The sequence below is a fragment of the Cervus elaphus genome, chromosome 9 (assembly GCF_910594005.1).
Source record: "Cervus elaphus chromosome 9, mCerEla1.1, whole genome shotgun sequence".
Taxonomy (NCBI): Eukaryota; Metazoa; Chordata; class Mammalia; order Artiodactyla; family Cervidae; genus Cervus; species Cervus elaphus.
This window is the reverse complement of record NC_057823.1, coordinates 97,133,048-97,277,226: the sequence shown is the minus strand read 5'-3', so window position 1 is coordinate 97,277,226 and position 144,179 is coordinate 97,133,048. Positions and strand designations below refer to the sequence as shown.

General features: G+C 39.4%; 1 long non-coding RNA gene across 1 annotated transcript; it reads left to right on the top strand.

Annotated features, from left to right (window-relative positions):
- The first annotated feature begins 29,278 nt into the window (after window positions 1-29,278).
- LOC122701029 lies at window positions 29,279-109,850 on the top strand. Its single transcript, XR_006342900.1, has 4 exons — window positions 29,279-29,449; window positions 34,182-34,242; window positions 35,423-35,534; window positions 109,203-109,850. It is a non-coding gene; the product is annotated as an uncharacterized LOC122701029 (long non-coding RNA).
- The last annotated feature ends 34,329 nt before the right edge of the window (window positions 109,851-144,179 follow it).

The window sequence follows — 144,179 nt, the reverse complement described above, 5'->3', positions numbered from 1 at the left end:
ACCAACTCTTGGAATTTACTCAAACTCATGTCCATCCAGTCGGTGATGCCATCCAATCATTTCATCCTCTGTCATCCCCTTCTCCTCCTGCCTTCTATCTTTCCCAGCATCAGGGTCTTTTCCAAGGAGTCAGTTCTTTGCATCAGGTGGCCAAAGTATTAGAGTTTCAGCCTCAACATCAGTCCTTCCAATGAATGCTCAGGACGGATCTTCTTTAGAATGGACTGGTTGGATCTCCTTGCAGTCCAAGGGACTCTCAAGAGTCTTCTCCGATACCACAGTTCAAAAGCATCAATTCTTCAGTGCTCAGCTTCCTTCACAGTCCAACTCTCACATCCATACTTGACTCCTGGAAAAACTATAACCTTGACTAGACGGACCTGTGTTGGCAAAGTACTGTCTCTGCTTTTTAATATGCTGTCTAGGTTGGTAATAACTTTTCTTCCAAGGAGCAAGGGTTTTTTAATTTCATGGCTGCAGTCACCATTTGCAGTGATTTTGGAGCCCCAAAAGATAAAATCTTTCACTGTTTCCATTGTTTCCCCATCTATTTGCCATGAAGTGATGGGACCAGATGCCATGATTTAGTTTTCTGAATGTTGAGCTTTAAGCCATTTTTTTTCACTCTCCTCTTTCACTTTCATCAAAAGGCCCTTTAGTTCTTTTCACTTTCTGCCATAAGGGTGGTGTAATCTGCATATCTGAGGTTATTGATAAAAGTTCAGTAGGCAAGTTGCGATTTAAAATCCAGAGGTCAGGAAAGCCTTGCTGAGATGGTGACTTTGAGTAATGACCTGAAGGAGGTAGAAGTGAGCTGAGCTGAGCAGACATTTCAGGAAAGAGAATGCCAAGTAGACGGTGCAGCGGGTGCAAAAGCCATGGATTTGAAGAATGGCAAGGAGGTGGGAAACAGCAACCAGACTGGTGTGGTCTTGTACAGGCAACTATAATGATAACTCTGGCTTTCATCCGTATTGAGCTTGGATACTTAGGAACTGAGAAGTGATACCCTCGAACTTAGCATGTCAAGGAGAACTCTGGCCGCAGAGTCACACGGAGGCCAGCAGGGCCATGGGCAGAGACTGGGAGAGCAGTTTGGAGGAAGCTACCAGTAATAATTCAGGTGGGAGGTGTGTGTGCTGAAGATTAGAGCAAGTCGGAAACACCAGAGGTGGTGAGAACTATTTCAGTTCTTAATACATTTTAAAAATAGAACAGATATGTCTGCTAAAGGATTAGATATAGGGTGTGAGAGAAAAAGAGGACTCAAAGGTGACTTCAAGGGTTTTGTCCCGAGAAGTTGGAAGGACGGAACTATGGCTTACTGAGGTAAGAAAGACCTGGATCAAAATCCCTGTCAGTTACTCAAAGTGTGACTTTGGATATGCAACTTAAAAACTCTGCGCCCCCAGCCCCCACCCCAGCCTTGGTTCCACTTATAAAATGGAAAAATCTTATCTACTTAGAGGTTGATGTAAGAGTTAGAGATAATGTATTAAAGCTTTTGCCTGGTGCCTGATACTGGTGGGTACTCCATAATAACTGGAACACTTATTTATCATTGTTGTTCCTTGGGAACAAAAGTACAAGTCTAGGTTTCCCCCCATGATAGGCCTTCAGATATTTGCAAATTACTCACATGTTTCTCCAGTCTTCTCAGAATGAATTCCATTGTTTCTTCCAGTGGGAGCTGGCTGGATTCTTTGACTTACCTCAGCACACACAGGTTTGAACCATTCTCCTAGTTTATAAGAGGAATGAGAAAGGTTTAGAAAAGGACTTTATACATCTTTCAATAATGAGCTAAATGATCAGAAATCCACTTGTGAGAAATCTGTATTCCCCCTTCCCTCTCCCGTATAACAACTGTGAATGGAAAAGCTTTCCATTGTAGGCAGTTTATACAAACATCAGTCAGAATAATGGGAGTCGTTATTTACAAGACTTTTCTTTTTGTCAGTAAACCTTCATTTTATCCCAGGGCTGTAATGCAATTTTAGTGCAACCAAACATAACACCTCCAAGTTATAAAATCCATTCCATCCAGCCACAGTTACAATTACTCCCAGTTCTGAGCCTGTCCAGCCAGCTGGTCACATCGGCAAAAGGTTCTAGAAAGGATGAAAACCTCAGATGAACACTATTTGACTAGACACCATGCATCAAAATCATATGCCTTGGGACTTCTCTGGCAGTCCAGTGATTAAGACTCCAAGCTTCCATCTAGAGGGGGCACAGTTTTGAAATCTGGTCAATGAACTAAGATTCCAAATACCATGAGGAGTGGCTAAAAAAAAAAAAAAAAAAAAAAATTATGTGGTTGGAGCAATAGCCTGAATACAAAAGGAGATATGGGAGAACGTATAAAATCGGATTATGTCCTTGGTCCTCATAGTTTGTATTTTTTTTTTTTTTAAGTAAAATTTACAGGCCTGGATTAGTTTCTTTAATTCTGTCTCACATTAACACTTTGTGTTCTATTTCTTTCCTTCTGGTGCCATCTCAAAACACAGTAAAAATAAATATTAACATTCCACCTGCTGTGGTGGAGTTGGTAGCCTTCTGAAACTTTTCATGGACAGTCAAGCCTCCTGGGTTATATTGTAGTCAGCGTACAGGCATGGCCCAGATCTTAACCTCTGTTGGCAAGGCAAAGCAAGGAATTGAAACCAACATATGAAGAAGACAACTAGAGACTCTTTGACACAAATTGGATTCTCATAGTCAGCTATAATTTCAATGTTCCTTATCTAGAAAAAATGACTTTTACTAATTTATCTAAAGAAATAAACTGGATGATGCTTCTAAATTACTTAGCACAATGCCTGGAATATAGTACACATCCAACAGGTGCTGTTTCTAATGGTAATAATGGTAGTATTTCAGTTTTGTATGCGTCTTTCTGGTGCAGTGCTGTCCTGTATTCATTGAGACTGGTCAGTCTATTAGGCCCCTCAAAATGCACTGCAACGCTGACTTAACTTGTTAATAAACTGGAGCTTCACACCTGCTCCCAGCAGTCCCTCAGAGGCCCTGTGAAGTAGAAACACAGCTGAAATGCTCCAGGGATCGCTGTTACTGATTTTAAAGTCCTCAGGGTTCACGTTGGTCACACATATATCCACCCTCCCAAATGAAACATGTCTTTGTGCAAAAGCAAAGAAGGTGAGTGAGGCTGGCAGCTTGGCTCACAGATACTTTCACGCTTTTCACCTCCTCCCCACGCTAATTTTTATTTAAATCCAGAGAAGCATACATTCGTGACTCTCCTATACATTAGTAGTGAAATCGTGGAGTGTGGAACCAGCAATCTCAAGTGAGTCTAGGGGTGGCTGGGTGGTAAGGGTTTAGTCTGAAGCCTGGGAGCACCCATGGGCGTACATCAAGCCTGTGCCTACTCTGGGCACGCGCCCTGGTGACTGCAGGCTCACAGGCTTTCTCTTGGTGCTGCTGTGTGATGGGGTGAATTAAGATTTATGTTTGTCACCATGAATTTTTCTCTCAGTAAAAACAGATATATATTTTATAGCCTAGACACAAGCCCTTAAAGTTATGTTCTAAAAGACTATAGAAGAATCTGCAATAATATTCTAGAAGTTGAAAATTGAAAGAACATTAATCATTCTGTTGTTAACTTTTTCTTGTATGTTTTATTATTGTATGTGAATATAGAAATACATATAAATATATATGTATTAATTATATTTATGTGTAACCTTTGTTCCCCAGGAAGTGGCTAAAACTCTTCTTTGATTTTCATTTTATTTTCTTGTTGTGATGACTACAGGTCTCTGTTTTCCCTTTAGAATGTAAGATTTACAAAGAAGGAATTTTTCCATTCATTTTCTGCTATGTCTCCCAGTGCCTATAAGAAAAGAAAGAAAAAGATAGTGCTAAGTTGTGTTCAACTCTTGTGATCCCATGAACTGTAGCCTGCCAGGCTCCTCTGACCATGGGTTTCTGCAGGCAAGAATACTGGAGTGGATTGTCATTTCCTTTTCTGGGGGATCTTCCTGACCCAGAAGTTGAACCCAGGTCTCTCTCATTGCAGGCCTATGCTTTACTGACTGAGCATAAGAGCATCTATTAAATACTATACTGAGTATAGAAAAAAACTTAAATATTAAACACTCTTCCAGCAGAAAATAAAGAAGAACTAATTTCAAAGGACAGTATAGACAAGTGTACAGTGTTCTTAAATTTGAAAGTGCATTACAAAAAGAACTGGGAATTTGTCAAAAACTCATATTCTTAGTAGATGCTCAGAGGTTTCAGTTCAATCTGGGGTAGAGTCTAGGACTCGATCGAGCAGTCTTCCCCCCACCCCACACCACCTTCCTACAAATGATTCTAAGATAGGTGGTCCCTTGAACCACATTTTGAGAAATACTGCCTTAGAGTCTGCTTTTTATTTACACAGACTGAATAACTAATACTCTAAACTTAGTGGCTTATTTCTCTCCCCAGTCCACATTGCGTTAACTTTCCTTACCCAAAGTACATTAATGCTTCCCCAATTCCTTTTAGCCTTTGCTCAGCTCTTTATCCCTTAGATTAGAACCACAAAGATTTGGCCACCAATCAGAAAGAGTCTTCCCATCTATTGACAGAAGATTAAGGGGCATTGAAGCTGATTGACATCAGGAAATGAGACCAAGACACAGTGTGGTTGCCTAGGTTTGCGAGAGAAAGAGAACAAGTGAATCTGCCTGGAAACAGCAAAGACAGAGGAAATGAGATTTGAATTAAGAACAGAAGGGGACAGGAGTTGGTGGAAACAGACCTGGACTGGGTGCTTAAGACAGGCACTCAAGAGTGTCTAGTGACAGAAACAACCAAAGGGGAAGCTACCAGCATAGGTGTTTCTAGTCAATGCCAAAACCAAAGCTGTGCCTTGAGTATAGGGCATTGTGTCTGGGATTCAGCCAGAAAGGTTTCCCCATGGAATTGGGAATAAGGCAAATCGCTGGGTTAGCTTGAGTATGAAGCAGGTTGGAGCTAAAAAAAACAGGCTTGCACATTGCAATTTGCCAAGTTGGACCCTATGACTAAGTTTGGTAGTTGTAAGTGATCTGCCTGTGGGCTCTTTAGGCTCTGAAATCTTCTCTCTAGAAGAAAACTGTCTTTATTTTATTTTTATTTATATACTTTTATTTTAAAATAAAATAAAAATGTGTTGGGCTGACACAGAAGGTAAGGACCAGGAGCATGGAGGCAGCCCTGCTGGAGGCAAGCTCATGGTCGAAAGGTTGCCTTATAAAAAGAAAAAGTTAATCTTGTTTGACCTTGGGAGTGAAACTGGTAAGTGGCAAATGGAAATTTTGTATGTGTACCTTTGATGCTTTAGCATATAGCTCTCAAGCAGGGTCAATTGAGAAGCTTAATGGATGACTGGAGACTTCAGGACTCCCTTGCCTAGAGCAGCAGGTGGTTATACAAGATCATTTTTTGAAATGCACTTCTATTTTCTGCTCATGCTGTTCACAATTTAAATAGTACAGATGATTACACTAACTAGTTGTGTGAAAATTTGCTTAAGAAATTTAATGTCTCTGCATAAACTTTTGCCTTTCTTTTTTTCCTTTTAGAGAAAAGCACATTGCCTTTACAATGGGCAGAAAGTAATACCTATTCCAAAATTACAAGGATATATTCTGGCTCTAGAATTCAATGTCCAGATTCTAAAAATGAGTAAAGACACTTATTACAAAAATATTTATTGCATAGTATATAAGACATGGTAAGACATGGTGGCTAAGTGTTCTTACCCTATTGGGCTTATAGTCAAGTAAAAATAAGAAAAATCCCAAATTTTATTATGGCACTAATCTAGAACCAATAATTAAATTTGTTTTGTGTAACATTTTAATGAAAAAAAAAAAAGAGGAAATCTACTGGACTAGATTACTAAATAAGGAACTGGCAAAACACATGGAATGAATGAGCATATTTCCACTGGACAGATGTATCGGAAAGCAAGTTGGGAGTAAGAGGTCAAACAAATACAAAACAAGGCCCCAAGGAAGCGCACATCTGTGCAGCTTGAGCGTTGAGAACAACCATCCGTATCCCAGAGGGAGTTACATACTTACAGCTCCTTGCTTTACAGTTAATTTCAAGTAGAATCTCTCTTCATTTATTGTACAAATCATTAGTGCTTTCTGCTTGGCACTCTGCTAATGGGAAAAGGAAGATAAATGAGACAGGATTCCGCTTTCAAGGAGCTCAAAGATAGAAAGCAGTGTGTGTGTGTGCTGAGTCTCTTCAGTCCGGTCTGATTCTTTGCGACCCTCTGGACTGCAACCTGCCAGGCTCCTCTGTCGATGGGATTCTCTAGGCAAGAACACTGGAGTGGGGTTGTCATGCCCTCCTCCAAGGGATCTTCCCAATCCAGGGATGGAACCAGCATCTCCTGCGTCTCCTGCATTGCAGGCAGATTCTTTATCCTCTGAGCCACCTAGAAAGCAGTATTGTAAGGTACAGTAAAAGCTTGAGGGGCTTTACAGGGCTTCAGGTGAGTATGACAGCTCACAGGGGGAGGCTAGGAAAGTCTGGATGGCTCCAGGGGAAAAGGCAGTGGGGTTGAACTGGACCTGACGGCAGATGCAAGTGGATAGTCAGAGTTTGGAGAGCGGGCATGTGTTCTAGATGGAGAGCTTCTAGTAGGATGTAAGACAATGTAACAGAAAATAGGTCATCTTTGGGGCTAACCAATGAGCAATCTGGGTTGTGTGGACTAAACAGATTTAAGAAAAAGGCACACTTGCAAAGTTGGAGAAATAGTTAAAGAAATAAAATGGGTGTTGAACAACATTTGATTATGTACTTAGTCTAGAGACTTGATGAGCAGGAGAACCAGGGTAAGGGACACTCTGAAGAGGATTTTGTAAAATGATTGCCAAGTTTTTCTCTGTAGAGTGGCAGTTGCAAACTCGACTGTCTAGGAGAGTCTGGTAAGGAATGCTGATGAGGGAACTGAGCCGCGAGTAAGAAAAATAGCAACTCAAGGGAGATGATCAATGCCAGCAGGAGGTAATAGGGACTGGGCTTAAAATTGGCCAAGTGGACAGAACATATTACTTTCGAAAAGGGCAGCTGCTACTCAGCTCCAGACACTTGCTGCCTTGTGGAAACTGAGGCCCAGTAGGGCCAAATATTCAAGAGAAATTGGAAGTGCATACTTTATGTTGGAAATGAATTCAAATTAAAAAAAAAAAAGAACAAACAGTGGACCTCGGCATTGTATGGGCCAAAAAAAATAGGTCTGCAGGCAGTTTGAGACCTCTGATGATTTCTTAGGAGTTCTTAAAATAGGAGGAATAGAGAAAAGCCTTCCATTTGAAGAGAAATCAAAGCATCATACTGCTAGGAATAGCAGGAATAGTAAAGAGACATGTGGAAAACCCACAGCTTGTTTGACTATTTGTTCAATGTCTGTCTTAGTAGACTGTAAACACTATGACAGTGGACAGCCTCCTTGCTTTTCTTCTCAACACCCAGCACAGTGCCTAACATAATATGGGCATGAAATAAGTATTTATTGGATGGACATTACTCTTAGAAATCTATCCTTAAGGCTAATGAGAAGTGCTAGATTCTATTTTTTTTTCCCCTTACTTTAGAAGAGGGAGGAGTATATTGATGTCTGAATAATTAATGACATAATTTTACCATATCAATATGCTATTTAATACACAACCTTTTTATTTTCGGCAGAATCTGTTCATATACTTTATCACAAAACCCTTAAAATTTATAGTCTATGTGAAATCCATGAAATAACTGTGATCATGGTATTCCTCTAAGCTTCAGTGATTTCCGATCACCTACTGAAGAAAGTCTCAAGTCAACATGATGCAGACTTACTTATATGATCTGGCTTTTGAATGTTTCTTAGGTTCATCTTTTTTATTTCCCAATCTTGGGATAAGTGAGTAGGTGAATGGTTCTTGGTTGTTGAGAGCTGTTTCAGAGAAGAATTTTTAGGGGACATCCATTCATATTTGATAGTGATAAAAAAAAAAGACAATAAACACCAATACATAGGATATATTACCAGTTGCCAAAAGAATCAAGTGAAATTGGGCAAAGATTTATGATAGGCTTAAGGAATCACTAGAATTTTAAACTTTAATTGTGCTTAGTTTCCCTTTATAGGTGTTAGACCTAGTAAATAAGGACACACATTATTTTTAAAAGGTTTTATAATATTCAGAGTTTGTGTGGACACTTTTTAAATCTAGTTTTATGGTTAAATATTCTAATATGTTTGTGAATGCTACAGGCATTCTGTAGGCAATATTCACGTAATGAGGAGAATGGCTGTAAACTGTAAAAGTATCATTTATTTTCTAGATGTTCTTTACCCATTGTATTCTATGTCTTAAAGCAGTACTTCTGAAAAGACAGACTAAGGAACAGTTATATTAGAATAGCCTAGAATGTTTGTTGAAAGCAGATTTCCAGAACATGCCATAGGTATATAATGAAAGTAAATCTCTTGGGAAGGGCTCAGGCCTCTGAATTTTTACAGTTTCTTAAGAGATCTTGATGCAGATGAAGTTTCAGCACGACTCTTTGAGGGTAGGTGGTAAACTGAGAGTGGCATCGCTTATTATAATGTGTGGTCCCCGTCTCTTTCTTTCTCTGTCCTAGCGTGGAGTCGGGTCCACAAAAATGCCGCCCCCTGTAAGTCTGGCTGGGGAGATTCTGTGCAAATGTTAGGAGAAGCACACTGATTGAAACCGCCCACCCTGGCCAGGTACCATAGTAACCATTTGCATGAGTTGTTTTATGGCAGGAGATCCTGATAAGGAATACGGAGCTAATAGGCCACCACCAGCCGGAAGAGTTCGGGAAAGATCGAGAGGAGACACTACCTGTCCGTCCACCTCCCAGAATCCCTCTCCGAGCATCCATCTTGGCTGAGCGATGCGTGCGCCACCAGGAAAGACTGAATTAGAATGATTGGCCAAAGACCACCCGGAAACTAATCCCATCACCATAAAACCCAAGACTGCGAGCCACGCGGCAGAGCAGTTCTCCTGGGTTCCCTTACCTACTGCTCTCCACCCGGGTGCCCTTTCCCAATAAAATCTCTTGCTTTGTCAGCATGTGTCTCCTCGGACAATTCATTTCCGAGTGTTAGACAAGAGCCCAGTTTCGGGCCCTGGAAGGGGTCCCCCTTCCCGCAACACAAACACCTGCATACCAGATGGGCACGATTGTAGACCTCCTTCTGCTGATCCAGCTTCCCCTCATGTCATGCACCACTTGCTTAATTCAGAGTGAATGGAAAGGATGATGGGCATTTCACACAGAAGTCTTCAGCACATCAGAGTCATTTTTCTTTTTTTGGTTCTTTTCTTTTTTTTTCTTCTTCTCTATTTACCATGATTTATAGTCTTTTTCTTTTTCCTGATCAAGAATTGCAGGGATTGAATATCCCAAAGTAAACAACTGAAGGTTAAAGGCATTGCTTTGTGAAAACAAGTGACTTAATTCAGAAAGCCTCAAGAAGCTGGTGTTGCTATTTTTAGGGATAGATTTGTTTTTTATTTTATTTTTTTAAATAAATTTATTTATTTTAATTGGAGGCTAATTACTTTACAATAATGTAGTGGTTTTTGCCATACATTGACATGAATCCGCCACGGGTGTACATGTGTTCCCCATCCTGATCCCCCCTCCCACCTCCCTCCCCATCCCATCCCTCTGGGTCATCCCAGTGCACCAGCCCCGAGCGCCCTGTCTCATGCATCGAACCTGGACTGGAGATTCATTTCACATATGATAATATACATGTTTCAATGTCATTCTCCCAAATCATCCCACCCTCGCCCTCTTTCACAGAGTCCAAAAGACTGTTCTATACATCTGTGTCTCTTTTGCTGTCTCGTATATAGGGTTATTGTTACCATCTTTCTAGATTCCACATATATGCGTTAGTATACTGTGACTTGTTTTTTAAAAACAGATCCAGTTTTCTATTAAAGCCATCTAACAGCTTAAAGCTTATCAAGTACTAAGTGTAAAAGTATGTATAGATGTATTAAAATAGGGTCTGAAGGTAAAAGAATTATAATTTCTTTCTTTTTCTAATGCCAGTGACCTAAGTATCAAATAGATGGTTAATCTCAATCACCACAATGAGATACTAGGATAAGATTGTATACTAATCTTTTAATGAGGCAAGTATAGCATATATCTAGTTTACTTTCTCTCTCTCTTTTTTTTTCACCTGTACTTTTTCTTCTTACACTGTTTTTCCTACTGCTACTGCATTGCAGGATGGAAGGAAATAGTCTGCTGTTGGACTCCTGGGGAACTAGGAAACACTATTAGAAATGGTTTAGGTAGGAGTTATAGATCATGGGAAGGGGAATTGGGTTATGATCTTTAGCTCTAAAGAAAACCCTGCCTATGAATTTAAAGGGAAAATAAGTATCCATAAGACTTTTTAAAAAGGTCACCATAAAACACTGACAGTTAGAATAAATGATTATAGTAGCACCTACACACACACACACACACACACACACACACACACACACACACACACACACACACACACGGCGGGGGTGGGGGGGCAGAGGGTGGCGGGGGGAGGGAGCTTTTCTGTTACCATTCAAGGCTCTCAGCTAAATGTTTTGATTGCATTAGCTCACTGAACTTCATAAAAGCCCTACAAGGCAGAAATCCGCCCCCCCCCCATTTCATAGATGAGTAAAGTGGGGTTTATAGAGGCTAATTAATTACCCAAGGTTACACAGTGGCAGAGCCAGAATGTGAATTCAGGTGCTTTGTCTCTAGACCTCAGGCTCTTCACCACTCCTATAACTGCGGAAGGGAGGTGCCGAGAAACAACGGTTGTCAGGGATCAGTGAATTCTGGGAATGTCCTAAAAAGAAAGCAGTTAGCTGCTAATCTGGATTGGTCAAATCTGGACTGAAGAAAGAAAAGAAAAGTCTCCAGTATACCGTCATATCGTTGACGCTGCCCTTTTCTGCCAAGTGTGCAGCTGGGAAAAAGCAAAACCAGTCAAATTATTCGAATGATGTCTGTGCTGGTTCTGCTGAGGGCTGTTGCTTTCAAATTAAACTGGTCGAAGAATATGCAGAATAAAGCTGAGTAAATCTGAAAGATATCCACCTTGTCTGTCTATAGTTAAAACTCAGTGGAATACAGTTGCAGTTCATTTCCTTTCCTTACTAGTCAGGGATTGAAATGCTGAGTATTTGCCAGTCAGTTGGAAAATGCCTCTTAAAGAGGCAGAGGCTGCCCCTGACCTCTCGTTCCCCCCACCCCCACCCCCACCCCAGCGGACTGCTGTTAAGTCTTCATTGTTATGTGCAGAGTTCAGTCCCAGCAACATCACCCTCTGTGCTGAGTTCACATGGGTTTGCAAAGGAACAGATGTACTGTGAGCAGTTAGCCATTCCACAACGCTATGCTGCCTAAGCTGACTTTGCAGTATTCACAATAGACCCAGCTACAGAACACCAGCAGGAATTTCCTGTTTGGGATCCTTTTATTCTTGCCACAGCAAAACCTCTCAGAAATGTGTCCTATGCATGTCAGGTATGGTGGAATTAAGTAATATCAGGCTGCCACATTGTTGAAAGTTCCCATTAAAGGACTTTTATCCTCCCAACACATATTGTGGAATATACATCTGCTCATAGCTGACACATGTGATTTTGTCTGGTTCCTCAGCTAGAGATGGGATTATCTTTTGGGAATATGCTTTAACAATCAGCTTGAGCATGAAAAATATATATCTTTTAAAATTTTTCCCTAAGGCTTGTGTCCACTGCCTCCTCCCCCAACACTTTCTTTACTTTTCCCCCTTTCTTTTTCTATTCCCTGCATTTCCCTCTCCTCAGATATCAGAATTTTGGAACAACAACAACAAAATTATCTATGGCACTCCACAGCAACACAGGATTCAGACTCTGCAAAAACCGTTAAGTGAGGTTTCATTAGTTTAGTCAACAATGTTGTAACCAGTTGTCTGCTGGGTTCATCCATGTCAGGAAACTGTCAATAAAATAAACAGAATCATTTCTGTATCACAGGATGCCATGAGGAATAAATGAAGTTGTGCATGGGAAAGCATAAAGCTCAAGGCTTAGAGGGGTGTTCAAGAGACATTAATTCCCCACCTGACCCCAACCTTTTCTATTTTTTATGTCTTAAAACTCCTGAAGGAAATATTTTGATTTGGTACTTCATAAAGGTAACAAACAAGACATTTTATTGTTTGAATGGTGTTGAAAGAATTATTAGATTTATCAGAGTTGGCAAACATAAACGTATATAGCAGTTTGTGTTAGTTGGTCAGTCATGCCTGACTCTTTGCAACCCCATGGACTGTAGCCTCTGTCCATGGACTTCTCCAGGCAAGAAACCTGGAGTGGGTAGTCATTCCCTTCTGCAGGGGATCTTCCTGGCCCAAGAGTTGAAGCCAGGTCTTCCATGCTGCAGGCAGATTCTTTAGCATCTGAGCCACCATGGAAGCCCCATGTAGCAGCTTGTATATAAGCTGTGGTCCTCTCAGTCATGTCCGACTCTTTGTGACTCCATGGACTGTAGCTCACTAGGCTCCTCTGTCCATGGGATTTTCTAGGCAAGAATACTGGAGTGGGTTGCTGTTTCCTCCTCCAGGGAATCTGCCCCACCCAGGCCTCTTTTGTGTCTCCTGAACTGGCAAGCCAATTCTTTACCACTAGCATCACCTGGGAAGCCCTGTATAGCAGCTTACGTATATACATTTATTATTGCAGTGTAAAGCTGTGTTAATAGGCGTACCTCCTTATCAGAGCTTTAGTGACCCTCAGGGTCGGCTATAGCAGGAATGGCAGATAGGTTTTGCATGGTGTTTGACCAGAGAACTCACTGGGGAGTAATTTTCTCTGCTTAGAAAAAGCCTCTAGAACATGTACAAGCCAAGCCTGAATCTCTATGCTGGGGAAAGAGCTGATGGGAAGTGAAGGTGGGGGAAGGAACTAGAACCTTGGCTTTGCTATCACACCTCATGTCTGTTTTCAGTGCTAGGAGCATGCTTTCATGGCTCCTAACATACAAATGCCACTGGGATCTATAAGCCAATGATAGGCTCTTATTTTGTTCTTCCTGGTAACATAGAAACTTTTGACGTCCTTGGAGGAGATAATGACATCCAAGGTGGCAAATCAGAATGCCAAGTTCTGGAATACCTGCCATTGTTATATAAAAGTGAAAAGACCCAACTGGACCTAGCTTGTGGAATTTCTGGTTTATGTAATTCAAAGCAGGGAAAGCAGTCATGCATAACACGTGAACAAATAGGTGTGGTCATTTTTTCCAATAGACTTTCATACAAAAACAGTAGAGTCAGATTTGGCCCACAGGCTGGGGTATACCACCCCAGCCCCTGCCTTACAGAAGAGAGAAGCAGTTACATTGGACCCTTGTGCTCAATCCAGTGTCAAGCAGATAGTTCTACTGCATTTGCGATGGCCCAGTGATTCTATCAGTGATCTAGCACAGAGATAGAGAATGAGCTTTCTCTCATCTGTCACTTTCAAACAGTTGGTTTGAATGCACGTGTAACTATGTTCAGAAGCATTCTGACATTGTGTCTGGGCTAAGCAGAAAATATAAACAATTAGCAATGCTTGAAATAGGCATCAAGGGGGATACAAGTAGTGATACATCACATTTTTGCCATTTTTGCTTTAGTATATAGGGCCGACATGGCCTGATTTTGCTTCACACATTGAAAATTTTCCATTCAAGGGCCAAGAAAGATTTTTCTAGCTTTATGATCACATTTTTTTTTTTTTTAAATGATCCTAACAAAGATCCAAGGTCGGCTAAGATGTCACCCAATGCAATTGCTCAAAAAGAATGTTTTCAATTTTTTTAAAGGTTAGTACAGAAATGATAAGATCATTTAAAGTATTTTATCAAGAGGAATTAATCAGAATTTGGAGTTAATCCATCCTATTGAATTTTGGAGCTAATCCATCTCACTAAATATTCAAATGAGATGCCTAGGGTTGTTGTTGAGTCATTAAGTTGTGTCCAGCTGTTTTTCTAAGCTGGTTGCTAAGTCATGTCTGATTCTTTCGCTACCTCATAGACTGTAGCCCGCCAGGTTCCTCTGTCCATGGGATTTCCCGGCAAGAATACTGGAGTGGGTTGCCATTCTTTTCCTCAGGGGATCTTCCTGACCCAGGGATTGAACCTGTTGTCTCCTGCATTGGCAGGAGTTCTTGGAGCACAGGTGACCACTGTGTCACATGGGAAGCCTATGATAACTATCACTTTTTGGGATACTAGAATGGGATGGCAACATAGTAATGTATGTTTTTTTAAAGTTTTCCTTTAACTCTCAATCATTTTGTACATGTATTACCTATGGCGTGCTCTTACTAACCTTTCTTATTTTTATTTTCCAATCCTGGAGAAGGCCCCAGACATCTTGAAAGTCATAGGAGGAGAGGTGATTCCTAATCGGCTGTTGTAGAATCCTGCCTACAGACAAGCAAGTACCGCCTGCAGCTGTGGTATAAAGCAAATGCTGCTTCTTGAAAACATAATCATTGGGAGGCAGTTGGCAGCTGTTAAAATTGAATCACCGTTGCTCTGTCCAAAGGGAAGGGAATTTTAACCATTCGTCTCTCTAAATTGATATTTAATTACCCTCTAAAAAAGAAAAATGTGAAATTTCTCTTCAGAACTCCTTATGTGCCATACCCAGCGTTTCACAAGACCAGACAGCAGCTATGTGGGCAGAGCATACACAAGAAATAAATCCATGGTTCCTTTTAGTTGAAGTTTGGCTTTAACCAGCTCTATTTTCAGTTATTTTACTTACACTTTCCTAAAAGAGCAAATTAGGTTTCAAAAATATAGTGAAAATCTTTTTGAACACTTTCTTATGATCTTGATGGAATGTTTTTCTTATCAGAGAATGAGATGTGAGAAAATGGGAAAAGGGATCGAGAGAGGAAGAAAGAGAAAACAGAGGGAAGAGGGTTGAGGCAGCAGTTCTTTTCCTAGGCTGGCTTCAAGGATAGTTTTATAAATCATCTGAAATTGTATGTGAGACTTTACACCCACTCCACTCGTGTAAAGTACACTTCGGAGATAAGTATTAACCCTTCAGTTGAAAATCACTGTTCTAATAGACTGAATCTTTATCTAGGGATGGTAGCTGGAATAAGTTCTGGAATAGCCAAGTCCAGCCTGAGACGTGGTAGAAAGTAGGGCCAAAGAAAAAGAGATGTTAACTAAGGAAAATATCATGTACTTCACCAGCTTGCCCAGAGGCCGCCCTGATCCTGGATACGTGATTATCAGTCCCAGAACCAGCAGGAATCACGGTGGTCAAGGCAGGCTCTTTTTGGGAATCAGTGACATATGACTGCTTCCCTCCTTCTCCCTGCTAAGAGAACAGCTGGTGCACCCTGGAGCGTCCCTGACAGTGAATGATAGCCCAAGGAGGAGGCACCAGCTGAAAGCCAGCTTGGCTGCAAATTAGAGTATAATGGCAGAGTGGTTTCTGCTGCGAAGCGATTTGCATCACAGCCCACTGACAATACACGGTCTGTAGGGCGGGCATTTGAAAGAGAAGGAAGTAAAAAATGCTGCATTTCTAAATAATTTAGAAGATTCATCAAAGGAAGAGATGCAGAGGAGATAGGAATCTCTAGTATCTGTTTTTAGATTATGTTATATGAACACTTATTTTGCACCCAAAGAAAGTTATCTATATCAAATTTACCTCCACGTTTTTCATGCTAGTTGCCCCTTCGTTCCCTACTCTCACAGTACTGAAATCATAACTGTTATAGAACAATATAAGTGCAGTGCTTAGACATATATCTCATTAAATTGTGTATTTATAATGCTTAGGTGTGGTTCCCTAAAGATCAGATTACTGTGGTTGTCACATCAACGCTCCAGCATTCTAAGAATCTGGGGTATGTGTGTGTTTAATAAAATCTTTAGGAAATGTACAAAGGACTGAATCTTGTGGAAGAACTCTGATAATGTGAAACATCAGAGAAAGTAAGTGAAAGTGTTAGTGGCTCAGGTGTGTCTGACTCTTCGCGACCCCATGGACTGTAGCCCCCCAGGCTCCTCTGCCCATGGGGGTTCTCCAGGCAAGAATGCTGGATGGGTTGCCATGCCCTCTTCCAGAGAATCTTCCCAACCCAGGGGTCAAACCCAGGTCTTCTTCATTGTAGGTGGATTCTTTACTGTCTGAGCCACAAGGGAAGCCCCTAAACATCAGAGAAGAGCTCCAGTAAATGCTAAATGAAATTCTGTGATAATGGAGACAGAAAATGCTGACGAACACAAGCAGTTGGAAAGGGAAACCAAAGAGAAACATGATAAGACTCATAAAATAGAAATAATAACCAACATAGAGGAGCATAGCATATTTATGTGTTACAGCTATCAGAAAGATAATCCATTATACTGGGTATAAGAGAAACATATCAAATAAACAGTATTATTTCATTAATTTAGCTATGAAAATCTGCTGGAATGGCATATAAATACATGGTAATTTATGACGTTTGAAAGGCTGGGCTTGTATTTTCCATCTGATGGTGATTTTCATGGGGACAGAAACTATATCTTGCTCCTTTTATCATCTCCAGTACTTAGCTCAACACTTATCACACTGAAAGCACTGAATAAACATATGTTTTTAAAAAAAGAATGTCTGACATTTCAGAATCTTTGTAATTGGAGGCCTGATATTATCAGAGCTTCTTAATTTTCCACTTCTTCGCATTCATACCTCCTGCTCCACTCATCACTGCCTCGTGAAGCCTCATTTGAGAATGTTTTCTCTTCTTTTTGCCTTTCCCAATCTTCTCTATACCCATTTATGCTTCAGCACAGCTTACATCCCACTTAGTCTATGAGGTCTCATTTGTCTGCTTTTCATGTATCAGATTCCTTCTAAGTTAGAATTCATCATATTTGCTTTTTAAAATTTATTTTACTGAAGTATGATTGATTTGCAATGTTGTCTGAATTTCTACTGTACAGCAAAGTGCTTCCTATATATGTTCTTTTTCATATTCTTTTCCATTATGGCTTCCCCCAGGGTGCTGAATAGAGTTCCCTGTGCTATACAGTAGGTGAAAGGGAAAGTGTTCGTCACTCAGTTGTGTCTGACTCTTTGTGACCCCATGGAGTGAAGCCCACCAGGCTCTTCCGTCTATGGAATTCTCCCAGGCAAGAATACTGGAGTGGGTTGCCATGCCCTTCTCCAGTGGATCTTCCTGACCCAGGGATCGAACCCGGGTCTCCTGCATTGCAGGCAGATTCTCTACCATCCGAGCCACTGGGGAAGCATCCTGTTGTTGACCCATCCTATTTATAGTAGCTTGCACCTACTGATCCCAAACTCCCAATTCATCCCACCTCACCTCCAACACCTTGACAACCACAGATCTGTTCTCTATGTCTGTGAGTCTATTTTTGTTTTGCAGACCAGTCCATTTGTATCATATTTTATATTCCACATATAAGTGACTTAACAATTCAAAGATGGTATTCGTCTTTGTCTGACTTACTTCATTTAATATGATAATCTATGTCCATCCACATTGCTGCAAATGACATTATTTCATCCTTTTTATGACTGAGTAATATTCCATCATATGTATGTACTACATCTTCTTTACCCATTCATCTGTTGAGGGACATTTGGGTTATTTCTATGTGTTGGCTATGGTAAGCAGTGCTGCAATGAACAATGGGGTGCATGGGTCTTTTCAAATTGTAATTTCCCCTGGATATATGCTCAGGAGTCGGATCGCAGGATCATATGGCACATGTTCAGTTGTCATTGACTGTTTCACTTGTTTAAGACTTGTTTCCCTGCATAGACTACAAGCTGTTTCATCAGAAGGAACCATGTTTCAAAGAAGGTTGCTGGCTTAGACGCGGAGTCGTGTCTGACTCTTGCAGCCCCATGGACTGTAGCCCACCAGGCTCCTCTGTCCATGGAATTCTCCAGGTAAGAATAGTGGAGTGGGTTGCCCTTTCCTTCTTCAGGGGATCTTCCTGACCCAGGGATCAAACCTGGGTCTCCTGCATTGCTGGCAGATTCTTTAGCAACTTAGCTATGAGGGAAGGTAAGTTTCTATATTTCCCATGTTGCTGAGGACATTTCATAGACAGACAGGAGGAGTCTAATGCCAGGGAAGAAGTGATGCCTGAAGGACTTGAACACATGGTAGGTGGGTGGGGATCCAAGCTTATAGGTTTCCCACGGTGTGGGGTAGTTTCACCATTTGCAGGGAGCTCATATCTATGGATGTTTGATAAAATGGAGGCAAGGCCCCTGAATTTAGTGTCCTTTGTGGGGATCACACACTTTGCTAAGCTTTCCACTCATTTCCTATCTCAGCCGCTGTAGTCTCAGAAGCGACATATTGAAATTAAATGGGTTTCTTTTACATGGTTACAACTTTTAGCTTTTCTTCCTCCCTAGGGCATAAATTAGAAGTAGGTAAGTAAATAGTGGCATAGACATTTAATCAGTTTTCTATTATAGGAAAGCTCTCCCCACCTTTTTTTTTTTTTTTTTAATCTCTCTCTACTTCTAGGTGGAGAACATAAAATAGTAATAAAATTATTCCTATATTCTCGTCTGGCATTTACTGACTTGACAACATCTTCGGTACATGGAATACAAGCAATACAAAAATCTGATCTGTATATTGTGCTAACCTTAAAATTTTTTTTCCTGTGGTTTTTCAAGGGAATTTAGCTATATCAGTTGATAGATAGTATTCAGTAAAGAGAAAGAAAAAAAATGTAGTCTTTGTCAATTAAAAAGAACTGAAAACATGTTACATAAGCTCTAATCCTTCTGCCCTGTGAACTCTACTTTGGAAATAAGCCAGACTTTACCCTCCCGAAATTGTAGAATATTTTTGTATAGTTAAGCAATAATGTAGCATTCTTTAGCCATGTTTTCCATAAAAACATCTAATAGCCTATTAGAAGAATAAAGAAAGGCAAGAATCAAGATCTATCCCCAGTCTGATAGGATTGTTCTACGTGGTGGTGGCTTACTAATAGCTTTATTATTAAACCATGTAAGCAAAAGAAAGCACTACAGCTTAGAGAGAACTCGGATGGATCTGCTTTCAGCATGTAACTCAACCAGTGTGTAGAAACAAGTAATTAAAAGGACACAAAGCCCGTAATCAATTGCGCACCGGTTATCTTTGATTGCTCTTGCAAAGGACAAATTACACACAAGCCTCTTGAAAGCCTGCAGAGAAAGAGGTTCTATTATCTTCGTTTTGAAATCATCTCTCCACAAAGACAAGGGCTTCCCTATTCCCGATCTCTTGGTTTAATTAAAAAGACACAAACATCAGATGATGTTGCCGCATATCGAATGTTTCCCTGTCAGTGCAATGGCGTGAAAGAGGAGTAGGGTGAATGGGGAAATAGGGCCGGGGGGTGGGGTGGGGTGTGGGCTGGAAGAATTTCTTTGCCATAAAGACTGGCCTTTTTCACTCTGACCATCTGTTTTCTCATGGTGAAAAGCCCCATTGCTGTATCCTGGCATAGCTTTGCATGTCTTTGTGCTTGAGGGACATTCAATCTTGCATCTGATACACGCTGATCTGTGACACTTCCTAACAAATGAGGCTTTGTTCAAACAAAGAGGCTCCCTGATAGGAACTGTAAACTTGGAGCTTGATATCCTGCAGGAAAGGCAGGCTACGGCTGAACAGGCACAGGAAATTCTCCCCGCAATGCAACAGAGCCGAAGGAGGTCACACACCCATGCACACACACAATCTTTCAGATCCTCCCAGACCTCGCATCTCTGTCTTCCCTTCAGATCCAACAGCTCTAGACCACAGCTGTGTTCGGACCTGGCAAGAATGGGACCCATCTCCATTAGAGGCCGAAGCTCACTCTCCATAATAATGGCACATATTCGTGTAGCTTCTTAATTTTACAAAGCACTTCCACAACATTAATCCACTTGATACCATAAGCTCTCAAGGCCCAGTCCAAATGTGATCACATCCAAGAGCGCTCTTCTGTAAATAGCAGGGCCAGTCGCAGCTCCTCTCTCTTTCTTCTCCTTTTACGTCCTCTCTCTTCTTCTCTCTCTCCTTTTTCCTCCAGCTGGTGAGCTTGAATTCGAGGTTCCCAACTTCAGAACTGCCCACCTTTTAACCATACTATGTTTTCTGTGGTCCCTGACCACTTAGATTTAAGCTGCGGAAAATGGACAATGAGCTATGAATACGGATTGCAATTCGGGGAGAAAAAAAAAAAAAACAGCAGAGAAGACCCCAGATAAGGAAAATACTGCTTGCTCTTTTCTAGTTATGATTTGGTATCCTGTTAGAATGTAATCAAGCATCCCTAGGAAGAATGCTACTTTTTCTTTTCCTCCCTTAATGCGCTGTGTTCTCTCCCTGGAAACTCCTATGCGTTCACGGAAGACCTGGCTGTTGCAGCTTCTGTTGCGGGCATCTCCTCCTTCCTCTAGTTGGTTAATTTGGTACTTCCTTCATGTTCTCACCCCACCTTGCTTTCCACTCAGCATGAGTATGTAGCATATCATAGTCTGAACTGTTCATGTATCTATTTCCCCTACTAAACTGTGAACCACAGGGCTGGACCGTGTATTTATTAGATGTCCTTGTACATTTCCAGTATTTCATGGAGTGCCTGACCCACAGCAGGCTGCCAGTAAGTGTGTTAGATAAATAAATTTTGTTGGTTAAACACTGATACAATTGAGAGGGAAGAAACAGGAAAATACGGCAACACATAAAGCATTGACTTCCCTGCACACACCTATAAATTTTTTCTTGGCCTGGACCAGTCACTTGGCTTTCTGCTTCTTACCACTTCCACAATATGAAGCAGTGTGTGATTCAGGAATTATCTTAGACCCAATGTCTCAGTTTTCTGGATCAGTACTTTTTTTTTTTTTTTACAAAGATACTTGAATTACAGAGAATTTAAGTAAACTTTAAACATTCTGTCTTTGATTACTTAATGGATCTATTACCAAATGTAAAGATTTTTGGCCCAATAAGGCTCTGGAGTTACAGGAAAGAAAACTTGTCCAGTGGAGCACTTTAACATGAAAATTTCTTAGGGAGGTCAGTAAGCTGCAAAAAAAAAAAAAAAAAGTAGTCACATGTACTTAAAAATCTCACCTTTCAACTGGTTGTTCAATCATAAGTTTTTTTATTTAATGTTTCTGAACCTTGATTTCCCTAGCTATAAAATGAGAATATTAACACTAGCATGCCTCAATGGGATTTTATGAGGATTAACTAAATGTGATTGTAAAGCATGCTGGGAACATAAAGTACTGGATAAAATAATTAATATTCATAATTTTGAGACTGGATGTGATTTCAAAGGGTAATGGTGTGAGGCAAGTTGCAACGGCATTGCAGTTTTAAGGGGAGTGGTTCCAACCCATTTTGTCCCTTTTCTCATCTATTTCCCTCATGTGCTGGTAAAAATACAACAGAAAATGGATTAATTAAGGTGTGGTAGCATGGTCAAATTTATTTGAAAACTGTTTTTAAGAGTAATAGTGGTCAGCAGTCAGAGGGTAGAGTAACTGTAACTGCCCTGTTATTCCAGCCAGTCTGAACATTACCACGTAAAACATGGGAAATAGCCACAAAGATAGCAGAGCAAACCTCTTGGCTGTTAATGTCCAGTCACTTATTCAATTAAAAGTAACCAGTATGGACTCTCGAAGTGACTGTCAACCTACGTTTCTGTTGGTTCTGCGGTAGCAAAAGGGTCAACTCTTGGCCAAGCAGTGAGCACAACCTATGGATCTAAAATTTGACGTTCAATTAAGAAACACCTTCAAAAGGCGACTGACACCATGGACTCACGAGGTTAGTTTATCACCCCAGGGGAGTAGCTATGAGTTTAATGTGAACCTACTCAGAGAGATTCTATTTAAACTAATAGCTGACATGAATGTTGTGCTGCCTTTTCCTCTGAGTCTCTGTTCTGTATCATTGCATATGATGCTCCTAAAACCCCTTTAAGGAGACAGGAGAGACTGTAGTCACTCTAAAGTATAGACAGGAGAGTGAGGAGCTGTCACATGAGTCACCCACCCTGGGCAACCTTTCGCCTCATCGTCAATGAAGCTTCACATTCTGATTAAGCTTGTCAAATTTTCCAAACTTGTGTATCATGTGTGAAAAGGGACTTTTTTTTTTTTTTAAAGGAATGGAGCTCTGAGAACAATTTTCCCAGCATTTTCAAAAAGCAGTATTGATTTTTCTTTCAAACTATCTCTCAGATTCCTTCCCTCTTTTCCATTCTCACGTCAGCCCTGAAGGTCAAAGTCTCATTACTTAACTTACTGGAGCAGTAGTTTTCAACCCTGGCAGCACAGTAACATTTCTCTGGGAGTTTTAAAAGCACTGACATTTGGAGTGGAATCTCAGAGATTCTGATGTAACTGGTCTGGGATGTGTCCTGAGCACTGAGATATCGAAAGTGCCTCTGGTGATTCTCAAGGGTGGCCCAGGGAGAGGAACCAGCAGTCACTGACCATGAGCTCTTCTCTCTCCAGATCCGTCCTGCAAGTTCAGCTCAGCTGCTCAGTCGTGTCCGACTCTTTGCGACCCTGTGAACCGAAGCACACCAGGCCTCCCTGCCCATTGCCAACTCCCAGAGTTTACCCAAACTCATGTCCATTGAGTTGGTGATGCCATCCAGCCATCTCATCCTCTGTCGTCCCCTTCTCCTCCTGCCCCCAATCTTTCCCAGCATCAGGATCTTTTCAAACAAGTCAGCTCTTCACATGAGGTGACCAAAGTATTGGAGTTTCAGCTTCAATATCAGTCCTTCCAATGAACACCCAGGACTGAACTCCTCTAGGACGGACTGGTTGGATCTCCTTGCAGTCCAAGGAACTCTCAAGAGCCTTCTCCAACACCACAGTTCAAAAGCATCAATTCTTCTGCGCTCAGCTTTCTTTATAGTCCAACTCTCACATCCATACATGACTACTGGAAAAACCATAGCTTTGACTAGATGGACATTTGTTGACAAAGTAATGTCTCTGCTTTTTAATATGCTATCTAGGTTGGTCATAACTTTCCTTCTAAGGAGTAAGCATCTTTTAATTTCATGGCTGCAATCACCATCTGCAGTGATTTTGGAGTCCGGAAAAATAAAGTCAGTGATTGTTTCCACTGTTTCCCCATCTATTTGCCATGACGTGATGGGACCAGATGCCATGATCTTAGTTTTCTGAATGTTGAGCTTTAAGCCAACTTTTTCACTCTGCTCTTTCACTTTCAACAAGAGGCTCTTTAGTTCTTCATTTTCTGCCCTGCACTCACTTAAACTTCATAAGCATTACAGTAACTAGTTCCATCTTGGTTTTACTAAAAGTATCTCTCATCTCCATTTTTCCTCCTATTTTCTATTCCTAATATAGATATTTCATCTCATATGGTTTGAAACTAAAAGTGGAATAGATGATAAATACATTAAAATCCCAGTGCTAGATAAATATTTCCCGAGTAGTGCTTTAATCATTTTACTCATCCAGAAATTCTAAAACCTCAGCATTGCCAAGTTGCAAAGCTCTTTGAGCTAGCATTTAATATTCTTCAATTGCTTAAAATCTCATTTTACCTCTCCAGGTTGACTAATCACTACTGCCCTTTCTGTATTCCAAATGTACCACACTGAACCATTTGCTCTCCCACCATGCCTCCTACCACTTCATCTCTGGGTCTCAGTTCTGACCTTTCCCTCCACTGAGAAAGCCTTGAGCCAGCTCTAAATCTTTCAATATTAACCACCCCTAATGTGCATATCAATACACCACTGTCTTTAATAAGACGTTTCAGTTCTAATAAAAATGGGTGCAAATCCTCTTTCTACTCCATAACATTTTTACTCCTACATCTTACGGCTTGATCTATGATTATTTGTATATTTTATCCTACATCCTTTCTTCCTCCCATTTTACTTGTAAGTTCTCAATGGCCAAAATAAAATATGATTAGAGCTGCTATAGACTCAGGTAGCCTGGGTTCAAATCCTGGTTCTGCCTCCTACCAGACATGTGACTTCTAGCAAATTGCTTTCCTTTCTGGGCTTTGTATTCTTATTTTTCAAATGGGAGAAATAAATGCCACCTTCTTATAGGGCTGTGGGACAAATTAAATAATGACTTGTGTATACTTTGAACAGTGCCCTGCACAGAGTGAGTACCAGTAAATGCCAGCTCTTGTTGGTTGCTTGTTTTATCTTGACAGAGAGTAGGGCAGTATCTTGTACATTTTAGGCACCAAAAATATTTGTCAATTGTACTAAATTCTTTGCAGCTTGAAAAGATCCCAAATATCCATACTATAAATATTTGATAGCTGATGAGTTTTAGGTCATTTTTACAGCTACTTGACAGAGCATGTGGGCCAACGTGACCTGATATTTTGCTTCAAAAAATGGAAAACATAATGTCTGACAGGCTTGATATCCTGTGTTGAAATTCTTGAGTCCCACAGTTAGTGCTAGAGATTCACCTCTGTGGAATGCCAAAACTGTCAATCACAGTGATTTAGTGCATGCTCAGTTCCACAGACATTTTAAAAAAATAGTTGAAAATCCAGAAGCCATTGAAATTCTTTGGCTTAGAGCAAGTATGTGCAAAGAAACTAAATAGGAAAATTATGTATTCTGAGAACAAAACTTCCCAATACAGATTATTTCATTTATTAATATATGCTTCACAGGTCTTTGGAGATAAGACTATAAAGATGACTGTCAGATTTAACCAATAAATATTTTAACACCAGCACATCTTAAACTCATAGGCATTTGTGTATCAGATGTCATAAAGTTGAACTGCCATTTAGTTTTTCAAGACAGAAAAAAAGAATAAATAAAATGATTAAGTCAATGTCAAGTGCAACTATTCAGCCAGTTACGGGGGTTTTCCCCCTCCTACACTGACTTTTGAAGTGTTTGAAGTGGCTTTTTAAAAAATTAATAATTAATCTTTTTAAGGTGTTCTTTTTGCAGGTGGTGAGGGCAGTCAATGTTAAAGGGGAAAAGATAAGAATAGAGGACAAATTCTGCCTGTCGGAGGCAAGGTGTTTATGAGGCGATAAGACGCCACAGGGGTCACTTGTGTGTGCTTGTACTATAGAGGTTAATGTGATCTTTGTCTTCAGTGAATTCCCAGGAAACCTTGTCAGTGAATTAGCTCTGGAGGTGATGTTTGTGCATAGGAAGTAGAATAGTAAAAGTCTGAAGTAACAGTTTACAGCTGTAGAAGAGGGAGAAAGAGAAAGCAAGTAAAAGAGAGAGAGGGAGAAAGAGAAAACTTCAGAGGCAAATAGGGCTTTTTGAAGCGATGCTGAAGACAGTTTGTCTTCAAGGAGTCACATACTGATAATGGCACATGAGAATTTATGTTGTTTTGGGTGTTTTATGGCTAACAATTTTTTACCTTTGCTGACTGTCTTGAGTCCTCTTTGTTCAAAGAATTTATTCATGGGGTTACACTCAGATTAACAATGGAATATCCAGCATGTATACTTCTGGATGGGAGTATATTTCTTTATCTGATCCTTTTATAGGGGTCATTACATGCCAGGCACTATGCTCTAAGTTTTACTAAAATATAATTACTGATTTAATGGCCCGAATAGCCCTGTAAGATAGATACCCTTCTTATGCCCATTATACAGATGAGGTAATGGAGGCCCAGAAAGGTAAAATATATTGCCCAAGGTCACAGAACAGGGCTAGAAATAGGACCCAGGCTGTCTGATGAGCTATCTGGCTCATGCTTGTAAACACTGAGTTATGTTGTTTTAGAAGAAAAGACACAGTTAACACAATAGCAATCAGAGCAGGTTCCCCCCTTCAGTCTTAGTGTTTTGCTCTTATTATGAAACTGTAAGCAGTACTCCCTTTTAAGGATAATAGGAGATAACGGGGCTAATCTGATGAAAGAAAGGAATTTTTAAAAATGCAGCAAAGGAAGACCAGGAATTTAAGTTGACGTAAATCGAGTGTAAATGTCTTAAAGTGCTTTGGCCTATGGCCTACACTGATCTATGGGAGGAGCTGGTGTCTCAGGGAAAGGTGTGCAGTGAGTGTGGAGGGACAGTTTTATGAGAAAGTGACAAAGGTGCAACAAGTATGAGGGGGCACACTAAAGGCCAGAGGTGTATGAATTCAGCAAGGACATCATCTCACATCAGAGAATGGATTCACCTATCCTAGATACCCTCCCCTTCTTTCTAGCCTTCTCCATAGCAGGAAAACTATTACAAGGATATTCTGCAAAAGATCGCTGTCTGGATGCCTGAACTTAAATCCTCAGTCCACGACTAACTGGTCTTACGGCTTCGGTCCAGATATTATATTTCCCTTGATCACAGTTTTTCCATTGGTGAGACAGGATTAATAATAGTACCTACCTCAAGGTTATTGTGAGAATTACATGAGCTAATCTACATGAAACACTCCTAGCACAGTGATTACTCAACAGTACTTTTTGACTTTTTCTCTCCTTCATGACATTTGATGTCATGAACGTAATTTTCTATTTCACAAATATTTATCTTCTACAGGCTAGGTGCTGGGATATATAAAGATAAATGAAATAAAGTTTATTTCATTTAAACTCCCTTGCCTTGAATTTAAAAGATATTCATGATCTACACAACAAAGGCAAATATTTGTTACATGGTTGTACAAATAAGTGAACTATAAATACTGCAATAATTCCTAATCGATTTTCCAGAGCAAAAAAAAAAAAAAAAAAAGCTTTAAAGATACATAATAATTTGATAAAATGCACTAAGTGTTCTCTGCCACGTGTGTCTCTGTGACTTTTTTGGAAGCGTGATGGATGTTGCCAGGTGGAAGAAGGTTCTCCACTCACAGTCTATGTACTGGGTATCTCACAGGACAGGTAAAGGCGGAGATGTCCTTGAGACGGGCAAAGTCTTTCTCCTTAATTATGCTCAAAGAGTATCAAATACACATTGTAAAGGGGAGGCATGACAGGAAAAAAATGGATTTATACACAGTTTTCTAAACTATAGTAACAAGACGGTATCTAACTTTTCTAAGTCCTAAATCATAATTTCTGGGTAGCAGGTCACAAAAGTTCTTTGTGCAAAATGGTTTCAGATTGTGTATGCCAATATACTTCATCAGAAGATATGACAAGTCCATTTTAAATATTTAATATGAAAATCAAATTTATTCTGTTGCTTCACGTCCCACCCTGCAGCTTACTCTGATTTTCGCCACAGCTGCAGGGCACACTTTTATACAATCTCAGCTGCGGGCCGACAACATCCTGCGGCAAAGCCTCCTCGTGTAGATACACTTTCTACCCGAGACCCTCTCGAAACCACAGCTCCTGCTCAGTCTATGGACAAAACCAGTCTGGAAACATCTGGGTGTTAGTGTCCAAGTTGAGTTAGTGGATATGCTTGCTTTCCCCTTCTTCTACTGTAATAATTGTGAGACATGCTTTGCATGCTCTGCCTAAATTGTACCAAATACATTTATTTACACACACACACACACACACACACACACACACACATATATATATATATTTCTCCTGTCCTATTTTACTTCCCTTGCTCTTTCACTCCTGTTTTCAAGATTATCCCTCAGTAAACAATCTGCATACAATGCATTCAAATCTTTATCTTAAGCTCTGCATGGAAAAGGTCCATATTAAGACATAAAATCCCAACACGCAGGTGATTGATAGTCTTAAGCTAGTTAAAACTGAGTCAAGGAAAATGGGTAGATCAGGATACATGGGTGTTTCACTTGGAGAGATTGAGATAGAGATCATCAGTGGAATCTCCTTTCAGACCAATTAACATGATACAGGCAGGCAGGGTAGCACCCACTACAGTTCCTAGGAAAAAAATCTTTAAGTAAACTCATCCTTCTAAGAGATATTCAGTGGCTACATATTTCTATAATAGGAGCAGAAATATTATGTTTTAAACACATTAAAAGAAAAATTACAATGCATCTTTCTTCTCAATAAACAGTTTTAAGTCCTAACTGGAGTGCTGAAAAGACTTAGAGACATATGGGCCACTTTCACTGAGTCTGAATCAATGAGACTGACATAATGGCCTCATTCTTCTTTAGTTGGTTTATGACAGCTGCTTGTGTTAGAATGTCAATGAAAGCCTGCGACAGCAATATAAAAGCTATCATATTGATTGTGACATAAGCTTTGAGCTGATTAGAACAAAAGTACACAGTGCAAAGTATAATTTTTATCACTTTATAGTCATTATAAAAAGACCACAGTGATTATCACTAGCAAAGCTGTTTACATCATGGTGCGTGAAACTGACACGTATATAACCCAAAGCGAGGCAAACAATAGGAGTTAAGGATAGAGCAAATACACCTGCTCTGAATTAAGAGCATAATAAAATGATAGGGTCCTTTCTGAAAAGGGGTCTATACACTCTGTATCCCTATATTTGAAGTTCTTAACGAACATGATTATACTTGAGTTTTAAGTCACCAGTGGTGAGCTAAAGAATTTCATTTTAAATCCAGGTACTGGCTTCCCTCTTTTAGCTGTAGTAATGTCACTTTAGATACGCCTTGTGCATTTCAGATTACCTATGACTCTGAGTAAGCCCCATGCCAACTTTTACAAAAACAGTCACCCTAAAAATGATAAACAGTTCTTTTAATATTCCAGGTTTATGGGAACCTTATCAGAGCAAAATTAAGGAGAGCCTAAATAATTTGAGTCATGTAATCTCTCCTAGCATAAACCAGAAACTGAACTTGTCCAAAAGCTGTTGAAGCCTCTTGAAGTAAATTAGCAGAAGAGGAGATGCTCTCTGAATGTGATGGGGGAAATCTGGTCAGTGTCATGAGGTTGTCATTCCTCTTAAAAATTGCTGGGGAGCTATGTTCAACCTCTGTATTCGGGGGCTGTTTGAGAATTTATCGGAGTGTTTTTTAAGAAATGGGGATGTTTGAGGTAGTGAGGTAGACAGAAAATTGCTAGGTGACAAATGACCGGAGAATTGTTAAATGTTGTGGCTCAGTTCACTTTAGGTGTCTCCGCTATAAATAAATGGCATTTCTGTGGAGCATGTCTCTTAAATGCGCAGAACTATTTGTCTCACAGGATAGGATAGACATTCCTCACAAACACTGCTGGTATGTCAGTCCTTCTGGGAGCGTGGGAGGATTTTGCCCCATTAAAGTTAGACAAACATCTAACATCCTCTGACCAAGAAAATGAGAGAAAAGTAAGTGGTGTCACCTGTGACCTAAAGCATAGAAGAAAGGGCCTGAGCACCATTCTTTCTTCTCTTCTTTGCCCTGCTAAAGCTGGAAGGCTCTTTTGCAAGAGCAGCAGGTAGGAAGCTAGAGCCTTTATCTACCTTAGTCTCTGACTGACTGCCATAAACCAAGTTCTCCCCTTGACGCACGTGGGTCATGTGCTGTGTGTGGGAAACAGACCTTTGCTGTGTTGTCACAGAAAGGTTAGTGTTTTTTGTTAAACTAGCATATCCTGACTAATACATAGGATCTGTTTTAAAAGGCACTGTTTATGCGAACCAGCTGCCTGGGATTGAAATTAGCTTTGATATATAGAATATAAGAGTATGATATTTAATCAACTATAACTCTACCTTTATAATCTTGTGTTTAACCTCCAGGCTTATGGCAAGATAATACCCCAGGATAACAAAATCTAAGTTAGTGGATCTTCAGTGATAGGAATATAACTCGTGTTATTTGAATTGAGTTGTATTAGAAAACAAGAGTGCAAGGAAAAAGGATTTTGGCCAAACACCATCTTATACCACAGAGAAAAAAAAGTGAGGGAGAAAGACAAAATCATGATGAGATAAAAGAAAGGCATCATAAGCAGTAGGAGTGATACATCCATAGCCATAATGGAAGCAGGTTCAGACCAGAAACCTGGGCATATACTGATTGAGCCAGCCCAAAGTTTGAGGAAAGATAAAGCTGGTAGTACAGGTTTCAAAAAGTGGCTCAGTTGGTAAAGAATCCAGCTGCAATGCAGGAGACTTGGGTTCGATCCCTGGTTCCGGAAGATCCCCTGGAGAAGGAAATAGCTTCCCACTCCAGTATTCTTGCCTGGAGAATTCCATGGATATCTATTCCATGGATAGAAGAGTCTGGCAGTCTATAGTCCATGCGGTCACAAAGAGTTGGACATAACTGAGCGACTAACACACACGCATACACACACACCCACACCCAGGTTTCAAAAGGGTTTTAACTGAAGCTGTGTGTATGTGATGTCCAAAGTTTTATCAAGTCCCATATTGGTTTTACAGACCTGATCGATTTTTTTTCTATCCAATTGGTTGACTAATGCTATTTATACAGATTGATTTTTTTTTCTCTCAGAGAGTTATATGTCATGTCTAATCAAATGCCTTGTCTCTCACAAGTTGGTGGTAATTATTTTTATGGTCAAAAAAGATTTTTTTCCTAATATCAAGTTTTTAAGATCAAGAATAATATAAGGGTTCTCAAAACTTTTGTATTTCCCCTTTTTGATGTTTATATTCCCTAAAGGACTGACATTCCATGAGGGCAGAAATGATGTTAGTCTCTTCACTATAGAATCCCCAGGACTTAGCATAATGCCTTAGTCACAGTAAGTGCTTATTATCTTCTCAACAAATATATGAATATGTATATCAAGCTTCTAAGCTCTTTTGGTATGGTCCTACTTTAACTTAATCTTCCCTGGTGGCCCAGTCTGTAAAGTGTCCGCCTACAATGCTGGAGATCTGGGTTCGATCCCTGCATTGGGAAGATCCCCTGGAGAAGGAAATGGCAACCCACTCCAGGATTCTTGCCTGGAGAATCCCATGGACGGAGGAGTCTGGTGGGCTATATTAGTCCATGGGGTCACAAATTGTTGGACACTACTGAGCAACTTCACTTTCTTTCTTTCACTATCTTTACTTTATCTTTCTGGTTTTATTTCTGTTAGGCTCCCTCACACATACTGTGGCCAAACAGATCTGCGTATAAACTTCATCCCATCTTTGTTCTTTGATTTACTCTCTTTCCTCACAATGTCCCCACCTCTCTGTCTACTGCTAATAGATGCCTTTCACAGCTAAGAACTTTTCATATATGTTGCCATTCTCTAAAATAAAATAAACAAAACTATGAAGTAGGTTCTATTCCTAGTAATAACACCATCATACAGAAGAGGAAAATAAGGCTTAGGAAAGTAAGGTATCTCAGTTTTCTGAGCCCCATAGGCCCCCAAGTGCAGGGCGGCTAAGCTTTGTCTCCTCACAGAACCACTGCCTCTAACTGCCTTGCTTACTGCTAACTCCTGCTGTTCTTCCTTCAAGCCTCACTCAAACACCACTCCCTCCATAAATCTTTTTTATTATGTTGATCTTCACCGATATCAATCTCTCTTCTGTTCCAAACACCTGTTACCCTTAAACTCAGCACCAGGCTGTTCACCCTCACTGGTTCCATATATATTTCATGTGTACTAACTTAACGTTTCCAATGAGACTTTGAAGCCTCCAACTGGAATTGAGCACTATCGTATATTCCAGGATCTAGCACAGTAGAGATGATCAAAGAAAACTTTCCAGGAAGCAAGTTGAGAAAAAAAATAAAATAATGCTAGAGTTGCCCTAGTTAACTTGGAATTCTCATTTGTAACTTTTTCTCAAAGCTCACATCAAAGATCTAACCTTTTCTTTTGACATTCTTTATTAATTTATTTTTTAATTTCTGCCACTCTGAAACTTAAAACCATATCTTTAGCTTCGGAATTGTTAAAAGTAGTTTGGATAAAACAAGCTGCCTTTTCAAGATGAGGCAAAAACGGTTATTTCCAGTCATTAAAAATGTTTAGGAACAAAGGAATCAGCTGACAACTTGTGCCTGGTGCCATCAGAGAAGCCGGAGATTGGGATGTTTAGTTTTACACATTGGGAAGGAAGAAGCAAGGATTAGCCCCCGAGGTTGACACCTCGGATGAGCTCAGTGGTTTTGCATTATATCACATGAACATAATGTCTTTCTTCATGCCCCCTTAGAACTAGGCAGAGGCACAAAAGAAAGCCCCAAGCCAGAGCTCTGAACATAAACTGGATCTAAGCCTTAGTAACTGAATCTGATCATATAAACAACTCAGAACAAGTGAAGAAGTGCCAAACTGCCCTTGTGAGTTTCCTTATAAGTTAAAAATAAACTCAAACACTTATGTATTCAGATTATAGAAAGGTAATGAAATTGAAGATAATTTAAGTAAATGATTCATGATTCCAAAATACATAAAACTACTACAAAATTAAGTTTATTTTTGTGCAAAAGGAAAAACAAAATAAATGGAGCCCTTGGTTAGGTTTGATATTCTTTAAACAAATTGCAAAATATTTTCCCATGTCAGCTTAAATCATAGATTCAGATTTAGACCGAATTGGGGATAAGGGATAGTTATTATTGGATGGCTTTTCTGTGGACTATGTAAAACAAAGTCACAGTTTAAGTTAATTCTCAATGTAAAGGTGTCCACTATAACTACGGATACTAAGGCTGAGGCCTCAAGTAATTCACAAGTTAAGTCATAGTATCAGAGTGGTAAAGAATCCATCTGCCAATACAGGAGACAAAAGAGGCTAGGATTCGATCCCTGGGTCAGGAAGATCCCCTGGACGATAAAACGGCAACCCGCTCTAGTATTCTTGCCTGGAGAATTCCATGGACAGAGGAGCCTGGCGGGCTACAGTCCATGGATTCACAGAGTCGGATTGACTGAGCACACACATACAACACACACTTAATTCTCTTATATATATGCATGTTTTTAATGGGAAACTAATATTTTTTTATTATGAGTTGATTTCAAGATTGAAAGAAAGTGAAGTTGCTCAGTTGTGTCCAACTTTTCAAGACAGAGACTCGCTTAAAGATCACAGAGTTCGTATTGAGGACATAAATGGGAATTGTGAGACCAGGCCAGATGCCCATTTTGGAAAGTATCATCTTGCTAACAGCACTGCAAAGATCATGCCGTGGGAGAGTGGCAGAGGTTCTCATACTGTACCTTATGGTCACTTGCTAACTTCCCAGTGCTTTCTGGGGATCATTAGACTTTTGTCATTATTTCTGCAAAGTACAATACCTATTATTCCCGCCACTCTTTTGATTCACAAGCTATCAGGATGGGGATGGTTGCTTACCCTGAGGGACTTCTCTGTAAGATCTTTCCCAGTCTTACCTCCCCCACCACCCTTCTGCCCCTTTGCCCTTTCTCTGACCCATTGTTGAGATTCAGACAACCTTGCAGCTAGCTGCTTGTGTTGGGAGAATTTCCTCACATGTCCCCTGCATGTGCCGCTCTCAATCATTATGACTCTCAGGCTCTGTGGTCTTTACAGCTTTATGTTTTACTAATTTAGCAGTTTCATGACTCTTGCTCATTCTGTTTTCCCTTCTAAATCTAGACCTCCTCAAGCTTTCTTTGTGTAAAATTACTGAAATGGAAGGCTTATGGTGTAGTTCAGAATCCCTGGTAATAAGTCTAGGTGAAGTTACATGTGTAAGAGATTAATTGAAGGAAATGCCCGTGAAGGATAGAAGAGGAGATGGAGCAGAACTTCAGACCGGGATGCAGGTCTGAAACCAGACAGCAGAGAGGGGAGGAAGGAGGATTTGGAGCCTCACGTTGCAGTGCACGTGGAAAGAAGTCACACTCAGGTCGGATCAAAAGTGGCCCAAAGGAGTTTCCCATAGGTAGGAATGGTCCGAGTCCGTCATCCCTACTGTGCTCCACCACGGGCCAGCGGGTGTCCAAGAAGAGCACTGTCTCCGTGTGAGTGCTGTGACGGAGCCCACTGGGTCGCCGCTGGGGTTATCACTATCTACAATCAGAGCAGATTTTCTCTGGAAGGGAGGTCAGAGTAACTCACCTTCCATAATTCCCGCTTTGGGCTGCACAGACTCTTTTCTCCACCTGTGTTTGGGGCCCAGCCTCTCCCCAGTTCCTCCTCTTTCTGTAGGATAAATTAGAAGATGGTGGTTAGGGGGATGGAAAACAGTTGTATTATTTCATTTGTTCTCTGCAACAGGGGCTTGTGGTCTCCCTCCTCTACTGTTGGACTAAAACGCACCTCGTTCACCGTCTTCTCGGTAAGTCTTTGTCATTAACCTGAGGGGTCCGAGCCCTGCTAGTCATCCCTTTATCAGGTCAGGTCGGGGTTGCTGAAAGTGCGCACTCACAGCGGGGTGAGGGTGTATCCAGAGAGACCCAAATAGGTCACCTGGCTTCCCCATGTCCGCCCCCCCGCCCCCCGCTCCATCCCCATCAGCTCAGAATGGCACCACATCCTCCTGCTGACCAAGGTCAGACTTCTGCGTTGTCATGTGGGTTTCCACGTCTGTGGGTCATGTACTCCCTCCGAGACTAGACCAGTGGTCCTGATTGAGCATCCCTGGGTGGGTAAAGCAAACTCATACCTGAAATCAGTATTTTTCTCTGTAAGGACAAGCTGCCAGTCATTTCAAGATAAAAGAGACCCAAGGTAGTCAGACCACCTGAAGGAGTTGCTGGTCTCCTGGAGGAACAGAGCTACATTGGAGACTCAGTGCCGAGAGCAAGCTGGACATTCAGAGATGACAGTAGAAGTGTGGGCCCGGAGAGGTGTCAGTCCGTGTCAGGTCCTTATGTAGCTTCCGATGCTGACACCTTGGCGTCCCTGAATTTTTACAGAACTTGTCTCTCACCCTCTTGACTACAAGGCCTCCGAGGCTCTAGCCATCTCCTGCTCACCCTGCCTGAAGCCAATAGATCAATGTGATTTTCTGCGGAGTGTCTAGACAGCCCATATCTCCTTGAATAGTACTAGGACAGAAGGCAGGAGTGAAAGTGAAAGTCGCTCAGTCGTATCCAACTCTCTGCGACCCCATGGACTGTACAGTCCATGGAATTCTCCAGGCCACAATACTGGATTGGGTAGCCTTTCCCTTCTCCAGGGGATCTTCCCAACCCAGGGATTGAACCCAGGTCTCCCACATTGCAGGTGGATTATTTACCAGCTGAGCCACAAGGGATGCCCAAGAACACTGGAGTGAGTAGTTTATCCCTTCTCCAGGGGATCTTCCCTACCCAGGAATCAAACCGGGGTCTTCTGCATCTGCAGGTGAATTCTTTACCAACTGAGTTATGAGGAAGGCAGGAGAGCTATCACAATAGAGTTATCAGAGCCCAGGAATAAAACTGCATGGATATTTTTGTCTATTTCTTGTAAATGCAATTGTGTTTGAACTTTTCTCCTGAGGTAAAAAAAGAGGCCTTATTAATATCTTCTAGCAAAGAAACCGTGATTGGTCTTCTAGAGGTGATCATGGCTAACACTTGGTTGTGCTCTGGTAGAATACAACCATTCTCCCCGATCTGTCCAGTTTCTGCAGAGGCCAGACTGGTGAGTTACACAAAGGTATGACAGAAGCTGTAGTCTTAAAATATTTATCTCTTTAATGACAAGAATAATCTCCACCACCCTTCCATGAAGTGATATTGTTTAGATTTACTTTCTTTACTGAGAAATAATAGCAACTTTAAAGACTTTCACTCAATTTCATCCACTGTGATAGTGCTTATTCCACACTTCAAGGATCCAATGTGAGGGATAGTCTAACTTTGAATCCTAACTATACTCAATGCTAATGACTACTTAATGTGTCCATGGACTCAGTGGCTGGGACCACTATAGTAGATAAAATCCATTGTACTAAGTTGGATTTTATCAAAGATTCCATTTATTCCCTGGATCCCACGCTAAATCAGGTGTGATAATGATGGTTTGGGTTCCACCTATCAATGTCAATTCAGAATGTAGTATCAGTAGTCTTTACAATGTTGGATATTACTTTTTCCAGGAGTCAGTCATCTGACTAAAAGGCTACAGATCCCTCTATGAACACTAAGCATATTTTTACCGTATAGACTTGTGATAGAGTTGGGAGATCGGCAATGGATTCCGTTCCTGAAAATTGACCCAGAATTAGGAAATGAAAAAGGAACTATGACTTTTTACTGGCATGACTGCCCTCAGCTCCCTACTCTTTCACTGTTGTTAGAGATTAAGGAGCATTACTGCTGTCAGGCTATTTATCCCCTAGGGTGTGACAACCTATTAACCATTTTCACAAGTCTTTGTGGGTTAATTCTCCATGGCTGCTTGCCAGTTATCATGGTAACAGTGGCCCCATAGCTTCTGGCCATTAAGTGCCACCTCCTGGCCTCTACTGCCCACTTGGCTATTAATGAGCCAGGCTCAATGCCCACCTCCCCCAACGTCAGCCCTGGACAGCAGAGGTGGTCACTTCTGAGTTTTATGAGGCTGGTGTTCCCCTCCATAGTGCATTCCTGCTGGCCTTGGTGAACACTGGGTCTTGTGAGCCCTCTCCTGGAGCATAGTCCTGGGTTGGATGTTCATTCCCATATGCCTATTTCTTCAGTTCAGTTCAATCACTCAGTCATGTCCAACTCTTTGCGACCCCATGGACTGCAGCATGGCAGGCCTCCCTGGCCATCACCTACTCGGAGCTTGCTCAAACTCATGTCTATTGAGTCGGTGATGCCACCCAACCATCTCATCCTCTGTCGTTCCCTTCTCCTCCCGCCTTCAATCTTTCCCAGCATCAGGGTCTTTTCCAATGAGTCAGCTCTTCGCATCAGGTGGCCAAAGTATTGGAGTTTCAGCGTCAGTATCAGTCCTTCCAATGAATATTCAGGACTAATTTCCTTTAATTCCATCTTCTACTATCTGTCACGTCAACTCACACCTTCAAAACCCAGTTCCAGGAGACTCTTCTGGATCCTGCTGGCCCATGCCTGCTAATTTTTGCCATTTCTTTGGTGTGTGAGGTATTTCCTGCCTTATTGGACCTGCACATCACCAGTTGGATTATGCTGGGATTGAACTGTAGTGCTTGGGTTGGTGTCCAGGAAGGGGAGAAAGAACAGCTTCCCAGGGGCACTTGCCTCCCAGGGGCCTCTGTCACAACACATGCACAGGAAAAGTGCTGACTCTCAGGAGGTGGTGTCACTTCTGTAAGCTCCATAGACTCAGGAGAGTCTTCAGAGTCCCATTCCCTGCCCCTCCACCACCTTAAGGGCATCAACCCAGTTCATCCCATCCCTTAACTCCAGGCTCTAAATATTCTCAACTTAGCATAACATACCTTCCAGGGCTGGGCATTTAAATGATTCTGGAGCACCATGACCCTAACTCTTAGATTCTGTGCTTACTCCTCAACTGTGTCTGTCTTTGCACCACACCAGATAAAGGACTTCTTCAAAAGAGTAGTCCTGACACATATACACTACGATGTGTAAGACAGATAGCAAGTGGGAAGCTGCTATATATTAATAACATAGGAGCCCCAACTCGGCACTCTGTGGCAACCTAGAGGGGTAGGTGGGTGGGAGGGGATATTTATATATGGCTGATTTGTATTGTTGTACAGCAGAAACTCACGTGACATTGTAAAGCGATTATCCTCCAACTAAAAAAAAAAAAAAAAATCTACCAAAAATGCCCTCTGGTTCACACAGTTTGCAATTAACTCTTTTATTTTAAACTGATTTAAATTTCTCATTGTCCTTCAGAATGTCAGTGCAATTCAGAAGTGACTGGCCAATTCCACTGTCCTTAATTGGGTGTTTTTCCACCATACATTTCAAATATCTGAATCATTGCATCATCAAGAGTATCCCCTTCTCCTGGGTCATTTTCCCAGATCAGTTCAGTTCAGTTCAGTTCATTGGTTCAGTCCTGTCTGACCCTTTGTGACCCCATGGACTGCAGCACACCAGGCCTCCCTGTCCATCACCAACTCCCAGAGTTTACTCAAACTCATGTCCATTGAGTTGGTGATGCCACCCAAGCATCTCATCCTCTGTCACCCCCTTCTCCTCCCACCTTCAATCTTTCCCAGCTTCAGGGTCTTTTCCAGTGAGTCGGTTCTTTGCCATTGGTGAAATTTTTAGCAGTTGGGCTCCTTCCTTGCATCAGAGACTCTCTGTGCCTCCTTCTAGATGAATGTTAAGGGATCCACCAGCCCACAGACCTCATCTTAATATATTTCATTGGGATCATTTCTGGTGCCAACTGTGTCAGCTTGGGAAGCAGGTGCCAATGTGGAATTAGATGTATGAGAGCTTTATTTGGACAGTGGTTCACAGAAGATGAAGGGGAGAAGCATCAGGATTATGCAGGACTGTGACGCATGTCTGACCCCTGTAAATGGATTTTCAGAAGGAGGATGATGGGATAGAAAGAGCCTCACATCATGATTCAGCTAGGAGAAGGCCCTGGGCAGGCTGATAGATAGCCTTAAAGAGAAGACTGCCTATTAGAGAAGTCCCACTTTGCCCAGGAATGGAACAGCTCTAGAAAAACCTCCGTGCTCTGTGGCTGGTCATAGCATGGCCTTGGCATGCATGCTGCAGTGGATTCTATGATGCAGCCCCAGAGTACGCTCCTCATAGCAGGTTCTGTCTAGAAGGGAGATCTGGGTCACTCCAGTGGCTGCCACAGTTATATTTCAGGTGTGGACGCATCATATTTTTATTTGAGGGAAGTAATAATTTGTTGATTTTTCCCCTTACATACTAAAATTACCCAATGCCTAATATTTGGTTCACTCTCAAAACCCTAATAATCTAATGCAAACAATTTCCACTCATCCTACGTCTCTTTTCTAGATCATGACTGGTAGCTCAGAACTCTTTGTATTATTTATAGTTTGAATTATTTATTGCCAAATGCATTACCTTGAGTTTTCCCATATTAAAATTTATCTGATCACTTTCCTACTCACTGTTTGGACTTAAATCATCTTTTCACAGTGTGTCTACCACTCAAATATGTGTAACGGGGGTCATATCTATAACTTCCCCTTTATAATGAATATTTGCAAGTTTTGACAAGTATTCTTCCAATTTCATGGCTAAGTATCTCCTTGGATTTACCTAAAGTCTATTAGCTTTAGACTATGTTGAGATCTATGAGCAGAATCTTCTGAGAATTCTTCCTTTGTATACTAACAGGGGACTCATCCTTTGTGTCAGCCTTGTGTTCCTGTACTGGAGAGATTAACTAAGGACCCATTAGCCTGAAGAATCTGTGAAGTACATGCCACCTCTTAAGGGTGGAATTTCCTGTATAGAGGGTCATGGCTCAAGAAGCAAATTTTGCAGGTGAAAACTGTCTTGCTATCTGACCCACCTGACTGTACCAGGGATACATAAAAAGGCAACAAATGCAAGGTTACCCATGGGGTAGGCCAGTTGGCTTTGGTGAGGCTCTGCTGATATTCTAGATGAACATGGAGAAAGGTGGTCACGTAAGTACTGACCATTATACAAAGTTAAACAACTGCCCTCTATGTAATCTTTTATGTGTAACACGACTTCTTCTCTTGTGAGGCAACTCATTAATGTACCCCGGGTTGTGTGTGCTAGCAATACAGTTAATATCTGGAGGTAATCTGTTCTCTCTCTCTTTAATGCTAAGGCAGTTGATCAGCTTGATTAGCCTTACTTGGCTGTATAATTTCCATTTACGACTGCCCTGTTGTGTCTCCTGACTGCACTAATGTATTTTTGAGAAGTCTTCATTTCTAATCCTCCTCCTCTTACAGAGGAAACCTTTTCTGGTGCTTGCTTTTTAAAGTTTTAGATCACATTAGTTTCCGGTTTTCTAAGTCATTCAATGAGTTAGATGCCCACCAACCTTTGTGTCCCCTCCAGGGTAGAGTTATCACTGGAAGCAGACACTTAGTCAGAGACCTCGGTACCCCAGCATCTAGATAAGGCTGTGCGTCTGGTTCTTGCTACTGGAATGGAGTAGAAATGCTGTGTCACACTTTTTTCTGTGGGTTGGATACAAAGCATGATAAAGTCCTTGGAGGTGGCACATTCCCAACATGGAGGGAACAAAGGTCTCTGACTTAGACATAAAGAAACACTGTTTGCTCATTGGGAATAACTGGACTAGACTTAGGAAAACAAGGATAACATTTAACTTCTATTGCACTGAAATTTTAGGGTTTATTTACTGGCATTACCTTAATGAATATTAGACTTTCAATAAGGAAAGATCTTAAGCATGGTTTTAAGAAACATCATTACATTTACCTTACGAATATCTCTGAGTGTGAGGAGGCAGAATTCGTAATGTTCTGTGGCACAGGCAAAACAGAAGAAATTTTTTGTAAAAAATGAAATAGCATTGGTATATCTTTGGATAGAAGTATCACTTTTTTGATATATTCTGATAAAAATATATTATAGACACCAAAAGCAAAATAGTGTGACTGTGTTTCAAAAAATAGAAGGATTTGGGTAAGCTGCAAAATTAAATGAATGTGTAAATCCAGAAACTTCATTTAACAAGAGATAGACTGGTGGAATGTTACAAGAGCTGGAAGACAGGGAAGAATTTTGAATAAGATGGGAACTGTGTCAAGAAAGGATACTTAAGAGTTTATAATTTAGCAGAAACAAATCCCAAAGGGGGTAGTGAGTGAAACAGTAAAAACTGGCTCATAAATCAGCATTTTAAATGTAGAAAGTAAGTGCCACAGATATGTCCTTTTTTTTTTTTTATCTCCTGTACTTTAGTAGAATCTAGCTAGACGTAAAGATCCAAAAATGGAGAAGGCAATGGCACCCCACTCCAGTACTCTTGCCTGGAAAATTCCATGGACGGTGGAGCCTGGTGGGCTGCAGTCCATGGGATCACCAAGAGTCTGACACGACTGAGCAACTTCACTTTCACTTTTCACTTTCATGCATTGGAGAAGGAAATGGCAACCCACTCCTGTGTTCTTGCCTGGAGAATCCCAGGGACGGGGGAACCTGGTGGGCTGCCGTCTATGGGGTCGCACAGAGTCGGACACGACTGAAGCGACTTAGCAGCAGCAAAGATCAAAAAAAGCCCTGGATGAAGTAAATAATATTTTTCTCTTGGCACTTTAAATGTTGCAAAACATTTTACACACTTTACCTCACTTATTCTTTAACAATGTCCTTGACAATTAGAAATGTTGGATAGCATTATAAGAATGATGAGGATAAAGAACTGAGGCTCAGAAAGTACAAGCAATTGTTTACACCAAAGGGCTTCCTGCCAACACTGGCAATGAGGATAGTTGAACTTGCTGTTTGTGACTCTCAAATGAAACTTTGAAAAACGAAACAAAGCAAGCAAAAACTTTTGCAACTGCTTGTTGTAAGGAAAGGTGTGATGAACTTGAAGTTTTTATCCAAATGTGAAGAGCCAGCTGGGAAAATCCATGGAATGTTTTGGGGCAGTCCTATCCTTTCCCACGATGAGGCTGAGACGTTTATAAACTAAATTTTTATGTTTATGCAACTCAGGAGTAAAGTACTGAAGAGGCATCAAAGAGGAGTGTTTTGAGCTCTTCCTAATTGGATTGGCCACTTGAGTCAGCGGTCTTTGGAGGACATGTGTTCGGTAACTGGGTTCACCTCCTTAGAAGTTAATCTAGAATAATGTCATTTGGGGAACAGTATAATTGCTGTTGTTGTTTTGGCTGACTGTATAGAACTTCGCTATCTTCAGCTGCAAAGAATATAATCAACCTGATTTCAGTATTGACCATTTGGTGCTGACCATGTGCAGACATGTCTCTTGCGATGCTGGAAAAGGGTGTTTGCCATAACCAGTGTGTTCTCTTGACAAAACCCTGTTAGTATTTACCCTTACTTTAAAAATAATGCTTTACACTTTTAAAAACATCGATCTCATTTTTTCCACTTATTCTATAAACTCAGAATCTATTTTGAGGTATGAGATGGTATTAAGGATAAGAATGTGGAAGTCAGACTTGTTTCCTAAGGAACTTTGAATCCACTGGGTAAACCCGAGTAGTGAATAGATAACATTACAATGCAATCAAGCACTCTGATGTATTTATTGAGGGAAGTATATGTGTCAACTCAAAAACCATAGTAAATATAGTCAAAATTCACGGGACATCAACTATAATTTCAAAGTCATTATTAAAATATTTTGTTTTGATGAGTGAAAGTGAAAGTTGCTCAGTCGCGTCTGATTCTTTGCGACTGTATAGTCCATGGAATTCTCCAGGCCAGAATACTGGAGTGGGTAGCCTTTCCCTTCTCCAGGGGATCTTCCCAACCCACGGATCAAACCCAGGTCTCCTGTGTTGCAGGCAGATTCTCTACCAGCTGAGCCACACGGGAAGTCCAAGAATACTGGAGTGGGTAGCCTATCCCTTCTCCAGTGGATCTTCCCAACCCAGGGATCGAACAAGGGTCTCCTGCACTGCAGGCAGATTCTTTACCAACTGAGCTATCAGGGAAGCCCTTGTTTTCGTGAGAGGACACTGGAAAAAAGCAGTGGGAATTATTATTTTTTTCTCTAATTTTCTAACAACCTCCTGGTTTGCTTTTATTATCTTTCCCTCCTCTCTTCTCCATATGTAATCCACACTCTCTTATTTGCTCTCCTACTATTTTTAAGGTAGTCTCACAGATTTACTTAAGCTTAAACTTATTTCCACGCAGCACAACTGTGGTTTAAATATTGCAGTCTGTGGAGTCAGACTTTAGGTTCAAATCTGGCCCTGTCTCTTACTACTTGTGTCAATGTACTTACAACTTCTGTTTAATCTCCTTGTAGAAAACAGCATTCGCTTTATAAGTTTCTTATATTTTTGTGAAGACTTAATGGGTTTACATACATAAAGTGCTTAGTGTCTGGCATGTGGTAAGTGCTCTGTGGTTGAGTATTAGTTTCCTTGTGACTGTCACAAATTACCTTGTACCTTAGGAATATAAGTCAGCATCCATTCATCATCTCACAGTTCTGCAGATCAGAATCTGGGTAAGTTTTCCTGGGTACTCTGCTGAGGGTCTAACAAGGCTTAAATAAAGGTGTTGGCCAGCATAGGCTCTTATCTGAGGCTCTGAAGGAGAATCTGCTTTGAGGTTTAGTCAAGTGATTGGCAAAGTTCAGTTCCTTGTAGTTGCAGGATGGAGGTCCCTGTTTCCTTGACATGTGGGCCCCTCCATTTCAAAGTCAGCAATGGCATGCTGAATTTGTCTTGTACATTGATTCTCTCAGACATCTTCTGCCACGTATTTCTGCCTATTTTGCCCTCTTCTGCTTTCCAGGGCTCCTGTGATTGCATTACCTGCTCAGATAATTCAGGATAATCTCTCTATTTTAAATCAGATAATTAGCATTTTAGTTACCTCTTCAAAGCCTCTTTTGTCATGAAGTGTAACATATTCACAGACATGACGTGGGGTGGTGAATGTTATAGGAATCAAAATTCTGCCTACCACAGACCATTATCTATTATTACTGTTGTAATTTAAATGAGTGGAGGACTAACAGGTGTATGGAATAGAATGTTCAGGACAATAAACTTTTCTAGTGAATTGAATTGAAAATGATTTGAAAGTTATTTAGAGTTAAACTCTGGGGGTAAAGGAACTATTGCTCTGATGAACAAACTCAAACTTTGAACTCTTATCTTTTTGCATATATATATACTGATTTCTCCATTTTTAAGGGTAACATTCTGTTACTCTGAATCTTAACACAAATCTGTTGATACATTTCAAAACTGTTTATAAAATTACAATGCTAAAGTCACCTCTCATTTCAAAAATAGAATAAAATTATTAAGAGAAGTAAAGTAAGAAAGAGAAGTGTTTTCTTATAAAATATAGCTTGGAGAAAGGTTCAGATATCTCAGAAATTGTGCACCTTTCAAATATAGGTTTGTGAGGATGTGTAGAAAAAGGAACACTTGTACACTGTTGGTGGGAATGTAAATTGTGCAACCACTATAGAAAACAGTATGGAGTTTCCTCAAAAACCATGTGATTCAGCAATTCCACTCCTAAGTATATATCCAAAGAAAAAGAAAACATTAATTAGAAAAGATACATCACCCTAATGTTCAAAGCAGCATTATTTACAACTGCCAAAATATGGAAATAACCCATCCATCAATAGGAGAATGAATAAAGAAATGGTGTGTGTGTGTGTGTGTTCACACAATGGAAAACTATTCAGCCAAAAAAAAGAATGAAATGTCATTTGCAACAATGTGGATGGACTTGGAGAATATTATGGTCAATGAAATAAGACAGACAAAGACAAATACTGTATGTTATAACTTATATATATGTGAAATCTAAAAAGTGAAACAAACTAGTGAAAATAACAAAACAGAAAAAAAATGCTTTCTTCTGAAATATGATACAATTGACTCCTGCTAATATAATAAGGGGCTTCCCTATATGTTTAAGAAATTATTAAATTTATTAAATTATTTAATATAAAATGAAAGTATTTAAATTGTAATTACTTCTAGGTATTTCACAGTCAGAACCTAAACTAGGTTTTGTTAGAAGCTGAAAACAGAAAGCTTCAAAAGATCATGAGGAAGGAAAAATAAAAATAAAGTAAAATACAATGTTTAACTTATTTATGCGTGCAGTATGAAGCCAGATAACTATAATTAACATGGTTAAGCTATTTCTAAAGATATTTTTCTGTTGTTTTGCTTGTGAGTATAGTATTCAAAGTGATTTTCCACTCTACACACAGACATCACAAGATGGTCAGTATCAAAATCAGATTGATTACATTCTTTGTAGTCGAAGATGGAGAAGCTCTATACAGTCAGCAAAAACAAGACCTGGAGCTGACTGTGGATGATTATCAGCTCCTGATGGCAAAATTCAGGCTCAAATTCAAGAAAGTAGGGAAAGTCTCTAGGCATTCAGGTATGACCTAAATCAAATCCCTTATGAGTGGAGGTGATGAATAGATTCAAGGGACTAGATCTGGGAGACAGAGTGCCTAAAAAGCTATGGACAGAGGTTTGTAACATCGTACAGGAGATGGCGACCAAAACCATCCCTAAGAAAAAGAAATGTAAGAAAGCAAAGTGGTTGCCTAAGGAGGCCTTACAAATAATGAGAAAAGAAGCGGAAGCAAAGATATTCCCAACTGAATGCAGAGTTCCCGAGAATAGGCAAAGAGGTAAGAAAGCCTTCTTAAGTGAACAATGCAAAGAAGTAGAAGAATACAATAGAACGGAAAAGAGTAGAGACCTCTAAGAAAGTTAGAGAAACCAAGGGAAACTTCCATGCAAAATATGCATGATAAAGGACAAAAACAGCAAGGACCTGACAGAAGCAGAAAGGATGCTGGCAAGAATGCACAGAAGAACTGTACCAAAAAACTCTTAATGACCCAGATAAACACGATGGTGTGATCACTCACCTAGAGCCAGACGTCTTGGAGTGCGAGGTCAAGTGGACCTTAGGAAGCATCACTACAAACAAAGCTAGTGGAGGTGAGGAAATTCCAGCTGAGGTATTTCAAATCTTAAAAGATGATGCTGTTAAAGTGTTGCACTCAATATACCAGCAAATTTGGAAAACTCAGCAGTGGCCACAGGACTGGAAAATGTCAGTTTTCATTCCAATCCCAAAGAAAGGCAGTGACAAAGAATGTTCAAATTACCGTACAATTGCACTCATTTCACATGCCGGCAAGATTATTCTCAAAAATACTTCAAGCTAGGCTTCAGCAGTATGTGAATTAAGAAATTCCAGATGTACAAGCTGGATTTAGAAAATGCAGAGGAGTCAGAGATCAAATTGCCAACATGCTCTGGATCATAGAAAAAGCAAGTGAATTCCAAAAAAAAAAAAAAAAATCTACGTCTGCTTCACTGACTATGATAAAGTCTTTGACTATGTGGATCACAAAAAATTGCAGAATATTCTTAATGAGATGAGAATATCAGACCACTTTACCTGCTTCCTGAGAAACCTGTATGAAGGACAAGAAGCTACAGTTAGAAATGGACATGGAAAAATGGACTGGTTCCAAATCAGGAAAGGAGGCTATATATTGCCAAGGCTATATATTGTCACCCTGCTTATTTAATTAATATGCAGAGTCTAATATTCAGCGTACATTATGTGAAATCCTGGGCTGGATAAATCACAAGCTAGAATCAAGATTTTCTGGAGAAATATCAACAACCTCAGATATGAAGATAATACCACTTTAATGGCAGAAAGTGAAGAGGAACTAAAGAGCCTCTTGGTGAAGGTGAAAGAGGAGAGGGAAAACACTGGCTAAAGACTCAACATTCAGAACATGAGGATCATGACCTCCAGTCCTATCACTTCATGGCAAGTAGATAGAAAAAATGTGCAGACAGTGTCAGATTTCATTTTTTGGAGGGCTTGACTGAGCAACTGAACTGAAAATCAATGCAGATGGTGACTGCAGCCATGAAATTAAAAGATGCTTGCTCCTTGGAATAATAACTATGACGAATAAAACTAGACAGTGTATTAAAAAGCAGAGACATCATTTTGCTGACCTTTGCTGACAAAGGTCCATATAGTCAAAGCTATGGTTTTTCCAATAGTCATGTATGGATGTGACAGTTTGACTATAAAGAATGTTGAGTGCTAAAGAATTTATGCTTTCAAACTGTGGTGCTGGAGAAGACAGACTCTTGAGAGTCCCTTGGACAGCAAGGAGATCAAACCAGTCCATCCTAAAGGAAATCAGTCCTGAATATTCATTGGAAGGACTGATGCTGAAGCTGAAGCTCCAGTACATTGGCCACCTGATGTGAAGAGCTGACTCACTGGAAAAGACCCTGATGCTGGGAAAGATGGAGGGCAAGATGAGAAGGGGTTGGCAGAGGATGAGATGGTTGGATGGCATCACCGACTCAATGGACATGAGTTTGAGCAAACTCCAGGAGATGGTGAAGGACAGAGAAGCCTGGCTGGGCTGCAGTTCATGGAGTCGCAGAGTCAGACATGACTTTGCAACTGAACAACAACAGTGTTAGAATCTTCTGAGCATGGTTACTTCTCCCTAGCTTCTGCTCAGGGCTCAGAATCTCACAGTAGGGCTAGTTATTTGTATTAGGGTTTGTGTCTTAGTATAGGAGTCACTTGGTATTTTTTTTCATGGATGATGAATCTCTATATATGTTTACATGCATATATACATCTGCACATGTACTTACACATACCCACATTATTAATTTACCTGATCAGTTAGTAATAATTTAAAATTTGCTTTTCAAATGTACTTTTGTCTTTAAAGTTTAATGTGTACTCTGCATATTAAAGGCAGCATAATATCAGCTATCTCTAAACAGGGATGTTTCATTGGGAAAGAAATTGACAGAGATGGACAATGAGTACATCTAGACTTTCTAAGTTATACCGTAACTTGCAATGTTCTTTTTATTTTTCTCTCATTTCTTGTCCCTATTTTTTCCCCATCCATTTTAGAGCTAACTTGCCAAAGTTTTTTCTATGCATGTTTACTCATGCCTTAAGTGCTTTTCTCTCACTTCCCTCACATAAACCAGGTTTTGGCCTAGTACAGCTTTTACTATACATCTTGGAGTATGGTGATTTAGATAAAAATTCAATCTTCTTTTGCATAAGGACAAGAGATTTAAATCTCCAAGGTTTTATTTATGCAAATATCAAAAACCATGAGTGACTATGAGTCACTATGAAATTTCAAAATCTCCTTTTAGCTGTAGTTAATAATTTACAGATTGAAGAATACTTGCTGGATTATGATCAAACCTTCAGACAAGAGGATGCTAAGATGATAGCTTTTCACTACTTAGTATCCATTTATATGATATCACTGAGACTTTTGGCATAGAGTTCATGCTCAAAATGTTTTTAACATCTGTGTGACTATTTTTTTTATGACTGAAGATTCAATATTTATTAATCTCTCAAACCCCAGTTGGGTTTCTGAATACTTTCTTTGAGGAGTGCACAAAAATATAATCTCAAAACAAATCTCAAGAAGTATAAGGTAGAGGGTTTTAGTTCTAAGAAATGCAAGAGTTCTTGCTATGCTTAGGGAGTTAGGTTTAATGTAGTGAAATATTTTATATGTCTTTGCATTACCTTTCACTTAAATCTGTCATGCAGAATGCAAATAAAGTTGAAAATCTCAGCAACAATAGGCAGATTAGATTTAGAAAGGAATGAATTGGTGTCTGTTTTATGATATATATCACAGTAAAGCAGGTTTCCAGATTCTCTGCTTTCCAGAAATGCATAACCCATGATGATAAACATATTAAAATTGCTTTTGGGAAATGAGGATGATATTCATTTGACATAGAGGAGGATACTTAATCTCTGTATGGACATCAGATTGGGAAAAAGCAGTTTTTTCATTTGGGTTACATTTATTATCATTTCTGCACTTTTGATATGATGGTTAAAATGAATAGATCAACTGGGCTGCAAGTACACAGAAGGCTATGGTTATAGACATGAAATAAACAATAACTAACAGGGTTTTCAAGATAAATGTAATATACTGAGCTGACACCAACCAGAAGGCTAATTTGGAAACAGCACAGAGAAGGTTTAGTAAGAGGAATTTTATTTTGGATGAAACATTAATACAAAATGCATAATTTCACAAAAGGTTGTTTTGTTCCTGTTTTTTTTTTTTTTTTTTCCTGTTTGATTTTGTTTGAAGCTGTCATGAATGGCCCCCTCCATGGATCACAGCCTTGTGGTGAAAGGGCTTGTGTAACTCAATGAAGCTATGAGCCAAACCATGCAGGGCCACCCAAGATGGACGGGTCATAGTGAAGAGTACTCATAAAATGTGGTTCCCTGGAGGAGGAAATGCAACCTACTTCAATATTCTTGCCTAGAGAACCCCATGGACAGTATGAAAAGGAAAAAGATATGACACCAGTGAAGATGAGACCCCCAGGTTGGAAGGTATGCAATGTGCTACTGGGGAAGAGTGGAGGGCAATTACTATAATAGCTCTAGAAAGGGTGAAGTGGCTGGGCCAAAGTGGAGATGACAATCAGTTGTGAGTATGTCTGGTGGTGAAAATAAAGTCCTATGCTATAAAGAACAATGAATCTAGAATGTTAGGTCCATGAATCAAAGTAAATTGAATGTGGCAAAGCAGGAGATGACAGGAATGAACATGGACATCTTAGGGATCAATGCATTAAAATGGACAAGAAGGGGCAAATTAAATTCAGATGATCATTTTATCTATTACTGTGGGCAAGAATCCCTTAGAAGAAATGGAGTATCCCTCATAGTCAACGAAAGAGTCCGAAATGCAGTACTTGGGTGCAACCTCAAAAATGACAGAACTGTCTTGGTTTGTTGCCACGGCAAACAATTCAACATTACAGTAAATCTAGTCTATGCCCCAACCACTAATGCCAAAGAAGCTGAATTTGACCAGTTCTAGGAAGACCTTCAAGATCGTCTAGAACTAATACCAATGAAAGATGTCATTTTCATCATGTGTGAGTCACTAAGTCATGTCCAACTCTTTGCAACCCCATGGACTGTGGCCTGCCAGGCTCCTCTCTCCATAGGGATTCTCCAGGAAAGAATACTGGAGTGGGTAGCCATTCCCTTCTCCAGGGGATCTTCTTGAAGCAGGGATAGAACTTGGGGTCCTTTTCATCAGGGGATTGGGATGCAAAAATAGGAAGTCAAGAGATAAATGGGGTAACAGGCAAGTTTGACTTTGTAGTACAAAATGAAGCAGGGCAAAGGCTAACAGAGTCTCATAGAGAGAATGCATTGGTCACAGCAAACATTCTTTTCCAACAACCCAAGAGACCACTCTACATGTTTACATCACCAGATGGTCAAAACTGAAATGAGATTATGTTCTTTGTGGCCAATGATGAGAAGCTCTATACAGTCAGCAAAAACTAGACCTGGAGCTGACTGTGGCTCAGATCATGAGTTCCTTATTATAAAATTAAGACTTAAAATGAAGAAAGTAGAGAAAACTACCAGACCATTCAGGTATAACCTAAATTGAATCCCTTATGAATATACCATGGATGTCGCATGGGATTAAATCTGGTAGATAGAGAACATGAAGAACTATGGATGGAAGTTCGTTAACACTGTATAGGAGGCAATGAACAGGATCATCCCAAAGAAAAAGAAATACAAGAAGGAAAAGCAATTGTCTGAGGAGGCTTTACAAACAGCTGGGGAAAAAGAGAAGCAAGACAAGGGAGAAAGGGAAATATATACCCAACTGAATGCATAGTTCCAGAGAATAGCAAGGAGAGATAAGAAGATCTTCCTAAATGAACAATGCAAAGAAATGGAGGAAAACAATAGAATGGGAAAGACCAGAGATCTTTTCAAGAAAATTGGAGATATCAAGGGGACATTTCATGTAACAATAGGCACAATAAAGGAAAGAAATGGTAAGGAACTAACAGAAGCAGAAGGGGTGGTGAGAAAACACAGAACTATACAAAAAAGGTTTTAATGACCCAGAAAACCACGATGGTGTGGTCACTCACCTAGAGCCGGACATCCTGGAGTGTGAAGTCAAGTGGGCCTTGGGAAGCCTTACTACAAGGAAAGCTAGTGGAGGTGATAGAATTCCAGCTGAGCTACTTAAAATCCTAAAAGATGATGCTGTTAAAGTCCTGCACTCAATATGTCAGCAAATTAGGAAAGCTCAGCAGTGGCCACAGGACTGGAAAAGTTCAGTTTTCAATCCAATGTCAAAGAAGGGCAATGCCGAAGAAAGTTCAAACTACCATATAATTGGGCTCATTTAACATGTTAGCAAGATAATGCTTAAAATCCTTCAAGGTAGGCTTCAGCAGTGTGTGAACTGAGAATTTCCAGATGTACGCGCTGGGTCTCAGAGAGGCAGAAGAAACAGACATCAAATTGCTGACATTCACTGGATCATGGGGAAATCAAGGGAATACCAGAAAAACATATACCTCGGCTTCACTGACTACACTAAAGCCTTTGTGTGGAAACTGTGGAAAATTCTTAAAGAGATGGAGTACCAGACCACCTTACCTGCCTCCTGAGAAACCTGTTTGTGGGTCAAGAAGCAACAATTAGAACCAGACATGGAACAACTGACTGGTTCCTAATTTTGAAAGGTGTATGTCAAGGCTCTATATTGTCTCCCTGCTTATTTAACTTCTATGCAGAGTACATCATGTGAAATGCCAGGCTGGATGACTCAGAAGCTGGAATCAAGATTGCCAGGAGAAATATAAACAACCTCAGATATGCAGATGACACCACCCGTATGGCAGAAAGTGAAGAGGAAATAAAGAACCTCTTAACGAGGGTGAAAGAGGAGAGTGAAAAAATTGGCTTAAAACTCAACATTCAAAAAACCAAGCTCATGGCATCTGGTCCCATCACTTCATGGCAAATAGATGGGGAAAGAGTGGAAGCAATGAGATTTTATTTTCTTGGGTTTCAAAATCACTGTGGACAGTGACTGAAGCCATGAATTTAAAAGATGCTTACTTCTTGGAAGGAAAGTTATGACAAAAAGCTATGATAGTGTATTAAAAAGCAGAGATATTACTTTGCCTACAAAGGTCCATATAGCCAAAGCTATGGTTTTTCCAGGAGTCATGTATGGATGTGAGAGGTGGATATAAAGAAGGCTGATGGCCGAAAAATTGATGATTTCAAATTGTGGTGCTGGAGAAGTACTCCTGAGAGTCCCTTGGACCGCAAGGAGATCAAACTAGTCAATCCTAAAGGAAATCAACCCTGAATATCCGTTGGGAGGCTATTGCTGAAGCTCTAACATTTCTGCCACCTGATGAGAAAAGAGATGTCATTGGAAAAGACCTTGATTTAGGAAAGATTGAAGGTAAGAGGAGAAGAGGGAAGCAGGGGATGAGATGATTAGGTAGAATCACCAACCCAGTGGACATGAATTTGAGCACATTCCTGAAGACAGTGGAGGACAGAGGAGCCTGGCTTACTATAGTCCACAAGGTTGCAAAGAGTCAGACATGATTTAGTGACTGAACAACAGAAATAATACCATGAATGCCAAGTGATGTTACCATGGTTTTTTCTCTTATAGATACTTTTTACTCAGGGTATCTTTCATGCATGTATATTTGGGGTCCATTATTCAATTAAAGGGATATGCAAACAAATTCCCATGATCTGCTTTTACGGCCTAATCATCAGCTGTTACCTGTAGGAGTTTGAACCAAATCTTTCTTAAACTTTTTAATTAAAACTGTATAAAGTGTGCAACATGATGATTTGACATGCAGTAAGTCTCCTACATTTGAACTTTTAAGTTGTGAACTTTCAAACACACGTTCACGTGTCCAATCAGGTAAGTTAGTTCACATATCCAGTGTACACTGACATGTGTGTGCAGCCTCTCTCAGATGGTTGTGGCTTTGTGAACTTTACTGTACAGTACTTAGAGATTACAGTGGTATAGCATCTTTCTTTTAAGCCCAGGATGTCCTGAAGCGAGTGGAAAAGCAGTGGTGACACAGATGGTACCGATAAGATGCATCAAGAAATAACTATGGGAACAAAAATGAAAATAACTGAGTGTGAAGTCAGGAGAAAAGATGGTAGACATTGCCTATTCTTATAACATGAATCAGTCAACCATTGGAACAATTCTAAAGAACAAGGACAAGATCATGGGATGTGTGAAGTCTGCTGTGCTGATGACGTAGACAATAATATCAAATAAAGGTGGAAAAGTGATGGGCGAGATGGAGGAACTTCTCAGTGTGTGGATGCAGGATCAGCAACAGCTTCAAGACCTGCTCAACTCAACGCTGATTCGAGAGAAAGCTAACAGCCTTTATGAAGACTTGGAGAGGAAACACGGTGAAGAATAAGAGGGTATAGCTTTTAATGCAGGCCGTGGCTGGTTTTATCGATTCGAGGCTGGAGCCAACCTTCAAAACATAAAAGCAAATGGCGAGGCCGCGTGTGTGCACAATGGAGCTGCCCGGGAGTTTCCTGAAATGCTTTGAGATATTATTGATGAAGGCATGTACTGTCATCATGAAGACCTGATGGAATCGGGGGCCCAGAGAAAGGATGAAGAGTGGCAAGAGAAAGCAGAAGTAGCCGAAGAGATGAAGCGATTCATGATGCAGGGAATGACAAGGGGATTTTCAACATTTGAGAAGGTAGGTAGTTTTTTGAGACACAGAGCCTGAACACAGAACAGCACATGAAGGTTGCAGCAGCCATTCAGGATGCAATCCACTGCTACTGAGCTATTAATGACAAAAAAAAAAAAAAGAAATACCACCCAGAAGTCACTGGATTGCTTTTTTCAAGAGGGTAGATAGAATTGAATCCAGCAAGGAACCAGAACGTGTGCCATCAACGTCAGGCATGAGTGAACTGCAGCTTGCCCTTCGTCTGTTGTTGCTGACAATCCTTCAGCTCTACCAGCTCTCATTCCCCTCTGCCAGGCAGTAGCTCTTCTTGCCTGTTCACCCGATGCCAGCCTCTGTGTGCCAGCTATTGTACTGTACTACTGTACTTTTCAAGGTACTGGACTGTAAGAATAAAAATGGTTTATTTTTGCATCTGTTCATCTTTATGTATTATTTATGTGAAAAATATTACAAACCTATTACTGTACAGTATTGATTGTGTTAGTTGGGTACCTAGGCTAACTTTGTTGGACTTATGAACAAATTGGAACCCATTGGTGGGTAGAACTGTCCATATGCATGGAGAAAGGATTACTGCAGACAAGCTAATTAACATATCATCTCACATTTCCATTTTTTGTGCATAATGAGAGCCCCTAAAATCTACTATTTTAGCAAATGCTTCCTCCACATCATGGCAACTGTAAATAAGGCTGCTATGCATGTTGGCATGCATGTTATCTTTTCAAATTAGTGTTTTTGCCATATATATATATACACACACCCAAGAATGGAATTGTTGGCTCAAATGGTAGTTTCAATTTTAGTTTTTGAGAAGCTTCCATGTTGTTTTCCACAGTGATTGCACCAATTTACATTCCCACCAACCATGAACAAGTATTCTCTTTCCTCCACATCCTCACCAACATGTGTTATTTGTGGTCTTTTTGATGGTAGCCATTCTGACAGGTGGGAGGTGATATCTCATTGTGGTTTTAATTTGCATTTCCCTAAAGCTCAAAATTCACAAAACAAAGATCATGGCATTTGGTCCCATCACTTCATGACGAATAGATGGAGAAACAGTGGAAACAGGGGCAGACTTTATTTATCTTTTTTTTTTGGCTCCAAAATCACTGTAGGTGGTGACTGCAGCCATGAAATAAAAAGACGCTTACTCCTTGGAAGGAAAGTTATGACCAACCTAGATAGCATATTAAAAAGCAGAGACATTACTTTGCCAACAAAGGTCCATCTAGTCAAGGCTATGGTTTTTCCAGTAGTCATGTATGGATGAGAGAGTTGGACTATAAAGAAAGCTGAGTACCAAAGAATTGATGCTTTTGAACCATGGTGTTGGAGAAGACTCTTGAGAATCCCTTGGACTGCAAGGAGATCCAACCAGTCCATCCTAAAGGAAATCAGTCCTGAGTGTTCATTGGAAGGACTGATATTGAAGCTGAAACTCCAATACTTTGGCCACCTCATACGAAGAGCTGACTCATTTGAAAAGACCCTGATGCTGGGAAAGATTGAGGGCAGGAGGAGAAGGGGACAACAGAGGATGAGATGATTGGATGGCATCACCAACTCAATGGACATGAGTTTGAGTAAACTGTGGGAGTTGGTGATGGACAGGGAGGCCTGGCATGCTGCAGTCCATGGGGTCGCTGAGTTGGACACAACTGAGCAACTGAACTGAGCTGAACTGAATGATCAGTGATGTTGAATATCTTTTCATGTGCCTGTTAGCAGTCTTTATGTATGTTGATGTATTTTGTTTATGTATGTTGGATATTAACCCTTTATTGGTCATATCATTTGCAAACATTCTCTCCCATTCAGTAGGTTGTCTTTTTGTTTTGTCAATGATTTTCTTTGCTGTGCAAAAGCTTTTAAGTTTAATTAAGTCTGATTTATTTTTGTTTTTGTTTACTTTGCATTAGGAGATGGATTAAAAAACATATTGCCATGATTTGTGTCAAAGAGTGTTCTGCCTATTTTATCCTCTAGGAGGCTTATGGCTATTTGGTCTTACACTTAGGTTTTACACTTAGGGCTTCCCTGATAGCTCAACTGGTAAAGAATCCACCTGCAAGGCAGGAGACTCTGGTTCAGTTCCTGGGTCAGGAAGATCCACTGGAGAAGGGATAGGCTACCCACTCCAGTATTCTTGGGCTTCCCTTGTGGCTCAGCTGGTAAAGAATCTGCCTGCAATGTGGGAGACCTGGGTTAAATCCCTGGGTTGGGAAGATCCCTTGGAGAAGGGAATAGCGTTCTCCACTCCAGCATTCTGGCCTGGAGAATTCCATGGACTGTATAGTCCATAGGGCTGCAAAGAGTCAAACAGGACTGAGTGACTCTCACTTCATTTTCACTTTAGACTTTCACTTTGCTTTCAGTTTAGGTCTTTAATTCACTCTGAGTTGACTTTTTTGTATATTGTGTAAGAGAATGTTCTAATTTCATTCTTTTTTAAAAAAATTATTTATTTATTTTAATTGGAGGCTAATTACTTTACAATAAAGTAGTGGTTTTGCTATACACTGACATGAATCCACCACTGGTGTACACGTGTTCCCCATCCTGAATCCCCCCTTACCACCTCCCTCCCCATCCCATCCCTCTGGGTCATCCCAGTGCACCAGCCCTGAGTGCCCTGTCTCATGCATCGAACCTGGACCGGTGATCTGTTTCACATATGATAATATACATGTTTCAATGCTATTCTCTCAAATCATCCCAGCCTTCCCTTCTCCCACAGAGTCCAAAAGTCTGTAGCTGTCCAGTTTTCCTGGCACCACTATTGAAGAGACTGACTTTTCTCTACTAGCACGTTCTTGCCTCTGTTACAGATTAACTGATCATAAGTGTGTGGGTTGGCACAAATTTAATTTTTTTATGAAGCAAAACATTGTCTAATTTTGCTTGATTTTCTATGCACATATTATTTGTTTCAACCACAAAGTATTGTGTATCAAGTGTCCTATTTAGTATTCCAGAAGTGTTTCCTTGAGCCCTCTGACCCACTTCAAACGGGACTGTATACTCTCTATGTCTGATTGCATGCATGCTAAGTTGATTCAGCCGTGTCTGACTCTTTATGACCCTGTGGACTGTAACCCTCCAGGCTCCTCTGTCCACAGGATTCTCCAGGGAAGAATACCAGAGCGGGTTGCCATGCCCTCCTGCATGGAATCTTCCTGACCAAGGGATCGAACCCTCGGTTCTTACGTCTCCTGAATTGGTAGGCAGGTTCTTTACCACTAGCACCACCTGGGAAGCCCTAAGTCTGATTACTCAGCGGTCGTTGTGGCATCTTCTGTCACCACCATCCTGGGACTCATCTCTTCTTTCTGTGTGCTTTCCTGTTTCCCATGAATTTTTATCTTTGTTTCAATTTTATTTTGGTAGATCATCTCTGTCTAGAAGATCCTTGAGAAAGGACACATGGGGGTAAGAATTTTGAAGCTTTGTCTCGTGTGAAAATGTCTTTACTTCTATTCCTTTTTACTGATACTTCATCCTGACATTGGATTCTTTACTTATTTTTCATCAGAAATCCGAAAGCTCTTCTCTTTTGACTTTTAGTGCTCCCAGTTTCCAAAGTTACTGCTGACGAAAACCTGAAGCCATGTTAATTTCTGTTTCATTTTAGGTGCTCTTTCTTTCTCTCTCTGGAACCTTGTTGAATCTTCCCATTGTCCTTAGTGTTCTGAAGTATCACAGTGATGTACAGTGATAAGATCTGTCTGCATTCACTGGGCATGTTGTTGGTCTTTCAACCTGAAAACTTAAGCTCTTTGAGTTTTGGAAGAAATTTTTAAAAATAATTTTGCTTATCACTTTCTTCCCACTTTTTTTTTTTTCAGTTTTACACTTCTGGAATACTTTTTTTTTTTTTTAAATAGTAGACTTTTTGAATTGATCTTCTCATTTTCTTGTTATTTTTGTTCTCCTGACCTAAAATTACTTTTTGCTACTCTTCTCATTTCTCTTATGCTGTATGAAATCAATGCTTTCTTTGTATTTTTGTCTTTGATAATTGGTGTCTAAACAGGCTTTTATTTCTATAAGTTGTTATGTTATAATTTGAAGCAATTTTGTTAAATCTGTTTTTCAGTTTACTAGCTCAAATGCATCATCTCCTTCCAAGTCAAGTGAGCTGAAGGTCCTTACCACCCTTGTCCTGTTGTTTTATTTTAAATTTAGAAAAACATTTAAACTTTATCTTCTATTCTTTACCATCTGAGCCAATATTTTAACTATGGAAGCACTCTTTTGGTTCTCAGGATGTTCTTTTTTATTATAGCATTCTATTCCTTTTCTACAAAGTTATAATATCTCCTCTTGTGTTTCAGTGGATATTAATAATACAAATATCTTCAAAGCTCTCTTCCCTGTGAATAGTCAGCTTCCCCCAAGTTGCTTTTTATATTGTTCATCCTTTTCACATTGCAGGCATTCCTCAGATGTCTAACAGTTCCCGGGGACCAAAATCTTTGATTGGAAGCTCTGATACATGAGTGGATCTTATCACCTGTGAACCTCAAGGCAGAAGGATGTAGGTACGCTTTTCAGTTTTGTGACCTCTGGATACATTCTCTTGAAGTGGTCTGAATTGCCAGAGAAAACATTTCTAGTCCTGTGCCTGGAGGATGATGGCCTAGCTGCTAGATGTTAGGGAGCCAACGAGGGGAGAAGAGCTGGAGGACTCAGCCATAGTGCTCATACTTGTCCTTGCTGTTTTATCATGCTACCTTTGCCATCCACCCTGTAAGGGGCCCAAAGCCTCCCTTGTTTCATTGTTTTAAGAGAACACGCTTCCCTATTGAGCAAATATTCAAGAGGCGTGGTCATTTGATTGCCTTAAGCTGGGAAGCAGATCTAAGGATTTGACTGCTACTTAACAGTCCTCCTTATTTCAGCTCTCTCCTATTCACACTTACAGTGGTACCTGATGCTACCGTATCCTTAGGTTTTTGAGGATTCTGGGTTAGAAATCTGATGAGTTTTCAGCTTTCTGAGTGGCTAGGATAAGATTCTGCTTTCTGGGGTCAGTTAAACCCTTTGCCACTTGAACATCTGCTTTCCAGCTTCTAAAATTTTGTTGCTGCTGCTTCTTTCATTTTTCCTGTATTTTGGAGTTGATATGCCTTGGGTGGGAAATCAATTTGCTATTATCTTAGTGAATTTCAGGAGGGAACAAAATTAGACTAATGTGTTCAATCTGTGGCAGACTGTATTTTCCAAAGGTGGTCACCATAATATCTCCTGTCCCTTTGTACTCTTTTGATGTGATTATGGCATTCCTTCTATCAGGTGGTTGGTCCTGTTTTTCCCTTCTCTTGAATCCTGATGAACTTTTGACTATGGTGGAAGTGGTGCTTTATGACTTCTGAAGCTAGGTCACAAAATGCTATGAAACTTCTGCTGGGACACTTGCCCTTGGAATCTAGCCATCTTAATGTGACTAGAACACAGCGAGCCAGTTGGAGAGTAGGAAAAGCTGTGATGGAAGAGAGAGGTTTTGTTTTTACTGGACATGAGTCACAAAATCTGTTCTTCAATTTTAGTTTTTCTAGGTAACTGTGATTTCAGTAGCCTCAGCTTCTTCATCAACAAAATGGATGCATTAAATAAGATGAATTTTGAGCTTCTAGTTCTACTGCCCTATTATTTTTATGACATTTAAATAGTTCAGAGCCATACTGACGTTTAACTTCAGGGAGTTTTATTCAAATAGACTGCAGTGAGAATGATACCCTAAAGTTGCAGAAGATGGCAGCTATGATAATCAGCGAGGCTGATATGTGTATCTTTGAACCTAAGTTCCACTATTGGACAAGTCTATTATGCGTCTGACATTGAAATTGTATGGGAACTTGTCACTCTGTTATAGCATTTTAGCTATGAAGTAATATAATTTGGTTTGCAAAGATTCATTGACTGTAGTCTTTCTCTGAATGTCTTGTGATAGAAAGTAGACAATTTCTATGACTGTTTTCTTTGCCTATTAGTTTGGAGGGAAAACAAACCAGAAGCACACATTTAAATATTGAGCAACAATATATTCAAGAACAATAAAGAGTATGGAGATGTCTTAAGTAATATCAAATCATTTGTTTGGTTTCTCCCCACTATTCTGTAAGTCCTTCTTTCTACCTCATAGACACTTACAGATCCCCTACTTCTTTCTCATATCTTTGTTTTAGAATTTCTGAGTTCTTCAGAACTTCTAAGAATTTCTTGAAATTTAAAAGTTTTTTGTATTTTCTAAGACTCCTTGAAGCCAACCTTTCTTGGCAAGAATTTTTATCCATATTCTTCTGCTAATGTAAAATATTACATCCTTTCCTCATGGAATTCCTTATTTTCTACATAAATTATCCTGCAAAGCTAGAGCTCCTGAGGGAAAGGAAGATTTCTTTTACACATGGAAAACCCTGAATGTCCATATTTGCCTTGGATAATTTTTAATGCTTTTGAGAGGAGGATCTATCTTCTTTCCCAAAGTACCCCAGAGCTCTCACAGATCACCACTCTAAACATTAACAATTTAAAAAATCTGCACTCACAGGAAAGAGAGCAATGAAATCTTTTCCCCTCCCCCAAGAAGAGCTCTGAACCTTGGGGGAAATCATGAAGCCACATACTTTACTGTTAAATTAGTTTCAAATTTCTACTTCTCCCTTCTGTGCAGAACTCTCAGGCGTTCCTGAGAAGCTCCTATTTTGCACTTTTGTATTAATATTTGGTTAGCCAACCAGGTAAAGGATAGAAAAGACTGTCATTTTTGGGATGAAAGCCATTCTGAATGAACTTTCTTAATTAAGAAGCTTAAAAAGGATAAAAACATATATGAACCACAGAGACGCCCTGGTTAAAACAATCTTGTAACCAGTAAAGTTTTGTTGTTTATGTGAGAATTTCTCAATTATTCTAGAGCAGTAGGTCTCAAACTTTTTGAGTGTCAAATTAACTGGAGGGTTGATAAAACAGATTTCTGGGCTCTACCCTCAGGGGTTTTAAATTCAGTAGGTCTGGGGTGAGGCCTAAGAATTCGCATTCCTGACAACTTCCCAGGTGACACTTGATGCTCCTGGTCTAGGAAACCAAACTCTGAGAACCACTGCATTAGAGAGCCTGGATGCTGAGGGTCCTTCAGTTCAGTTCAGTTCAGTCGCTCAGTCGTGTCCGACTCTTTGCTACACCATGAACCACAGCACACCAGGCCTCTCTGTCCATCACCAACTTCCGGAGTTTACCCAAACCCATGTCCATCGAGTCGGTGATGCCATCCAGCCATCTCATCCTCTGTTGTCACCTTCTCCTCCTGCCCTCAATTTTTCCCAGCATCAGGGTCTTTTCAAATGAGTCAGCTCTTTGAATCAGGTGGCCAAAGTATTGGAGTTTCAGCTTCAATATCAGTCCTTCCAATGAGCACCCAGGCCTGATCTCCTTTAGGATGGACTGGTTGGATCTCCTTGCAGTCCAAGGGACTCTCAAGAGTCTTCTCCAACACCACAGTTCAAAAGCATCAATTCTTCAGTGCTCAGCTTTCTTTACAGTCCAACTCTCATATCCATACATGACCACTGGAGAAACCATAGCCTTGACTAGATGGACCTTTGTTGGCAAAGTAATGTCTCTGCTTTTTAATATGCTATCTAGGTTGGTCATAACTTTCCTTCCAAGGAGTAAGCGTCTTTTAATTTCATGGCTGCATATATTTAAACATGTATAATTTAAAATTTTTATACATATTAAATATATAATATTTGATACACACAATAGAAAATCAAAAGATATGTGTATTATGAAACATAAAAATAAAATGAACACCCATAAATAATTTCCCAGTAAGGAGTAGGACTTATCAATACTGTTGTATCTATATTGGTGTGTTCCTTTATTCAATCCTCTTACCTTCCCTATCCACTCTAAATTTAGTTTGGCATCCCACTGCTTTAAAAAAATGGTTTTGTCATGTAATTTTTAATCTTAACTAGGATATTTAATTTTGCTGATATTTAAGTCTTATGGTTTCATACTGTATGCAGTCTTCTGAAACATGACTTTTTTGACTAAATATTGTGTTTCTAAGATTCACCTCTGTGGCTGTGTGAGATGTTATTTATTTTTTAGTTTCATAGTTGTATAATTTTCCTTTTGTGTGAATACAGCAAAACATATATATCTCTTTTCCTGTTAATAGACTTTTAGGTAAAGCTTTTATGGACAAGACTATTTTAGGCATCTTTTATGTATCTCCCTGGACGGCTATGCAAAATTTTCTCTAGGATTTTTTTCATCTTGAATGAGTAATATATTGATTCTATAGAGAAGAAAGTGACATCTTTTTTTAAACATTATTTAAAAAAATTAAATGTAAAAGAACTTATGAAGTGTTTTCTATGGAAAACTAACCCCACTAACTGCTTTTTCAAAATGCGTTTCATGGGCAAATAATATTGATAAATACCCTATTCTATGTAACTGCTTTGGAAAATCACAGTAAAATTAGCATGTCAATGGCTCTGAGAAGACCTAATATAAAGGAAATGTTTATTTATATTGAACCTAGTGATTCCTATGTTTTTGGTCATAGAATCCCAGTTGTTCAGTATGTTTATTATTATCTCATGGCACCAAAAGTCTATTGAACACATCTTGTTACACTGATATACTGCATCAATACTATAACACTATATAGGGTTTTTATTGCATCTCTTTGATACATAAATGAAATTTGACACATTATATACATTATGGAATAGGAAGGAAATCTCTATGGAATATTAGAAAATCCTAGGAATACCAGAAATCCTCACCTAAAATCAGTAATTCTGTGCTAATACGTGATCTTTGTGATCAATTACCATTGACTGGTTCTGGTCCCATTCCCACTTTTTATAGTGGGATAAATAGCTCAAATCCTAGAAACATGGAGGAACCATGAAAACAGTATTGAGATAGCTCTTGTCCAATTATCAGCTGGGTTTAAAAATGAATTCTTCCCTATATCTAAAAGTGGAAATATTAATACTTCTTGAGCAGGAATTCTAGCATGTCTGTTAGTCCACCATGCCAGAGAGGCCAGGATGCCTCCCAGATCCAATTATTCACTGTTTGGGTCCTATCTGGTTACATCAAGACTTCAGACTTTTCAGAAAAATCCACAGTTGCTCTACTCCAGCACAGAAAGTAACTAGTTTACATTTTACCATTCTTTGCTCAAAATCTTTTTCTTTGTGTTTCTCTTTGGTTCAGATTTTGACTTCTTCTTCTTCTTCTTTTTTTTTTTTTTTTTTTTAGCTGTTCAGATCGTTGGCTTATTTTGATAATGTGCCCATATTTTGTTTCAATATTTCCATAGAATTTGTCTCCAGGATTTTCTTTTCAATTCCTTGCAAGCTAGCTTTGGGGAAGTATAACCTCATCTCTGAGTTTCTTGGAACAGATGTTTCTATGATACTACACTCCATCTGAGCCTCAATTCTCAAGGTTCATTTAGCTGAGGAATTAGGTTCCAGGGTCCAGAATTTCTCTGTTTTCTTTCTATCCATATAACCCCTAGAGTTCAGAGTATGAAACCCTTCATTCCTTCCAACTGGCCAAGCCCTTACCTTATTCTATTTGCCAGACTCTGAATTGGTTCTGATTCTTCTTTCTCTTAGATTTTGTGATTTTCCAGAGTGCTCCTTTTCTGACAAGTGTTATCACCCGCTCTGCTTTGTGGCACTTGCTGAAGAATACTTTCTGTGTACTCTTGAATATTATATAGGTTATCAACAATTATGACTTTATTGGATTTTAATAATTATGATTGACCAAGCCAGGGCATATAAATTGCTCCTTAGTTTCTAGTCTTTGAATGTATTTCCAGAAATGTATTTCCTTGAATGAGCTCATCTCTCTGGAAAATTTGTACTCTCTACCTTTGAACCTTTAAATATAACATGGGTATAGTTCTCTGTGGTTTGGAGAAGACTCTTGAGAGTCCCTTGGACTGAAAGAAGATTCAACCAGTCCATCCTAAAGGAGATCAGTCCTGGGTGTTCATTGGGAGGACTGATGTTGAAGCTGAAACTCCAATGCTTGGGCCACCTAATGCGAAGAGTTGACTCACTGGAAAAGACCCTGATGCTGGGAAGGATTGGGGGCAGGAGGAGAAGGGGACAACAGAGGATGAGATGGCTGGATGGCATCACCAACTCGATGAGCATGAGTTTGAGTAAACTCCGGGAGTTGGTGATGGACAGGGAGGCCTGGCGTGCTGCGATTCATGGGGTTGCAAAGAGTTGGACACGACTGAGCGACTGAACTGAATAGTTCTCTGAGCAGGACTAAGTGTGTCTGAAGTATACTACATGCTCTATAGAACATGCTACAAATCTCTCTTCCTAAAAATGTTGGCTTCATCCTACAGTCAGACATTTCTTATATATGTAGCCAATATGGAGGGACCTTCACAACCATCTTCCAATTCTTTATTTGACTCCAGTGAATTACTTTTTCCTTGCCCCTTCATTCACTTTTCAACCCAACCCTCTATTTGACTCCAGTCTAACCCTCTAGTTGGAAAATCTTGCTTCCTAGATCATCATGAAATCTCACGATGAATTCTCAACTTATTGCTGGCTCCATCTATGGCCTACAAGAGATATAAACCCAACATTTCCACCTATTTTTTTGTCTAATAGTATGAGTAGTTCTCCACTCAACCCCATTTCTTCCATTTGACCCCTCTTCTGCCTAATTGGGGATTTATCCTGCCAGTTACTACCTCTTTGTACATTGTCTAGCCATTTCAGGTCAAGGCTTAAATGCAGTTGCAATTCCTCAGAGAGGAATTTCCTTCTTGTAAACCCAGAGTAACCCAGCTGCCACTGTCCATGGCAGCACCCTGTTTTGTTGTTTTTCATGGCAGTTATCATCACCTAGTATCCCTCATTTACCTGATATTTGTTGACTTCTTGTGACTTCCTTGAAAGCAGCGACCTTGTCTCTTGTTTATTTCTAAAGTCTTAATACTTAGCATAATGCTTGGAACATAGTAGGAGTTCAGTAAATATTGTGAAATAAAACAATAAGTATATCCTCCAATATCCTCATTTCTACATACTCTTTCCTTCTAGTTTATAAATATGTGTATTACTTTCCCATCTTAAAAACAACAAAAGCAAACAAGTAAAAGATGAAAAAAATTTTCTTAATTCTGACAACAATTGTCTAACCCAGGGATTGACAATGTGTGGCTCACCAGTAAACCACATTTTTTTTAAATAAAGCTTTATTAGGAAGGGCCATGAACATCCATTTATGTATTGGCTATGGCTGCTTTCTGCCCTACAATGGTACTGCTGTATCTTTGCCATAGAGACCATATGCCCACAAGCCTCAATTATCTGGCTTTTTCAGAAAACGTTTTCCTAGCTCAGGACCTATTTTCATATTTAGTATTCTCCAGAGTAGTAGTGTGCCACAATTTCTTGCATTCTTGTCTCATTTCTCTTTTCTCTTTTTTTTAGTCTGATTCCATCTTCATACTATACTACATTGCTTTCTCTAAGGTTAAAAATGGTGCCCTAATTGCAAAATGCAGTAGATGCTTTCGGTCTTTATATTCTGGGGCTACGGCTCTTGGCTTCTGTGACACTCACCCACTTCTTTCTTTTCCCTCCTCTCTGACTGTATCTTTTCTCTTTCCTTTAGCCTGCCCCTTTAGAACCTGTGCATTCCCAGATTCTGTCCTTAGCTAAAAGTTCTCAATTTGCATACTTTTCCTACATAAGTTCATTCAGTCTGGTTGGTTTCAATCCCACTGCTAAAGTTCAGTTAAGTTCAGTTCAGTCGCTCAATCATGTCTGACTCTTCACGACCCCATGGACCGCAGCATGCCAGGCCTCCCTGTCCATCACCAATACCCGGAGCATACTAAAACTCATGTCCGTGAAGTCAATGATGCCATCCAACCATCTCATCCTCTGTCTTCCCCTTCTTCTCCTGCCTTCAATCTTTCCCAGCATCAGGGTCTTTTCAAATGAGTCAGCTCTTCGCATCAGGTGGCCAAAGTATTGGAGTTTCAGCTTCAGCATCAGGCCTTCCAGTGAACACCCAGGACTGATCTCCTCTAGGATGGACTGGTTGGATCTCCTTGCAGTCCAAGGGACTCTCAAGAGTCTTCTCGAACACCACAGTTCAAAAACATCAATTCTTTGGCACTCAGCTTTCTTCACGGTCCAACTCTCACATCCATACATGACCACTGGAAAAACCATAGCCTTGACTAGATGGACCTTTGTTGGCAAAGTAATGTCTCTGCTTTTTAATATGCTATCTAGGTTGGTCATAACTTTCCTTCCAAGGAGTAAGCGTCTTTTAATTTCATTGCTGCAGTCACTATCTGCAGTGATTTTGGAGCCCCCAAAATTAAGGTCAGCCACTATTTCCACTGTTTCCCCATGTATTTGCCATGAAGTGATGGGACCGGATGGCATGATCTTCATTTTCTGAATGTTGAGCTTTAAGCCAACTTTTTTGCTCTCCTCTTTCACTTTCATCAAGAGGCTGTTTAGTTCCTCTTCACTTTCTGCCATGAAGGTGGCGTCATCTGCATATACACACCATTTCTTGACTTTGGCAGCAGCTTTCTGACTAGTCTCCCTGCATTCAACCATACCCTATTAAAGCCACCTTCTTCTACCCAGATGCCGAGTGTTGGTTTAAGGCAGTGCTTTCCCGACTGTACTGAGCATCAGGCTCTCTTACAAGACTTACTAAGATACGGATTGCTAAACCCCATTCTGTAGTTTTCACCTAGTCGGTCTCCTGTAGGGCCAGAGTATCTGCATTTCTTCCTTCCCAGGTGCTTGCTGCTGGTGCTGCTGTTGTAAACTGTATATTGAAAGGCACTGGCTTAAAAAATGTTTCCATTGCCCCGCTCCTTCCTTAATACCATGCAGTGGTTTCCCGTAACCTCCAGGAGTGGACCTAACTTTCCTAGTATGTCACATAATGCTCTCCAAGCTCTTACATTTCCTACTTCACCAGAATTCCTTCTCTCATTCTTTGACTTCCACTTGATTCTCTCGAAACCTCAAACATTTGCATATTTCAGCAAGTGTCCTGACATTTCAACCCTCTGAGCTCTGGCTCATACCTGTGATATCCATACCCAGTCTGCCCATCTTTCTTCTCACTCTTTAAAGAGGTATTTCAACTGTCTGTTCCCCTTCCAAGCTTCTGCCATAGTGCACACGTTCCTCTCACTACACAGTTTCTCTGTCCACTCTGCATCCACAGTAGTATCTTAACAACGGTTATTTGTGTTTATCTTGTCTCCCCTAAATTGTGAGCCCCTCGCGGAGGACTTAGAATCTATGATTCTTTCAATCCCTTTCTCTCTCTCTCATCACAAAAATGTAGGCTCGTTTTGATGTATCAATAGAAAATATATTTCACACTGAGGGTTAGAACATGGAATTTAGTGTTCCCATACATTACTGATCACACCATAAATTGACTGCATCCTTTCAGAAAGCAACCTGGCAGAAGCCATGGAGAGCCAGAAAAATAAGAAAAACCTTTCATGTTCTTGGACTTAGTCATTCCACTTCTGGGAATCTAGTCTAAGAAAATAATTCAAAATATGCATAGAGATGCAAGTCACACCACTTAAAAGAGCAAAACAATGGAAAACACAGAGTGTTTCACACTAGAGAATGATTAAGTAAGATGATTCTGATGAAATACTGCATATTTAAATAATTTTTAAAGCACATATGGCAAGCATAAGATTATTTTTATTATAATGTTAAGTAAAACATAAAGATACCAAATGTTAATATAAATTATAATTCCAATTATGTAGCAAGATTTTTTTTTTTTTCCAGTGGGTTTGTCATACAATGATATGAATCAGCCATGGATTTACATGTATTCCCAATCCCGATCCCCCCTCCCACCTCCCTCTCCACCCGATTCCTCTGGGTCTTCCCAGTGCACCAGGCCGGAGCACTTGTCTCATGCATCCCACCTGGGCTGGTGATCTGTTTCACCATAGATAGTATACATGCTGTTCTTTTGAAATATCCCACCCTCACATTCTCCCACAGAGTTCAAAAGTCTGTTCTGTATTTCTGTGTCTCTTTTTCTGTTTTGCATATAGGGTTATCGTTATCACCTTTCTAAATTCCATATATATGTGTTAGTATGCTGTAATGTTCTTTATCTTTCTGGCTTACTTCACTCTGTATAATGGGCTCCAGCTTCATCCATCTCATTAGGACTGGTTCAAATGAATTCTTTTTAATGGCTGAGTAATATTCCATGGTGTAAGACCTATACATAGAAAACTATAAAACACTGATGAAAGAAATCAAAGAGGACACAAACAGATGGAGAAACATACCGTGTTCATGGATTGGAAGAATCAATATTGTCAAAATGGCTATTCTACCCAAAGCAGTCTATAGATTCAATGCAATCCCTATCAAGCTACCAACGGTATTTTTCACAGAACTAGACCAAAGAATTTCACAATTTGTATGGAAATACAAAAAACCTCGAATAGCCAAAGTAATCTTGAGAAAGAAGAATGGAACTGGAGGAATCAACCTGCCTGACTTCAGACTCTACTACAAAGCCACAGTCATCAAGACAGTATGGTACTGGCACAAAGACAGAAATATAGATCAATGGAACAGAATAGAAAGCCCAGAGATAAATCCACGAACCTATGGACACCTTATCTTTGACAAAGGAGGCAAGGATATACAATGGAAAAAAGACAACCTCTTTAACAAGTGGTGCTGGGAAAACTGGTCAACCACTTGTAAAAGAATGAAACTAGAACACTTTCTAACACCATACACAAAAATAAACTCAAAATGGATTAAAGATCTAAATGTAAGACCAGAAACTATAAAACTCCTAGAGGAGAACATAGGCAAAACACTCTCCGACATGAATCACAGCAAGATCCTCTATGACCCACCTCCCAGAATATTGGAAATAAAAGCAAAACTAAACAAATGGGACCTAATGAAACTTAAAAGCTTTTGCACTACAAAGCAAGATTTTTTTTTAAAAAAGCCTGGAAGAAAATGCACTCTAAATTAGGATAATAAACTTATGATATGACTGTATATGGTGGTTTTATTTTTTATTTTAAATATTTTAAATATTTAAATATTTTAAATATTTAAAAAAATATTTTTTTAAATGAAAAAGATGTGTCAGTTTTAGTTATACAGACAAGGCTCAACTGAGATTTTAATACTAATCTTTACTTGTATCTTTTGTCTAAATTACTGCAGGATACAATTTTAGAAACTGAAAATGATTAAGAGCCATAGTGTTGAATACTGACAACATGTAGCTGAAGATTCATGCAACAATCAAAGGTAAAATGACTTTTGTAAGAAGCTGAATATAACATGAAGACACCAAGTTACACATCACAGCGGGAGCCAGCAGGGCATTAGATGGATAAATGCAGTCAAACATCGTGTCCAACATTATGGGCTAATGTAGAGCTAGTACAGCGTGTGGTTAGAGTTCTCACTGTAGCACTTTAGCCTGGATTTAAGCCCTACATTGTCCCTTGCTAATGAAGTACCTGTGGGTAAGCTTCAGCTTCTTGGAGTCTGTTCTCCCCCCTGTGAGATAAGGATGGTAACACGTGCTTATGGTGGACACTGCAGATTGCTTACCCAAAGCCATCCTACTGTCTGTGGTCTGCCCCCTCAACACTGCCAAGCTCACACACTCCCTCTCTCTTTTACATACACACTCATTGCCCATCAGAGTCTGTCTCTTACTCGAGAGGCTCCCAACATTAGATCCTTACTTTCTCAGCCCTCCTTTAGCCAGATTAAGGTTTGATGATCCAGTTCTGGTCCCTCGAACTGAGGGAAATGTCATAATATCTTCTGGGAAAGATTGCCCACCCCTCGCACCAGATATATTCATGGACAAAAACACTGACTTTCTTTGCTGAGTGTGGTCATTTGCAAGTGTGAGGTCTGCAATTGTCTCACTTCTGACAGAGAGGGAACACTGCACAGAGTATGGCAGAACGAAAAGATGGACAACCCGAACCTTTGATAACATCACCACCCTGGAGAACTTTTTTATCTGGAATCATACATATGGTCAGTGTTTAAATCAGTTTTAAATTTGGTTATTCTAGTATTTGCTTTTAAATCACTTTTTGTTGGCTATTCTAAAACTTGCAGTTGAAATGACTATACAATTTTATACTAAATGAAATAAGGTGGGTGATGTGCTTAGCAAGAAAGCAAAGCATAGTGGTCAAGAGTAGAGGCACTGAAGTCAGATGGAGTTTTTTCTAGTGCTAGTCATGTAACACTGAAAAACTTCTTAAGCTCTCTGTAACTCAGTTTCTTTATCTGTAATGAGGAGATAATAATAGCACCTACCTTATAGGGTTTGAGTTGGGAATAAATGAAATATAAAGCACCTATGAAAATATCTGGCACCTATAAAAATTCCTATATTAGGAAGTAAATGTAGTGAACCAGGGTCGCCCACATGGCAGGCGGATTCCCTACCAGCTGAACTATCAGGGAAGCCCAGTGGTGTAACAAGAGTTCAGTAAATGAAATACCACTCGTATAGATAATTGGTTATGAAATGACCTTAAAGACCATGTAGACATTTTATAACCAAGCTGTAATGACCAATCTCAGGTTAAATAATCAAGTCACCTAATTTTTAATTCATGGCACTTTCTCTTATGCTGTCCTGTCATTATCTTTTCAACAATCCTGAAACACTGTTATTGCTTTTTAATTATCATAAGTTTTATAGTTTTAATATGTGATGCAGAAGTAGATTCAATGGATAGATATTAAATTGCTTTTGCATTTAATTTGGGTAATTTAGACTCTTTAATTAGACATGTTATATTCCTGACAAGTTTATGTAAGTAACATTTTTTTAAAACAAGGGGTTACTGACTGATATTTTTTACTTTATAAAGTGTTCAGAATAAATTTAGTATAAACTTTTCAAGCAAGACATGAGGCAAATTTTGGAAGATTTTTCTGAAGCTTTCTCTCCTTAGGTGTCATATGATATATGATTGCTTACCCACAGCCATCCTTTCATCCTCTCCAGTGCTATAAATATCTGCAGAATCTAAATTTTTAAAAAGTAACAAAGCCATTATCATAACTCATGTGACAACTTCTGCTACTCTTTAGAAGTGTGTATACCACTCAAAATGAAAGGGAGGCATTAGTTGTCAGTCCCTCTGACTGTGAGAGGGAGAATCCATTGTGTGAGTGTCTGGTAGGGCATCCACAGAGTTCTTTCTGATCTAATCTACAGCTACAGCTTCTAAAAATCAACAATCTTTTACTCTTAGCATCTAAAAGAATGCATGATAATATTCCATAAATGATTGGTAAATAAATGCATACACCAATCACATATCTATTAAGCAAATTCATATATTGGGAAGGTAGAAAAAGTTCTTGATCTCACATTTTAATGGGTAAAGTTGTGGTAAGTGCAACAAAGACAAACAAACAAACGAACAATGTGGAGGTGTGTTAGAGAATTCCTGAGTAGAGTAGCTGGCAACTTTAGATGAGGTAATCAGAGAAAACTTCCTCATGGTATTTCTCAGGTAATTTGATCTGAGACCTAAAAGATGAGAGGGGCTACCCTGTAGTTTTCCAGTTGGGGAAGGCTCTGTCGTAATCTAGGAAACAATATGTTCAAAAGCCTGGAAGCAGAAGTTAAGTTGGCGTGATCAAACAAACAACAAAGCAAATCAAAACAGAAAGACTGAAATGTTTGAAGTGTCACTAATAAAGAGGGAAATGGTAGACAATGAGGTGGGTGAAGCTGGCAAGAGCCATGTCATGCAGATCTTGATACAACATGGGAAGAACTTTGGACTTTAAGAAAAGTTGGAAAACGTTGGAATCTTATTCATGTAACCAATGAATAAAAATATACAAGGTGCTAACTCCTTACCATTTAGGCACTCTTCTCATATTTTACATTGATTAAGCTACTTAATGCTTAGAGCTGCCTTTTGAGAAAACTGGTGCACAAATATATTAAATAATTTTCCCAAAGACATACAGTGAATAAGTCAGAGTACCAGGATCTGAAGCTGGGAAGTCTGGCTTCATAGTTCTTGCTGATTCCCTTAAACTTAGTGTCCTTTATATATCAGTGTGAAGCAACACAATAAAGAAATTGGAGAACAGGATTTGTTTCTTCTCCCCAAAGGTAAAGTAGTACCGTTATTTCCCTTGTGATTTAATTCCATTCAGGCTAACAAAAGTTCACTGATGTCATCCTCAGCACACAGTGCTGGCTAAAGTCCTGGGCTGTAGAAATGAAGAATATAATGGTTTTTTCTCTCAAAGAACTCAACAGTCTAACCAAAAAATGACAAATGACATATGATATACATATACGTATATATATGATATATGAATGACAAATGATATACATAAATATCTATAATGTTAGCAAGTCTCTGTGGTATTTAAGATGAGTGTTCTCTAATATTCACTCACTTTCTCTATCTTAGGCCCACTTGCATTAAGTTGGACCATGTCACTAATTTTGTCCATGGATTCTGAATATGTTACTTCTGGACTAAGGCATCAAGAGCCCTGTACAATCTACCAGTTTGTTCTTCCCTCTTGCGGTGACTGAGGAAGTTTCATGTTGCTAGGGCAGGGACACAATTTGGAAGCAGCCTAGTCAGAAAAGAAATAACTACCCTAGGGAGTTACCAGACTCACATCAGACTTTTTTTTTTTTTCGTAAGCAAGAAATAGACATTGTTGGGATAACTGCTGAGATTTCAGGCCCTGTTTATTACCACAGCAAGGCAGAGACTATCCTGTGTTTTCTGCTTTAAAAAAGTGCATGTGATGAATTCTGAGACACAAGAGGAAAAAAGAAAACAACAATTCTTACTGGTAAATAGAAGATGTTTCCATAGAAGAAGTAACATTTTAATTGTGTATAAAAGATGAAAAGGACGTCAGTGGCCAGAAAGATTAGGGGAGAGGGGTGAATAGGAATCAGGAAGGATACCATAGAAACATAAACCAATTGAATAATGAAGCTTAAAAAAAGCTATGAAAGTAAGGAGAAATAATTTGGAAGATAGAAAATAAAGCCACTTTTCTAAAATGTTCAGTAATTAGTAGTAGGCAGTATAAGGCTAAACATAGAGAGATGTGAGTGAAAAGATAGATTTGGGCTTATTTTGACTATGCTAAAGATTGTGACTGTGTGGGTGACAACAAACTGGAAAATTCTTAAACAAATGGAAATACCAGACCATCTACCTGTCTCCTGAGAAGCCTGTATGCAGAACAAAAAGCAACATTTAGAATCAGACATAGAACAATAGACTAGTTAAAAACTGGGAAAGGAGTACATGAAGGCTGTATATTTTCAACCTGCTTATTTAACTTATATGCAGTGTACCTCATGTGAAGTGCCAGGCTGGATGAATCACAGCTGGAATTAAGACTGCCGGGAGGAATATCAATAACCTCAGATATGAAGATGATACCACTTTAATGACAGAGAGTGAAGAAGAACTAGAGTTTCTTGATGAGGGTAAAAGAGGAGGGTAAAAAGTTGGCTTAAAATTCAACATTTCAATAAACCAAGATCATGGGCTCTGGTCCCATCACTTGATGGCAAAGAGATGGGGAAAAAGAAGAAACAGTGACAGACTTTATTTCCTTGTGCTCCAAAGTCACTGTGGATAGTGACTGCAGCCATGCAATTAAAAGACACTTGCTTCTTGGAAGAAAAGCTATGACCAACCTATATAGCATATTATAAAGCAGAGACATCACTTCGCTGACAAAGGTCTGTCTAGTCAAAGCTATGGTTTTTCCAATAGTTATGTATGGATGTGAGAGTTGGACAATAATGAAAGCTGAGCACTGAAGAATTTATTCTTTCAAGTTGTGGTGCTGGAGAAGACTCTTGAGAGTCCCTTGGACTTCAAGATCAAACTAGTCATTCCTAAAGAAAATCAATCCTGAATATTCATTGGAAGGACTGATGCTGAAGCTGAAGGTCCAATACTTAGGCCACCTGATGAGAAGAGCTGACTTATTGGAAAAGACTTTAATGCTGGAAAAGATTGAGGGCAAGAGGAGAAGGGGTCAACAGGGGATGAGATCATTGGATGGCATCACTGAGTCAATGGACATGAGTTTGAGCAAACTCCAGGAGATAGTGAAGGACAGGGAAGCCTGGCGTGCTGCTGTTCATGGGGTCACAAAGAATTGGACACAACTTAGCAACTGAACAACAATTTTGATAAATGTAAGCTCCTTAAACTTGATTTTGTACTATCTGAAAGAGCTACTAAAAACTTTTCATGCTGCTAATTCACTTTAGTCGTGTCCGACTCTATGTGACCCCATAGACGGCAGCCCACCAGGCTCCCCCATCCCTGGGATTCTCCAGGCAAGAACACTGGAGTGGGTTGCCATTTCCTTCTCCAATGCATGAAAGTGAAAAGTGAAAGTGAAGTCGCTCAGTTGTTTCCGACTCTTAGCGACCCCATGGACTGCAGCCTACCAGGCTCCTCCATTCATGGGATTTTCCAGGCAAGAGTACTGGAGTAGGGTGCCATTGCCTTCTCTGAAAAACTTTTCATAGAGGAAACATTTTCTGACAAACACTAAAAGACATGTTTTGAATAGATGACATTAATTCTGATATAGTCCCCACCCTGTGTTGGTTGCAAACTACAATCAGAGACATTGCATTGTTTTGAAATTATTTGTTAGGTGACCTTAAGTGTAAAGGTCACTTTACATTTAAGCAAACACTTTCAGATTATTTGTTTCATATTGAGGTAACCTCACAGTGGAAGTTGCATTTGCTCTAAGTCTTCATTTTTTGCACAGTAGCTAAGACTTGCAGAAGGTGTTGAGAAGGACGAAAGAGATGGGAAGGGCTCATGGGAGTATGAGTTGGGCTCTGAGATTGCATGCAGCCTGTGCCTAGACCGATGACTCAGGCAGCAACGGATTCCAGTAATTGTCCAGAAGAGAAAATAGGGGCTCAATGGGAACAGTAATGGGAGGCTTAACCTGGGGAGAGACTGAATGGGTCAAGAGACTTTTGATGTGCCCAGATGTCTATTCAGCTACTAAATGAATGATGCACATGTCATTAGGAAGATAGGAGAAGTAGCATTTTTGAAGAGTCATAAAGGATCAGATGGCCTGCTTCGGCCTAGGTCTGTAGAATGCCTGATGGAGCCCCTGAAACTGAAGAGAAAGCAGCTTTGTTGTTGACCATTGTGCTTAATGTCTCCACTGAATTCTCTCCTGTGACATGAAAGATCCTAAGACAGAAATGAACCCTTTGAAAAACAGTACTGGTTCTATTGACAATAGAATGGGAAGAGTAAAAGTAAGGAATAGACAGTTTTGTTTTATAATACTTGCAAATTCTAATGTGAAAAATATCATTAATATGGATTAAATATTATATTATTTTTCTAGTGTATATAGGTATGAGTATTATGAATAAAATATAAATCATTAAAATAATACTGGATATTTACTAACTTTCTGTCATTATTGTAATTCTTTATCATTTGATGATAAAAATATAACTATCAGCCTGATTAGAGGCTGCAAAATTTTTGATGTTAAAGTGAAAACAGTATCCATGGAAAAGTTAAGAACCATCTGTTCTGTTAAGAAATATTTATACCATGGGTGTACATTCTTAACAAACAGTGTTAAGGATATGTCTGGGATAACCTGAAATGAATAGAAATTCATCAGCTGACTCTGAATGTAAGCAAAAGTCATGGAGATGGTCTTGCTTTGACACAGTCCATAAGTTACATACCTAGATAGGACAAACAGCTACCAGAAACTTTGAGGAAGCTCCCAGAACATTGTTCTCATAATTTTTGAAGATTCCAATGCTCTGTGTGTGTGTGTGTGTGTGTGTGTGTGTGCGCGCGCGCGTGCGTACACACGTGCCTACTGGGAACTTAGCAGTAGCAGGAGGAACAGGAAGGATGTACCAATACTGCAATGCCCTTAGCACGTGACTCTTGGTGAAAATGGGAAGTTTGCCAGCTGTTTACATTATTTTCAGAAAAGTTCTTTATCTGAAATCTATAGCTACTGTGCTTCATTTTGCTTGTGAAAGCAACTGTTACAAACCATACTGAAGATAAAATAGTTGGTTATTTTTACCCTACACAAGGACTTTGATCCTTTGTGAGAAATTCCTTTACTGAAAATATAGAAAAATTTTGCTGGAAGCATTTTGTTGAACTTAAGTAACAGAGGTGATGCCTTTTATTGTTATGTCACTGAAAAGTCAAGGAGGGTTTAAGTAAATATTTTCCTAATAAATTGTATGGGGAATCTGTAACTGCTCAGTGGAAAAATCTAAAATAAGCAATTAGCGAAGGCACTGTTTGTTAAGAATGACATTTCCCTGGAAGCCAGCTGTTGCCATGAGCATGAAGGTTTTCTTACTCTTTGTGTCCCCTCACTCTTGACTTGGAAATCAGTTAACACCAAGTAGCTGCTGATTTTATTTTGCAAAGCTTTTTTTTTGTTAACATCTCCAGATATTATATAAGGCTTTCCATTGGCATCAAAATTTAATTAAGTGTAGTCAGTTTGCCTTTGCTTTGACTTTGATTATTTGAATTTCAACTGCCTTTAGGGAGAAAAATACGGAAGTATATTACTCACCATTTCACATCTGTTGCAGTTTAAAAGACTCAGTTGCCAAGAATTTTATGAAGCATCACTTAGTAATGATTCAGGAAATGATTAGTCAATGCATCTTATGCTCAAAGTGGAGGGCACCCTCTGTTGTCCATCTTGGTGTGATATTTCCTTTGTGTTGCTTAAACCACAGAATCAAGCTATGAATTTGCAATTTCTCCTTAAATGAACACTGACCCATATACATAAAAGAATCCTTCAATATTCTACTGAGAGTGTTAAAGTAGGGTGGTCTAAGAAAATTGGCTTCATTCTCATCTTCCATTAGTTAACTGGGATTTCCAAAGTCATTTGATATCTCTTTCCAAATGAGAAATATTAACAACTTAATGGTAATGGAAAATGAGAATGTTGACAATTGCACAATGTACATTTGCAAAGGTTTAATTTTGCAGTTGTTATTTAAAGCTGAAGTACAAATGAAGTTTCCAACATTTTTGTCTGTTTGTTTGTTTTACAATTTTAAGATTCAATTATTATTAACATTTTCTAAAAGGCCATGGAGCTGAAAACTATGTTTAAGCCTTTGACTAAAAAAAGACACCTCAAGAAGTCTGCTTCTTTAACTTTTTCCTTATACACTCTTAGGACTTTATTACCTCTTCTAAATATTTTTCTTGTTCTCTGAAATTTGCAATGGATCTTTCCTTTATTATTATTTATACATGATTTGATTCTTGATTTCTAATGATTTGTACCTTAGACCTCTGTAATTTCTCTTAGCATGCAACTCATTTATTTTCATTGTTTCAACTACCACACCATAATAACAGTCATCAGATCTTTGTTTTAGTCTTACAAAACATTCCGCATCATATTTTCAAATAGTTACTATGCTATTCAACTTGCGTAGCACTCACCATGTCAAACTCATGACCTTCATCCCAAATCTACCTTAGGTTTGATCCCTATGGAAAGACTACAAATGGTATTATGTATTTTCATTGAAAAGCATTAAATATTTGGCTGACTCATTGCAACACAGTAAGTCATTGTCTCCAGATCTTTTCAGTGGTCAGAGCCAATATACTTTATCCATTTTATATAAGTATAATAGCTGTATATTACATATTTTGTGTAAGTGCATATTAAAGATAAAATATCTCATGAATTCATACTACTTATAAAATTTTAGAATACAGATTTTTTACTTAATTTGTTTTATATTTCACCTATATTACCGTTCACATTTAAGACCTTAATTTTCAAGGATACAGGGGATCATAGAATTAGACTAGCTCATAATTTTTCTTCATGAAATCTGTGCATGTTTTTGCCATTTCCTCCCTTCTTTCCTTCCTTTCAAGGTATAGTTGATATGCAATATTATATGTTTCAAGTGTACAACATGGATTCATGATTTTTAAAGGTTACACTTCAGTTATAGTTATTATAGGACATTGTGCTGTAAAATGTATCCTCATAGTTTGTTTATTTTTTACATAGTAGTTTATACTTCTTAATCTTCTACCCATTTCTTGCCCTGATCCCCCTTCTTTCCTTTCCCCACTGGTAATTAGCTCGTCTGCTCTCTGTATCTGTGAATGTTTCCTTTTGTTATATTCACTAGTTTGTTTTACTTTTTAGATTCCATATCTAAGTGATATCATAGGATACTTGTTTTTCTCTGTCTGACATTTCACTAAGCATAATACCCTCAAAATTGATCCATGTTATTGCAAATGGCAAAATTTCATCCTTTTTAATGGTTGAGTAGTAATCCATTGTATATATATATATATATATATACCACTTCTTTATCCATTCATGTGTTGATGGATGCTTGGATTGCTTCCATGTCTTGGCAATTGTAAATAATACTGCTATGAACACTGAGGGTGCATGTATGTTTTCAAATTAGTGTTTCTGTTTTCTTCAAGTATATAATAAGAAATAGAATTGCTGGATCATATGGTAGTTTTTTGAGGAAATTCTATTCTGTTTCCTGTAAAGGCTGCATCAATTTACATTCTCACAAACAGTGTACAAGTGTTTCCTTTTCTCCACATCCCACTTGATCATGATGTAATCCTTTTATTACTTTATTTTATTGATCATGATGTAATAACTTTTATTTTATTGTTGGAGTCAGTTTGCTTGTGTTTTGTTGAGAGGTTTTGCATCTATGTTTATCAGCGATATTGACTTGTAATTTTCTTTATTGTGATATCTTTTTCTGGTTTTGGTATTACGGTGATGGTGGCCTCAGAGAATGAATTAAGAAGGGTTCCTTCCTCTGCAATTTTTTGAATAATTTCAGAAGGGTAAATGTTAACTCTTCTGTAAATGTTTGGTAGAATTCACCTGTGAAGGCATGTGGTCCTGAGCTTTTGTTTATTTGGAGTTTTTAAATTACTGATTCAATTTCAGCAGCAATTGGTCTGTTCATATTTTCTGTAGTTGTTGTTCAATTGCTGTCATGTGCAACCTGGCAACTGAAGCATGCCAGGCTCCCCTGTCCTTCACTTTCCCAGAGTTTGCTCAAACTCATGTCCATTGTGTTGATGATTCCATCCAATCATCTCATATTCTGTTGCCCCCTTCTCCTCCTGCCCTTACTCTTTCCCAGCATCAGGGTTTGTTCTAACGAGTCAGCTTTTTGCATTAGCTGGCCGAAGTATCGGAGCTTCTGCTTCAGCATCAGTCTTTCCAATGAATAGTCAGGGTTGATTTCCTTTAGGATTTGATCTCTACTCTTCCTGATTGAGTCTTGGGAGATTGTGTATTTCTAGGAATTTCTTCTAGGTTGTCCATTTTATTGTCATATGGTTTTTCATAGTAGTCTCTTATGATCCTTTGTATTTCTATGGTGTGGGTTGTAACATCTCCTTTTTCATATCTGATTTTAATAATTTGAATCCTCTCTCTTTATTGATGTGTCTGGATAAAGATTTATCAATTTTATTTCTTCAAAGAAATGGCTCTTCATTTCATTGAGCTTTTCTATTCTTTTTTAGTCTCTATTTTATTTATTTCTTCTTTGATCTTTATTATTTCTTTCCTTCTACTAACTTTGAGTTTTATTTGTTCCTTTTTCCTAGTTGCTTTTTGTATAAGGTTTAGGTATGAATTCCCCCCCCCTCAATTTCTGGGGTAGAAAATTGGGAAATTATAAAGAAATGCAAAATATAAAAGTTATAAAAAATACAAAATTTTTGTATTTCTATTGTCTTTGTCTTTACTGATGAGCTTTTTTCCTTTTGTAATTTCCATGTTTCTCATTGTATCCTTTCTTTTCTACTTAAAGAAGTTCCTTTAACATTCTTGGAAAGCTAGTGCTAAATTCTTTTGGCTTTTGCTTGTCAGTGAAGCTTTTCACCTCTCCATCAAGTCTAAGAGCCTTGCTGCATAGTTTTCTTGGTTGTAGGCTCTTCTCTCTCAGCACTTGAAATACATAATGCCATTCCCTCCTAGCCTACATTATCTTTCTGAAAAGTCAGCTGATATCCTCCTGAGAGTTTCCTTGTATGTAGCTCATCACTTTTTTCTGTTTTTTTGTTTTGTTTTGTTTTAATTTTTTGATTTTTTTGGCCTCACCATGGATATTAGTTTTCTGACCAGGAATCAAGCCCAGGCCCTTTCGAGGGAGAGGGTGGAGTCCATGGACTGGACCACCAGGGAAGTCCCACTGCTTACTGCTTTTAATATTCTTTCCTTATCTTTAATTTTTGCCATTTTAATTACAATGTGTCTTTGTGCATTCCCCTTTGGGTTAATCCTGTTGGGGATTCTCTGATTCCTGGACTTGGATGTCTGATTCCTTTCCCAGGTTAGAGAAGTTTTCAGCTATTATGTCTTCAAATATGTTCTTAGCCCCTTTCTCTCTTTTCCTTCTGGAACCCCTAGAATGCACATATTCATGCACTTGATGTCAGAATTCTGTTAAGCTAGCCTCATTTCTTTTCCTTTTTTCTGTTCAGTGTCAATCATCTCCACTACTGCGTATTTCAGCTCACTGTTCCATTACTCTGTATCATTTAGTCCACTTTTGATTCCTTCTAGTGTATTTTTCATTTCAGTTGTTGTATTCTTCCTCTCTGGTTGCTCCTTATAATGCCTGGTAAAAAATTTCAACTTCTCTCTTTGTGCATGCATTCTTCTCTTGAGTTCTTTGATCATCTTTGCAATCATTACCCTGATCTCTTTCTTGAATATATTGCCTATCTCCATTTCACTGAGTGTTTCTGAGGTTTTATCTTGTTCCTCTGTTTGCAACATGCTCCTCTGTCACCTCCCTCTGCCTATTTTAATTTCTATATATGGTAGGTTAATACATTTCCCAACCTTGGAGAAGTGGCCTTTTGAAGGAGATGTCCTATGTATCCTGCAGCACACTCCCATTTTATCACCAGAGCGATGTGCTCTAGGAGTTCCCCTTCCCTGCCCGTGTGTGCCACATGGGCCCTTCTGTTGTGGTGGGCTGCTGACTAGGGGTGGTCTGGTAGGCTTGGTTGGCTCTGGGTCCACGTGATTGGTAGGCTTTTGGCTTGTATGGAGGCTCCTGGCTGCTGCTTGGCAGGGCCAGACAGGAGGCGGCTGGCTGCGGGACCCCAGGAACTTGCAGGTCTAGCGCTGGCTCCCTGGTATGCAGAGTCAGGGTCCAGGAGACTCCGGGGCTGGTGCCTGCCTTTTGAGTGAAACCAGGTACCTGGGCCAGGGCTAGTTCAATGGAAGGCAGAAATGGGTTCTGGAGCCTGGTTGCAGGGCCCAGGGTCCCAGAGCTGGTCTCAGACTGTCGCTGGGCAGAGCTGTTTCTAACACAACTGACTCATTGGTGTGGGGTGTCCAAAGCTTGTATTGGCCTCCTAGTGGGTGGGGTGAGGGTCCAGCCAGACCCAGGGCTGGTGCTGGCCTGCTGGTGGGTGGGCTGAGTCTGCAGGCTGTGGGTATTCTAGAATTTTTAATTTCTATCCTTCTATATCACATGCATAATTATATTAGGGTAAAAATTTTACTGCTATCACTATCGCTATTATTTATAAAATTAATAAGGTTTTCTTCATTTGTACTCCTCATTCTCCTTATCCTTTTGAAAACTAGTTGGCCTATATCTACATTGTCAGAGCGTTTAGTACAGCACACTACAATCTCTCACTCTGAACCCTCATTTAGGGTTAGTGTTAGTTCAACAATTAATTATGCATTTAAGTTCACCACCAGATCTAAGGAAAGAGTACATCTATTTTTTTTAAGTTTTCCTCCTCATGTGTCAGTATGCTCATGAAATAATGAAAGAAGAAGGGTGCTGGCTTCACCAGTTAGATATGCTTATGCTCCCAGGATAAGAACTGGGGACAGATTGTCTACATCAAATGGGAGAAATTCAAGAAAATCCTTTTCTCAATTTCTAGAAATGTGCCTCATTCCCTGGGGAAAAATACTGAATCACATGTAGATCAAAAAATATCCGTTCATCCAGAGAACTAGTCCTTAATCTATTTATTACTTAATTGCTCCTTTTTTACCTTTATGAAGCACTGAAACATTTTTAAAAGCTACTTTAAGCACTTGTGAAGAAAACAGATAATCAAGTAGTGAGTGTGTTTGCAATAGATAGCTAGTGGGAAGTTGCTGCATAACAGAGGCAGCTCCACCTGGTTCTCTGTGACAACCTAGAGGGGGCGGGACGGGGTGAGGGGGTGGGGGGGAGTTTCAAGAGGGAGGGGAAAATGTATGCTTATGGGTGATTGTAAGCATTGTAAAGCGATTATCTTCCAATTAAAAATAAAAGAAGTGAATGTGTTAACAGTAAGCACGTCCTATCAATTTGTTAAGACATTTAGCAACACTAGTCAACTAGTCTTATGTATTATCCAAAGTGGACATGTATATACATGGCAGGTTTTGGAGGTTTATTTAAATAAGAATATTTTTGATTATTAGAATTAGTTTCCATATGTTCAGGTATGACTGGAAAGATCATTGGTAAACAATAGAGTACAATGCACTAAACACTGTTAGAGATGCCACTGTAAAAAGCTCCGCTGGATTCTTTTGAATTTGCTTTTAAAACATCAGCATGTATAAAAATAAAACAAAAATGAAAGTGAAAATAATCATGTAAATAGAAATGTAGGATGTGAGCTTTGCTATCAAGTAGATCTGAGTTCCAATGATGCAAAAAGATGTTTAGTAGTAATTGTTGAATGAATTAGAGAATAAATCAATCATTCAGTCATCTAATAAATCATAGTTCTATTACATATAGAGTATGCAACATTGAACATGTTATTCGTAATAAAAGCAGAAAAGCTTTTATATGACAGAGACTAGCTCACAGAATTGGAGTGAAGACAATTGGCATGTTGTGTGCAAACATCACAGAAAAGAGTCTTAAACATAATAATTGATCAATAGATGTTTCTTTGTCTTTTTTTTAAAGACATTTGGGCTACTTTTAGTAATATACTGTCAAAAATGCTGTCAAATAATAGGTGATTTTAAATAAGGGTATTTATTTATGCATCACCACAGAATTGGGTTTTCAACCAGACAAAAGCATTAACTCTATCCAACACTTACTCTGGAAAGTAGCTTGAAGTTTACCAGACCATAAAGTTGCTTGGATAATTTTAAAACTCTGAGTGGATATCTAGGAAGGCCTTTCTTGAGTATCTTGAAATGAAAGATAACCTGGAACTTTCTAAGGAGACTGTTACCAGAAAATTCACCAGAGTAAAGAAAACTCTTTTTCATTAGATTGATTTTCCCATTTGAAATGAACACATTGCTGAACCAATTTAATTAATGTGTTTTTCTGGAGCTCAGCATTTTTACTTTTTGTATTGAGTGAAATCAGGTCAGTAGAGAAGATTAGTAACAGCAGGTGAATTTTTGGATAGAAAGTGAAGAACATGTTCTAATGCCTTTTCACCATCCACCATAACCATCTCATCTTGATCCACATCTCAATTAATGGCAATAGAAGCTATCCACTTAGCTCATCCTGAAACCTTGGGTTCATTGCTTTCTCCCGTTACTCCTTTACCTCTTGAGTCAAAGAACTTCTGAACTCACATAAGCTTTATTTGAGTAATGAGTCTTAAATTTATCTTCACTGTCTCTCATTTACATTCTTTTTCACTCATTCACAAATATTTATCGAGGGTTTACTAATGGCTTGGACCAAGTACGAGACATTCATTGTCCCTAATCAGAAAAATTGTGCTAACATTGTAGCTGGTTCTTCACTTCCCACTTCAGCCTGTGATCATGAAATGCTTACGTGCTAAGTCGCTTCAGTCATGTCCGACTCTTTGCGCCCCCATGGACTGTAGCCTGCCAGGCTCCTCTGTCCATGGGGATTCTCCAGGCAAGAATACCGGAGAGGGTATGATCATGAAATAGCTTTGCTCAAAAACCTCTTGTGGTTTCTTTCTTTTCGTAAAGTATGACCATATTCTTCAGCTTATCTTTTTAGCTATTTAAAATCTATCTTGGGCTTCCTCGGTAGTCCAGTGGTTGGGTGTACACCTGCCCGTGCAGGGCACGTGGGTTTGGTCCCTGCTTCAGGAGGTTCCCACGTGCATAGGGCGACTAAGCCTGTGTGCCGCAACTACCGAGCCTGTGCTCTGCAACAGGAGAAGCCCCTGCTCACCATGATTAGAGAAAGTCTCTGTGCAGACATGGAGAGGCAGTGCAGCTAAAAGTAAATACATCTCAAAAAATAAATACATACATAAATAAAATGCACCCCAACATCGTTTCTAAAACACTTCTCTCTCCCCCTAATCTATTCATTTAATTGTGATGGACAGCATGTGGTTGGTTTCCCAACTCCCAATCATGCCACACGTATATTTTCAGATCTCCATGCGTGTATAGCTTACACACTCTTCCTAGAGCACTGTTTTAAGGATTCTTGTATGTTTTGTTTTTCTTTTATGCATGGGATTCTGAACTCATCTTCCAAATCTCAGCCAAAATTTTGCAGAGGGAAGCCCTTCCTGAACATCCAGTCAAAATTTATTCCTCCTTCCATATTCTGTGGTTGGTCTTCTAATTTGATTCTGAGCCCCTTTATATCAGGAGCCACATTTTTTTCATGCTATTACATTAATATCTGATATTTAAAAGCTATGAGCTGTATAAGCGAATGAGCTGAGCTTCCTGCTTATCAGTGAGTGACCAACTGAACAACATTTTATTTTAGTTTACTGATTTGAATCAGTATACCTTGAAGTCTAGCACAGTGCCATGGCTCCAAAATGGTGAATTTCAAATTTAAAAGCATATGAGTAACTGTCCATTCTCTGCCTCCAATTTACCCAATAAAATACAGCTGCACAGTCTAGGCACCGAGTTCTGCACATACACATACAGGGGGAAAATATGTAAATACGGTGTGTGTGCATATGTGTGTGTGTATGTGTATATATATATATATATAGAGAGAGAGAGAGAGAGAGAGGTCACTAAAGACTTAAACTAAGTTCCGTGAGGGCACAAACATATTTGCACATCACATCAAGTAAAATGTTTGCAGTGTAATAGAAAATGAGTATTTGTTGATTAAAAAAAATAATTTAATTTCATCTCATGGGCTGAATTTTTTTTTTCAGTCTAACTCTGGAGCAACCCAATACTTTATCCTAAAAAAATCTTTAATTGACATTCTTTTTGGTTATGGCTAGCTAAATTCTTGAGTACTTGTTCTTTTGGGAGTAGGGTCACATTTAAGGCACATGTGATTAATCTCATCTGTGTGTAATCTTGCAACCCAAGGGTGTCTTAAGGTTGAAGCCATTCATAAGCATCTGGTACCTCCGGCATTGGTTGCCTCTTTGGTACCGCTCTAATATAGCAGCTTGCAAATCATCTAGACTCACCTATGTCCTCAAATGTCCCAGTTATACTCTATCATTCTGCCTTGATCTAAAGAAACACTCCCTTTAGATTATGAGGGTAGTCTTCACGATACATAAAAAGTTTATTTTCGCCTTCTAAACACTGCATAAAGGTAGATAAATATTTTACTGTGAAAGTAAACTTTTGGTTCTAAATAGAGCTTTGTGAAAATAAAGTTCTTCTGACTCCTGCATATTCTACTGCTCTGTTCTATTGATGAACATTTTCAAAATGTGCTCCTCTCAACTTTTAATTCATTGTGCTACATATTTAGTCTCTCTGCAATGGACTTTAGGAGGGCTTCTTAACTGGAGCCTCAATAAAAAGTAACTGCTTTCTTAATTTTTCCTACTTTTCTCATGCCCAGTTTACGCCCTTCACCAAGCTTGTGTGTGTGTGTGAGAGACAGAGAGATTATCTGTATAAATCTTACTTGTAACCTGTTACTTTATCTTAGGGAAGATTTAAGTTGTTTAAGGAGATTGTATTTTGGGTATATAAACATTATAGATATGCATTAATTTCATATCCATTTCACATTTATTTTAATCCTTGTCATTGGCTAAACAGCTTACACTGAGATAAGAATATCTGACAAATATACGAAGTTCCATATATGTGCAAGATTTCTCTTCTTTTTCTACCAGATAAAGCACAACTAGTCAATAAGCCAAAACCCCGTTTTATTGATTGAGATCAGAAGATTAGCAGTAGCACTGAAGAGCGAATAAACTGTTCCCTGGTCTTGATAGCCTTGTAAGAATATCATTAACAAGTCTCTTTCTGTGTCAATAGTTTCCTGACATATCAGTAGAGTCCTTCAGGGAGCAGATTAGCAAAATTAAGGTTTATTCTCCCAACTCCCTCTTCGAAATACATTTTGTTTTAATTTGTTGATGGAGATTGACTTAGATAATCAGAAGCTAAGAAACAAACAAATAGCATCACAACTTCCAAAGGGCTAGCACTAAGTTAATGCTGACTTGACACATTTTCTTCAAAAATCTATTGTTAGAGTTTATAAATATTTAGCTAGTCAAGAATCTCAGTTTCCTCTGGTGGGATGGATTTGATTTCATTCTTGAGATTAAACTAATCTCTGGCAAGTAAAATTATAGCCAAAAGTCTTTGAGGACTGAGGCTCTGGACTATAATAATTATTTTTCTTATTTGATAGCAGAATCTCAACATGATGGCTATATTCAGTTTTTACACAGAAAGGATTTAAAGATGACAACCAGTAGAAAAGTGAAGTTGCTAGGGAACTCAGCCTGAAGCCACATTTTCTTAGAAAGACTACAACTTCTATTTAGATTGTTTGCTTACTTGATGCGGCTTGTGAGGAGGCCCATCAGAAATCACAGGGGTTATTTTTCTGTATCACTTTCCCACTGTCAAACCACTCCTTGTCAGTTGTGTTCGACTATTTGCAACCCCATGGTCTGTCCCGAGATTCTCCAGGCAAGAATGCTGGAATGGGTTGCCATTTCCTTTTCCAGGGGATCTTCCCAACCCAGGGATTGAACTCGGGTCTCCTTCATTGCAGGCAGATTCTTTACCATCTGAGTGACATGGAGTTCCCATGTCACTAATACTAGTTCTCAATTAATGTGCATTGACTAAAGTCCACCACTATTCAACATTTTGCCTGGAATCAAATGCAAATATATTCTTATAGTGTGTATTCCCTGTTTTCCTTATTACAGAACTCATTACATACACTATATTAGTGTGTTCAAAGTGAAAGTCGCTCAAGCATGTCTGACTCTTTGTGACCCCATGGACTCTACAGCCTATGGAATTCTCCAGGCCAGAACGCTGGAGTGGGTTAGTTTCCTTCTCCAGGGGATCTTTCCAACCTGGAGATTGAACCCATGTTGCCCGCATTGCAGGCAGATTCTTGACGAGCTGATCCACCAGAGAAGCCCGTATTCGTGTGTTAATGCCTGTAAATTTCTAGTTCCCCCTCACTTTGATAGTGTGAGTCAGGAGCATGTATTTCAATCCTTATTACAGATTCAGAGCTATCCAAGGGCCTGTCACGTGTAATAATACCCCCAAATTTTGGTGATAAAACAATGATCTTAGAGAACACAATCTTAGAGATATTTTCCAAGGTCATTAGACTAAGAATGTATTTCAACTTACTTAACATTTCCTTACGTATCAATGGCATGTAACATTTTCAGAACTGGAATTTCCCCCGGCTATAGTCATTTCTTTTATTTATTTTTTTTTTTTTTGGCAGAAAATTACAATACCACTTTATTTATTTATTTTTTTTTCATCATAGCATTATTTTTTTTTTTAAATTTTTTTATTAGTTGGAGGCTAATTACTTCACAACATTTCAGTGGGTTTTGTCATACATTGATATGAATCAGCCATAGATTTACACTTATTCCCCATCCCGATCCCCCCTCCCACCTCCCTCTCCACCCGATTCCTCTGGGTCTTCCCAGTGCACCAGGCCGGGTTCTTTTAAATTAGGATTTGAAAGAAAGCTTTGAAGCTAGTCACTGACTGCTTTCCCTACCATGTTTGGTGTTAAGAAAGGCACCTGGGTCTTTTTTGTTTGTTTGATTTCTTTTGAGGTGTGCATGAAAGTTTGTGATGGAGCAATTTCTGAGTATGGTCTTAGTTACCAACGTTTAGCTCTTAAGTAAGTTGTGCATATCCAATAGCCACCGTTTGATCAAAATGTTGTGTTTAATTCCTTGAATTAGCTATGATGTTATCCACATATTTAGGTTGACATTTATGTGCAAAGAAATAAAGTACAGAGAAATCTAGAAAAGTACTGTGTGTGAACAAAAAGGAAAAGGAAACTTTTCTAAATCTTTGGAATAGAACACTCATTTAACAATGATAATAACAGTAGTTGCTATTTACTAAAAGTTCACTATGTAGCAGCTGCTTCATATAGTTTATGTTACTTAATCCTCAGAAGAATGCAATACATTTCATTTTATTAATATCAATACTTTTAACGATGATAAAACTAGAGCTGAGAAAGGTTAAATAATGTTTCCAAGGCAACACAATTTATTAATCATGGGTGAGATTTAAACTCCTACTTGATTCTTGAACTTGTATTTTCAATCACTATAATATACTGCACTTAATTCCAGGAAATTAAATATCAACTTTTAAAAAGATGCTGAAATGGAATATAACAAGTCAATTTTTATACAATAAACCATGGGTTAACTAATAAAACTATATTTGTGCTATGGTGTCCTAAAAACTTTCCAAGCATTATATGAGATAAATAGATTATAAACATAGCCCATCTTTAGCACCAGTTATACAGTTTCTCGTGGAAAATTAATTGTACACCTTTTTCTTCCCTACAGTATTTAACTTTTTTTTTTTTTTTTAATCCATTTGCCAGGCTCTGGTTTGGAGCCTGGAATATTAAACTGTCATCTCACAACCAAAAAAGGACAAGAGTAAAGTGAAAATGGATCTCATCCCAAATAACTAAAAGTTTTTTTGGCATTGTTTAATATTTGGAGGGAAATAAGTGAGCTGTAATCTAACAGAGCAGAAAGCTCCTCGCTGTCATGTTTTAACTATTGCTTTTAATCTCAGAATTAAACATAGCAGAACAAAGCACATTTCCTACAATCCACGATGAGGAAATATTCAGCCTCACAGTACCATTTTTGGAATCAGGCACACTATCATTTTCCTTTCTAGGTCCCAAAGCAGGAGACCTCACATACACAATTTTTTTTCCCCCTCAGAACAGTCATTTTGATTTTTAAAAGAAAGTTTCCTTTGCATTGGACGCTCTAGGTGCCTGTTCTGTTGAAATTAAGTATTATTTAATGAAGTGAAGAAGCTTATAAGGCCCATTATATTTTGGAGAGTAATATTTTAAAACATAGAATTTGGAGCAATGTTTCAAAAGATGGGATTCGGAGAGCTGTAGATAAATATCATCTACATAGAATATGCTTTGCAACCTACTGTAAAGAGATTTTTTTCCCCACTCCTTTAACTGAATTTTTTTAATTTAAAGAAATTGCTGCTGGAGAGGAAACTCTGCTATTTTTCTTGTGTTTTCTTACTTTTTTCTCTTTTTAGTTTGCATTTCAAGAGACATTTGCATGAAAACAGCCCTGTTCAACTGGAGTTTTACCTGCTCCTCCTCCTGATGGATTGACCGCCAGTCATAATCAGTGAGGAGAGAGCTTCCAAGGCTGTAATTCCCCATCCTTTATCTCAGGTTCCTTTCCCTTTTTTTCATAAATTCCCTTCCCCCAAACTCAGTGGCAGTCCTTCCTTTTACTGACCCTAGGAAAGCTTCAGCTCCCTTTTCCCCTCCGTTGACCTTCGGTCCATAAACTCCCACTCCAATTTTGTGAACTTTTCACTTGCAACTGCTCGGCAGCCCTTACTGCCTGGCGTCCCCAGCAGTTACTGTCTCTAAAGGTGCCTTAACTGTAAGAACGCATGCTCCCCTAAGTGACGGCACTTCCACGTTTTTGCTTCACAATGGCACCCGCTAACTCCTAATCATCCTCGAAGAATCCATTTATCTCCTCTCCATAAAGCTTTCCTGACCTTTGTAATCTGACGGGTATCTATCCTTGCCTTATACCACCATAGCATTCCTGTGCTACCACCGTGATCCTGACTGGATTGTTGGAATCGTTTGTCTATAAACTCCATGGAAGTGAGGACATTAGTTTTGTCTATATCCTCTACCTCCTAACATAGTTTCACACTTAATAGGTGCTCATTAAACATTTCTGAATGAGTGTTGTTCAGCTACCCTCTGTGTAATACTGTTGGGCTTTGTGGGGCGAGTCCACTATAAGCAGGGAAGGTGGTGCAACCTTTGCAAGGAGTTATTTGCATTTTTGGAGTGAATTAGCCTGGGTTATCCATGTGCTCCACAATCAGTTGAGAAGGCATGCAGGTGGAGAGGTGGGGGTAGGTATCTTTGAAGAATAAACATCAAGAATAAAGGCACAGAGGCAGGCAAATGAGAAAGAATATATGAGAGGGTCCGAGGTGGCTTCTAGGCCAAGTCAGGACTACACCATTTCCAGCTTCCCTGCCAGTCCCAGGCTATGGGCGTCTCCAAGTTTTGTCTCAAATGACCTTTATTTTATAATGCTTTTCGTGTTCCCTAGAAAGCTCTATTCTTCAGGTCCCTTTAGAATTTTACACTTTTAAAAATGAAACTATTTTGAATTGTAATTATTTGTGTGCACGTAATAATATCTCACTTGCTCAACCACATACTCTATGAAGGGAAGGTGTATTCTTTACCTATCCCTGAAGCTTCTGCCTAACATAGAGATTAGCACATAGTAAGTACACAGTATTATTATTTTCATCATTATCATTATTATTTTACTCTTTAGGGTGAAATTGAAAGTGAAAGTTGCTCAGTCGTGTCTGACTCTTTGCAACCCCATGGACTGTAGAGTCCATGGAATTCTCAGGCCAGAATACTGGAGTGGATAGCCATTCCCTTTTCCAGGGGATCTTCCCTACCCGGGATCAAACCAAGGCCTCCCCCATTGCAGGCAGATTCTTTACCATCTGAGCCACCTGGGAAGCCCAAGAATACTGGAGCGGGTAGCCTATCCCTTCTCCAGGGGATCTTCCCAACCCAGGAAATGAACTGGAGTCTCCTGCATTGCAGGCAGATTCTTTATCAGCTGAGCTGCCAGGGAAGCCCGCTTTAGGGTGAGTATCTTTATTAATGATACATGGTATACAAGAAATGAATAAAGCTCTGTTGTTTGAGTGCTGTCTACATAACATCCTAGTCTTGAGCTACTTGGTTTTACAGACTAACATATCTAGCCATTGGTGGTTTTTCTGTAGGGCTTGAAGGCTTGTGTATGACGTTTAGATACGGCAAAAAGCAAAGTGATATTTTTCATCACTTTAAAATCCACAACAAAATAGTTAAATTTTGACTATCAAGGTAGAGAGGAAAACTATCATTTGACTTAGAAATTAAACACTTTAATCATAGACATAAATTTGTGTTCCTTCTTGTTTTGCTATTTCTGCCAGTTGGCAGGAGCTGAGGTAATCCTGAGGCAGACTTGAAATATTTAAAGCACCAGTTCCAATCCCACCACTGGGCATATATCCAGACAAATTTCTAATTTGAAAAGATACTTCACAGGACTATTTAAAATAGCCAAGATATGGAAAGAACCTAAGTGTCCATCACCAGAAAAATGGATAAAGAAGATATAGTATATACATATAATGGAATATTATACTGTCATTAGACAGAACGAAAGAATGCCATCTGCAGCAACATTGATGGGCCTAGAGATTATTCCATTAAGTGAAGTAAATCACAAAGAGAAAGACAAATACCATATGATATCACTTATGAGGACTCTGAAGTGTGTTAGTCACTCAGTCCTGTCTGACTCTTTGGGACTCCATGGACTATAGCCTGTCAGGCTCCTTTGTCCATGGAATTCTCCAGGCAAGAATATTGGAGTGGGTTGCCATTCCCTTCCCTAGGGGATCTTCCCAACCCAGCGACTGAACCCGGGTCTCCTGCACTGCAGGTGATTCTTTACTGTCTGAGGCACCAGGGAAGCCCAGAATCTAAAATATGACACAAGTGAACTTATCTACAAAACAGAAAGAGAGACTCACAGACATAGAGAACAGACTTGTGTTTGCCAGGAGGTAGCAGTGGAGGGATGGATTAGGAGTTTAGGATTAGCAGATGCAAACTATTACATATAGAATAAACAACAAGATCCTATTGTATAGCACGGGGAACTATACTCAACATTTTGTAATATAATATGAAAAAGACAATATGTATATAGCTGAATCACTTTGCTCTACAATAGAAATTGACACAATTTTATAAATCAACTATACTCCAGTGAAATATATTTAAAAAAGAGAAAGCACCAGTTATTCTTGAAATAGTCTATCTAACTGTGCCTTTGGCTCTATGCTGGCCAGTGTCCTACAATGCAGATGAAAGAGAAGCTCAAGAAGCCAGGAGATTTCTGTTTCTGTTTATTTTCTGTGTGACCTTGGGTAAGGCAGTTTTTTAAGCAGATCTTACGTCCAAATTTTTTTAAGCAAAGCAGTTCAATTAAATGGCTAAGATCCCTTCTAACATCACATTTCTAGGATTTTCTGAAATTTTAAGAAAACCAAGGAAAGAGATCATTGACATACAGCCTATTTTTTTCACATGCACTTGAGCTAGTATTACTGCAGAGAGACCTATTATTGCTGAGCTCTCTATAATATAAAAAGCAAGAAAATTCACAGGCATTATTTGCCTCTAACCTTGTTTTATTCCACTGGGTAAATCTGGAGGTTGCATATATTGCCCAGAAATGGCAATAGAGGTGAGAGTCAAAAGTCTCAAGAAGTTCTTCCTTCTCTCAAAAAGCCAATAGATTCAGTTGTAATTTTCAGCATATTTTAAAAACTCCAAGTTAATCCCTGTTTAACTAATAGTCATATCCTTTTACTAGAAGGAGAATCTAAAGGGTTTATAATTTTTTGGATTTCTAATACTATCATTTATCTCTTTATTTCTAAACGTGCTGAATGATATTAATTTGGGGGAGTGGAGTGGCAATGTGAAATGATTTTGCTCTAAAACTTGTAAGACATCCTTTCAGATAACTGAAGACACCAAAGAAGGCTACAAGGCTATACAAACAGAAATAAAAACCCACTATGAATCTTCTGCTTAGAGAAAAACATTTAAGCACTGAAGAAGAGTGAACCAGCAGAGGAGAGATGAGTTAGTGGTTAGTTTTCTTTTCCTAAATTTTGAAAATCTCCAGATTGAACTTTTATTTTTCAAAGTAGTTGATCTTATTGAGTTTTTAAAATAAAGTATCACATTTTAAATAATTTTAAAATTTAGAGATTTTGGAAAATTTCAAATTTGAATTTTAAGTGGAACTGAATTTTAAATATATATTTAAATCCATGTGTAATTACTGATACAGAAAGAATGTTAACATTTTTTATATCAGAGATTAAATACTTAATTCACACTAATTTAAATTCATATTTACATCAGTTTGTATAGAACTCTTATCTCAACTCATAAACTACTCCATTTCCATGTTTAAAAGAAAGACTTCCATCTAGTAATTCTTATCTATTGTTAATTTTCTCTATAAACTTCCAGAAAGTGTCTTTTACGACACCTGCATAAAACTATTCAGTTAATCACCAATATGATTCTAACAGACAATTCTCCAAAGTTTAGCTTCATTTTTTTTTCACATAAGCGTCTGCTCTATAAATATTTAATGCAAAATTAGTCAAAGTTGTTATAATTTGTTATATAATTCTACTTAAATCCAAGAATGGCTTTTCTCTTATATAGTTTTCTAGTTTGTGTCAATAAAATAAGATATATACAAGAAGCAAAAAACAACTTTGGCATCAGAGTTCTTGATTCTGAACTTTGACTTAAAGACCTGATTAATCTTAACTCTTACCTATCTATCCTGAAATGACCCCAAGTCACATCCTCAGAGAGTACACTTCTTCTTGAGAAACCTTGGGATAAAAGAGAATTTATGATATTACAGCAAGAAGTTACATTTGCAAGAAATCAAGGTAAGATCAAGTGAAACGGTGTTCACCGGAGTTTGAGATGCATGAAAACTTCCAGAGAGTGTCTTTTTGTGTAGAAATTTCTTTGGGGGCAGAAGACTTCAAGGCCTGAAAGACACAGGCTTCATTTCTACCAGGTCAAGAGAACTAATCACAGTTGGGAAAAGACATTCTTATTTTCAACCACAAAATTGCTCTTCATTCCTACAGAACAACAAGGAAAGTGAAACTGGAAGCAAGCCAGATGCTTTTCTGGTTTTCCTTTGGGTGTGAATTTGTTCACAAAGCTCTCAGTTCAGAACATAATGTTACGTTCTGGAAACGCCACGGTGTATTGTTAGGGGATATAATGTCACACTGAGGAACGTTCATTTCACAAAGGAATTTCACTTGCTAAACTGCAACTAGAAACCATGTGTGTGCACAATAAACACACACACACACACACACACAATTTATGTATATGCTCTGAATTTCAGATCTACTCAAAGAGCTGAAAAGAAAAAATGTCATTTTCAAAAGCCATCAAAGCTAGAATGCTAAATAGCTTCACTTTTTATTTAGAGGCAGAATTTCTCTGAGACCTGATTTACCTCCACAGTAGGAAAGAAGAGTATGGATTAGTCCCTGTAAATTTTTTTTCCCTACTATGACTATTTAGATTACTCATATGAAAGAATGTCTCTATATTTGCAACAAGGCATGCATTTCTGAGTTCAGAGGATGACATACACTATTTTGTCAAAAGTAATTGAAACATGAGGCCAAGTCCTATTTTTTTAAATGCCTGTTGCATTTGTTCATGGTTTATTAATGTTTCCTGACTTACAGATAACAGGTTCTCAGCGGTATACTTAACATGGTTGCCTGTGGGGCAATTTGCTCTTCTTGCACTTTCAGAGAGTTGAGGGCTGGAGGAAGTGAAGTTGAGTGCAAAGCAATAAAACTTAACACCCTGACAAGAAGTGACTGGACTCTTTTGTGGCATTCTGATGCCATTTCATGCCTATTGGTTTATTCTTTCCAGCTGAGTTGCAAATTATTCCCGGGATGGACATTTTTATGTCTTTCATAATTTTTCATGGGCTTCCCAGGTGGCGCTAGTGGTAAAGAACCCACCTGCCAATGCAGGAGACAGAAGAGACGCAGGTTCAATCCCTGGGTCAGGAAGATCCCCTGGAGGAGGAAATGGCAACCCACTCCAGTATTCTTGCCTGGAGAATCCCATGGACAGAGGAGCCTGGCAGGCTACAGACTGGACTCCTTCGTAGCATCCTGATGCCATTTCATGCCTATTGGCTTATTCTTTCCAGCTGAGTTGCACATTATTCCTGGGATGGACATTTTTAAGTCTTTCACAATTTTTCATAGCACTCAGGATATGCATGTACATAGCAGGCATTAGCGTATATTCTTAATAATTAAGGGCATCATTTCAGTGTTGAAAATAGTATATGTTATATTCAAACAGCCATGGAAAGCTGGACATTCTTTTGGCTGTTTGTCTCCTGCTAAGAAAGTTTCAGAGAATTCATGGGCCTGCCATACAGTCTATGGTTCTGAGCCATGAAGTGGGTTGAATTACCTTTGGACTGCCAGCTCTAGAACTTGGGTAGCATCCTAGGCAGCGCTAAGTAACAATCTGATCTTCTCAACCCCTAGAAAGTAAGAAATACAAAAATGAAATGGCACTTTGAAACACATTTTTAACAATACTTCATGAAGTATGTTGAAGAAAATAAAAATCATGTTCCCATTTTGAAAGCAAAGGGACTGCTGATTGACTGATAATTGGGCACGTCTTTAACTCTGGGCATTTCCTCAAGTCATCTTCACTTTAGTCTCTCCCCTTTCTCTGTCCTGGGTTAACAGAGGTTACAATGACAGTGTAGGGAGGGCATTTACCTGGGCAACAGGCTGAATGGAGAAGAAAAAAAAATGTAATTTCTACGTGGGAATGTGGTGAGGGGCTTGAGAAGGTTATTCATAAGTGGCATTGAGGAAATATTTTCAGTGAATCTTAACAATATCTTTGAGAAGCACAGCAAAAAAGTAGACAGTCTTCTGTTTTTTAATGTGAAAGTCGCTCAGTCATGTCCAACCCTTTGTGACCCCATGCACTTTACAGTCCATGGAATTCTCCAGGCCAGAATACTGGAGTGGGTAGCCTTTCCCTCCTCCAGGGGATCTTTATGACCCAGGGATTGAACCCAGGTCTCCCGCACTGCGGGCAGATTCTTCTTTACCAGCTGAGCCACAAGGGAAGCCCGGTTTTTTAATGTAAGTTCAGGATATTTATTCTGAGGTGATTCATAAACTTCACCACTCCACAAAATCCCTTTTGATATTTTCTTTATGTTTGTAGTGTCACCAGTTTTTAGATTAAAATGTCATAAAATACTGACTTTGTAGTTCCTCAGTTGAATATTTTGGCTATTATTCTTTTGGACTATAACCTGAAAAATCCTGTAGAATCTCACTTGGTTGAATAGTGCAGTTAAAGATAATTAAGGAATATAACAAATCAGTTGTTTTTATCCATCAATATGGGCACCTCAACTGGTAGATATAATCAATTCATCAACTAACTGGAGTGCCTGTCTTCTGCACAGCTGGAAGTGTTATTCTGAAAGGCTTTTATTTTGTATTTTAAATTTATTTTACTATTTATTTGGCTGTGTCGGGTCTCAAGTGCGGCATGAGAGGTCTTTTCGTTGTGGCATGTGGACTGTTAGTTGCTGCCTGAGGGATCTGGTTTCTGACCAGGCATTGAGCCTGGATCCCCTGCACTGGAAGCAAGGAGTCTTAGTGACTAGATCGCCAGAGAAGTCCTTATAAGGCTTTTAAATCTCCTTTTTTTTCATATATTAGTGGAAAGGAAAATCAAAGGAGTGTCATTTTTAGAAGGCATTGGGGCTATAGCTTTGCTAATTTGTTATGTTGATTTAGGACAAATTCTTAGTGCAAATTAATTTACTGCTCCCTCTTCCAAAAACTGATACCAGGTTGAATTTATATGGGATTCCTTTTATATCTTGGGGCCAGCATACTTTAGATGCAAAAAAGAGGATCTAAGTTCTCTGGCGATATTTGGGGGACAGTTATGAAGGTGATGGTTTGTGGACTTCCTAGGAGAAATTTTGGCATTGCTGTATATGCCAGTAACTTTTAAAATTTAGCGTGGATCAGAATGAACTGACGGATTTGTTAAAACACAGATCACCTCAGTGCCAGAGTTTCTGATTCAGAAGGTGAAATACAAATAATCTGTATTTTAGCAAGTTCCCATGCAATACTGCTGGTTTGGAGACCCCACAGTGTGAGAACTTCTAGCCTAGAATATATCCTAGACCCACTAGAAATCCCTCATACCTACTGGCAGAGCTGCAAAAGTTAAAGAATGATGGAGTTAAACAGGATGGATAGAAACAGACATTTTGGGTTGATTGGTCAGGCCACACACAGAAATGGAGGAAACTACAAAATCTAGAGACCGTTTTCTTTGCTACTGGGAATTATCTCTGCTTAGCTCCGTAAAAGAAGCAAATTGACATTTATATGATGGCAAACTGTAAGGTACCCGCTGCCAGCATGAGCGGTTCAGACTACCCACTGTTATTTTAAAATGTTTCAGACATCCTGGGAGCAAGTGCAAAAAAACAGACTCATGATCTAAACAATATGAGGAACAGATAGTACACTTCAAACAAGACATTCCTTTCTGCCAAAGCAGGTTCGAAGACACAGTGTGAAGCAGAAGCCACTATTTTAGAAAGAAAAAAAATACATAAAGGGCCTTTTTATGAAAATTTCCAGACCTAAATATCCTTACCACTATTTACCTGTGCAGTTGAAATGCGGGTTTATTTCAATTAGGAACATTTCTTACTCATCAAGGAAAGGTAAGAAAAAGTGGGTACCACATGTGGGTTTCATAAAATGTACTTTTGTTCAAAACATGTAAATGATCTGTCCCCTTCCCCACAGGCCTTTAGCAAACAAGGGTGATGGTCATTGTGCCCAAGGTAAGGTACACATGCAAACATTTCGATTGTACTTTCTGGACACCAGAAGTCCGAAAAGAGAAGTCTGATTTACAGTCAACAGTTTCCACAAGTGACCCCTGGCAGAAAGGGGCTGCTTTTTCAGCTGGTGCTGTTGTTGAAGTTCAGAGGAATAGCTCATCTGTCTCTATTTCAGGCGTCTGGCAAACGGAGAACTGTTTCAGCATTCTCCATCCCACTAAACACTTTCAGATGACTTCCACATTCTGGAGCATCTGCTGGTTATCTCATTTCTCTCATTTTGGATTATTTTCCCTGTTGTGTTTTGAAAAGACTCCCTCTCTAACTTTTATTTTCTAAGTCCACTATTGTTGCTCTTGCCATTTTGGGAGAAATCAACAGATGTGTTTGGTATTACCCCATGAGATAGGCCACACCTGTGGATAATCTGAAACCAGAAATGGTAATTAAAAAAGAAAAAAGAAATAAATAAAAGTCCAGTTGAATCACAATTATAAAATATGTTCAGGAAATGATTCATGGACTGAAAGTAAACAGTCATCAATAATTTTGGGATCTTTTTTTGAAAGTTCTTATAAACAGCATAGTACTCAAAGAAATTCTATACACATGTTGTTATTACATGTGATGCATATATATAATATAAACATTATTCATAACTTATTATTATAAATGAATCCACTCGTTCTTATCTTTACTGTTGCTTTGCCAGGTACTGTGTTCTGCTCTATGCTTGTAAAATATCAAAACAGCCAAATACTCTTCCTGAGGGAATTTTCTTCATTTCCATAAAATACAGATACATATAACTCTTAATATATTTATTCCAGCTCTTCATTTGTTTTATAGAGCGCATGAATGATGTTTCACATATACTGAGGGTTTTCTTATCCCAGTTAATCAGATATACGGGGCACTTATACTTGAATATTAATGTATTTATTTAAAAGCAGGGTGACTAGTGCCATTAAAATTGTAATTTGAATTGGTTAGTGTCCAATGAACATTGCTTGATACATACTGTTAATTAGACAGCAAGGATGAGTATTCTGTTTGCAATCATGTCCTTCAGAAACAGAAAGAACAATGGGCATGTGATTTCACAAATAGTCTTGTTTCCTTAATTTTCTGAGATCTTAAAGTACAGAAAAGATGAAAGAAAAACAGTAAAAGATCACAACATACAATATTAAAGACACACCACTAGATGTATCTATTCTGTTATTTCTGAAAGAAGCAAAATATTTACAAATTTAGCCAAAGTCTACTACAACCACTCCCTGATATTCCATTTTGTTCTCCCTTCTCAAAGACACCTTCGCCCTCATAAAAGAGTCCAGAGAAGGATGAGTTGAGAGAATATCACTGACATACATACACTGCTGCTGCTGCTAAGTCGCTCCAGTCGTGTCCGACTCTGTGCGACCCCGCAGACGGCAGCCCACCAGGTTCCCCCGTCCCTGGGATTCTCCAGGCAAGAACACTGGAGTGGGTTGCCATTGCCTTCTCCAATGCATGAAAGTGAAAAGTGAAAGTGAAGTCGCTCAGTCGTGTCCGACTCTCCGCGACCCCATGGACTGCAGGCTCCCTCCCTGGGATTTTCCAGGCAAGAGTACTGGACATATGTGCTGCCATGTGTAAAATAGCTAGCTAGCAGGAAGCTGATGTATAACAGAGAGAGCTCAGTTTGGGAATTTGTGATGACCTAGAGGGGCGGGGCTTCTGGGTGGCTCAGACGGTAGTAAAGCATCTCCCTTGCCACGCGGAAGACAGGGTCCGATCCCTCGGTTGGGAACATCCCCTGGAGAGGGAAATGGCAACCCACTGCAGTACTCTTGCCTGGAAAATCCCATGAACAGAGGAGCCTAGTAAACTACAGTCCACAGGGTCGCAAAGAGTCGGACACGACTGAGTGACTTCACTTTCTTACTTTAGAGGGGTGGGATTGGGCGCGGGTGGGAGGGGGACTTAAGAGGGAGGGGATTTGTATACTTATAGTTGATTCATGTTGTTGTATAGCAGAAATTAACACAACGCTGTAAAGCAATTATCGCTCAATTAAAAAATAAATAAATAAATAAAGGCCAGATAGAAATCCCTGGCTCCCTCCACCATGTGAAGATAAAATGAGAAGTTTGGGACGGAAAGAAGGCTCTCACCGAATCATGGTGGCATCCTGTTCTTGAACTTTCAGACTCCAGAACTATGAGAAATAAAGTTCTGTTATTTATAAGTCACCAAATCTGTGGTATTTTGTCATAGTAGCCTCAACAGATTAAGACAGATAGCTTTTTTTTTTTTTTTTTAATCTTTGCAATCGTTAGCAAAAGATAAGACAATAATGGCCAAACGAACACCTTTATCATCCTTCCTTGTGATCGTCCACTGGATGCAGAGATTAATTTGAGGAGTTGGATTGTTGCTTGGACAAAGATCGGAGGACAAAGAATGAAGTCCAGTGACATAAGGGTGTTGTCAGGGAAACAAAACCATTATGTTCTTAGTGCAAATTAGGCAAAGATGGATTTTAACAGCAGTTTGAGAAAACATTTTTGCCATCGTCAGAAGCAGGATTAGGTTAACATCTGCTGCTTAGAGAAATACTGATTTCTGCCCTTTGTTTCACAAGATGCCTACATTGATGGCGATCTCTATCTCTGTATAAGACAGAAATCTAAAAGACTAAAGGGACGTCAATTGTCCTTGCCATGTTTCAGAGAAAGAACAGATTATATTTCTTTGTTGCTGCCAAATATTGTCTATAGGAAAAATATCATAACTTACACCTAGCCTAACAAAAAAGAGCTCCTATGTTTCTTAATACTGTGTCTTAATCACTACTGTTATTTAATGAGTATTTTTAAGGTATTAATACTTTTGCTAAATATGATATACTAGTTTCAGTTCACCCAGTGGAACCCCTCACACAGAGGCTGAATTATCTGGAGGTTTTTATGATTGTAACCGCTTGGCCAATACACTTTCAGTCTCCCAATATCTCAATATCTGCCTTACTATTGAGAGTTTCATGAATGATGCAAAAAAAAAAAAAGAGGTTTATAGCAATATATTAGGAATAAAAAGCAAATGCCTCATACCACAAATATCACAAGCAATGATCTACCTTGTCAGTTTTGGAAAATCAAAACTAAAAAAAAATATGTTTTATTATCTCTTCTACGAATAAAGAATACGGTTAAAAGATTTCTTTTGACTACTCATTTATGCTACCTGTAAAGAAAATTACTTTAAATTTTATTTATGTGTATTTATATAGTCCCGTATTGTGCTCTAATACCCCAAACAGCAAGAAAATAGCTTGTCAATGGGCTATAGGTGCACAGCCAATTTACATTAGAAAAACGACATTGTGGATATTTGATGACAATTCTAAGTCTATAAATTGTTGGTATATTTAAAGGTGTATTTATGTTTATCAATTTGAGAGACTTAAACAGAGATATGTCTTTGAATGCATGACAGGAAGCTTCAAAAGGAGTAGTGAAGCTGTATGTTTTAAATCTGCTGATAAAGAAACTTACCTATTTATCTGTATGATTCTTTTTCTCCAACTGTATTGACTCCAAGTTATTATGTATGCTTAAAAGATTACATGGAGGTGTGATGCTACTGAGAAAATATTTTCACAAGCTGTAAACTTTGGTGTCAGACTTTTTTGCATAGTTTGTGATTAAGAATTTCAACATATTGCATTTGGGTCCTGAAGTTTTATTTGTGGAGCCTCCTTTTGCTTGGCTCAATGAAAGGTCACCTTTTACCTGATCTGTATTCTCATCAGAGCTTCATGACATGGTAAATCTAATATTCATAAACACCTGGAGGCTGAACTTGAAAAACTGTTAAAGTTACCGTTGTGTTTTTATCATTTGTTTTTACTTATGACTATGTAAAACTGAGAGAGAACCCCAAATTCCAGAACTACAGTTCCTGATGGAATATGCTGCCATGTAGTCTGTCTCCTAGTATCTCAGTGAGTATGAAGGTCTGATTATACCATGAGAATCTCCAGCGTTGTTGGTGATACCAGGAATATCAGTTTGCATGTAAATGTAACCCCCTTGCATATAACATTTTACATGATGACTCTTATTCCAAATATAAAACATGGCAGAATCTTTATGAGCTTGGGTGATTCAAAGAATTCAGAGATTGAGAGCCAAGAATAAATATTCACATACTTTGCAGTTTCACCTAGTACTAGGTTTAGGCTCATGGATGAGTGGATATTATGTAAAGCTCTTCAGTCTACCTTTGAATTCTTAGAATATATTTACCATATTGCATTCAATTTTAGTAATAGCTGTCCTAAGAAATTTTCCTTGCTTCCTTTGGAATTTCTCAGAAGCTAATTCAATTTCAACACACTATTTTATCTGGCCTTAATCTTTTAAGCAAACCTTTTAGCATAGGAGTGGGGTCGCTTCAACTACAGATACATATTAGAATCAGTGGAGGTTTGAAAAACAACAACAACTCTGGTTTTATGCTCAATTAAATCAGAATTGCTAAGAGGAAGGACTGTGCATTGTGTTTAAAAAAAAAAAAAACTTTAGATAATTCTAAAATTCAGCTAGGCTTGATAGCTCCTGACTTAGCATTTAAGCTTCCTTATGTTTATACATCGTAATTACCATTATACCTTATATATCTATGTTATATATAAGTATGTTAAATGTTTACAAATCTGACTCTATCAGATTGGTTGAAAAACAACCTAAGGGCATGGAATAAAGCTTAATTTATTTTATATTTGTCCTAGTGTCTGGGTCTCAACATACGCTTGAATGAACGAAGGAATTACAGCGCAGGACATATTTACCCATTTATAAAAAGATTAAAAAAAAAAAAAGATTTATGTCAGGTAATAATCAATAAATGCTATTTAAATGAATAAAAGGAGTGGAAAAAGTGAATTTTTCACTCTTATACAACTTTGATAAAGATCTCATGGATAGTATTATTAATAAATACTGGGTAATAGTTCCATGGTTTGTGTATGTACTTAGTTGTCTTTGTAATATCTTCATTCTTAGGTTAAAAACTAAGCTTCTTGAAAGAAACAAAGAAACAAATATCTGAGTATTTTTCTGATTATATTGCTTTTATAATTTCTAAGAATTCCTAGTACTAAGGACTGTTGAATACATATTACTGGACTGTCTGAATGGGCTAAAATAAATGTTTGATTTGCCCATATTTTAGAAAAAATATCTTTTTATATACATTTCTTTTCACTTATAATAATACCCCTCCCCTCCCCCCAACATAAATAATCAATGAGCAAATTCCTCCATTATCCTGACTTGGATAAAAATCTTTTTCTAAACTATTAATGTCAGTCAAGACATCTAGAAGTAATATGGATGCAGCTATTTAGCGCAATTCTTGCTCAATAATTCAAACATTACCAATTCTAATTCTCTACTGAATCCCACTTATCTCCTTCATGTGGGCAGTAAGACTTTGAAAGGAAGTTGGGTCTGCTTTATTCTGATATCACACATATTTGAGATTCAAATGACTGTGCAATAAAAAGTGAACATTATGCATTGTCCTTACAGAGCTTCACTCTTTGAGGAACACAAAGAGCTTTAATATGTGATCTTGTTAATCTTCACAATATCCCTTCTAGGAAGTAACATGACATTTTCATGTAAGAAAATCCAGGTGCAGTGTAGAAAATGCCAACCTGACTTACTGGAGGGAATTTTTTTAAGGTTTGAAATCTCTTTTAAGATTTTTTTTTGTTTATATATTTCAGACTTTAGGCTTTTCAGTGCTGTGTTCAGTGCCTGGTAAGCTTGAGATGATCCAGATGGTATTTCCAACCCAAAGGACATTTTTTTTTTTTAATAGAGACTTGGATATATATACGTATATATGTATTTTTTATTTTCTTCAAATTAGTGTATCCATATGGTTTGATTTGGTGAAATGTGACCAGTTTGTGGATTTTAAATAATTAATTTCAGCTGCTTTAACAAAGAAGTGGTTTTTCAATGTACAGACACCAGTATAATTTGTAATGGCAATGCAAATAATCATAATGGGTAATAATTTATCTGTACCCTAAACAACTTTTGCTTATCATTTTATATTTTCTTTGCCCTCAGTTTAATTATATTCCAATCTGCTGTCAACATTACTACTTGGATGCTTTTTTTCAAAATGCTTGAATACTTTTAGGGTGGCCTTGTACACCAGATTGGCATAATAGAGATCCTCACCATGACTGACTTTACCTGGGTTTTTTGCCACTTGCAAACCTATACCCAAATGCGTCATTTACCTCAGATATAGTCACTATTACCTGAACACATCATCATATCAAATTCTCAGAACTGTTTCCTTTCCCTGCAATGTACATCCATCTTTTCCTCATCTAGCTAAGTTCTACTTGGCATTCAACATCCAGATCAAGAAACATACCATAATCATTGAATATGCTATAGATGTTGGCCCAGGTTTTCTCATTCCAATAGATACTGGCTTCTTGAGGAAAGAAACAATACACTATTTATGTTTAAATCTCAATACTTAACATAGTAACTGACATATATTAGAGATGCTGATAAAAGGGTCTATTAAAAGAATAGTTTTCTTGTTAAAGTGTATATGCTTCAATATCTAAGAGCATAGCTAATAGCAGCCATTTAATTCTCATATTAGCAAATTAATACTTAAACCAAATAACAGAGAATATATTTAGACTTATTCTCTTCATGACGGTAAACATTTTACATGGTGAAAGTTGTTGCTAACTAAGCAATATAGAGGTGTTGTGCCTGTTCACATTATAGACTTTTCTCATTGAATGCAACTGATTTACTAAAATTAAACCACATTTTAGAGTCCTTACAACTTAATTCTATGTAGATTTTCTAGTAGAATCTTGGTCCTTTTCCGAGGTTGTCCTGCAGCCACCTACATTTGAAGGTAGGACGTATACTCTTCAAATAGGAACCTTCTGTAATATTCTTAAGAGGATGAAATCCTTCCTCCCCAGTTGATCTAATATCAGATCATGTTCATCTGCCCTTTCTTGGAAACGTGAAAACAGGTTGTAAAACATTTAAGGGTGAGAAATAATTCTTGTGGTGTGCTGCTTGAGAGATTTGAAGCCATGTAATCTCAGTCTAGGTGCTATCTGGGAATCAAGCCATGCTGCTGGGATGCAATACTTACTGTTTTGGCTCCTCGTATACTTGCTATTTGAACTCTGGCATGATGCCTTAGGTTTACAATAATAGGCATTATGGAAAACAGTTGTGTAGAACCTGCCACTGTCTTCAGCGCCAAAGGATCTTTTCCAAACATCATGTATTATATGAGGGGATTTCAAATGTGACTGCTTAGGAAAACCTCTTGGAGAGCTTGCTAAAATACAGATCCCAGTGACCCACTTCAGACCTACTCAATCAGAATCTCTGGGAATAGTCCTTGTGCTTGCTCCATTGCTTCAGTGGTGTCCAACTCTGTGCGACTCCATGGAGTGCAGCCTGTCTATGGGATTTTTCAGGCAAAAGTACTAGAGTGGGTTGCTGTGCCCTCTTCCAGGGGCTCTTCCCGACACAGGGATCAAACCTGCATCTCCTGCACTGCAGGCAGATTCTTCACCTGCTGGGTCACCAGGGAAGCCCTGGCACTAGCCCTTGATATGAATATTAAAAAAAAAGTTTTTATTTTGAAATAATTTTAGGTTCACATATAAACCTCAAAAATAGTATAGAGTTTCCATGTTCTAGTTCCTCACCATCCAATGATAGTATCTTACTTAACTCTAACATCTAACACAATGATCCAAACCAGGAAATTGATGATCATATGACACAATTAACTATAGCCCTTAGTTTGGATGTCAGATGCTTTTACATGCATTTTTGGTATATTAGTTTCATGACATTTTATCACATTTATAAATCTGAGTAACTGCCAACCCAATCAGCATGCAGAACTGTTCCAGCAACCTCCCGAGCTCTCTTGTCTTTATACCCACACTCTACTCCCAGTCCTAACTTTTAGTGACCACTAATCTGTTCTCTATAGTTTTGTCATTTCAAGAAAGTTATAGAAGTTGAATCATATAGTAAAATTATTGGCTTTTTCTAATCAGTAAAATGCTCTTGAGATTCATTCCCAGGTTCTGTGTCTATCAACTTTGCTCTTTTTATTGCTGACTAGAATTCAGATGCACCATAGTTAATCTATTCCTCTGTCAAAGTACATGTGGGTTATTCCCAATTTGGGGCTATTACAAATAAAGCAGCTGTAAATATTTGTACACAGGTATTTGTGTGAACATAAAATTTCATTTCTCTAAGGTAAATTCAGCCCACATTTCAGTTTTGTCAAATGACTCTATACTTTTCTTTATGGTAGTTTCCCCTCATATTTTCCTTCTTGAACAATAATTTTTTCATTCAGAAATTAATTACCTCCTGATTTCCAAGCCTCCTTTTGTAGAACTGCCTCTTCTTCTAAGTTTGTTACAATAAATATTTGGTGCACTGTTATTATTCAGGAACTTCTTTTCATTATGGTCTTGCATTGAATGCTTTTTTTTTTTTTTTCAATTGTGCCTTTCTTTGTGGTTTATACTCTTTTTACAGTGTACTTCCTAAGAAAGGATTCTTAAGTATTAAAAGTGTAATTATACACGTCAAAAAAAATCTACATTCTATACTGCCACTTGATTGATTGTTTACATAAATTTTATCTTAAAAATACTTTTTTTTCCTCCAAATTTTGAATACGTTACTCCACTGTCTTTGAATGTCCAACTTTAGCTCATTCTGATTCCTAAATTCTTTATATGCAACTGCTGTGTGTGTGTGCTTTTAAATTCTTCTTCCTATTCTGGTGTCATAAAATTTCACAGAATATCTTTTAAATAGGAACCTGGAAAATTCCATGGACAGATGAGCCTGGCAGGCTACAGTCCATGGAGTAACCAAAGGGTTGGACACAACTTAGTGACTAAACAACAACAAAAGCATTTAACCTTTTCAATGTGGAATCTAATGTCTTCATGTTTTAGGAAATTTTCCTGTATGCTCTTTGTATTATTTTTAGGAAAAAAAAATCATCCTCTCCATTTTTGTTTGTTTATTTTTCTCTTTCAAGAACTTCCATTGGTTGGATATTGCATCTCTAAAATGGTCCTTTTATTTGCTTATATGTTGATTCCTTATTTCCATCTGTTTGAATTCTTGTTTAGCTTTCTTAAAAGCGCACTTGATTTCTAGAATGTGATTTCTAATTTTAGATCTACCATAAAATTTTTCAAAAGCTCTCTCTTTTATTCTTTCTTATTTCTAATTCTTAACAGACACAACATATTGTCTTATCTCAGGATATTAATTGCAAGGTTCTTAAATTTCCTTTTGCTTCCTACATTGTCTTGGTCTCTCCTCTTATTGCTTTGATTTCTTTTCTTATTCCATCTTGCATATGGAGATTTTGGTCATGTCTCTGGTGAGCCCGGTCTCCCTGTTCATAGTTAAGTGTGAAGAAACCAACAGAACGCTTGAACCTGTAGATGATGCTTGTGGGCATCTCTGTAATCAAAATCAGCTTTTCTTCACAGAGGTATCTCCCAATAAACATATCTATGGTTTTCATTTTTGTTTTAAATTGGGGCCAGTTCGGTTTTTCCAGTAACACCACTAGTCTCTTGCATCAGGGTTGTGCCTGGCTGCCAGGGTTCTGGTTCAAGTGGCACAGGGGGGAAAAGGACCAGAGTCCTTCTCTTCGATTACACCTCATTTAATCACTCCTTTCTTTTCTGTTGGAAATCCCTTTTCTTCCTCCCACCTTTTGGTAAGACTCCAGACTTTGGAGACAAGGGGGGTAGTGGTGAGGGTAAGTAGTTCATGAGGGGCGAGGGAAAAAACAGAAGTCCAATCTTTTTTTTTTTTTTAACAGGATTTTCATGCCTGTTTTCAGCCCTGACCCTTACTCATCCCTAGTATATTTGATGCAGCTGAATCCTGAGCCTTCTGTGGTTTCAACCAGCTTATTCTCACTGGTATTTCTGAAGCTTTTTAAATTTGCTATTAGCTTCCTGACCTTCTTCTGGCCTTCAAAATATTGCTGAAATTTCTTGTCCGATATGTTTCCATTGTTTTGTCCATTTTCTTTTGAAAATTTATTTACTGTCATGTTAAAGCTGTTTGAGGAGGGAAGATAAATGTCTGTAGTCAATCTGCCATGTTTAACTTGATGTATAGCTATGTTGCTGGCACTGTGATGCTTTGCACCATGGTAATTGCATTTAACTCTAGGTTCCAGTTGTAGGATAGTTATAGGACTATGTTCCATTCATCTCCAAGTATTTTGTTTGCATAATTCCATATATTCCTCAAAACAATTAACCAGTAAGTAAGATAAAGCCTAATTTTTATGTTTTTTTTTTTTTTTTTGCAGTTTTTTGCCTTTCTCTGTCTTTAGCTCTTATTTCTATTTTCATTTCCCCCTTTTCTTTTTATGTTCCTCCTGTAAAATACTATATGGAATTTCAGTTAAAATTTCCTCATATCAAATTTGGAAAAAGATAAGTGGATAAATAATGGAAAATAAAACAGTTAAGACAGCTAGGTAAATTTTTGATACTGACAAAGACTAATGTACTTTTAACTTCCATCATGAGTCAGTTAATGAAAATTTTCTTTCTTCTCCTCCCCCTTCTTAATTAATATGAAACATAGTGGGGTTTACCATCACGGCTTGAATGGAGAAGAGAGGTGAAAACACACGGGCTTCACTTCTTTGCATTTATACTGAGATCTTGAGGAAAATCCTTTACCCAAAGTAGTCTAATTATACATTAGACTGGAGCTAATTATACATTAATGCTAATTTATATATTCATAAGAATTTACAGACTATTATTAATATAGTCATAAGTCTGGATGAATAAGTACTGGGTATGGTCCAAAGTTACTCTTATCTTCTAAATATTTTGCTAATATATTGTTTTTGGTAGTGCTGGTGAGTATCTAAAACGCATCCCAGGTTTTATTTCCTTCAAATTGGAAATGAAAATGATTTTATACCTCTCTTCTTCTTAAAAATCCTCAGGAACATTTTTAGTTTACCTAGAATAAAATTCTAACTCTCTATAAAAACCCTGCACATGTGCATGTTAAGTGGCTTTGACTGCCTGAGTCTAGTGATTCAGATTGTAGCTCAAATGTTTCCTTCAGAGAGACTGTCCTGAACCACATATTCAAAATAGCCTCACTGTCTACTGTCACTCTTCATTTTACCATCCAATTGTAATTCTTCGCAAAGTAGTTATTATCTGATATTTTTGTGTTTGTTTCTTCTCCCTCCTCTTTATTTACATTTTATGGTTAGTCTCTCTAGTTGTTAAAAAGCAAGATTTTTGCCAACCTATTTTACTTTAAAATTCTTGAGTGTTTGCAAAGTGCTTGGTATTTATTAAGCACCCAATAAATATAAACAATAAGTTAAAGAAATACATAAACAGATTAATTGGTTAGTCAATCTAGGTGAATTACTGGAGGAAATTGCTAAATGTAGAACCAGTGAAATGTTACTAGAATTAACATGTATATCTTTAAGATTATAGATGAAGGGGATCTAAGTTTTTAAAACATGGAATAAAATAACAAAGCTTATGCTAATTACAATATGCTGAACATGCACCATTCTAATAGGCCTTGTTTGGGAAAATTTGGTAAGGATTCTGGTCACCAATTTCAGTGTAAAGAGTTTTTCTCTCTCCACACAGCCAATCAAGTCTTTGACAGCAGCTGGATGTCCTACAATTCAACTCAATTCTGATACAGTCTACCTGAGGGCAGCTTCAGATTCTGAGGTTATGGACTCAATCCCATAAGACTGCCTCCCCTGCTAACTCCTAGCAAGCCCAGGCCATCCTGTTCTTTGACCAACCAGATAGAGATTGGAGGTTCTAACCCCTTCAACTTTGAGTTTGGTTAATTTGCTAACGTGGCTCACAGAACTTAGAAAAACACTTTGTTTACTGGATCAACCACTGGTTAACTGTAAAAGGGTATAACTCAAGAACAGCCAGTTAAAAGAGACACATAGGGCAAAGCATGGGGAAAGGTCTTGGAGTTTTCATACTCTCTTCATGTGTCCCATTCTCCCCAATCCTGAAGTGTTAACACCTAAAAACTCTTTGAACTCTGTTCTTTAGGGTTTTTATGGTGCTTTCATTACAAAGGGCTGTGTGTGTATGTGCACACGCACACGCTCAGTTGCTCAATTGTGTCCCCTAGGTATGATTGATTAACTCACTGACTATTCATGATTGAACTCAATCTCCAAGGCCTCTCCTTTCCCCAGAGGCTAGGGGGTGGGACGGAAAATTCCAATCCTCTAATCACACAGTTGGATCATCCAAAAAGCAAGAGAGTTCCAGAAAAACATCTACTTCTGCTTAATTGACTATGTGGAAGACTTTGACTGCATGGATCACAACAAAGTGTGGAAAATTCTTAAAGAGATGGGAATACCAGACCTCCTGACCTGCCTCCTGAGAAATCTGTATGCAACTCAAGAAGCAACAGTTAGAACTGGATGTGGAACAAAAGACTGGCAACTGCAGATGGTGACTGCAGTCATGAAATTAAAAGATGCTTGCTCCTTGGAAGAAAAGCGATGACCAACCTAGACAGCATATTAAAAAGCAGAGACATTACTTTGCCAACAAAGGTCTGCCTAGTCAAGGCTATGGTTTTTCCAGTAGTCATGTATGGATGTGAGAGTTGGACTATAAAAAAAGCTGAGCACTGAAGAACTGATGCTTTTGAATTGTGGTGTTGGAGAAGACTCTTGAGAGACCCTTGGACTGCAAAGAGATCCAACCAGTCCATCCTAAAGGAGATCAGTCCTGAGTGTTCATTGAAAGGACTGATGCTGAAGCTGAAACTACAATACTTAGGCCGTCTGATGTGAAGACCTGACTCCTTGGAAAAGACCCTGATGCTGGGAGAGATTGAAGGCAGGAGGAGAAGGGGATGACAGAGGATGAGATGGTTGGATGGCATCACTGACTCAATGGACATGAGTTTGAGTAGGCTCTGGGAGTTGGTGATGGACAGGGAGGCGTGGTGTGCTGCAGTCCATGGGGTCACAAAGAGTCGGATATGACTGAGTGACTGAACTGAACTGAATTAGACAGTTGGGTCTGCTGGCAACCAGCCCCCAAACCCGAGATGCTTTCCAAAAAAGCCACTTCATTCACATAACAAAAGGCACCCTCACTGCCCTTACCACTTAAGAAATTCCAAGAAGTTTAGGACCCCTATGCAAGAAATGACCAGAAGACCAAATATATATTTCTTATTGTAAACCATAATATCACATTTGAGAATCTGATGCATAAGTTGAAGATAACTAGATGAATGCTCCTGATGACCTGGATTATGCAGATCCTCTGAACTCCCAGAGCTTCCAGGGGTGGCTTACCTTTCCCTTGAGGATTCTACAAAGGCCTCTCTCTAGCAATGCAATACTTATCCCCTTAAGGAAATCTCCTCTCTTAGCTGCCAGTCTGATAATAGGGGCTGAATCTCAGTACTGCCCAGGTGGGGACATCAGTCCAGTTCAGTCACTCAGTCATGTCTGACTCTTTGTGACTCCACGGACTTTAGAATGTCAGGCCTCCCTGTCCATCACCAAATCCTGGAGCTTGCTTAAACTCATGTCCATTGAGTTGGTGATGCCATCTGACCATCTCATCATCTGTCGTCCCCTTCTCCTCCTGCCTTCAATCTTTCCCAGCATCAAGGTCTTTTCCAGTGAGTCAGTTCTTTACATCAGGTGGCCAAAATATTGGAGTTTCAGCTTCAGCATCAGTCCTTCCAATGAATATTCAGGACTGATTTCCTTTGGGATGGACTGGTTGGATCTCCTTGCAGTCCAAGGGACTCTCAAGCGTCTTGTCCAACACCACAACTCAAAAGCATCAATTCTTCGGTGCTCAGCTTTCTTTAGAGTCCAACATTCACATTTATACAACTACCGGATAAACCATAGCTTTGACTAGACATGCTTGGTCTTAACGAGGGTAAAGAGTACACACCAAGAAAGAGGCAAGAATTAGCTTACATGTTTGAGAGAGTCACAGAGCTCTATAAGACCCATGCAGAAGATCCCCTAGGATTAACCTCTAAAGTTGTTTAAGGGGGCCAGAATAAAGACAGGATAAGCAAAAATGTATTTGCCTGGTAATACTTTCTAAGGATGTGTGATTTAAAAACTCCCTTGCAAGGACTGCAGGAAGGGGGCAGACTCACTGCTGAGGAGGCTGTTCGATAGAAAACAAAAATCTGTGCTGGGTGAAGTGGAAATTCCAGTAGTGATTGAACTCAGGTCTTGGTCTGCGGTATGAGGTATATGAGAGAGGAAGGAACAGAGTCTCCGGAAAGTGTAGGTACTGGAAGGGATATATTGTGTAAGGCCAGAAGACCCACTAGATGGTTAAGTCCCATCTCTAAGGCCATGAGGAATGTACTGGTGAGAGGGGACGTCCAGGGCTTCTGAAGGCTGGTGCTGATGGCCGGAGAAGCTCACCGACCTGGACTTTTTAATAGTCAGATGGCTTGTGAGGAGCCAAAGTAATAGACAGCAGGGGGCACTGCTTACAGCCATAAGCCAGGAGGTCACAATTCCTGTACCAACCAGAAAGATCAGCCAGAAAAGATTTGCAGAGATGGTTAATGGAAGATGGTGTCTATAAAGCAAAATAGATGGGCGGCCAACAAGAGTACTGTTTAATATCCACAACCAGAAGATGATAAGAACCGAAGAACAGGAAATTGAGAGCAGTCACTTCAGAAAACAGTCATAATTCCTTGTTCAGTTTCTGGGTCTGAGCTGATTTTTCAAATACAGATTTTATTAGTAGAAGAGGTGTTCAGACCCCTAAGAGGAGAGATCTGTACTTCCATAACAAGTGTACACTATGTTACATGCTATCCCCAGAAGGGCCCAGGGTCACTCACTTCAGCACCTTTACACTGGGGAGAGAAGGATGCCTGGACATTTTGAAAACTATTGCACACAGATTTGAACTGATGTCCACACTCAGAGATTGAAAGTTTATTATGGTCCCCATGTGAAAGTAGTGAGTAAAAGGGGCCAAGGAATAAAAGGAGTCCTAACTAAAGTCAAACTTATAGTGGCTACTGGGTCCATGGTAGAACCAGACGTATTTCTCTAGTCTTAGATATATAATAGGGATTTATATTCTTGGCAGTAGGATAACACCCACACTGAATTCTTGACCTGTAGCATAAGAGCTATCATGGTGAAGAAGGCTAAGACCAAGTAGAAACTTCTGATGCTATTCTGTCCTACCCTGACAAAGATAGTAAATTAAAAAAAAAAATCACCACATCCTGGGCAATGGTGAAGATTAGGGCTTCAGTTATGAACCTGAAGATCATGGAGGTGGTGGTGTCTATTATATCACTCTTCAATTTTCCAGGATTCATTGTTTCCTGCAGGGGCCTGTCAGTCTAATTAAACAACAAATATTATTCAGTTCATCTTATTATAGACTATCACAAGCTAAACCAAGTAATTTTCATATAGACAGAATCGTTCAGTATCTAGATTTTGCGTCCAGCTTCTTTCATTTAACACAGTTGTTTTCAAGGTGTATCTATGTTGTATAATGCATAAGTACTTCATTTCTTTTTATTGCCAAGTAATATTCCATTGTATAGATACTTTTTTTTATCCATTGTTTTTATTTAGCTGTTTATCAGATGATGGACATTCTGGTTGTTGCCACTTTTTAGTTATTATCAATAATACTGCTATGAGAAAAATTCCGTGTCAATGTGACCATGTGTTTTCAGCTCTCTCGTGTGCGTGCCAAGTCGCTTCAGTCATGTCCAGCTCTTTGCAGCCCAGTGGACTGTAGCCCACCAGGCTCCTCTGTGCATGGGATTCTCCAGGCAAGAACACTGGAGTGGGTGTCACGCTCTTCTCCCAGGGACCTTCCCGACCCACAGATTAAACCTGTGTCTTTTGTGTCTTCTGCACCGACAGGCTGGTTCTTTACCACTAGCATGACCTGGGTATATATTAATATATCCAGAAGTGGAATTGCTGGCTCATATGATACCTTCATATTTAATCTTTTGAGCAACGCTAAACTGTTTTCCAAAGCAACTGAACCATTTACATTCCTACCAGCAATGTATGGGGGCTCTAATGTTTTTGCATCCTTGTCAACAGTTGCTATTCTCTGTCCATTTATTTACAGCCATCCTCCTATGTATGAAATGATATATCCATATGGCTTAGACTTACATTTCTCTAACAACTAAGGATGTTGAGAATCTTTATAGTTTTTATTGGGCATTTGTATATCTTTTGAAAATGACTATTTAAATCGTTCACTCACTTTAAAATTGGATTATTTGTCTTTTCACGTCTTATTATTCTTGAGTTGTAAGGCTTTGTTACCAAGCAAGGGCTCAGTGTCCAACACCCATAGAAGCCAACACTACGATGCAAAATTTGAGAAGAGAAGTGATTATATCTTAAGACTGACCATCAAGGAGACGGGAGACAGAGATCAAGTCTGACTTCTCCATCTGGAGTTCAACCAAACTTTCATGAGTTAGGAGAGAATGTGTTGGAATGCTGAAGCACTAGCAGGGCAGGTGTAGTGATGGCTTTGAACTCGACTATTTACAGTAAGGCAGGGTAATGGAGGGGCTGCCCCGGTGGCTCGGACAATAAAGAATCTGCCTGCGATCCAGGAAACCTGGGTTCTTTTGATCCCTGGGTAGGGAAGGAGGAAGGAAGAAAGGAATGGCTATCCACCCCAGTATTTGTGCCTCAAGAATTCCATGGACACAGGAGCCTGGAGAGTTACCATGTGGTCACAAATAGTCGGACATGACTGAGTAACTAACGCTTCACCTTACTTCATGGTAAAGGAGACTTCACCATTAGCTTTTCTGGGACAACGGACCCTTTGCTTCTGAAAGTGTTCTGGTGTTCAGGGTTCAGTAATGTCCTGGTCCTTTTGTTGCATGGAAGAGAGAAACTTTGATTCCAAGTAGTAATCCTATTTGAGGTTGAAATTTTCTTCTTTACACAAGTTTTGGTTGCATGACTTGCAGTTTTGTCCTGTTGTTTCTGAAAAACAAAAACCAAAACCACTCAGAATCTTGTTATCCATACAATAGGACTATATTGGGCTGGTCCTGAGACTATTAGTTCTTTTTATACTCTATATTCTAAGCCCTCATCAGATAAATGATTTGCAAATATTTTATCTCATTTTGTGGGTTATCTTTTCGTTTTCTTAATAGTGTCCTTAAAGCACAGCAGTTGTTTTCTGTTTTGGCTGAAGTTCAATTCAAAAAAATTCCTATTTTTTCTGTGATTACTTGTGCTTTTGGTGTTTATATATAAGAAATCATTGCCTAAACCAGGATCACAGAGATTTACATCTACATATTCTTCTAGGAGTTCTATAGTATAAATGTTACAGTAGATCTTTGAAACATGCTTAATCAATTTTGTGTATGTTGTGAGGGAGGGATCCACCTTAATTTTTTTGAATGTGGATATTCAGTTACCTGGCACCATTTATTGAAAAGGACTATTTTTTTTTAATCACCTTGGCACCCTTGCCAACTTGCTATGATTGTTACTGAGGAGAAGAGTATACTTAGACTTAATCTTATTTCCCTCTCAGATTGTTGTTCATGTTATCAATGTTTGTTGCCCTTACTAAATGTTTTATTTCACTAATAAAAGTGCTATAGTTTTTAGTCTTAGTTCTATATTTAAATAGCTTCAGATTGCCCACAAAAACTCTTACCATAACTTCTCTAATTCTGGAGTTCTCTATTTTGCATCATTTTGCTTAACTGATTTTTTTTCTCAAGTAGTGCCCCCTCCACATTCAGGAGGGGTTCACAGCTTTAGCTCCCTCAGTATTGAAGATAATGTCTGCCTGTTCCTTTAAATTTGAATGGAAACTTGACCTGGCATATATTATTGCAGGGGTCAGCAAACTTTTTCTGTAAAAAGCCAGATAGTAAATGCTTATAGCTTTGCCAGCTTTATGATCTTGGTTGTTCTTACTCAGTTCTGCTCAGTTCAGTTCAGTCACTCAGTCGTGTCTGACTCTTTGTGACCCCAGAAACTGCAGCACGTTAGGCTTCCTTGTCCATCACCCACTCCCCGAGTTTACTCACTCACGTTCATTGAGTCGGTGATGCCATCCAACGAACTCATCCTCTGTTGTCCCCTTCTCCTCCCACCTTCAGTATTTCCCAGCATCAGGGTCTTTTCCAAGGAGTCAGTTCTTTGCGTCAGGTGGCCAAAGTATTGGAGTTTCAGCTTCAACATCAGTCCTTCCAATGAATATTCAGGACTGATTTCCTTTAGGATGGACTGGTTGGATCTCCTTGCAGTCCAAGGGACTCTCAAGAGTCTTCTCCAACACGACAGTTCAAAAGCATCAATTCTTCGGCACTCAGCTTTCTTCACTGTCCAACTCTCACATCCATACATGACCACTGGAAAAACTATAGCTTTGACTAGATGGACCTTTGTTGGCAAAGTAATGTCTCTGCTTTTTAATATGCTGTCTAGGTTGGTCATAGCTTTTTTTTCCCAAGGAACAAGCATCTTTTAATTGCATGGCTGCAGTCACCATCTGCAGTGATTGTGGAGCTCCAAAAAATAAAGTCTGTCACTGTTTCCACTGTTTCCGCATCTATTGTCATGAAGTGATGGGACCAGATGCCATGATCTTAGTTTTCTGAATGTTGAGTTTTAAGTCAATTTTTTCACTCTCCTCTTTCACTTTCATCAAGAGGGTCTTTAGTTCTGCACTTTCTGCCATAAGGGTGGTGTCATCTGCATATTTGAGGTTACTGATATTTCTCCAGTAATGATCAATTCTGCTATTGTAGTGCAAAAGCCATCATAGATCATTTGTAAATGAGTGAATATGATTGTATTTCAATAAAATTTTGCCTATCAAAATAAGTGCTGACAAAATTTGGCTTATGGGTTGTAGTAAATTGAGCCACCTATTATTGGATCACACAGTCTTATAATATTGTGGACCTGTTTGTTCAGTGAATATTTATTGAGTACCTAATACTTTGGCTGCCTAATGAGAGGAACTGACTCATTTGAAAAGACCCTGATACTGGGAACTATTGAAGGTGGGAGAAGTGGATGACAGAGGATGAGATGGTTGGATGGCATCACCGATTCAATGAACATGAGTTTGAGTAAGCTCTGGGAGTTGGTGATGGACAGGGAAGCCTGGCATGCTGCAGCCCATGGGGTGGCAAAGAGTTGGACATGACTGAGCAACTAAACTGAACTGAATCTATACTAAATCTTCTAAGATTTCAAGACCCACTGTTGTACAGGACAAAAAGGGCTCTTCCACATACAGCCAGCCAACAAACACATGAAAAATGCTCAACATCTTTCATTATCAGAGAAATGCAAATCAAGACTCCAATGAGGTATCACGTCACACCAGTCAGAAGGGCCATCATCAAGGAAACCTACTAAAAAAAATTCTGAGAGAGTGTCGAGAAGAGGGAACCTTTCTGCACTGTTGGTAGGGATGGAAATTGCTATAGCCACTATGCAGAACAGTATGGAGATTCCTTAAAAAAAATAGGATAAAGCTACCATATGGCCCAGCAATCCCACTTCTGGGCACATGCCCCAAGAAAACCATAATTGAAAAAGATGCATGTACCCCAATGTTCAGAATAGTACTATGTACAATAGCTGGGACATGGAAACAGCCTAGCTGTCCATCAGCAGATGAATGGATAAAGAAGTTGTAGTACATACATCCAATGGAATGTTACTCAGCCATAAAAGGAATGCGTCTGAATCAGTTCTAGTGAGGAGGATAAACCTGGAGCCTGTTTAACCGAGTGAAAAGTCAGGAAGAGAAAAGCAAACTTCATATATTAACACATATATACAGAATCTTGTAAAAGGGTACCAATGAACCTATTTGCAGGGCAGGAATAGAGATGCAGACATAGAGAACAGACTTTGGATACAGTGGGGGAAGGGAGGGATGAACTGAGACAGGAGCATTAACATATATTCATTACCATGTGTAAAATAGATAGTGGGAAGCTGATGTATGAACACAGGGAGCTCAACCCAGTGCTCTGTGACAACTTAGAGGGGTGGGATGGGGTGAGGGAGAAGGTTCAGGACGGAGGGGACATGTGAGTGCTTGTGGCTAGTTTGCGTTGTCGTATGGCAGAAGCCAACACAATATTGTAAAGCAAATATCCTCCAATTAAAAATTTTTTAAAAAGGTCTCTTCCCTAACAAACAAACACTTAATACATGTATGACAAAAGAAAGAGGGAGGACAGATGATAAGGAAGTCAGGAGAAAGGGAGGAGATAAGAGGTGATGGAGAAATAATACAGAGAAATCAGACTGCAGCAGGGCACACAAAATTTGATAGAATGCCCAGCAGATACTTTGCAGAGATGATAACAAGAGAAGCTTTCAACTATGTGAAGATCTGGGCAAAATATTCCAGTAATGAGACAAAGCATTTACAAAGTCCCTTTCATGTGATTTAGAAAATAGAGAAATGAAGTGTTACTGAATAAATTGATTCAATGGGAGAGCGTGAAGGCTTGAGGTGGGTGAGGAAAGTGTGAGAATTGTTAAAACATTGGGATTTCATTGTAAATTCTGTGGGACGACACTGGAGAGTTTTAAGTGGGGCAATTATATGATCTGATTTAATTTTTAAAGTGATCATTCTGATTGTATTTGGAGAGATTTATCAGAAAAAAGTATCAGAAGGAGGTATTTTGAAAGTTATTGCCATAATTCAGGGAGGAATTGATGGGGCCCAGTAGGGAGATGGCAGAGGCTTTGAGGAAAAGCATATTGATAAAAGACATATTTGGAAGTAGAGCCAACAGGCCTTATTGATGGACTAGATTAGATAGATAAAGAAGAGAGCAGAATAAATGATGACCACTTGGTGATTGGCTTGAGAAATTTGACGGTGCCTTTAATTGAGATCTGGAAGATTGAGGGAATAATAGTCTTTCTTAGAGTCAGGGACTATCCCTTACATGTCTGTTTGCTAGGGAGAAGATATATGACATGAAGAAGGCAATGATATATAAGTCTGGAATTTGGGATGAAACCAGGGATGGAGATAAAAATTTGGAGATCCTTATATGATAAAAGGTCATAGAAAGGATAAGAGCTCAGGAATGAACTCTGGCCCATCCCAACATCTACAGCAAAGTAAAGTAAGAAGATGGTAGTTGTGCTGCTAGTGATAGAGAAGAAAGAGGACTAATTGGAAGAGAAAAAGAAGACACTTCAGTGAGGTATGAGAGAGATGAGAGCAGAGTGTCATAAAGTTAGAGAAGAAAATTTCAAAAAAGAGGTAAACAGACAAGTACAAAAAAATTGGTACTGGTTTCTTCTCAACTCCTTAAATGAGTAACATTAGCTACTAGGTCATGGCTACATATGGTATGTCAGGTACAGATACGCCATGGCGACATCTGATTATACATCTTTCCCCAGTTAGTATAGGAAAGAGTCTGGCCAGTGAGGTTACCTAGAACTAGGAGAGGAAATAGAAAGTTTCTCAGGTGAAATGTGGGCTGTTAAAACCTGCAAAGCCAGCAGAACTGAAACCATTGCCAGAGACTAGAGTCTGAAAAGTCAGAAAGGGGCATCTGGATTGTTATCAAAGAGAAGATGCCAGAATCAGATATCAAAGCTGGGTTGTGGAGCCAGGAAGGCAGAAACTACAGACTGGAACAAGCATGAGCAAGTTGAGAGTAGCTGGGAGGTGTCTGGAGCTACTTCACAGATTGGAATTTTTTTCTTTTATAATATAGCTGCCCAGGTATAGCAGTGCTGGGTCAAGAGCTCAGAGGAGATTTCAGATCCATAAACTACACGATCTCTTCTCCAGCTGGAGTAAACTAAGGCTTCCTGTATACTCCTGAGGAGAAAGCCCCGATGTGTTCTGATGAATCCCTGAAAAGCAGTAATCTGGAAAGTAGAAAATGATCCCCCACAATCAGGGCTGACTTCATGTGTGTGCAACCTCGGCAACTGCATGGAACCCTGGGCTTAGAAAGGCCCCATGCTTGGTGTAATGCTCTCATGTTACCATTTTGAAATTCTTAATTTTTTTTTTTTTCACCAGCAGACCCATATTTTCGGTTTGCACTGGGCCTTGCAAATTATGTAGCTTGTCTTGCCCATAATTGCTTTTCTGGCCACATATTTCACTTCTTTTTTTTTTTCTGATTGTGGGGTCAGTTTGAGAGGGTGCTCATTCCACCACAGTTCAGCTCAGTCGCTCAGTCGTGTTCGACTCTTTACAACCCCATGAATCACAGCACACCAGGCCTCCCTGTCCATCACTAACTCCCGGAGTCTACCCAAACTCATGTCCATTGAGTCAGTGATGCCATCCAACCATCTCATCCTCTGTCGTCCCCTTCTCCTCCTGCCCCCAATCCTTCCCAGCATTAGGGTCTTTTCCAATGAGTCAACTCTTTGTGTGAGGTGGCCAAAGTATTGGAGTTTCAGCTTCAACATCAGTCCTTCCAATGAACACCCAGGACTGATCTCCTTTACAATGTACTGGTTGGATCTTCTTGCAGTCCAAGGGTCTCAAGAGTCTTGTCCAACACTGCAGGTCAAAAGCATCAGTTCTTCAGCACTCCCCACAAGGCTGGGCTAATATATTCCATCTGGTTTTAGGTTTGTATTAATATCTCAAGGTTAGTAGATAGGAGAATATGAAAGCCAAGGGATATGAACAATGCCTGTCAGAGTAGATCTTAAACTGGGAGCCATAATAATAGCTCGAATGTCTGGATGGCACATGGAAGAAGGAGACTTCCTTGGTGAACAGTGGAGTGAGAACAGATAGGAGATAAGGTTCAGGATGAAGGCAGCATGTTGGTGAGAGGCGCACCACAACCCAGATAATAGCAAATCATGGAGGAAAGGTAGATCTCTGCCAGAGTTGACTATGGTGATATCTGACAAGCAAGTAGTTACAGCAAGACATTTTGTTGGCCTTTTCGCCTTCACATTCATCCTTGGCCAGGTTGGCAGGCAACCAGAGTATTTGGCAGGTATTATAAATAGAAGATAGGACCCTCTAATGAGGGTCATGTCTCTAATGACCAGAAACTCCTGCTTCCTCTTGAGGGTGGTGTCCAGGGCTGCAATCAAGGTCTTGACCATGCAGACCCAGTGTGGAGGTAGGATCCTTTCCACTCCAAAATTGGAACAATTAGGTTCATCTTTGATGGGCTTCCCTTGTGGCTCAGCTGGTAAAGAATCCGCCTATGATGTGGGAGACCTGGGTTTGATCCCTGGGTTGGGAAGATCTCCTGGAGAAGGGAAAGGCTACCCACTCCAGTATTCTGGCCTGGAGAATTCCTTGGTCTGTGTAGTCCATGGGGTAGCAAAGAGTCAGACACGACTGAGCGAATTTCACTCACTTTGATGTCCTAGGTTGGATCAGAGTAGGCTAAAGTCAGGGTAAAGCAGATATGGATACCAGTTAATAACATGTTTTTCTAAAGAATTTGTAAGTGACATGAGAAATTGAGCATCGAAGGTGCTCCCTTAAGGAAAACTCAGGAGCCACTAGACATCCTTGAGAGTTTGGGCTTTTAAATTCAGAACTACTAGTCTCTTGCCTTGAGATGGCATCCTTTAGGGGCTTTAAGCGGTTCAGATGATGGCTACTCTCAGAGAAGAAATGTAGCTTATGGGTCCCTCAGGTGATGATGATGTCATGGATTTCTAGGAAGGACACCCTGAGGACCAGGGAAAATTCAGAAAACCATGATGGACAGGCATCATGGTCCCTGAGCCTGTCTTCATAAGGGCTGTTGTATGGGGGAACAGGTCTCTCTGAAGATAGGTGCTTCCAGCAGAGGTTTCAGTTTATCATGGTTTATCATGAGTGAGTGGAGTCACCTAAAGACGAAGGGACATTGTGCTGTGGGATTCAGGAGAAGGCCCTGCCAGATTCTGAAGAAAACAAGAATTTTCTTCAGGTGAAGTGGTGGTGATCACGCTGGGCAGCCACAGTTGAAGTGTGTGTCCTGCCACAGAACGGACACAGCCGTCCTATCTCTGAGTAGCTCTGCAGTGTCAGCTAGAAGGAGGAGCAGATGGCTGGAGGCAGCGCACGTATCTCCAGGCTGAGCTTTAGATTCTTTCACTCAGTGTGCCCTGAGTCCTTCCCTAAGTTGGACCTATTAGAGACATGCCATTGAATATGCCCTCTGCCTACCAACCTCACTCCCTGGTGGTTAGCTGCATCCTTCAAGGCTGTCACACACTTTCAGTTCTGGAAATTTTATGAGGTTCCCTTGAAGACAGGTCTTTTTTTGTTAGAACGGATCTCTCTACCATTTGTCTCCCATGAATAACTGGATCTCTAAATGGTCTACTAAAATGTCTTTACTTCTAAATAAAATAATTAAGCCCACAGTGGCTAGGCTAAGTGTAACTCATAAATTAGTTCTGATTCTCTGAGACTGTAGAGAAGGCTTTTGGGGGAAGTATATATATTTTGTATGGACTTTCATATTTCAAGTACTTTCATCTTCCAAGTATTTTCCTATTCCAAGTCTCTCTCTCTGACTTTAGTTTCAGAAACCTCATTTGAAATTTCATTTCATGGTCAATTCAGCATGTAATGAATAATTCATGGAAGAATTGGAGTGCATAACTTGGGCCATGGGAGACATGGATACATTCTGTTCTCCTAATTCTCTTCAGGGATAGAACCACTGTATGATCTGCTAAAATCCATGGGCTGTTATGGATACAGTGGGGTTTGTGTTCCCTGGGCTGTTCCACTGGGAGGTCCAAAGATGAGTTTCTGCAAGAGTCTCTTCCACTTTTGTCCCTTGACGGAGGATCTGAGCCACAGCTGAGGCTCTGCTCTCTTCCCAGCCCGCCTTCAACTGGTAGTGGTGGTTTAGTCTCAAAGTCAGGTCCAACTTTTGCAAACCCATGGACTGTAGCCTCTGTCCATGGGATTTTCCAGGCAGGAATACTAAAGTGGGTTGCTATTTCCTCCTCCAGGGGATCTTTCCCACCCAGGGATTGAACTCAGGTCTGCTGCAATGCAGGTGGGTGCTTTACCATCTGAGTTAGCAGGGAAGCCCTTCCACCCGTAGAGGGGTCAGATCATCTTGAGGAGGAACAGCCTGCTTGTCCAGTTCTTTAATCATGGAGAAGAGCTGTCCTTTTTATGTGTGGAGAACAGGGCTGTAAAGACTTCTAGATGAGCCATCCACAATGAAATACTTAGAAAAATACTGAAAGATCTTTCTTTCTTTTAGAAGTGTATTCATAGCCTTTCATTTCTGTAATCGATTATAAATTATTTGGGGGCTTAAAAAACACACATTTATTCTGTTACAATTTAGGTCAAAAGTTCAAAATCAATTTCACTGGGTAAAGTCAAGGGATCAGCAGGAGTGGTTTCTTTTCGAGGTTCTGTGGGAGAATTCATTTACCTGACTTCTATAGCTTCTAGAGCCTGCTGGTATTCCCTGATTTGTGGCCACTTTCTTCTATTCTGAAACCAACAATGTAGCTTTTTCAATCTCTTTTTGATCCATGCTACTGTCCTCATATCACTGTCTTCTCACACTGAGAAACTCCTGTGTCCCTTTTATAAGGACCCTTGTAATTCAGAAAATTCAGTTCAGTCCCTCAGTCATGTTTGACTCCTTGAAACCCCATAGACGGCAGCACGCCAGTCATCCCTGTTCACCACCAACTCCCGGAGCTTGCTCAAACTCATGTCCATCGAGTCAGTGATGCAATCCAACCATATCAGCCTCTGTCATCCCCTTCTCCTCCTGCCTTCAATCTTTCCCAACATCAGTATCTTTTTAAATGAGTCAATTTTTTGCATTAGGTGGTCTAAGTACTAGAATTTCAGCATTAGTCCTTCCAGTGAATATTCAGGACTGATTTCCTTTAGACTGACTGGTTTCATCTCCTACAGTTAATGGACTCTCAAGAGTCTTCTCCAACACCACAGTTCAAAAGCATCAATTTTTATGCACTCAGCTTTCTTTATAGCCCAATTCTCACATCCATACATGACTACTGGAAAAACCATAGCTTTGACTAGATGGACCTTTGTCAGCAATGTCTCTGCTTTTTAATATGCTGTCTAGGTTGGTCATAGCTTTTCTTCCAAGGAGCAAGCGTCTTTTAATTTCATGGCTGCAGTCACCATCTGCAGTGATTTTGGAGCCCCCCCAAATAAAGTCTCTCACTCTTTCCATTGTTTCCCCATGTATTTGCCATGAAGTGATGGGACTGGGTGCCATGATCTTAGTTTTCTGAATGTTGAGTTTTAAGCCAACTTTTTACTTCTCCTCTTTCACTTTCATCAAGAGACTTTTTAGTTCTTCTTCACTTTCTGTCATAAGGGTGGTGTCATCTGTGTATCTGAGGTTATTGATATTTCTCCTGGCAATCTTGATTCCCGCTTGTGCTTCCTCCAGCTTTACATTTCACATGATGTACTCTGCATGAGGGCTTCCCTCATAGCTCAGTCGGTAAAAAATCTGCCTGCAATGCAGGAGACCTGGGTTCGATTCCTGGGTTGAAAAGTTCCCCCGGAGATGGAAATGGCAACCCACTCCAGTAGTCTTGCTTGGAGAATCCCATGGACAGAGGAGCCTGGTGGGCTGCAGTCCATGGGGTCACAAGAGGCGGACACAACTGAGTGGCTAAACCACCACCACCACCCTGCATGTAAGTTAAATAAGCAGGGTGAAAATATACAGCCGTGACATACTCCTTTCCCGATTTGGAACCAGTCTGTTGTTCCATGTCCAGTTCTAACTGTTGCTTCTTGACCTGCACACAGATTTCTCAGGAGGCAAGTGAGGTGTCCTGGTATTTTCATCTCTTTAAGAATTTCCCACAGTTTGTTGTGATCCACAGAGTCAAAGACTCTGGCATAGTCAATAAAGCAGAAGTAGATGCTTTTCTGTAATTATCTTGCTTTTTGATGATCCAACAGATGTTGGCAATTTGATCTCTGGTTCCTCTGCCTTTTCTAAATCCAACTTGAAGATCTGGAAGTTCATGGTTCACTTACTATTGAAGCCTGGCTTGGAGAATTTTGAGCATTAATTTGCTAGTGTGTGAGATGAGTGCAATTGTGCAGTAGTTTGAGCATTCTTTGGCATTGCCTTTCTTAGGGATTGGAATGAAAACTGACCTTTTCCAGTCCTGTGGCCACTGCTGAGTTTTCCAAATTTGCTGGTATTTTGAGTGCAGCACTTTCACAGCATCATCTTTTATGATTTGAAATAGCTCAACTGGAATTCCATCACCTCCACTAGCTTTGTTCATAGTGATGCTTCCTAAGACCCATTTGACTTTGCATCCTGGAATGTGATCCTGTGTCCATTGATCACATCATCACGGTTATCTGCATAATGATGATCTTTTTTGTATAGTTCTTCCATGTATTCTTGCCACCTCCTCTTAATATCTTCTGCTTCTGTTAGGTCCATACCATTTCTGTCCTTTATTGTGCCCATCTTTGCATGAAATATTCCCTTGGTATCTTTAATTTTCTTGAAGAGATCTCTAGTTTTTCCCATTCTATTGTTTTCCTCTAGTTCCTTGCATTGATCACTGAGGAAGGCTTTATTATCTCTCCTTGCTATTCTTTGGAAGTCTGTATTCAAATGGGTATATCTTTCCTTTTTTTCTTACCCTTTAGCTTCTCTTCTTTTCTCAGCTATTTGTAAGGCCTCCTCAGACAACCATTTTGCCTTTTTGCATTTCTTTTTCTTGTGATTACATTGGGCCAATTCAGATAATCCAGAATCATCTTCCCATCTCAAGATCTTTAATTTGATCACATCTGCAAAGTTCCTTTTGCAGGAACTTTGAGTGTAAAGCAACATTCCCAGATTCCAGGAATTAGAGGGTGACAAATCTGGTGGGGGACATATTTTAGCCTACCACAATAAAGCAGAAATTTTGAAGCATGAAGTTGGTGGGTCTGTTTTGTGGCATAGCTTTTACAAAATATTTGATGAAAAGTCCTTATTTTTAGCAGAAATATTTTGTAAAAACATTTCAGTATGAAATTATCCAATTTTTCCAATGCCAAGCCCACAAACAGTTTACAGTTTAACCACAGACTGTTTTGCAAACATGTGGTTTAAAACAGCCAATTACTTTGGATATATTTGGGATTTAGCTGTTCAGTGTTATGGCAATAAATTAATATTCACATAGTTGTCATGTGTCATTTAAGAGTTTTACTTTAGCTCAGGACTCGTTAGCATTTCCTAGTAAACATACAAAATAACTCTATCTTGAAACATCTTCAAATTATAATTAACTCATATATACATAAAGCCCCTGTAAGCAGGAATAGGATTTCCGAATACCTCCCTTCATTTCTCTTTCTGTCTTTGTCTCTCCCTCTGTCTCTGTCTGAGTCTGTCTCTCTGTTTCTCTCTCTGCTTCTTGGAGACCTCACTGGAGGCCAGCTGACCTGGAAGAAACCTCATGTAGAGATATATTTGATGAGAAACTGACATCTTCACCCAAGAGTCAGCAAAGATCTGAAATCTGCCAATGGCTATGTGAGTAAATTGGAAGCAGATCCTCCCCAGCTGACCTGTTAGATAACTGTGGACCTGGAAACACCTTGATTGTATCCTCAGGAGAGGCTATAATATAGACCCACACAGCTAAACTGCCCCCAGATTCCCAACCCCCAGAAACTGAGATAACAAATGTTTGTTGTTTTCAATCACTAGGTGGGGGGGGGGGGGCGGTAATTTGCTACACACCAATAGGTAACTAGGGCTTCCAGGTGGCACAGTGATAAATAAAGAATGCAGGAAACACGAGAGATACAAGTTCAATCTCTGGGTCAGGAAGATCCCCTGGAGGAGAAAATGGCAACCTCTCCAGTGTTCTTGCCTGGAAAATTCCATGGTCAGACGACTTGGCAGACTACAGTTCATGGGGTCACAAAGAGTCAGATATGACTGAGCACGCATGTACTAATAGATCAACTAATGTACCAGCTTTGAGCATTTTATACTCTAAAAAATAAAGAAAATTACTCAAGACTGTACAGTTGATCTTTGAACAATGCAGGTGTTCGGAGTGCCAACCCTCCACAAAATCTAAAATCTACATATAACTTTTTGATGAAAATAATCAATAAGCAATCTACAATAGGAATAGAAAAGAATTTTATTTGAGTCAAACTGAGGACTATGCCCAGGAAGCACAAATACAAGAGGCAATTGAATGGTGTTCTGCTGAACTATAAGACTGGGGGGAGCTTTGGTTTATAAAGACAAAACTCACAAAATTATGTATGGTATTTGTCAAGTATTAGGATTGGAGCTGGCAGGAAGTAAGTATGCTTATTAAGTAAGTACTGCTGCCATTTGAAATGACAGCATTATTTTTTTTTTTCATTTATTTTTATTAGTTGGAGGCTAATTACTTCACAACATTGCAGTGGGTTTTGTCATACATTAACATGAATCAGCCATGGAGTTACATGTATTCCCCATCCCGATCCCCCCTCCCACCTCCCTCTCCACCCGATTCCTCTGGGTCTTCCCAGTGCACCAGGCCCGAGCACTTGTCTCATGCATCCCACCTGGGCTGGTGATCTGTTTCACTATAGATAATATACATGCTGTTCTCTTGAAACATCCCACCCTCGCCTTCTCCCACAGAGTCCAAAAGTCTGTTCTGTACTTCTGTGTCTCTTTTTCTGTTTTGCATATAGGGTTATCATTACCATCTTTCTAAATTCCATATATATGTGTTAGTATACTGTAATGGTCTTTATCTTTCTGGCTTACTTCACTCTGTATAATGGGCTCCAGTTTCATCCATCTCATTGGAACTGATTCAAATGAATTCTTTTTAACGGCTGAGTAATATTCCATGGTGTATATGTACCACAGCTTCCTTATCCATTCGTCTGCTGATGGGCATGTAGGTTGCTTCCATGACCTGGCTATTATAAACAGTGCTGCGATGAACACTGGGGTGCACGTGTCTCTTTCAGATCTGGTTTCCTCAGTGTGTATGCCCAGAAGTGGGATTGCTGGGTCGTATGGCAGTTCTATTTCCAGTTTTTTAAGGAATCTCCACACTGTTCTCCATAGCGGCTGTACTAGTTTGCATTCCCACCAACAGTGTAAGAGGGTTCCCTTTTCTCCACAGCCTCTCCAGCATTTATTGCTTGTAGACTTTTGGATAGCAGCCATCCTGACTGGCGTTAATGGTACCTCATTGTGGTTTTGATTTGCATTTCTCTGATAATGAGTGATGTTGAGCATCTTTTCATGTGTTTGTTAGCCATCTGTATGTCTTCTTTGGAGAAACATCTGTTTAGTTCTTTGGCCCATTTTTTGATTGGGGTCATTTATTTTTCTGGAATTGAGCTTCAGGAGTTGCTTGTATATTTTTGAGATTAATCCTTTGTCTGTTGCTTCATTTGCTACTATTTTCTCCCAATCTGAGGGCAAATAACAGCATTATTATAGGGGAGACCTTGGGACCATAATGTTTTGAGAACAGTGGGTAGTGTCTGAGTCTGATAGAGTTCAGAAAATTTTTATCTAAGTGATAGAGGAGTGTGTCTGAAATCACATTTACAATGGTCACCTGTCTCCATTTTGGATGTCTGAATCATGGGTACTCCATTTTGACTTTTTAAATACAGCCTCTTCTTCAATGCATGTTTGACAGTCCACATAACAGGCTGTTCAAGGCAGCAAACATTTTAAGTTAAATTGTATGTAAGTCAGAATGACTTCTCCGTACTTCAGCATGTGAATATTTCTCTCATCAAACTTATAGTCAGCCCTCCATCATAGCCATGATTGCACACCAGCAGATTCAACCAAACACAGATCATGCAGTACTATAGTATTTACTACTGAAAAAAATCAATGTATAAATAGACCTATGCAGTTCATACCTGTGTTGTTCAAGGGTCAACTGTACTTTCAACTAAGTATTGGATTTGGTGTACAGTCTTGCCTCAGTGTCCTTGGGAAATTGCTTCAAGGACCCCTACAGATATCAAAATGTGTGAAGTTCAAGTTCCTTACATATGATAAGGTGGGGTAGTTCAGTTGGCCCTCCATATCGGGGTGCTGAGTCAGCAAATTCAACCAAACTTGGATGGAGTTCTGAGGGTGCAGAACCCACAGACACAGAGGGTTGACTGTCCTTTATGGAAGTCAGCAAAAGCTGAGTTGAGGGAAAGAGAGAGTTAAGCATGAACAAAACTCTGCTTATTCTCAAAGCTTAAAAAGACTGAATATGTCTATGACATTGAGGGGGTAGATGTGTTGAGAATATATTTGCACAGAAACTTTAACAGCCTCCTTGCTCCATCAGCCAAGCCTTGCTGTCAGAAAAGGAGGGAACACAGCTTGGTGCATCCCTTAGATGGACTGCTTGGCCAGAAAAAAAAAAATAGAACTGTGGAGTAGAACGCCTTGAGCAAAACAAAAGCAAAGTGCTTCTAGAAAAGTTTTGCCAAAATTTCTGGGGGATGATATATTAACCATTAGGCAGCAGCCTCCTGCTCCCAGGCTGTGACTCTGCCATAGGGGAGAAGGGCCTCTCTGGCCAACTGGAACACCTAAAGTACCTCAGATTCCAGGAGGCATTGGTGTGAAATAGCCCTGCCTTCCCTGCTGGTGGGGAGGGGTGCTCCTAAGCCATCTGGGACCAGATGTCGGGACCAGAGCAAGAAAAGAGGAACCGGCAGAAGCAACATGGGAGCTTGAGGACTGAGATGTCTGTTTATGAGCACCTAGAAGGAAGTGTGGAAATTCCACAGTCAGGAGAGGAAGCCAAAGTGGAGAAATAATATACTGCCATTATGACGCTTTGTTAGTCTACAGGCTGGTGTGGCCTATGAGACAGGAATTTTATTCTTCAGGCTGCTTTGGATAATTAGTAATCCTAGCACAGGATTACTAGCACACATCTGTTTGCAGCATGGATTAATTCCTACCCAGATTAGAAACTAATTTCCATATGGTTAGTGGCAGGGCCATGAAGAAAATATTGCACGCTGTCAGAGTTTATTTATAAAGCTCCAAGCCTGGGCATGGTAGCTTCCCTGGAGGCTGAGATGGTAAAGCGTCTGCCTGCAATGTGGGAGACCTGGGTTTGATCCCTGGGTTGGGAAGATCCCCTGGTGAAGGAAATGGCAACCCACTCGTGTATTCTTGCCTGGAAAAGCCCATGGACAGAGGAGCCTGGTAGGTTACAGTCCGTGGGGTCACAAAGAGTCGGACACCATTGAGCAACTTCACTTCACAAACCTGGGCATGGCACTAGAAAACTGGGTTCAAGACATTGTTGCAGGTAGTTGGAAAAGCTGTCTGTCTCTAGGAGAAAAGTGATGGTCTTCTCTGAGAGATCAGAGAGGTCTCTATTAGCCTAGGGGAAATGCCTTTTGTCACTGGTTGGAATGTCCCACTCAGGTATTGTAAAGGGGGTAGGAATGGGAAGAAGAGGGACAAGGGTGTTGTTTGAAGCCTGCAGGTACCGTAGAAAACAACATCTAGCCTCTCAGGGCAGAGAATGTTTACAACTGGGAATGGGGGATGCTTGGTGATGTATAAACAGGTGCTTAAATCCAGGGAGAGTTATATGACAATAAGAATGAAATTTCTTAAGATATATCAGAGTGTAGAAAAGTTCTGCTTGTGTGTTGTAAGGATGAAAGCTTTCACAGACAGTAATAGACACAGGGCGTGAGATCAGGGCTCACTGCAAACAAATGGTTGCCATAGTGAAATGTTTTATGGTGGCTTAGATTGCAAGGGAAAGAAAGATATGGCAACCGAGATTCCCATAATTAAGACACACTAATAGAAGAGGAGGCCAGTTTTAGCATTAAGATGGACAAAATCCTGGTGGGTGCAGGCTGTGGGGAGCAGAAATCATTAGAACAGCTACCAAATCAGCCAGCATTTCTACACAGGATCCTAGAAGTAAATTTGAGGGCCGTTCAAACTGGCAGTTGGTCTTTAAGCCCTTCCCAGCGTTATGTGTAATAAATATATGGGACTGTGAGTGGAAATATCAACCACTTTGTAGCTGCTTCATTCATACCCTTTTTCCTCATAACATGTGACAATAGGAAAAGCCAGATCTTAGAAGGCCAGTTGTACCTAGTTAGCTATGTCAAGCTTAGCTTTAGCTTTTCTGGCCCTTTTAAAATAAGGCTGAGTTAGTGATGGTTTGATTTCTTGGTTCTCAACCTTTTCGTGCAGTAGGATGGTGCTGCTCAAAGTTAGACACAAGATCCTGGCATCTCAATCATGATAGGAGAATGCTCAAAAATATGTTTATTCTGGAGGACTACCTCTTAGTATTCTGATTCACAAGTTCAGGGTAGAGTCCAGGAATCTAAATTTTAACAGATATATTTCCCTTCTCAAATTGATGTTGGGACTGTGCTTTGAGAAATGCAGTTTAGGATCGTTTTGACTGATGAATTGTGAGGAAAGGTAGTGAGATAAAGATAAACATCTGAAAAGGAAAGTACAGAGCTGTAAACGTCACCAGGAAGTAATCTGTCTTTGAAATTGATATATAGACGGAAATCTGCTGTTAATGTTCCACAACCCACAATAAGGACGGGGGATAAGCTGGAATATACTCTTCTAATTATTTGACTCTGTAGACTAAACAGATATAGCTGATGATATGGCCTGGAAAATCAGCTCAGGGATAGACTTTGGTTCACTCTGAGTCCCAAGCCCTGAAGAGGAGTTTTCCAGAATGCCAAGGAGCTTTGTTAAAGGCCAGCATGAATAATGATCATGATGAAAATGATAATGGCTAATGTTCTTAAGCACTTATTTTTTAAGCACAGACCCAAACAATCCTATGTAATTCTTATAATAAACACATGCTATCAGATGAGGAGAATTAGATTAAGTAACTTGACCAAGTTTACTTAACTACTATGTGAACTAATTACCCTTTTAATCTCTGTCTGACTTCAAATTTTGTGGGCTACATCATCAGTTTTTCTGCCTCCCTAAGTGGTACCACTGTGAGGGAGTGAAGAAGGTTCTAAAAGGAAATAACTTTTCACAGGTCAGGCTGACAGCAACAGACTGAATCAAGATTGATTACACTGCTTCTGTCAACAGAACTTCTGGAAAGTTTTTACACAGGTGGCTCTTAGCCATTTACTATGTGGGGCTCAGCATCTCTCAGAATCAAGCCTAGGAAAAGGCTCAGCTTTTTCTGAAAAAAAGACTGTCCATCCCTGGGGATAGAGGCCTTTTAAAGATATTACTCGAAGAATGTAGCAGGAGTCCCAGTCCTAAATTGAATGCACTTTAGGACTCCTGTTATAGAGGTCTACCAAGGCAGATTTTTATGAGAAGGCAAGCCTCCAGGGAAATAACTATTACAAGGGAAAAGGGAATCTGGCATATAATTTGTACACAACAATATCATCAGTATTGGAGAACAAGAGTCTTTATTCATATGGAATGGTGCCTGTCACTCAGCTTGTCCTTGAGCCCCAAAACACTCAGGTTGAGTGCTAGGAGGAACCAGGTAAGATTTGAAAAAGCTCCTTCATCAGAGTCTGAACTCACAGGGAGTTTGTTACCCACTTAACAGAGTGTGTACACACTCTGGATTCTTCCCTGCCCATACAGACAACATATAGCATGGCATGGTTGCCACCTTGAAGACATTCAGCACACAGGTGGCCTCCCTTGGTCATTATGTAGTGTCTTTCCTTGCTTCTTCTAACATTATTTCAAAAATACACATGAATTCCAATGCTTACTGCAGCGCTATTTACAATAGCCAGGACGTGGAAACAACTTAAATGTCCATTGAAAGAAGAATAGATAAACAGAAGATGTCGCACATACATACAATGGAAGATTATTCAGCCATAAAAAAGAATGAAATAATGTCACTTGCAGCAACATGAATGGACATAGATATTGTCATATTGAGTCAAGTAAGTCAGAGACAAATATCATATGATACCACTTATACGTGGAATCTAAAAAAATGGTACAAATGAACTTATTTACAGAACAAAAATAGAGTTATAGATGAAGAAAACAAACTTACCAAGGCAGGGAGGAATGAGAGATTGGGATTGATATATGCACATTCCTGTAAATAAAATAAGTAGCTTATAAGAACCTGCTATATAGCACAGGGAACTCGACTCAATATTCCATAATTACTTATATGAGAAAAGAATCTAAAAGAGTGGATATATGTGTTTGTATAGCTGATTCTCTGGTGGCTCAGACGGTAAAGAATCTGCCTGCAATGCAGGCGACCCAGGTTCGATCCCTGGGTTGGGAAGATCCCCTAGAGAAGGAAAGGGCAACTCACTCCAGTGTTCTTGCCTGGAGAATTCCATGGACAGAGAAGTGTGGTGGGCTCCAGTCCATGGGGTCACAAAGAGTGGGACATGACTGATTGACTAACACTTACTTTGCTGTAGGACAGAAACTAACACAACATTATAAATCAACTATACTCCAATAAAAGTTAATTTAAAAAAAAGAGAGAGACTCACAGATACAGACAAAAAACTAGTGGTTGCCAGAGGGAGAGGGCTTGGGTGAGGGGTGAAATAAGTGAAGGGGATTAAGAGGTACAAACTACCAATTCTGAAAGAAACAAGTCACAGGGATGTACTGTGTAGCACAGGAATTACCGTCAATATAAGAATTTTGGGTGGTGTATAATCTGTAAAAATACCAAATCATTATGTTGTACACAAATACAGTATAATAAGTCAATTATAGTTCAATTAAGAGTAAAATAAAATATAAAGTAAAACTAAAAAAAAATAGAGAAAATTAAAAAAAAATAAGAATAGGTACTGAATTAAATTAAAGGCTTGGCCAGATGATCCTGTTTGCTAGGACTGGGCAAGGAGAGATTAGTTATACTACTATTATTTTTGTTCAGTTGCATCTAATAGTGGCCCCCCCCACCCCATTATCTCTACCTCCTATCTATCTTGAAATAAACATATCTCAAGAACTCTCATCTTTTGGGGGGAAGAAATTTCAGGTAATGTTTTCTGTAAATAACAGTTGTCTGATTGTACAGTTCTGACTCAAAGTCAATGTACCACATGCCCAAAAAGTAAAATATCTGTACTGAATTTTTTTTACATGCAAAACATTGATCTCTATAACCGTAAACCTTATAGTTTCACTGAAGTATGAAGTACTGATTTGGGGAAATGTAAGAAATTTCTGAAGGAAAGGATATATTTAAGGACCGTGTGTGTGCTAAGTAGCTTCAGTTGTGTCTGACTTTGTGCAACATATGGACTGCAGCCCACCAGGCTCCTCTGTCCATGGGATTCTCCAGGAGAGAATACTACAGTGGGTTGCTGTGCACTCCTCCAGGGGATTTTCCCGGCCCAGGAATTGAACCTACGTCTCTTATGTCTCCTGCATTGGCAGACTGGTTCTTTACCACTTGCACCACCTGGGAAGCCCCCTTTAAGGACCACTCAGGTCTAATTAAGGCTGTCTTTATTCTAATGTTTATGGCATTAAAAAAAATTACCTGATACTTGTTACTCATTTATAGTTGTGAAATCAATTCAGTGTATGACAAGGATTTTTAAAAAAAAAGAGAGATTTAATAGAAAATAACTCCAAAACATTTTACATCATAAGGGTAAGTACTATTTTTCAAAACTTTTGTTCTACTTTTGTATACGTTTTTGTGTACACAAGTCACAATGCACAATTACCTTTTCTCTTGGATCATAGTTAACATTTTTGAAAGCTACTGATATTTGGTCATACAAATTTCAACATTTAAGAAGGTTTCCAAACATAAAAATATTTTGCTCAGTAATTTGTCTTTCTTCTAAATTAGAAATAGTATGTAGTGGAAAATAGAGTTAATATAAGTATATACAAGAGATTATTTCATACTGGTAAAAGTTGTCCAAAGACCTGTAGTTATATACAAAATAAAAGTTTATAATTCCAGGGTTAGCTCCAAAGATGATCAAATTACTAACCTGGGGCTAGCTATACAAATCTGTCAATACAGGTCTCTTCATCTAAAAAACAGTATTAAAAAATAGCATTAATTTTTATCTTTTCCAAAGACTGTTACATGATGGGACACAAAATGACTAAAACATTTTCTGGCTATAATATATTTAGCATTGAAGTAGCCAATTTCAATCAAGTTCCTGAGAAAGTTACCTTCATTCTTTAGGTCTGTATCTCTACCAGGAAATTATCCAGCTCTATAATTCAGTCCAAAGCACACTATATTTTATTTGACATGAAGCCAGTAAAAGTTATAATTAAGGACAATAACTATGAAATGAAAGCAATCATGAGGGAGAAAGGATAAAAAATGCTTCTTACAGTAATATATTTTATGAATTTGGTATATAAATTTCCCTCATGACTTGTTATATTTACATTAATTACTGCATCTATAGCTTTGTATATCCATATTTGGCTATGTAGAAATAATATGGTTTGGTATCTGCCCTCCATTTCATACCCTGAAAGCCTCAGATTCCTAGTCAGCAACCCCTAGACATGAGTTTGAGTAAGCTCCGGGAGTTGGCGATGGACAGGGAGACTTGGCGTGCTGCGATTCATGGGGTCGCAAAGAGTCGGACACGACTTGAGTGACTGAACTGAATTGAATCCTTAGACAGGATAGAAATGGGTGATAACATTGTCAAACTTTAAAGTTTTGGTAGAAAAGAAATTTAGAAAGAGCAAATTGGCTTGAATTTAGAACCATATGGGATGCCATGGTGACTATGAAAAATGCCCAGAGTTTGAAGTGACTTGCTAATTAACTCCTTGGTAACTCAGGTTTTTCTTACACATTTACAACTTACAATTAATTCAAATTAATTCAATCCAATCCAGCAGATATTTATCATTTCTCATTTAAGTGGTAAGTATAGCTGCTTTGTTTTTTGATTTCTGTTTTCAAGGTGTTTATAATCTGGACAAAGAGATAAACAACCACACAATTTGGAAATCAAGGTGGATTATACCAAGAGATTTAGAAGAGATTATCAGCAAAGTACTACCAGTTCAGTTCAGTTCAGTCACTCAGTCGTGTCTGACTTTGTGACCCCATGGATTACAGCACACCAGGCTTCCCTGTACATCACCAACTCCTGGAGTTCACTCAAACTCTTGTCTATTGAGCCAGTGATGACATCCAACCATCTTATCCTCTGTCATCCCCTTCTCCTCCTGCCTTCAATCTTTTCCAGCATTAGGGGCTTTTCAAATGAGTCAATTCTTTGCATCAGGTGGCCAAGGTATTGAAGTTTCAGCTTCAGCATCAGTCCCTCCAATGAATATTTGGACTAATTTCCTTTAGGATGGACTGGTTGGATCTCCTTGCAGTCCAAGGGACTCTCAAGAGTCTTCTCCAACACCACAGTTCAAAAGCATCATTTCTTTGGGGCTCAGCTTTCTTTACAGTCCAACTCTCACAACCATACATGACTACTGGAAAAACCATAGCCTTGACTAGATGGACCTTTGTCAGCAAAGTAATGCCTCTGCTTTTTAATATGCTGTCTAGGTTGGTCATAACTTTTCTTCCAAGATGCAAGTGTCTTTTAATTTCATGGCTGCAGTCACCATCTGCAGTGATTTCCGAGCCATCCAAAATAAGTCTCTCACTGTTTCCACTGTTTTCCCATCTATTTGCCATTAAGTGATGGGACCAGATCCCATGATCTTCATTTTCTGAATGTTGAGTTTTAAGCCACTTTTTTCACTCTCCTCTTTCACTTTCATCAAGAGCCTCTTTAGTTCTTCTTTACTTTCTGCCATAAGAACAGTGCCATCTGCACATCTGAGATTATTGATATTTCTCTTGGCAATCTTGATTCCAGCTTGTGCTTCTTCCAGCCCAGCGTTTCTCATGATGTACTCTGCATATAAGTTAAATGAGCAGGGTGACAATATGCAGCCTTGACGTGCTCCTTTCCCTATTTGGAACCAGTCTGTTGTTCCATGTCCAGTTCTAACTGTTGCTTCCTGATATGCACACAGAGTTCTCAGGAGGCAGGTCAGGTGGTCTGGTATTCCCATCTCTTTAAGAATTTTTCAGAGTTTGTTGTAGTCTACACAGTCAAAAGCTTTGCATAGTCAATAAAGCAGAAGTAGATGTTTTTCTGGAACTCTCTTGCTTTTTCAATGATCCAGCAGATGTTGGCAATTTGATCTCTGGTTCCTCTGTCTTTTCTAAATCCAGCATGAAGATCTGGAAGTTCACAGTTCACGTATTGCTGAAGCCTGGCTTGGAGAATTTTGAGCATTACTTTACTAGCGTGTGAGATGAGTGCAATTGTGTGGTAGTTTGAGCATTCTTTGGCATTGCCTTTCTTTGGGATTGGAATGAAAAGTGACCTTCTCCACTCCTGTGGCCACTGCTGAGTTTTCGAAATTTGCTGGCATATTGAGTGCAGCACTTTCACTGCATCATCTTTTAGGATTTTAAACAGCTCAACTGAAATTCCATCACCTCCACTAGCTTTGTTCATAGCGGTGCTTCCTAAGGCCCACTCGACTTCACACTGCAGGATATCTGGCTCTAGGTGAGCGATCACACCATTGTGGTTATCTGCGTTGTGAAGATTTATGCCACCTTTTCACAAAGTACTGTAGAAATGCTTATTTAAACAGAAAAAAGTAACAGCATGGATTTAAATAGACAATAATAATGTATATCTTAGAGGAGTTATTGTCGAGCTTAAATGAAATAATCCACAAAGAGCAACTGGGACATAACAAGTTCCAATAAATATTAGCCATCCTCCAGTATGAAAATGACATTCTGATTGATAGTCCTACTAAGGAGGTCTCTGACAAAAGTACTGTAACCACTTTGAACCATCTAAGACATGAGACATGGAATATTTCCTGTCATATCAGCAAACAAGCATGTCATGACCTTCCAAATGTGAATTCCTGAGCCCTAAGGTTACTTAGGAAGGAGAAGAATACCTGTGAATACCTGGCAGCCATCAGGCTGCAGTGACTCCTTACAATGAGCTCTGCAAAACCCAGGATGTGACAAACGCAGGATACTGGCCCCAACCAGCTGAGATGAATATGAAAGGAATGATTCCAGTGAGTCCAGACTCATACATCTTCCCATACACAGAACAGTGCTGAATTACTTAACTTGGGATATCTGGTTTTCTTTAGTCCACATAAATACTGCTAGTGTTCACATAACCTGTCCTTTGTTGCAAACTTCTATACAACCTGATTCCTGCCCGCCCACCTCCTCACAGCAGCTCTCTTGGGGTTACTTGAGATCCTGCCTCCTAGTCTTAAGTCCTAAAAATTCCCATCAAATAAAACGTAACTCTCAACTTTTAGGTTGCATGTATTTTTCAGTTGACAGACATAAGGTGTCAAGAGAAGGTTCTAATGTCACAAACTCAGGTGATCTACATAGGATTCATTCTCACAGAAGGTCAGAGAAGCCTACCCCAGTAACAAAAAGAGCTTATTTGCAGTTTTACCTGATCCAAATCTAGAAGACCATTTGGGGTTTCTTGGGGATGGTCAATTGTTGCCACATCTGGATCCTTAACTATGGTCTAATAGCTATGCCTCTAAATGAAAAATCAAGATGATGATGATCTTTTTGAATGTAATTTAGAATGCAAAGGGGCCTTTCAAAAATTGAAAATGCAATTACTTCAGGCCTCTGCCCTTCCCTTCCCAGATTTAACTAAACCCTTTGACCTTCACATTCATGAAAGAAGGGGAATCCCCCATTGGGCATCAGCTCAAAAACTGGGAGCCCTTGCTTAGGTGACTGCTTATTACTCTAAACCATTAGTTCAAACTGCTGAGAGTAGCCTCCTTGCCCAAAGGCAGTAGCAGCTACTACAGCCCAGAAAAAAGGATGAAAAGATAATGCTTGGCCAGCCAATCACTACATGGGCCCCATGCCAGGTTCAGACTTTAGTAAGTTCTAAGGGAATCGAGCAGTATCCTTGGAAGGTCGATTTAAGTCAGACTATGATGTTAGACAACCCAGTGGCTACCATAGAAACCTGTCACAAGCTAAATTCTACCACCCTCCTACCCAAAGAAATGGGGTATGACTGGATAGATATTACAGATACGATCTATTCCAGTTGACCTGACCTAGGAAATTAGAAAGTGAGCCTCTTCTAAACACTGAAAAGGAATGGTTCACAGACTTCAGTGATTTTATGAGGGGGAGAAAAAGACCAGAGGGATATGCAGTGACTTCTCAGACTCAAGTCATAGAGGCAGGAAGCATAACCCCAGAGACGTCTGCCCCAAATCCTAGCTAATAGCTCTCACCTGAGCCTAAAGTGTGGGACAGGAAAGATCTTAAGTGTTTACACAGATTCCCAGTAGTCGTATGCCATCCCACGTGTGGCTGTTATTCTCTTGCTAATATTTGGGCAGCATATTCATTATCTTTAAGAGTTGACTCATTGGAAAAGACCCTGATGCTGGGAAAGATTGAAAATAAAAGCGGAAGGGGGCAGCAGAGGATGAGATGGTGGGATGGCATCACCGACTCAAAGGACATGAGTTTGAGCAAACTCTGGGAGACAGCAGAGACCAAAGGAGCCTGGTGTGCTGAAGTTCAAGTCACAAAGAGTTGGACATGACTTAATGACTGAACAACAACTCAGTATCTTAAATTATCTGCTGTCCTTTGTCTCCAAAATGTAAGACAGATGGTGGCTTCTCAGGGATATGAGCAGTCAGGACTGAGACCTGGGGACAAGCAAACACATCTAAAAGCGGCTGGGGAGATCTGCTCCTCAACCCGGGGTTTTGACGATGCATAGACTTAGCACAAAGCAGTTTCAGGAGGCAGAACTGTGCCCCTCAAGACTGCGGGACACGACAAAAGACATTGAAGGGATTTGACACCAGCAAACCCCATTAACAACTCCTGGGCTGGGGATTGATGTCTAATCTTTTTTTTTTTTTTTTCCCTATGTGCATCATGGAGTTTCACTAGCACATAGGGCTTCCCTCATAGCTCAGTTGGTAAAGAATCTGCCTGAAATGCAGGAGACCCTGGTTCAACTCCTGAGTTTGGAAGATCCTCTGAAGAAGGGAAAGGCTACCCACTCCAGTATTCTTGGGCTTCCCGTGTGGCTCAGCCGGTAAAGAATACACCCACAATGTCAGAGACCTGGGATAGATCCCAGGGGTTGGAAAGATCCCCTGGAGATGGGAAAGGCTACCCACTCCAGTATTCTGGCCTGTGGAATTCCATGGACTGTATAGTCCATGAGGTCGCAGCGAGTTGGACATGACTGAGCAACTTTCACTCACTTAGGGTGCAGCGTGCTGAGGCTTTGTAGTCAGCGCTTCAGACCAGACCGCCTAGAGTGAAACAGTTGCTCCCAACACTTCAGCAGGGTGGCGGAGCACACAAATGCTGAGCACGATACTGCAGTTCTAGATGGCTGCGGGAGATGCATTGGGCCATGTGCAGAGGTGGTGCCCCTGCACTTCAGGCAGGAGCGTGAGCTGATCTGCACCAGATCCGTGAAACTCCACCCTCTCTGGTCCCTACTGAGGAGACCTTATGAAGCAGCCCAACCTAAGGCCTGTCAGGGAGTGTTTACTCTAAGAGCTTGGTTGGCACCTCTCCATCGTTTGATTGAAGCATAAAACTGCTTCCGAATGAGGTCTCCTACAATTGGTTGGAAGTACACTGGCACTTGTTGGGGACAGACTCAAAAGGGTCAGTAACAAAGCTAATTTCATTGATTTCCCCTAGAGAACTTTTTTTCACCATCACCTTTCCTCTCTTCCTAAATTCAGAGATTTCACCATAAATTGCCCTAGGTAGTCAACCCAGTGTCCCAAAGCCTGTCTGAAGGACACTTGCTTATCCAGACAAAGGTCATACCACTGATCATCAGAAGACTGTTTTGTCTATGATTTCCAGCCCAAGGGACTCCGAAGATTGCTCTTTGATTTTTTTTTTTAATTGTTGTAACTATAGTCGAAATTGCTCTTTTCCTCTCTTCTTTGTTAAACACTTTTTGAGGGATATGGAGGAGCTTATTAGTTATTTACACATAAACAATTTTATGTGCATGCTCAGCTGCTATTTATGTGTTATGCTCAGCTGCTATTATGCATTTAAGGTGTGGCTATCCAAATGTCGCTCTTCTCCTTTGTGGACTGTGATGAAAGTCATTATGTACTTCACAGGGAAGAAATGCTCCTAGATTTCATCTTGCCAGGTTGTTAAACCTCTGAAGATGCCTACCTATTCCTTTACCTATGTTCTGGATAGCCTAGCAATGGTGGTTCTCAATTAAGGTATCTGAACAACTAAATGAAGTCAATGTACACATTTTTTCTTTACCATCCTGTTTTTGCACTCAATTAAAATTCTATGCAAGATAATAAGTTTGCCTAATAAGCCTTCACACTGATCAAAGTCAGGAAAATCTCCAAGACTTTCTCTCTCTGTTATTTATGGTGATAATATCAAAGGTTGTTGGTGTCTTTAAGTCAATGATTTTCTTTGTATATATTCAGATTATTCAATGTCTGTCTTAGACAAATATTCATATTTTTTCCTCTATGAAGGTGAAAGAGACATTTTCTGAACAATAATCAGCACACATTCTGAGGTTTGTGTGGTTGCATTTTATCTGTATAATTAATTAGACTGCTTTGATGGGAGATGGTTCAGTGTGGTGCAGCAGAGAGCACTGGGGCTCAGGACTTAGGCAGGTCCAGAGCTGGCACTCTGCAGGTGCATGACCTTAGACAACAGTCTTAGCCTCTTATAACTTCAGTGTTGTTAACTGGAAAATAAAGAGCTGCATCCTACAAGCCCCAAAGCTGCCTGTGAGCTCTGTAATTCCATAATTCCAACGTACTATGACCTGACAGGTAAAGTTTACTGGAAAATTGAACTTGATATGATAATTCAGGGGAAAATATCCAGCACATACTAAAGAAAAAGACAAGGTGGAGAAATTTATTTATTTATTAAATATATATTGAGCATTTTCTATGTCCATGGCACTAGGCTAGGAGCTGTGTGTGTGTGTGTGTGTGTGTGTGTGTGTGTGTGTGTGTGTCGAATGTGGTAGTAATCCTCACCTCAGAGGCTTAGAGTCTAGTTGAGGGGGACTGGGTGTGTGTATGAGTAATCCTGACTGACAAGGGCTTTCCGTTTTTAGGAAATTAGTTACACAATTGAGCCACGATTCATTCTGACTTTTAAGGTAGCACTTGACGTTCAGAGATAAATGGCTCAAGCTACAGTTACTTCAGAGTGAAATGCTTTCACTGCATATCAGAACATCACAACTTACAGGCGAAAAAGCTTGCTAAGTCCGTCAAAAAAGCAAGAGAGTTCCAGAAAAACATCTATTTCTGCTTTATTGACTATGCCAAAGCCTTTAACTGTGTGGATCACAATAAACTGTGGAAAATTCTGAAAGAGATGGGAATACCAGACCAACTGATCTGCCTCCTGAGAAATCTGTATGCACGTCAGGAAGCAACAGTTAGAACTGGACATGGAACAACAGACTGGTTCCAAATAGGAAAAGGAGTACGGCAAGGCTGTATATTGTCACCCTGCTTATTTAACTTATATGCAGAGTACATCATGAGAAACGCTGGGCTGGAAGAAGCACAAGCTGGAATCAAGATTGCCGGAGAAATATCAATAACCTCAGATATGCAGATGACACCACCCTTATGGCAGAAAGTGAAGAAGAACTAAAGAGCCTTTTGATGAAAGTGAAAGAGGAGAGAAAAAGTTGGCTTAAAGCTCAACATTCAGAAAACCAAGATCATGGGATCTGGTCCCATCACTTCATGACAAATAGATGAGGGAACAGTGGAAACAGTGGCTGACTTTATTTTTCTGGGGTCCCAAATCACTGCAGATGATGAATGCAGCCATGAAATTAAATGACGCTTACTCCTTGGAAGGAAAGTTATGACCAACCTAGACAGCATATTAAAAAGCAGAGACATAACTTTGGCAACAAAGGTCCATATAGTTAAAGCTATGGCTTTTTCAGTGGTCGTATATGGATGTGAGAGTTGGACTATAAAGAAAGCTGAGCACCGAAGAATTGATGCTTTTGAACTGTGGTGTTGGAGAAGACTCTTGAGAGTCCCTTGGACTGCAAGGAGATCCAACCAGTCTATCCTAAAGGAGATCAGTCCTGAGTGTTCATTGGAAGGACTGATGTTGAAAGGACTGATGCTGAAATTCCAATGCTTTGGCCACCTAATGCGAACAGTTGACTCATTTGAAAAGCCCGTGATGATGGGAAAGATTGAGGGCAGGAAGAGAAGGGGATGACAGAGGATGAGATGGTTGGATGGCATTACGGACTCAATGGACATGAGTTTGGGTGGACTCTGGGAGTTGGTGATGGACAGGGAGGCCTGGCATGCTGAGGTTCACGTGGTCGCAAAGAGTCGGACACGACTGAGCAACTGAAATGAAATGAAGTCCATACGGTTGTGTGGGTGCACTTGTTTGAAAAACATGTTAGTAGGCCAGAAAACCCTTCCCCATGCATCTATTTACCTGGAACAGAAAAACCAATCCTAATCTCTGATTGCTAATAATAATAATTTATAAAACAGGTGGTAGAATTGAACAGAGAGATTAGAGGAATTTATTAATCAGATTCACAGTGGAATGTTTTTACAAGAAAGCAGCATAACACACTATAATCCATGGGGTCACAAGAGTCGGACACAGTTTAGCAACTAAACAACAATAGTAAAGAAATAGGTGGTTGACGTTTGGGACTTCTGGGTCTTGTTAGGTAATTTTTTTAGGTTTGATTAGCTTTGATTTATGCTACCAGGCCATATTTCCTAATCCCATGTAGCATATCAGAAATCTGTACCTTCCTTCATTCAGATTACAAACTGTTTGTACTACTTTGATTTCCTAAGCAACCCACTGGGCACATAAATGGATTTTCTTGGTTTGAATTTTAATTTTTCTTAAGTGTTTATTAATGGATTAAAAAAAAAAACTTATAAACACACTGGTTCTTGATTCATTGTAACAGCACTACATGAATTTATCACAGAAACAAGCCAAAGGCACTTGGAAATCTATCTATCTATCTATCTATATTTATGGATATTGATTGATTGGATAGTTCATACACTAAGAAGGAGGGATGTAGAAGGAGACATGTGAGTATAGACTTTGTTCTTTTAAGCATATGTGGGACAGTGTGTGTGTGCGTGTGTGTGTTTTCTGCAAGAGAGGGTCATGATTAGATTTCCATTTTACTAAAGCAATCTAGGATGAAAAAGAAGAATGGGAAAATGATTTAAAATGGGTTAGCATCAATAATCCAAGTGAGTTACCATTGAGATTTTGTTAGGGCAACGAAAATGGGAATTAAACAGTCATCATAGTCTGATGACTAGTTAACTATGAGGAGTGAGAGATGATGGTTTTACTGACCAAACCTATAAAAATTAAAGAATCCATTTTTGAGCCATATGTTTAGAGGAGAAAGGAAAGATACAGCATTATTATTTTCCTTTTATTTTTG